We start from the raw sequence: 144,179 nt of genomic DNA on the forward strand, positions 1-144,179 counted from the left end.
TTTTCTTTCAGGCTAGAATAACTTTGTTTTTGTTACCTATTTTTCTTCTTTTAAAGTGCCCTTAAATCACATAATATATAATGATTAAAACATTCAAGCTGGGTAGAACAGCAAATATTTAGTAATGCTTGTGTAAATACATATCCCAAATATTAAATTTTAAAGTATTTACTCAAACAAAAATTGAAGGGCAGAGGACATTCTCTGTGACAGAAATAGAATGTGTTAGTTCCAGGAAAACATTTAAATCTCTCATGTTATCATTTATTTATATATGTGCATACATGTGGGTGTGAGAGGACAACTTGGAGAAGTTGATTCTTTCTGTCACCTTGTCTGTCCCAGAGATTATACACAGGTTGTCACAATTGGTGACCAACACCTCCACCTACCAAGCCACATTGTGGGCATTATAAAGACTTTTTAAGGAAAATAAATGAATGTAAGATTAAAATAACACACCAACTCACTGTCTTCCAAGAGCTTCAATGCGCAGTGTCAAGTGGCTCCCCTCCCCAACCCAGGAAGGTCATACTTCTGCGAAAGGAGAGCAACAATCCTTGAACATATGCCAATAACAAAAATTACCAAAAACTAGACCTAATTACATTTGAAAGGCAAGAGTAGGTAAACATGCCATTCACTATCTGTTTCTTTGATTTGGTAGGAAGATGCATCAACTTTTTGCTTCTTTGGTGTTTTATTTGTCTGGTAACGTTTTGTTCATTTTCAGGTATCTGACTTTTGTCTTCTGTAGAGAAGAAGTTATTTTTAGGACATATATGTTGTTAACAGCTTTCCAGTTTTTCTATTTGGGTTTTTATCCTCTGGATATTGGGCCAAAATGATTTAATTTTCATGTGTGCTGTAATTGGCATCATTCATAAAATGTTCCCTCCAGCACAGTTCAATAACAACACTCGTATTTTCCCCAAAGTTTTCTATGTTTTGTTTCCCCATTGAAGTCTTTAACATATAAAAATTATTTTTTTGTTTTTGAGGTAAGATGTGGGTTCAAATTTAACTATTTTAAATGGTCAGCAACAGGTTATTTACTATTTAGATTCACCTATCTCTAATCCACCTCAGTACACATACCCACACATCAACTCACACACCGGTGAAAATGTTTTTCTGTGCGTGTAAAGACACACACACACACACACACACACACACACACACACACACACACACATTGTGTGTGTGCTTGTACTTGCTCTTTGGTACTGACCTGTCTCTTCTGGTTTTAACTAACCAGTTTTAAGTAACCAGCTTTAATTAACCAGTTTTAATTACTAACCAGTTTTAGCTAACCAGTTTTAATTAACCAGTTTCAGTGTCTGACCTATTGAGGCAAAGCTGAGCTTCTTTACTACATTTGGGTTGTTTGTTTTGTTTTCCTTTTGTGTTTTCTTGTTTGTTCCTTTCTTTTTCAGCAAAAGCTGCCCCGTCTTTTAAACAGCCAGTGTTTAGAGCTGTGGAGAAAGCTCAGTGGGTAAGATGTTTATTTCTAAAGCATGAGGACCTGAGGTTTGATCAAAGAGACAGATGTGGCAGTGTGACAGTGTGTCTTCAGCCCTAGTGCTAGGACTTCAAGACAGGCAAATCCAGAGCTCAGCGGCCAGGCAGTCTGGCTGAGACAATGAGCTCCATGTTTAGTGACAGATGTTAAAAAACAAAAAGGCAGAAGACATCAACCTCTGATCTCCCCTCATATCCGCATGAGTGAGCACACCTGCATGAACAAATCTCTCTCTCTCTCTCAATCTCTCTCTCTCTCTCTCTCTCTCTCTCTCTCTCTCTCTCTCTCTCTCTCTCTCACACACACACACACACACACACACACACACACACAAAATCAAGTAACAAAATAAATAAAATTAGTTTGAAAATCTATGAGGAATAAATTTTCCTGAAATGGATGTCTAGTACCCATCAAGAAAATGCATGGCAATCATGTAGAGAGCCCCAAACTCCAAGGACCCTGGGAATTCAGGTGAGCAGCACTGGTGGTGAGGCCTCAGCCCCAGGAAAGCTCCCGAGAAGAACAACTTCCCAGAAAAACATGGGCAAGCCGGACGTGAGGCAGCCTGTCTCACCCTATTCTCACAGGGCCACATCCCAGTTAATTCCCGGGAAATGTGTGTGTCATCTATACACACGCACTGCTCTCTTTGTACCTTCTGGGCTATGCCCAATAACGGGGACACCCAAATGCATTCTGTTTGGAAAAATCAATGAAGAGGCTAAAACTACTCTTACTTGTGTACAAAATTAAAATTATAAACCAACGCTTCTGAGACTGGACAGCGGTCAGGATGAAATAAGCAATGTTTTCAAGTGGTTGCAGCTAATGATCTGCTCTGGCCACTCTCTTATATGGAGTCCTTCCCTGGATGGTGTAGCAAGGAATGAGTATTCTCCTTAGAAATGAGCTCAAGTATAGTGTTGTAGTTTATTCTGGAAGACTCCCTCATCACTCTCCTCTAGGAAGCCTGCACCTCACGGTGTATTAAAGAGCAGTCAGCTGAGTCGACAGCTGAAGTCTGTGGTGCTCTTCTAAGCTCCTGTTCACAGGAGTGCTGTGTTGAGGGATCCCTGTGACCCTGTGTACTAATCAATCAGCACTGAGAGCAGAGGGAATGCTGGCTGGTGTTTGCGTCCTGCAGAGCACGTAATGCACAGGATCACTGATTCGCTGTGATGGCGTATTCTACCCAGCCCATCCGAGGCACATTCCTTACACCCACCGTGTTGTAATTTTTTCTTGTTCTTCATAAAAACCCACCAATAAAGCCAGAAATGCAGGGCAGAGATACAGCTTAGTGGTGGTGCACTACCCTATCGTGGGTTCAGTCTGTAACAAAGTAAGGGGAAAAAGAAATCTCAAAACCCAAGTGAGTAGGGGATAGTCTTAGATCTTTGCTTAATTCTGTTAGGAACGTCTTGAAAAACCTCTCAGGATGTTCATTAGAGGCCAGTTTACTTTCTCAAGAGTGGAGCATGACCTAATGATTGCATTTGTCTCTAGAAGGTGGTATCCACTGATTTGGCTTTCAAGTAGAAAAGAGAGAAGAAAAGCCATCCCTTGTGGATTTTGTGCTCAAATCCAGCCCTCGGGAAGTTACAGTCTTCTTGGCAGGTTGAGCAGCTGCCTGAGGAGGTGACTTTACAGTTACTCTAAAATGCACTTTCAAAACAAAAGTTAGAAAGCTCCCTGGCCCCTTCTTGAGAAGGGTCTCTTCCTGTTCAAACCCCATCCTGACCTTTTTGTTGAAGAAGAGCAAAATAACGTGGTAACAAAAACACAAGTGGCTGCCAAAGGAAGAGAGAGGAAAAAAAAAGGAGTTCCTGTAAGGGGCTGAAACAATAAATCTCCTCTCCGCTGACCTCCCAAAGGGAGTGTGTGTGTTTCCTCTAGTTCTTTATCAGAGTCCCCAAAATAAGTAGGAATGGGCAGCGTCTGCTCACATACAGCACACCTTTTCCAGCTGCTACTACGGCCGGACAGGCTGGAAGAGTCCTTCCCTGCCTTGCCCTGGGAGAGAAGCCACCGAGACCATCCTAAGGCACCATGCGGCTGCTTCAAGTGACAGCTCTTTTCTTCCTTGTGTCCAGCTGTATCTGCCAGAGCGAGGACAGCGGAGGTACGTTTCTTATCCTTCTGATGGTGTGGATGAGAAGTCGGAGCTGGCGAGCTTCTAGACGCGGTTATCTTCAGGAGGCTTTCTCCTGCAATTCTCATGTGCCAATTGATTTGCTCACGGAGTGCGTGGAGTGAGGCTTGGAAGAGGCCAAGCAGGCAGTGCCACAGATTGAGAGTTTGTTTCTTCTGAGAGGAAATGTTTGCTGGTCTGATGGCCTGAACGTGTGTTTAATGGATTCATAAAACAACTGGGGAAACGCGTTGACTTTTCAGAGACTAAGATAGAATTTTGGCTAATTCAAAGGGGAAAAAAAAATGCTCTTTTCTGTCATCAGCCTAGACTAATAAGAGAATCCTGTATGAAGGACAGGTTGTCATTGGAAACACTGTGTTACCCAGGCCGCCGGTGTCTCTTCCAGCTGTCTCTCAGCTCTGGTCAGGTAAAGCTAGCTAGAGAAGTGAATGGTGACTCACTATTAGGAGACTATTAGCATCTTAGGTGACTGGGTAAGTGGAGATTGAAATTTATAGACTTTAGTTACAGAAGTATATGCAGTTGTAAACATGATCCCCTAATATTTTGTGTAACTTTCAGAACTTTCAAGATAGACATGTAAAACCCATCACTTACTGCACAGAGAGACCCGCTGGTGCATGTTACGCTGCCCTAGTGAGCAGTCGCAAGAATCATTGTTTTTATTTCTAAGCATTCTTAAGTAATACAAAATAAACAGTTAGGTTTAATCAATAATTCATTGGGCTCCTATCCTGTGCTGGGCAATGTAAAGAACATAAAAATGAGTAAGCTGCTTTCCTTTCCCACAGTAGTAAATGTACTATTGAGAGAAATAAGCAAGGGATTCTAGTATTAGACAGCTCTAATAAGTATGAAAGCTAAAACAAAAGCTACCAAAAGAAGACACAATCGGGACAGATTGGTTCTGACTCCGAGGGGTGTGGTAGGAGGAAGGGTATGTGTGTGTGTGTGGGGGGGGGAGTAATCCAGAAAACTCAATTCCAATTTTATTTGCTTGTGTCCTTTTCCAAAGGTTACTGCCTACAAAATTTTAATTTATAAAAACAATGTAAATTCAAAACAAAAATAAAACAAAGCCAGGCAGTGGTGGCACACACCTTTAATCCCAGCACTCAGGAGACAGAACCAGGTGGATCTCTGTGAGTTCGAGGCCAGCCTGGGCTACCAAGTGAGTTCCAGGAAAGGCGCAAAGCTACACAGAGAAACCCTGTCTCAAAAAACCAAAAATAAATAAATAAATAAATAAATAAATAAATAAATAAAAAACCAAAACCAATAGTCCAACCTGAATTACATCTTGTCAGTAATTTTTTAAAAAAATATTTTTATAAGTTTACTTTTATAAGTCTTTCCACAACACACATTTGCTTATCTTGCACCTGGCCAGAAAGTCATAAGAGCTACTGCAAAAATTTTTTTTTACTACAAAAGTATCCACGAAGTATCGGAGATCAACTGCTTGCTTCTCAGTAATTCTTCAGTATATATTAGAATAATTAATGAGAATATCTACTCTGCAACACACTGCTCAAAACTGTGTGCCTGACTAATATAAGTTCTGAAAGCTTGGGCTAGGCTCTTCATGACTTCAGGTCTGCAGGCCTTAGAGTGTGCAGCATCCTGCCAGCATATTTTAATGCTGAATGGGCTGTACATCCTGAAAATAACCAAGAAGAGGGTCAGCGGAACTGGCCTCCACATTGTGACTGATTGTAAGAAAGAGAACTAGCATGGAGGACAACCCAGAATGGCCGACAGACTTTTCTACTGTGGTCATTTAGAGAAAACACCAGACTCCTTCAGCTCACTGGTCTACCCTCCCTTTAGTGGGGCCAACTGTCTAAGGAGTTATTAGCCCACACTAGATAATTTCTCTCTGGGGCAGTGAAAATATTTAGACAGTATTTCCTTCACATCTGCCAACAAACTTACTTGATAACTTAAGACCTGTATCTGGAATGAGGAAGACAGGAGGAAATGAGAGGGAGAGGGAGAGCAGGAGGGGAAGAGAGGGGGGAGGGGAGAGGGGGAGGGAAGAGAGGGGGAGGGGAAGAGAGGGGGAGGGAGATAGGAGGGAAGGAGGGAGGGAGGGAGGGAGGGAGGGAGGGAGAAAGAGAGGCTGATCTTAGAAAAGGAAGCTGGATCTTGGCACCACAGACTGACCCTTGAGAGTGGCCTGGGTGGAACTGAAGGAGATTTTCCTGGCTGGCTACGTGGATGGCTTTGATGCACCTGGCTCTGCCAGTTTACGTTTCCTTAGCAGATTGGGCACAGGAAATGAAGCATTTCCTACGTTCATCTCGTCAGCTCTTTCCTTACTCCCTGTACCAAGAGTACATTGAGTTCTGAGCTTCATCGGCTCCTCACACTTAGGATGATAAACAAATTTATCTGCAGAGTCAATTATTGGGGTTTGGGTAGGAGCCATTTCAGTTCTAGCATTTAGATTTTCAAGTATATGCGTGCTTCTTTTGCTCTGAAATTGACTGCTAAATATGATTTTTTTTTTTTTCTGAGAAATTGAGTGCTTTCCTTCCTGGTGTTTTTGTCAGTCTCAGATTGAAATAAATATGATCTTGTGGTGGGGCTTTTGTGGAAATTCAGAGAATGATCTGAGTGGCAGCAAGTAGCTTTTGTTGGTAGGATGCTGGCCTAGGAATTTACAGTGTTTAACTTGGAAGGCTATTCTTTAGAAACATGTCCCAGAAGTGCCTGAAGGAAACAGTCCCTCTTTCCTGAAGTCTCCCACCTTGTATTTAAAACTGAACAGGCACTCCAGTGGCTTGTAAGAATAGAGGAGTGAGCTTTTGACTGCTGAGACACAGCCACGTTAAATGAAGATTCCAGGAAAATGGAAGCCTGGAATCTATATGTATTTACTCCCTGTAACACTTTATTTTTAAACCTGGCATTAATTTAGAAGAGATTAAAATGTTTTGGGTAGGCAGAAACAGATGCCAGCATATTGATATCAGAAGGATTTAGTTGCTTGGAGGAATTCATTTGTTACTGACAGAACGTTCAGTTTTATAAAACAAAACCTGATTGAATATACTATAAGAAGACACTATGCTAAATCCTGCAGCTTTATGAAAACAAATAGGACCCATTTCTTGTATTAGGTAGAATGGGAAGAGTCAAGCAGTGCAAATTTTATCAGAGGTCTTGAGGAACAGAGAAAGAATGGCATAGGAAATTCACAAGCTGTTTAGTTTGGTGTGTTGGGAAATCACACAACTTCTCATGAAATTGTGATAAGCACTGCAACTTGAAAATTGGGATATCAAGGTCAATGTAAAATGTCTTGAATAGGGACGTTGAAAGAGTGGTGTCTTCCAGTCTAGAAATACAAAGAAGCTATACGCTGAGTACGGATGCACACTCGGAAGCACTGTGCCAAGTGTGGCAACAGATGACGTTGACTAGAGGATAAGCAATACAGATTAATCTCCCTGGAGCTGGAGCTCAGGATAAAGCAGATTCTTAATTTATGTGAGGCCCTGGGTTAGATTTCCATATCTCCAAATAAATACAAAAGAAATATTCACTTTATAGTTAACAATTGGTGCTCGTAGAAGCTCTTGAGCATGGGTTTTATATCATCAGAGTTATAAATTAAGAGGAACAGTCGGTCAGCAGAATACAGATTAGTCTGCTCAGGTCAGGAGAGATAAAGGACAAAGAAACCATTGCACAAGTCACTGTAAGTCAGAAAGTCCACCACTGAGGTGTAAAGAAGGCTCTGGGAGAACCTTCAAGGATGTAGAGCCCATGTAGATTGTCCCTACATTTTACTGCTGATGAGAGACAAGCCAAGACAGGGTTGTGTGAATATTAGAATTGGGCAAATGAGTTTTAGAGCAGAGACGAGGAAACACAAAGAGATAGTTTAGGAGAAAAACGGATGCTGAGATAGTAAGTTTTTAATCCTGGTAAGATGTGTAAGCTGGGATGCGCAATGAGAATCGGAATGTCCCAGGAGCTGGGGGTCATGTTGAGAGGTAAAGTGTTCTCCACCTCTCAGTTCAAAACTTGACACTCCTCACTGTGACAACATGGATACGCAGTTTCCTTTCTTCTGGGTGCCTATGCTTTGCATGTTATATGGAGCTTAATTTCCATGATAGTTATTCACTGGAGCACCTTATTTCTTTCTCCACACCGCAGGCACCTTCAGTTTGCCAGTAGCTATGGCAAATAAATAATATAATAAACAAATAACACAAATAAACATAATAGATAATAGATATAAATGAAACCATAAACAAATAATATAAAAATAGTTATATGAAGTTGCTTAGTACTTCAGTTGAGCTTAATTTTCATCCATATTTCTTATATTGGAATAAGCAATCTGTCATAGTAAAAAGTAATTGCTATGTGGAGTAGTTACAATGTGGAGCAAATCCAGTAGGAAGAGTGTTTGGTCTTCAAGTCATTTGTTTAGTATTCTTTCCTCAGTGATTCATTTGAAAATGGTCCTTACCTAAAACTAAAAGTGATCATATGTTATCAATGTATGGAATATTTTCTGGACATTCATAAGATTGTCCTCAATAAATTCTCTTTTAATTTCATTTCATAGATCTGAACCATTCAGAAAATTGAAAAAAATTGTTCATATTTGAGGGTTTTGGAAATTAATTTGTTAGATAATGGTCATTTCCCTTTTTATCTCAAGATTCAGGTAAATTTTTAACTCATGGATCATTATATGATTCGAGTTACTCATATTCTTTTTTTATTAGTAATCAATTGCCAGCCACCTCTTCAACTCTAAGAATGACTTGAGATGGCACATTTCCAAGCATTGATTTGAAAAGTAAGAATTTTCTGTGACTTCCAATTCCTGTCATACCCCCTTTTCTGCTTCTGAACTCCTAGCGTCGTTGGGGCTTTATTGAGTCAGACAGTAATGGCTTCGTGGAGTGAGAAGGTCTCTCAGAAGAGAAACTTAGAGTTCGGCTGGCACCTTTGTGCACCCCAGCATTCAACAGAAGAATAAACACCAGAAGCATTAGTGGAGCCAGTGGCACTCACAAAGGCCAATAGGAAGCTCACTCTCTGAAGATAAACGGGTTCTGTCTCTTACACATACATACATACATCAGTAGAGATGACAACTGTTCTCCAAATTAGAAGCAGCCACCATGGGAGAATTAAACACCTGCTTTGCTGTTCCATGTAGCTTTCCTGACCACGTGTACTCCAGCCATTGCTGAAGCAGCCATCTGTACACAGGTGTATCCAGATGGAGTTCTGCTTCACTTTGGTGTATCTATTTTGCTTTCTGTCTGATGCTATTCTGGTACTAACCTATGTTTCAGAATCCTACCTGATTTTTAAAAAATCTTTGTGATTTAGCACAGTAGCATTAGCATTCTATAAGACAGTATTGATGAAGCAGGAATGAAGCCAGTGAGAATATTTTTCATTTTCCCAATTTTTTTATTTGCGTGTGTGTGTGTGTGTGTGTGTGTGTATGTGTGTGTGTGTGTGTGTGTGTGTGTGCACATGTATAGCAGGAGAATTATGTCTATGATTGTGCAGGAGAAAGGTCAATGTCAGGTATCTTCCTCAATGTCTTTCCACCTAATATTTTGGAGACAGAGTCTCACTAAGCCTAGAACTCAGTGACTCAGTCAGTGAGTTCCAGGGATGCTCTTCTCTCAGTACCCCTCATGCTGGGATTACAGGTGTGCACACCATGCCTCATTTGTTCCATGGCAGGAGTGGATCTGAACTCAGGTCCTCAAGCACTTTGTCAACTGAGCCATCTCCTCAGCCCAGTACTTTCCATTTTTTTTCTGAATTCTTCAGACACACGACTCTAGGCCTCCACTCTTTCCCTTGCAATCCCAGTTCTTTCTAAACTGAGGGTATGCTCCTTCTGATGCCACACCCTGCTTCCCAGGGAACTCACTTTTCTTAATGGAAATGTTTGGATTTGGGTGGTGGTGTCCTTCATGGTAAGGACAGCTTCTCCTTACTCAAATAACTGTAAAGTGTTGATCCATCTCTTGTTGATAAGCTAAACAATATTTTAAAAGAGCACCTGCTCTGAAGAAAGCAGTTGTGTTTGCATAGATTCAGTGATGAGTTCTATGTCTAAAAACGTCAATACCATTGATTTTACTGAAGTGTGCACTGCTTATAAATCTCTTCAATGAGTCATCTTCCGCCTGAAATCTCTATTAAGTGTGTTAAAGACCAGAAAATGGCGATCACAATCAGATCTAGTCCACTTTAGCCCCAAGGGGTATCTGCAGAGCCTCTGAGAGCATCTGCCTTTGGTGCTGCTGAAAACGTCACTCATTTCTCCTGTCACAGCATTTCAAAGCCATCACTATCATATCTGTTTTTAGCATCCAAAAAGCAGGGGCTTAGAAACAGTATGAGGTTAAAGTGGGGTCATGTGCCATGAAATCAAACAAGGGCTGATGCTCTTCAGGACTTCCTGTGTAGCTTGCTACCTGCCAGTGTGGTGACATTTCTGTAAGTTGAGTTTCCTGATTAAAAAAAAAAAAAAGTTAGAGACCTACCACCTGACCAGTTGAGAAACAACTGCTGTCTTAGAAATAACGATTTTTAGTATCCTGGTTCAAATGATTCTCACGTGATGGGTTAGAAGGAACTGCAGTGCCTTTTGCCATGCTGGCTGAAATAAAAGGGACTTACCAAATGTCAGTGAAACAGATATGTAGTTTAAAGGAGAAGAAGGAAGTTACTGAATTAGCCACTATTAATATCAAATTGTAATAGTTTCAGGCTCAGACCATCTGAATTCAGATTCCATCTCTTGGGTAAGTTACTTAACTTCTGGTATTCTGAGTTATTAAATGGGGGAAAGTGCAATTCTTACCTCATAGGGACAGTGAAGAAGCCTGTGAGGTGATGCACACAAAACAGTATAGAGTGGGCAGCAAGTACCATACAAGTTTGGAGCTTAATGTTCTACCATAGGTCATATCACACCCATTAGATAAAATGCTTTCATTCCAAGCTGATCCCAGTCAGAATTAACTAATAAGTATGTTGTTAACTCTCACTGGATGAAATACACATTTCTGAAATAATTTCACACAATGTAGTATTCTAGGAGAATAGATGCTGAGCTAGGTTTTAGTCACAATATATGCAAGTGAAATTATATGTGTGGATGTGTATCATTTCTAGAATGTCTTTCAAAGTTATATCGCTTGTTTCATTAATCAATCACCCAGATCAATAGACATTTGAGATTTATTTAATGGTGTGACTCCATTAATGATAGGTTGACCATTCTTTAGGACAGACACCACCCCCAAGACTATTTGTTCAACACAAATTAAACTTTACGGGTTTTAAAAAAAAGAAAGAGAACATGGAGTTGATTGGGTAGGAAAGTAGGGATAGACCTGGGAGGCAGAGGAGGTGGAAGGGAAGGTTATTAAAAAACATGTACAAAATAAATTCTCAAAGAATTGATATAATACTGTTTTTTAAAGTTAATAGTCAATGAAAATCCTTTTGTTTGAAAATTATCAGTATCTACTTTTTCATTTTCTTAGAGGCAGAGTCTAACTAGGTAGCGCTGGCTGGCTTGAAATTTGCTTTGTAGACCAGGCTGGCCTAAAACTTGTTATGTATACCAGGTAGGCATCCTAAACTAACAGAAATCTGCTGTCTCTGCCTCACGAATGCTAAGATTAAAACCATGTGCTACCACAGGTAGCAGCCCCACAAATAGTTTTAATCTTTCATAAAAATTAAGTATCCGTAGGTCTGAGAGTGGGACATGTTAGTGATGGCGACTCGGCCATGGTGTGACAATGGAGTTTAACCTCGCTTCTGTATGTGACAGAACTGACCACCACACTGAAGCTATGGTAGCATTAGCTCATCCATTTGACAGCAATGAAAAGGATATGATTAACTGGCCCTCATGCCACACAGCAGTGAGACGTCTATTTTTTAAATGCAATATAAACTTCGAATTCCCATTGGGTTGTTTATGATTATGATAACTAATATTGAAATCACAGAGTCAATAAATTCTTTCAGGGTTATTTCTTATTACCTCGGGCTCTGTTGTCCCAATACTTCTCCTTTATACCTTTTTGCTATTCTTTGTGGCTGTTCACATTGCAATGGTCATGTTTTAAAATAATGCTTGAGTTATAAAAATCACACACAAAACAGAGAAAACCATTTGTATAACACATTGACTTTATTTTTAACTGAGGTGGGAAAAGAAATTTGTTTTATGGTGAGAAGTGTGAAATTGCCCTCCTAGAGTGCTGAGCAAGTGTGAGGACATAGACATGGAGCTCCTAGATACTCTCCCCAGGGCAGAGAGGCTGCTGCTGCCTGCCTGGGCTCCTACTCCTCTGTCCGACTCTGGCATAGCTCCTGATTATGTTCCTCTGCAAATCGGATTTTAAAAGATGCGAGTTGCCTTTTACATCCACAGAATTAGCTAATTAGGATTTATTGATAGCAATTGCACAATTGGGACTGTATTATTTAATGATTAAATCATGTGAATCAGTGAGCTTTTTGTAATTCTTTTCTTTTTCTTTTAGTTTTGATGGCTTTGTTTATTTGATCTAATTTTATGTTATATTTTAAAACTTGGAAGGATTACAAAATAAAATAACGATAACAAAAGATAATGCTGTCGGTTTCCCATGCACCTATCAGTAGGGTCCATGCACCACTCAATCTTACATGAATCTTCTAGCATGGAGGATAATGTCTCATGATCCCTTTTCCTTTTCTCAGGCTCTATCTTTGGGGACACAGCAGATGATTAGTTACTGGCCTTACTTTAATGTGGAAAGCTATATTTCACTGCAAGTCATCAGAGTTAGAAGGACACAGGGCATCCAAGATGTGTTCTGCTATTTGGGGGCATGTCTATTTTTATCCTTGGTGTTCTAGTTTGTTTCTCTGTTGCTGTGATAAAAACACCACGACCAGAAGCAACTTGGGATGGTGGGTATTTGGCCTACAGGTTATAGCTCATCACTGGGGGAAACCAAGGCAGGAACTTGGAGGCTGAATCAGGGACCATGGAGGAGTACTGTTTACTGTTTTGCTCCCATTCTCAAGTTCAGCTACCTTCCTTACACAGGCCAGGCACACTTGGCCAGAGATGGCACTGCCCAGAGTAGGCCAGGCAATTTAGGAAATTGGGATTCCGTTTCCTAAGGTGTGCCTAGGTTTGTGTTGCATTAACAAAACCCAACGGTGACACTTGGCTCCAGAGAACCTGTGAGGTCTTTTTTTTTTTTTTGACGTACGTTCTTGGTTGGTTACATTTGCTTGCCAAGCTCTGTGAAGTTGGCCTGCCATCTTAGTTTGTATGATGGAGACTGTGCTGGCCTTTGGATCATAACATCTGCCCAAATCACACCAGGGGGACCTGCAACTGCTGACTCAGATTTTCTTACAAAACAACCCCCCCAAAAAAGTCCTATATTCTCTACACTATCTGTCAGGTCATCCTGAACTATCACAGTTCAAATAAAAGCATATTCATTACATTGTTTACATCCATCATTTCTCAAGTTAACTTCAGTCTAATCCTGAAAAAGTGGGGACATTAGATCATTCAGTCATTCTGAAGTTTTAAAATTTCCATAGGCCAGTAGTCATTCCAAATGGCATTTATGTGGTTGACATGGGTGTTAACAGTCTTTTTGTTGTGGTAAACTAAAGACCCAATCCCTCATAACACATTTATCTGAGTATTATTTTAATAAGAAATTTTATCTAAAAATGATTGAACATATTTGGTAATGTAACAGAGCTCTTATATTTTTCCCTGGTTGAGCCCTGGATGGTATCACAGCCAGGACTGAGCAATGTGGAGAATGCCCTGTCCTCTGAGCCAAGAGTCCTTATTCTCAGTTGCCAGCAGCTTCAGTTCATCTTGTGACTGAGACCAGTTTTCTTGTTCTCCAGGCAGGATCTTCCACATCTACAAAGCGAATGAAGGATGACACGGCCCCTTCCAGATCTCCAGATTTAGGTTCTGACTGTAACACACAACTTCTGTACAGTTTGCCCCAAGTTGCCATGCCTTTACTTCATCCTGACACTGCCAGGGCCGCCTGTTCCAGAGCAGGGCTCAGCTCTGGGGATTCTCACTAGGGCTGCTTGGCCGCAGGGCTTGGCATGTGAAAGGTCTGCTCTGTGCTGCCAGGGATCACATGAGCAAGACACCCTTCCATTTTTCTTTTTTAATGGCACTCTTCATATGGCACTCATTAACATCCAGGAAGAGGTGCCTGAGAGGGAAAGGGGGCAATAAAAGATCTGAGAAGTTGCTGAGGCGCAGAGAGCGAGCAGGGAACCTTGTGCAGGAGAGCCAGGATGGGGCACAGGGAGGCAATGGAAGGAGACGCCCTGAGAGTTCAGCTGATTGGAAAGTGAGCGCCCATGAGCCTCTCGCTGTTGTTGGGGCCGCCAGCATGTTTCCACTCCATTACTATCAAACTCTTCCTTGTCTGTAAGTAGCTTCATTCACTATCCCACCTCAGCGCTCATGGGAAGTTTGCTTTTCAAAGAAAATGTCGTACTCTCCTGCTTTCAGGGAAAAGTTTGTTATGAATTGTCTTTTTTTTTTTTTTTTTTTTTTTTTTGCTTGTATTAGTTTAGGATAATAGGAAAGTAGACATGGCCAAGAAAAATATTATCTGAACTACTGAAATTCCCTAGGCACTACAGCTTAAATTCCTACTTTGTCTGGCCCTCTCCTTTTAAAATGTCCCCTTCAGCATTTACTCATGAGATATTGTTCACTCTCAATTCTGCTCTTTCTTTCCACCCTGTTAACCTGGGAGCACCCTGTAGGCTACTCAGGAAAATTATGCACTTTCAATAATAAGTTAATTAAGGAAGAAAATGCTGCGTTCTCTTAAGAGTCTCAGGCGGAGTGGGCGTGTAGCTGATAATCCAAACACAAAGCTGGTTCCCATGACACTGTGAAGATACAAAAAAAAAAAAGTTTGAGGACATTCAGAGGATTAAATGACTAGAATTAACATAGAGACTGTGACTACAGAGAGAAATTGAGATGCTGTGTTATTACAAATCCAGGCTAGATGTGCACATGTGGTTGATATATTGTACACCCCAATATACTTATCTGGGGGTCAGAGAACAGAACAGCCATAATATTAAACATAGAAGTTAGGCAGTGGTAGCACACACCTTTAATCCTAGCATTCCAGAGGCAGAGATCTGTCTGGATCTCTGTGAGTTCAAAGCCACACTGGAAACAGCCAGGCATGGTGGGTGACTCATGCCTTTAATCCCAGGAAGTGATGGCAGAAAGCAGAAAGGTATATAAGGCGTGAGGACCAGGAACTAAAGTTGGTTAAGCTTTTAGGCTTTTGAGCAGCAGTTCAGCTGAGATGCATTTGGAGACTTCCAGTCTGAGGAAACAGGATCAGCTGAGGAATTGGCGAGGTGAGTTGGCCATGGCTTGTTCTGTTTCTCTGATCATTCAGCGTTCACCCCAATACCTGGCTCTGGGTTTGTTTTTATTAATAAGAACTTTTAAGATTTGTGCTACATGCACAAAAATGTCTAACATTGGAAGATGGTACAGTGACACTTCGTCAGCTGGCTCATCACCCTGGTAACACTCTGTCAATTAAGATCAGCAACGGAGAGGCCTTAGGAACTGTCTCCCGGAAGTCCTAAGCTAGACATCTTTGACATGAAATGAAAAGGTATGTTGTTGTCCACACAGTATTTTTTAATTCCAGGAGTATTTATTTAAAGAAAATTTGGTAGAACAAAATAGCCACAAAGAAATAAGAAAAGAAAAAAAATAGAAAGAGGAAAGGCATTTTCTTCATTTTCTTAACCCTGGGGCTCATGTTTATTCAACATTTATACCTGAGTTACATGTACCCTGTGGACATGCTCTTTCTTAAACGTGTGAGCATCTACCCTGCCCACTCCATGCATGACCTGGCTGCCTGTGGACTCCAGGTTTAACCCCATCACTAGTGTGTAGTGCCTGTGTTGCATCTAAGCAGCCAGCAGACAGTGTGCAAAACTGTCACCGTGGTTTTGATATTTTAGTGCATAAGGAAGGGCTATTGTTACAGTATGATTTTGGATATCTAGAGAGGCTTTCCGGTTCAATCTTTTTCTGTTTATGAAAATGAAGAATATTTGTCTTAAAACATTGCTATAAATAATTAGTAGCATCAATTCATGATATTATTTTGTAGTCTTAAGAAATTAGAGAACTTAGAGAATGATTTAAATTCTGGAGAACACACATCACAATATGAGATTAAATTTGGTTTGTTTCCCTTCATCTCCTGCTTACTAACGGTTGACAGTAAAGTTCCTGTCCTTGATGGAACTATTAGAGGCCCATCCTTTTTCCCTCAGTCTCACAGTTCAGTGGAAAACTGAATTTGAAGAATGTATGAATTTCAAGTTAGAACATAATCAAAAATAACAACTGAAATTTCAGTTTCATAAGTCATGACAGCCTGTGATAAGAGTCTACAGCACAGCATGACTTCTGCTTTTAATTTTCTTTTTACATTTACTTATTTATTTTGCGAGTGTGGAAGTATGGGTGCATCCTTACCACGGTATTCATTTGGAGGTGAGAGGACAATGTTAGTTGTTTCTTTCCTTCCCCGACTTGGGTTCAGGGGAATGAACTCAGGCCATCAAACTTAAAGGCACACGTCTTTACCCACTAAGCCACCTTGCCAGCCCCAACATAGCGTCTTTATGTTTCTGTTTCCCTGTCTCTGACCAGTTTCCTTCCTGATCATTCCATGTGGGGAGCAGAGTTAGGCAGGAGTCACAGGGCTGAATGAAATGAATTCCTTAATGTGGTCATTTGCGTAAGAAATGTCCTCCTCCATAGGGCCACTTTGTCCCCAGTCAATGGCATTCTTTGGGGAAAGTTGGGGAACTTTTAGAAGTTGGAGTCTTGATAGAGGAATTACATCCCTGGAGGCAGGATCTGATGGTTTTCAGCCTTGCCTGTCTGTGGATAAAATGTGACTGGCTAGCTTCAAGTTCCTACCACCTGCCGCCACACCTTCTCTGTCATTATAGACTTAGACTTTGGAGCTACACACCAAATAAGTCCTTTCTCCTTAAGTTGTCTTTGTTCATCATATTTTTATCACAGCAAAAAATACAAAATAAGTGAGGTGCTATTCATCCATTCACTGGATTGCATGCAGCAATAATAACAAGTGTATATTCGCCATCACTCACAAGATGAAAACTCTTATACTGATCAAGGCACAAAAATACAGATACAAGTTTCCCATTATGTGAAATTAAATGTGTCAAACCTAAACCCTATTACACTGAAATGAATATGGAGTCTGCAAGAATTATTACAGTGTTAGATAAAGGCTACTCGTGTAAAGGTAGGAGCAAGGCCACTCATATAAGCACATTTCCAAAGAGCTTCCAGGTCACTGTTAGCCCAGGTTTGAGCTGAGATTTTATCTGTTGTGTGTGCATTCACTTTTTTTTCACTTCTATTTCTTACCTTTTATGATAGAAAACAGTTTGAAGACGTTAACAAATTTCTGAAAATGTAAGCTAATGCACTCCCACCACATAGCTGGCACTTAGCAACTGCGTTGAGCGAAAAGGAGCGGGTGCTCATCTGTGAGGCTTCAGCGTCACGCTGTAGGAAAGCTGGGGACTGTGGATGGGACTAATAAACACGGCTTCATGCAGGTGGGACAACTCCAGCTCCAGGAGAATAGAATAGAGATTCTGAGCTAAGAAAATTAACAATTAAATTGCAATTTATTAAAATGAAAATAAGCAATCTTATTCAGTAGAGAAGAGTCTTCAAGGTCTTAGGAGTGATTAGCACTTATCTGAGGTTGAATACGTTTAATCAGAAAACCTTAGGAAATGTCAGAAAGAAGCCCTAGAGGGAAAATGTCTGTAGCCTTCTCAAATGTTTGTTAGGAGAATAGATTCTTTTGCTAAATAAAGCTCCATTATTGTAAGTCCTAAACAATTTGTGAATACTCTATTTCTCGACATCTCTAGAATAATATCTACTAATACAAAAGTATTTTATACTTGTGAATTTAAATTATGCCATTGATTTCCTCTCATTCCACTTTGAGTCTCTTTAATTTTAGAATCTCTCTCATTAAACCTTGTTTATTTGACTTCAGAAACCTGCCTCTGCTCAGGCTTCTCCCCTGCAGTGAGAAAACTTTCTGCATGGTGTAACTGCCTTCAATTATTTTAACAGAGGTCTTCATTGTCTTTAATTAGCTGATGAATCTGGTGATGATAGTGGCTTATGTCTGTCTTCCCACTAATCTAAAGATGGATGCTGCAGACTTAAGGCTAGCTGGACCACTCAAGATCCCTAGTCTCCCAGGAGTGCTGAGCATGAGGCAAGGCAGGATCTTAAGTCCATATTCAGGTTTGTTTGTTGTGTTTGTTGATTCTGAAGACAGGAAATCATTATCTGGAACAACATTTTTCAACTCTCTCACAGGCTTTTAATTCTTTTTAAATTTTAACTTGTCCCAGAACCCCATCTAAATCAGAGTAGAAGTACTTTAAAAAATATTTGCAAAGTGATGAAATATTTATCAAAAGCACTCTTGAGCAAAGCAGTGTGCCTTGTTTCCCAGTGGAATTCTTCAATACCAAAGCATATCTGCCTGGAATTTAATAACAATAGTATAGTACTTGAATATCCTTTGGGGATTACAAAGAAATTTTATGTATGTAATCTCTACAAACCCCTAAAAGCCAGCCAATGCAGTACATATCTTTTTAAACTTACAATAAACTTTTAATTTTTTTTTTCTTAAGATTTGTTTTGATCATAGCCATTCTGACAGGTGTAAGGTGGTATCTCAGAGTGATTTTGATTTGCATTTCTCTGATGATTAAGGATGTTGAGCATATCTTTAAATGTCTTTCAGCCATTTGTGATTCTTCTTTTGAGAATTCTCTGTTTAGATCTTTAACCTATTTTTTAATTGGATTGTTCAGTATTTTGATGTCTAGTTTCTTGAGTTCTTTTTATACTTTGGAGATCAGTCCTCTGTCAGATGTGGGGTTGGTGAGGGTCTTTTCTCATTCTGTTGGCTGTCTTTTTGTCTAGTTGACTGTGTCTTTTGCCCTACAAAAGCTTCTCAGTTTCAGGAGGTCCCATTTATTAATGGGTTGTACTCAGTGTCTATGCTGCTGGTGTTATAATTTAGGAAGTGATCCCCTATGTCACTGCATTCAAGAGTACTTCCTACTTTCTCTTCTATTAAGTTTAGTGTAACTGGATTTATGTTGAGGTCTTTGATCCACTTGGACTTGAGTTTTGTGCATAGTGACAGATATGGATCTATTTGTAATCTTTTACATATTGACATCCAGTTAAGCCAGCACCATTTGTTGAAGACTCTGAGATACCACCTTACACCTGTCAGAATGGCTACGATCAAAAAACACTAATGACAGTCTATGTTGGAGAAGATGTGGAGCAAAGGGAACACTCCTCCACTGTTGGTGGGAATGCAAACTTGTACAACCACTGTGGAAATCAGTATGGCGGTTTCTCAGAAAACTGGGAATCAATCTACCTCAAGACCCAGCCATACCACTCTTGGGCATATACCCAAGGAATGCTCAATTATACCAAAAAGATACATGCTCAACTATGTTCATAGCAACACTATTCGTAATAGCCAGAACCTGGAAACAACCTAGATCCCTGTCAACTGAAGAATGGATAAATAAAATGTGGTACATATACACAATGGAGTACTACTCAGCAGAGAAAAACAATGACAGCATGAAATTTGCAGGCAAATGGATGGAACAAAAAAATATCATCCTGACTGAGGTAACCCAAACCCAGAAAGACAGTCATGGTATGTACTCACTCAGAAGTGGATACTAGATATAAAGCAAAGAACAATCAGACTGCAACCCACAGAACCAGGGAGGCTATATAGCGGGGGGGGGGGGGGGGGGGGGGACCCTAGGATAACTGTGGCTTATAGTAAGTTTTGGTTTTACTCAATTATTGGCCAAGCTTCAATGAAACATTTCACTATTAGGATAAGAATTTATACTATATCAAGCTGATAATAGAAAAATAAATAAAAATGAAAAAAAGATTTGCTTTTATCTATGCATATATGTGTATACCTGTGAGTGTAGGTAGCAAGGAGTTCCAAGAAGCACATCAGATCTCCTGAAGCTGGGGTTATAGGTGACTGTGAGCCAATCAGTGTGGGTGCTGGGAACAGAACTCCAGTCCTCTGCAAGATCAATGTGTGCTTTTAACCATTGTGTTATCTCCCCAGTCTGTAATTTAACAAAATGTGAATGAGACTATAGGTACCTTAAAAATGAGGCTAATTTTGGTATACTAATAAAAAGAAAAATAGCACATGTAAATTTAAATTTGGAAGTTTAGCCAAGAAATTGTTGTATTTTTCTGTGACTTAAAAAAATTGAATATTGACATCTAAAAACTAAATTGACATTTAACTTATGAAAAATAATTTATGCACACAAGATGTGTACTCAAAGACATTTTTAAAAATCTCAAGCAATACACCCACAAAATGCACAAAGTGTGAGCATCATAATTATAAGATACAAACATGAATCATTTTAGTTGATAAGTAACTTTCATTTCTATCTTTAGTAAACATAACACAGTCCCAACACATAGTGGACTTGCAATAACAATGTTGGGTGAAAACAAGGTACTAAGTGTCCCTTTGTGGGCTCTAGGAACTATCTGTACAAGAATGCTGGAGAAAAGACTATAGACAGTACAACTGTGCTTTAGTGGACGAAAAACCATTCGCATTCTAGAGGGGCTTTATTAAATAAAAAGGAGATATAACACCTGTACAGCCAACAAGTAGAAATAAAAATGCCTTAATTAAGAGATAGCTGGGAATCCAGCTTATCCAGTGGAAAGCCATGGGAGTTAGAGTAAGTAGGTTCAAGTTCTAAAACAAACAAACAAACAAACAAACACAACTGCAAAGATTCCTCTAGGGTGCAGAAATTCATGCCTTAAAATCTAATCATCTCTGTCCCTGACAGTGACCTGCCATAGCCAATCTCAGCACACACTGGGTTATGTCTAGTGGTATTGAATCTGAGTAAGTCATTTCTACAATGGGTCAGAACTGGGTTGTATGAGTAGCAGAGTACAATGAAGGCACATAGTAACAAGCTGCTTTCTACCTTGCTTTCTTGGATTGCTTTATCTGGGGGAAGAATCAAGGAACTTCATGGGGATCACCAATGGAAAAAAACCCAGCCCCTACTTAACCAGCCATGTGAGTGGCCTGAATCCATTGTCTTCTAAGTGGATTCTTCAAAGTCACCCCACCTTTGGCCTTGCCAATCCCAACCAAGACCTGACAGGTGTCAGAGAGTGATACAAGCAACGCCACACAATTCTCAAATTGCCACAATATAGAGAAATACTAGATGATTGTTTTTTTTTAGAACCACATGTTTAGGAAAGAATTACATTGCAATATGAGCTACTTAATGCAACTACTGTCAAGGAAAGCTTGCACTATATTTAAATTTTTGAGACAGATTCATTTAGATGCTATGAAATATCTTTCCACATCCTCATTTTCCTCCTCCTAGAATTCAATTTATACCATTAACACTGTTAGTTTTTCTTTGATAACTTTACTCTTGCTTAAAATTCAAGGAGTAAAAATGAAATTCACACTGTTTTAAGAATCAAACCATTGTTGAAGACATAGCAATGGTTACTTCCTCATTTTTATATAATAAAACTTTGTCAAGATTTAAAAATAAAATATCACTTTATTCCCAAACTTGGGTTTCTTTTGTCTTTTGATCATTTACTGATTTTTTTTTAAAAATTCTTATACCATCCTGCCTTTTTCTAGTATTACTTTTACATTTTGGTTTTTCATTCATATTTATTTCTTCTAAACTTTATCCTATAAACAAGTAGCAGTTTCTCTAACTCTCTTATTTGCCTTTTCCCTTATTATTCAAGATATTTTAAAATGCTGTTTAGTTTACTGCCCTTTGAAAATTGGATTCCAATGACTCCTCAAATGTAAAGATGAGATTTCTTTGAAGACTGTTGACAGCTGTTGTCCTAGATGAAGCAGTTCAGTGGTTTGTATGTTAATCTGTTCTGCTGCTCATTATGGAGTATGAAATGAGAAATCAAGTCTTACTTAAGTTTATCTAGAGGCTGTAGGCCTTTTGACTCCATTTGTATAAAATATTTCCTCTGTATTGGTATTTGAGACATTAAATGATTGTCAACCATCTGCTCAGCCCTTATTTTCTATTTGCTATCAGACCTTAAAATAATACTGATCTTTGGGACCATGTGCCTTTAGATTGCCAAGGAAGTGGATATAATCCCCATGCCAGGATTTGAGAAACCAATTTTTCCCTCAAACAAAGAAGCTGTGATTTGGTGCCATACAACATCCAAGCCTGGCTGGAACATAAAAGGCTTTGTCAGGAGTACCATTTTCAGTTTAAAATGGTACAATTAATGTCACTAGATGGTCTACATGATCATAGAATTTAGAATAATATTGATCTAAATTTCCATATGCTTCTGGATTCCTAAGGCAAATCATGTGTGATTGGTGTTCTCATGTTTTTACTATATTCTAACACTCACTGATTATTCTCTTAAAGTTGAGAGAACAGGAATCAAATTGAAGCCACCATATTAAAGTTGTCTATCAAAAAATCCACCAAGCCTAATTTAGTAACATACGTCTATAATCCCAGCACTCAGGAGGCAAAGACAGGAGAAAAGTGAGTTTGAGGCTGGCCTGGTTATACAGCAAATTCAAGGCTAGGCCAAACTACATAATGAGAATCTATCTCAAAATAATACTTAATAATAATAATAATAATAATAATAATAATAATAATAATACCTGTTCTATAGTGATGGCTGGAGAAATAGTTTAGTGGTAAAACACTTGCTCCCCAGCGCGTGCGTGCGCGCGCACACACACACACACACACACACACACACACCACTCCAGTGACTCTTCACAGTATTGATTTTTATGATTACATCAAGATATGTGGTGTCATTTTATATTGTATACCATAGGATTATATATTATAAAGTCAACTTTTTTAAGATGAGCTGACATTAAGAAAAAGGAGTAAGGAAATAATAGTACATAAACAAGAAGCCCTGAAAACCCGTGTGGTAACAAGGCTCCAAGTGGAACAGAAGTAATTTGGAATTTGTAACTCAAGTTCCTAAGAATGCACTCTTGAGTAGACTGCTGCGGGCAGATTTGACATTTCTTTTTGCCAGTTCGGTTTCTCTCACTAGAGCCTGTGGCAGTAGACAGGGGCTTGATGACACACTGATGATTAGTAAACAATTGCTCTGAATGTACAAAGTGCATTTTACCTCAGCCTTTATCACAGAAGGATAAGAGTGATGTCATCTAACATTGCAGTCTCGCTAGAAACAAGAAAACTGCTGCAAACATATGAAAGTCTCCATCAGTTATTCCCAGATTTTAAAATGACTCTGTACTTAAAGAACCATAAATCCAAACTTATACTGTATGCCACACTATTCAGGTCACAGAAGAGCTGAGGTTTCCTTACACATAGTAACAAATATATGAAATAATGCTTTAAAAATAAACATTAATCCAGAGTTTCTTTTAGTATTTCACAGGTTCTTTGTAAATTCAATGCAGTTCTTTATTTTCCAGGTTTTATCAGGTGCAAATTCTACCTTAAAGGGTAGAATAATTATTGCGGCATTATACATATTCAGTCCAATTCAAACAAAGCTTAATTATATCTAGCATTTAATAAACATTAAGAACCTAATGACAAATACCTCTGTAGCTGGAAGTTTTCCTGTGTCCCACCCTGTCCTGCAGCTGCTCAAAGCCAATTAATCACACAGAGGCTTATAGTACTTACAAACTGTATGGTCTAGGGCAGGCCTTTTGCTAGCTAGCTCTTATATCTTAAATTAACCCATTTCTATAAATCTATACTTTGCCACACGGCTTGTGGCTTACCTATACCTTTACATTTTGCTTCTTCTGGTGGCAGCTCACAGCATCTGCCTTGCCTCTCCTTTCTCTTCCTGTCTATCTGCTTGAATTTCCTGCCTGCCTCTAAGCTGCCTTGCCATAGGCCAAAATGGCTTTATTTATCAACCCATTGGAGCAACACATATTCACAGCATACAGAAAGACAGCCACAGCATACCTCATTAGTAGCCAAAGATGCGCATTAAGATTGTCTGAAAAATCGATAATTCTCACATTTTTCCCATAACTCTAAATTCCTAAAATGTTTAATTATATCAAACACATTCCAGTGGGTTAAATTAATGGTATATTGCTAATAATGTGAGATTACATATATATTGATTTTCTCTTGTGTATGCCTCTGTTACTATGTCAGGAAAGTAAATTTAATTGTTATGAAGTGAACTTGTCTTCAAAATCAACTTATCAATGTGCCCTGTGATACACTTCTGGCCTTCAGATGTAGAAAACCTTCTAAAACACTTTCCTCAAGGTTGGTGTTGCCCAGATTGGATAACCCTTACCACTGCACTGAAGTGCTGATCTCACAGTCCATTTCTTTGGATTATCCTCATATATGTAAAGCAAACATTTGGCCAGCCAAGAGTGTATCAAAAAGCCACAGAGACAATTTACAATTATCCTCTGCTTCACAAACTCATAGTTATGACAGAAAACATACTTTTCTGGATTTGGTAGATGACATATAATTGAATAAGAAAAGGATTTTAGATAATGTCAGTGTCACCCATGTTTCTTCATTATTTAATACAATACCATGAGACTGAAAATGGACTCTGAGCCCTTGAGAAATGTCAGAAAGTGTGACACACGATGGGGAATGTTCTCGCGCTTACCTTTATTTCCAGTCTTCTGCATCCATCAAATCTTGTATGTCTCTTTGTTCTTTAGGGCATGTCCTTTAACTTCCCTTTAGCAGGGACCAAAATGTGTTTCTCCTTTCCTTCATGTATAGCAGATAAAAATCACTTAACTAAAATCCTGGTGTATATTTCCAGAGACTAGCAAAGACAGGGAGGTTCCCACCAGAGAGAGGCAGAGTGAAGGGCACACTTCAGATGTCTCTGCTCTTGTGCTGTGTGTATGTATGATGTAGCCATGCTCCATCTCAACCCTGGAAATTCCTTTTCTCCCACATCTTCCAGGATAGAAAGTAGCTTCTGATTTTCAGTGAAATCAGTTCTCTGATTCTTTTTTTACATCTGGTTCTGGGCATCATTTTAAATGTGTAAGCTCATCTACTAGATGGGTGAATCTGATCATGTGGTCCGCAACAAACACCATTGCATTCAAGTCTTTGTCTTGGCATGTAGAGAGAGACCTGGGAGGGCTTTGTTTTTCTAGTAAAAACTGTAAGGCAACATCATAGAGTGAGTTCCTATCTATGAGAATGAGGTGTGTTTGAGTCAATTACAAAGGAAAGGATGCAGTTCACTTCTTATCTTCCTTGCCAGTGAATGTAGGCGCAGTCCCGTATCCTTAGCAGACTATCAAGATGTACGCTTCCCAATCTGGTGTTGAGGCCTTATCCTGGAAATATGTCAATCGCCTACTACTAAGTTAAAAAAAAAAAAAAATCTGTGGCAATGAGGGCTGCATCTGTCCCACAACATGCAGAGCTATTTTTAAGTATGTGAGATGCAATTAACCCACAAGTGACTTCTTTAATGGCATCTTCAAAGAAAATTCTTCAAAACATTAACTTTTTTAAAATAAAAAAAAGCTAATCTCTAAAAGCAGAAAGCAGAAAAAACACAATGTCATCCCTGTTCCCAGTTAATTACCTGATGCTCTCCTACTGAGCATGTGGTTCAGACCAGTTTTACTGTGAAGACAAGAACACATGCAGAGAAAGAAAAAGCAAGGACTCTGTGCTGGAACTCAGAACTGGTCTATACTGCAACTAAAGAGCTGTAGCTCCCTGGCCTATGGACATTTGTTTTCTTTAACTGTATATTATGAGTCACAAGTGTTTAAAGTGGTTTTCCATTTGAAGGGAATGACTAAGAAAAGGTAAAATTTCTGGCTGAGTTTTATGATGTTATTAAAGCCTGAAGTGGTCAAACCAACATCACTACTGAAGACATACTATCTGAAAATCAATGGCGACAGCTCTCTCAGCTTTGGAAGAGAAACACTCCATCTACATACCAAAATATCTGAGACTCTAGGAACATCATAGTAATACCCACTGAATGGGGTAAGAGGAATTAAACACTACTAATTGGTTAGCAATTTTAATTATGATTGCATTAATAGAGCTCATTGATAAATGAAACAGCATATATTTGGAGTTATTATATTAACATATAGACACTATTTAGAGTGAGACCTACAGGTCTCATATTGAAACTCTGGGTCATAAGAGTCATATGCTCAGGGGACAGTGGTCATCTGTGGGAAAATCATCAGTAAAGTTCTTACAGAAATGTGACACACAGTAACTCTCTCACTCACCACCTGAGGCCAGCTTTCAAGGTTATTTTCTTCTACTCTGCATTTGTTCTCTCAAATTACTTTAATCAGAGTTTCTGGGAACAAGTGTTAGCAGTATAGCAGTAAAAAGGAACAATCAAAATAATTTATAAAATTTAGCCAAGTGGTCACCAACGAAAAGGCATGATTAGAAAAATCAGATTGTAATTTATGAAGGAAGGTAGGTTTTCTTCAGAAAAACCTTTATTCTCTTGAATCTCCTGATGGAGTTTGAAGATTTGGTTTAGCCAAATGTATTGCAGCAATATTACCAAGTAGTATAAAATCTACCTGTCCCTGCGGTAGAACTTCAGATTTCCTTCATGTCATTAATGTTTCTAATAGGAATAAACCCAGGTCTAGCAAGCTGGTTAACTTTCTCATATACCTTTTATATATTATACTCTTTTAACCCACATAAATCCTATGTTTGTCTCCATAAGACTGAAAACAGATATGGTGTAAGTCAGGTTTTCATCACTATAACGAAATAGCAGAGGCAACAAACCTTATAAAGAGAAAGGGTTTTTTACTCCTTTTGCTAGGCTAAGGGCAGTTCTCCAGTAAATTGTTTTTAATTCATTATCTTCTGTTCATAAAGGACACTGTATATATGCACAGGTAATCACATATATATATATATATGATTATATATGTGATATATATGGATAATGTGCTAAGAAATTCACTCCTAGCTCTCTTGTAACTCAAACCCTGTGTTACAACCATAGTTATATCCAGGGAATGAAGAAAGAGCAATGAAGCAGTACTGTTTAGCAATTTTTTATCTCTTGTTGTTCTCACTTTTTCTTTGAGTTCTGATAGTCTAATTATACATGTCTTCATGAAATCCCCTTAGAGATAAATTCAATTTGAAGACCCATTTGCTTCCTGTATCTGGAGGTTGGTAACTCCCCACAGAAGAAGGAATTTTCAGCCATTATTTCCATAATTTGTTTCTGGCCTTTTTTTCTCTTTTTCTCCTCCTTCTTAAATCAATACTGCATACAGACATGTCTCTTGGAGGTTTATAACTCCTGAACAATTGCTTTTTGTGCGCGTGTCTTTCTGTTCTTCCAATCTGATGAAATGAAAAGTATGTCTTCAAGCTCTCCACTCACTTCTTCAGCTTGTTTTGCCAGCTGAGCTTTCTACTGCATCTTTCAGTTTAATCAGTATGTTACTTATCTCTAGAATTTCACTTTTTTTTGTTACTGCTCCATTTCCCAATCAAAGTTCTCATTCTGTTCATGCATTAATAAATATTGCTATGGCCGTGACTTCTCTCTCCATGGGGCCTTAGGATGAGCTTTGGAGCCATATGAAACACTAACAAATTCTTGTCTATAGCAATCTCATTCCTCAGAGAAGCAATAATATCTAAGATAGTGTAGTGCTGTTGTAGAAGCAGATGCATCAATGGATGAAACAGAATATGAATCCAGAATTTCAGCAACAGCACCAAGTACACACATTGGGAAAGGAGCTATTCCCTCAATAAATGGTGCTGGGGAAGCTAAATATCCACATGCCAAAGAATTAAAGTGGACCCTTGTCTCACATCATATGCAAAAATCAATCTAAAATAGATCAGAGATTTACATGTAAGACCTGAAACAATACAATGAGAGGAAAACATGCAGAGAAAACTATGGGACACAGTGTGGGTAGGTGCGACTCCATGAAAGCATGAGCAAAATAAAAAAAAAAAATACATAAGTGAGATCACATCAAAATGAAAGGGTATGGACAATGTGGGAACCCACAGAACAAAGAGGACATCAGCTGTGTCTGGAGAGAGCATTGCACAGCACACATCAGGCAAGGGGTAATCTCCAAAATATTTGAAGAACTCAGAAAACTATAGGGGGAATAAATTTAAACCTTGATTTAAAATGGGCCAGAGAATGCCTGTAGCGTGTTGGTAGGAGTGCAGAGTGGCTAGTGTAGAAAACAGTCTAGCAGTTACTCAATACACAGCAACACCACAAAGAACTGAAGCAGTAAGGTTGGGGAGATGTCTCAGTGGGTAAGAGCACCAGAGGACCAAGTTTGATTCCCAGCATTCACATGAAAGCTTACAACCATCTGTAACTCTAGTTTCAGAGAATCTAATGCCCTCCTCTAGCTTCAGTGGGTACCAGGCATGCATGTGATGCACATACACACACATAGACAAAACACTCATACATATAAATAAAATAAATAGATCATTATTTGTTTTTACAATGAAATGGAGCTATCACGATGCAGTGATGCCACTATTGGATATAGGAACAAAGAAATTAATATGGCAAAGAGACATCTGTAACACATATCTATTCCAAAACTATTCCCAATAATTAGGTTAGGAAATCAGACTAAGTGCCCATCAACAGAGGAATGAATAAAGCAATAAATGTAACAAACACATGGGAACCCCATTTAATTTGTAAAATGGGAGATATCGCATTACCTTATGTCTGGGACTGGAGATCATTTTGCTCAGTAAAGTAATCTAGACTGACTCAGACGTGTGCTGCGTCACCCCACTTACATGTAAAATAATCCAACTAAAAGAAGCAAAGGGGGTACAGGGGATGCAGAGGCTGGGAGATGAAGAAAGTGTGGCTGTGACTGAGGAGGACAGGCTCTCAATTAGACGAGAAGAATATAATTGAGATTTTTCAGAGATTGATATTGGAAAATGTGTATTATACACCTAAACATCACTGTGAGTAAATTTTAATGATTCAGCCACAAAAAAAATAAGGTGGCTATTATGTTCATTAACCTTATTTAACTATTCCACATTGTATTTAGGAGTTACAACATCATTTTTGTACCCTGTAAATACTTTCAACTATAATTTGTCTTTGTACAATTAGGGCAAGAAAAAAAATGATCTTTAATTTTTCAGAAAATGAGGGAAAAACTGTCTTTTTCAGTTTTACCCTTTTGTCACTTGAAGTAGCCTTTTGGCTGCTAAAAAGAGCATTTTAATTCAGCTAGCACTTGGAGAAAATGGAAATAAGAGCAGGTAATTCACAAGATACCCCGACTCAGCCAAACACAATGCCCTAGCTTCAAATGTGTGCCTTTGCTGTTACATGTCACATGTTTCAAAGTCACTATTTCTGACTCTGGGGATCTGTGAGTCAGAAGTATCTGGTGGGATTTTCTGTGTTTCTGGAGAATTTGGGGGGAAAGTTGATGGACTCAGCAGCTCAATGAGAATTAAGCTGAAGGTGTGGATTGATAAAAGCAGGCATAGCACTTGACTGACCTTGGCTTCTGGTTGGCAGGTCCCAGAGAGGCACAAGGCAGTGCTCCCACAGGACAGGCAGACACCAGGACTGATCCAGAGATGACCTGAGGACCCTGCCTGTGCCAATTGACAGAGCTAATCCTAGCATCTCGTTACCAAGCGGATGTCAACAGAACTCCTCACAATCAGTTCTTCTCTCGACTCAGAATCTCTTGGGGGAAAGGATCCTAGCACAGCCCTCTGAACGTCCAAGAGGACGTGAGGGTCATTCCTTATCCCTCCCACCCAGCCATATGAATATTAAACACCACCATTGCCAGTGTGAGCCTAAGGGATAAATATTCATCAATCAAACTTGGCATATAATATAAAAAGTCCTGTAATAAATCTCCACGTCTAAACTATCCCATTATTAAACATGATCTTCAAGGAATCACATTTGCAAACAGAGAGTCTCTGGCACCGCCCCCTAGAACTGAATGGAACACTGGGTGGGTGGAGAGAATTGGCCCTGTAACAGCCTCTGATCCGCCAAGCCCCTCTACTTGTCAGCCAGAACGCCTCAGATCCTCAGGTCCATTTGCAGATAATGTTCTGTGTTTAACAAACTCACGGATGCAGCGCTGAGTCCTGTTTTCCCCAGAGGGGCCAGGTGGCTGAGACACCTGTCCATGCCTGCAGCCTGCCAGACTTGGCACTCCCCCGCTTCTGCACAGATGGCTGGAGACCCGAGGAGATGGCTCTTTCAGGTGCAGAATTTCTCCACTTATTTAAGTGTGTTCCAGAGAGGGATAAGATTTTTCTGTGATCTTCCAACTCCACTCAGTCCAAGTAAGAAATCTAAGCACTCCTAACTTCTGTCCCTTCAGGGGTATTTTTTAGCTTAATTGAGAATGTAATCCAAAGCCTGTTTTTCAAGTCTTCAATTGCTTTGAAGTTCCATTTTAAAATGGGGTTTTCCTGTCTTTATTTCCCAAAGATTTAAGGGTGCCAAGCACAATCAAGGGTCCCTTCAAGGTACCTCGATGACCTCAAGTTTACTTGTCACTTTTGATCCCCCCATTTGCATATGAAATACACATTCCCTTGTTATGTTTAATGATCCAATTCCTCTCAAAATCTCTCTTTCAAACAATTACTATTATAGGTATGTAGTATCACTACATTGCACACAGCCCTGTCTGCACTATATAATTATACAGCGTCAATTTATGTGGCAGAACTCTGGGTTTCTCATATATTTTAGCACTTATCAAAATAGGTGTTGAATTAATGTTTATCAAGTTAAATGGCTCTTTATCTAGTAAATATCTTATTAATTTCTTATGAGAAATGAAATTTAAGAACAATGTAAAGATAACATTTGACTACATCATTGTACATTAAGTTTCTTTTTAATAAAATCACTTGCATCTAATTTAGTTGGCAGTGAATCAGTGATGTCTCTTATGTCAAAAGACAAGGGATCCTATTACTAATAAAAGGGGTCGGGGTTACAATGAAACTGATGATCTGTTATTGCCCAGCTCAGAAAAGATCATCTTCCCTCAAGGGTTTAAACCTTCCCTCTGAACTTTTGCTGGTCGATAAAAATAGTGAAGTAAATACTTTCTCAGAGACAGGTGAGAGAACACGTGCACTCCATGTACTTAAATATCACAGTGGAGCTAGGAACAAAGACAGACAGCCTCTTGTTGTATGACAGACTTTTTCCAGAGAGACAACACACACACACACACACACACACACACACACACACACACACACACACACCCTATACATTCCAGAAAGGGAACCCATGACAGAACAAAGTCCAACTAATACGAATTTTTACTGGGGTTACTAGCAGAAATACTGATGACGAGTTACTTAGAGGAATAAGGATGATTAAAAAAAAAAAGAAAGGAAGGAAGAGGGAAGGAGAGAGGGAAAGCAAGAGAAAGGAAAAGGGAAAGGGAAAGGGAAATGAAAGGAAAGGAAAGAGGAAAGGAAAGGAAAGGAAAGGAAAGGAAAGGAAAGGAAAGGGAAAAAGGAAAGGAAAGGAAAGGGAAGGAAAGGAAAGGAAAAGGAAAGGAAAGGAAAGGAAAGGAAAGGAAAGGAAAGGAAAGGAAAGGAAAGGAAAGGAAAGGAAAAGGAAAGGAAAGGAAAGGAAAGGAAAGGAAAGGAAAGGAAAGGAAAGGAAAGAGGAAGGAAAGGAAAGGAAGGAGAGGAAAGGAAAGGAAAGGAAAGGAAAGGAAAGGAAAGGAAAGGAAAGGAAAGGAAAGGAAAGGAAAGGAAGGAAAGGAAAAAGGAAAGGAAAGGAAAGGAAAGGAAAGGAAATAGCAGCTGACCCACTGAGAAGATGTCTTAGGAAACCTGAAACCCTGGAGGTCTGTAAGAAAGTTGCAGGCAGCTCCAGTCAGAGAATCCCGCCGCCCCGCCCCCGCCCCCAGCAGCTAGGCTGCTCAATGGCCTCTCCCAGCAGTTCATTCCTTTGGAATCTTCCAGGACCCCACTTTCCCAGACATGGGATGTGGTGTTTACCTCTAAGCTCAGGACCACCACCACCCCTGCCCCTGATCCTGGAAGGACTGTTTCAATTCAGAGGAAATGGCTACACAAAACCTTAACATTTACAATAAAGATTGTGGAAATGCTAACAAGCTGAATTTTCTACCAGTTGACACTATGGTCTTTGGAAACAGCCTTTAATAAATTCATTTTCTAAGCAAGAAAATTCAAAGTCCTGTTACTTTAGGATACAAAAAGGATTCCATCCTGTGGTTTGACCAAGGTAGTCACTTAAGATGCTTCCTGCACATTCAGCTTTTTTTCTTTTTCTTTTGACAAATATTCTACAAAGGACTTTCTAAAAAGAATTAACATTGCTGGGTAAGCCTTTCTCAATAAACAACAAACAAGCAAATCCTTATGTTTTTTTCACCAGCAGCATTTGCAGAAACACAATCTTATAGCCCACAGTGATAGCCTGATGTTTGCTGTACACTGCTGTTATGATCCCCACCAGACTAAGAGGTATTTGAGGTTGACGTCAGAAGGGATGTAACAGAGCCTTTTACTGTATCAGATCATGATTTTTATATAAACAGTCATTCTATGTTTGTTGAGTAAGGAGGGGAGTGAGGCAAGAAATATCTCTGGAGATGGTGGTGGTGTTTGGAAATTCAGATGGTTCCCATTTACAAAGTCTACATACAGGGCTCATCCAAGCTATTCACTAGTAAATTTAGTAGTCTAAGTGGTATACCCATTTGTCTTTGAATAATTTATCCACTTCAAATTAAATTTAGAAATCCTACTAGACCAGGAAATGAAAAGCTAAACAAGAGATAGACAGCTACACCAAAATGGCCGCGGGAGGGCCTCACCCCATCCGGACATCGTCAGATCCCTGCTGAATCCCGGAGGTGAGGTGGACAGGCCAAACAAAAGGCGTGGAATCTACCTCCAGAGAAGAAAAAGCTTCTGACTTGATTTCCATAAAGCCTGTGAAAACACAGCTTTTTTCTGTATGTGCTAAACACCTCCCTGTTGCATCAAGCACTTTCCATTTACTGGGTCCATAAACAGAGTCAGCGCTAAGAGCTAACACTTCTGAGCACCTCAGGGCTGTGAAATGAACAGCAAATACATCCGCCTCCGGACATCAGAGACTGCATTTCCCTGACGTGCCAAATATTACTTTGTCTCTGACTCAAAGAAAGTTTTAAATACAAAAGCGAATTTGAGATTCCGTACTGATGCACATTTACTGCTGGGACCTATCTAGTTCAGGATATGAACCTAAGTCCTCATTGCTCTAAGTCCATCAGCTTTACATAACCTACTCTATACACTGTACAAACCAAGGCAAGACAGAGTAATGCCTTCCTCACAGGGTTGATTTCTCTACTCAGACATTTATTTACTGCATTTATGCCATGTGCCCACAGTCTCACTTCTGTGGAGAGACTGTGGCCCTGCAGTTATTCTGAATGAAGAACGATTACACTTCTGGTGGAAGAGACATATGCGCGCGCACGCGCACACACACACACACACACACACACACACACACACACACACACACACACACACACGCACGCACTCAGAGTGGGGCGGGGGAGGTCCAGAGAATAGACCTATAAAATACAGGGTCAAAACCTTATATATATGCTAGTAAATTATAATCGTGTTAGGAACAAATCTCGTCATAGGCCATTAGTTGAGCCTTATATTTTTCACTTTGGAGACATGATAAAGCAGGGTTGACTTCCCTGCTTCTGCCTGTCATAGCCTAGTTCCTTCACGTGTGTTAAAGGGTTATCACTACAAAAGAAGTGGGCTAAAATTCATTTCCTGTATTTCCATAACTTTGGTTTCCCAAGCATAAGCACAATTTAGAGAAATAAGCAATTTGAAAATATGGATTTATGGTGGCCCCAGACTTAAACTATCACAATTGTTTAATTTCTTTAAAGTTTATTGTCTTTCTTGGTAAGGTCTCAGTCTCTCTCTTGCACTTGCAAACATATATGATAAAGTGAATAATTTAAAAAATAAAACATAAAGCATAAACTATAACAAATATAACATTTATGTGTATAAGATATACAATAAATATATGTATGTGTAATAAATACATACAAACTACAAATTATATGATCTATAAATGTATTTTATATAAATGACAAATAATAGACTATATATCACATTAATTTTTACTTTACATATAGAGAACACAAAATAAAAAATATTTTATATGAGAGAAAAAGAAAAAATAATCAAGGATGTATATACAAATATTGACATTTTAGTAATGAGTGACTTTAGTGCGCTATTAAAATACATAGAAAAATATCTACTGCCAGAGAACACACATTTGGTTATTTTCTCTAGTGGAATTAGTTATAGTAAAAAATAGCGCAGAATTTCAAATATAACATTATTCATTCCTCGTTTGTCATCTCAGCCATTATGTAGCTCTAGAAATACAGACAACTGCCCATCATCTAGAAGAATTCACACCATTGTGAGAAGTAGATGGACCTGGGGGACAAGTACTAAACTAAGATCAATTGATTACAATTCGAAAATTGGTCCCAAATCTAATCTCTACTAATTGGGTTAAGATAATATATATGATACCATATATATCATATTACAATAAACATCACATATATATATGTGATGGATATGTAAATAATAGATAATTGATGATAGATAGATAGATGATGATAGATGAGAATACATTCACACTCTATATTAGTTTACTATAGTTGACTATATTAGTCTGTTGATTGAAAAGATAAATATTAATGAAATAACTTAAGTATATCTCTTTTCAGATGTTCAAAATATATCTACTCCATCACTGCCAGAAAATTCTACAACAAAATCATCTGTCACGACGACAAGCACTGTGGCAATAAAAAATCTTAGCAACCCGACAGTTGGAACACCAGCTAAAGGTAGGACCTTTCTATATAGAATGTAGTTTCTCTTAAGAGAAAAACTAGTAGGTCCTATATAATGTGCTATGGGAAAATAATTGTTATAAAGCTAAGTAATGCTTCACTATTTCCTCTCTAATTTGGAGGCCTTGCTGAGTTTCCTTAATGATGTTCTTTTGGATCACTTCTTGTTTGGGGAAGGCTCTATTGTGACTGTTATATAAACAAAGTTTATTTTTAGAGAATAAAACAATTATCATACCTAAGTTATAAAAATATCTTTTTAAATATCTCAGTTCTCCACTTACATAGCACAGTCAACAATTGGAAACTGTACAAACTGACAGACTTTGTTGGTCATATGTGCTAATAATAGATTTAGTTTGAAGATTTCTGTAACAATTTTATCACAATTGTTATTGGATGGAGCATCAACTATGCCAAGAATTTTGGTTAAGTATTAAAATATATTATTTAACTGTCTTGGTTGGAACTTCTATTGCTGTGAAGAAACATCATGACCATGGCAACTCTTAGAAGGGAAAACAGTTAATTGAGGCTGACTTACAGTTTCAGAGGTTTAGTCGATTATCATAATGGCAAGAAGTATGGCAGCATGTAGGCAGGCAGGCATAGCGCTGGAGAAGGAGCTAAGAGTTCCATATCATGATCTGCAGATAACAGGAAGTAAACTATCACACTAGTTGTAGCCAAAGCATATATGAGCCCTTAAAGCCTGCCATCACAGTGACACATTTCCTCCAACAAGATCACACTTCTTAATAGTGCCACTCTCTATAGGCAAGCATTCAAACACATTAATCAATGGTGGCTGTTCATACCTATCCACACCACCACATTAACCATCTTTAAAATTTTGCAATGTCTATGGGACTGGAAGCGTATATATTTAATCCCATCACTTGGGAGGCAGAGGTAGGTAGATCACTATGGGTTTGAGGCTAATCTACTCTGCATATCAAATTCCAGGGCAGCCAGGTCTATACAGAGAGACTCCATCTCAAAAAGAAATAAAGAGAGAGAAAAAAAAGAAAAAAAAAAGAAAGCCATTATAATCACTCAGTTTGAACTCAATCCTCAGGGAGTCTTTGCCATGGAGGAGATGGGAATGGGGGGTGGGCTGGGGAAAGGCGGGGGTGGGGGGATGGGGGTGGGAGGTGGTATAGGAGGGGGAGAACAAGGGAATCCATGGCTAATATGTAAAATTAAATTAAATTATAAAATAAAATAAAACTCAGGATTTTCAAGCCAATATTTGCTATATTGTTTATCTTATAACACCAAAATAAATAAATAAATAAATAAGATATCTCATTCAGGCTCAGTATTCAAAAGGAGAAAAAATAAACTTGCTAGTTAATTGCCAGAAATGTGAATATTTAGAATGAATGGATGGCTGAAATTTTACCACTGTATTTCTCAGCTCTGTACACCTTCCTTAATTTTCACTCTAAGGTCAGGCTCACACACATACACATCAACAATCTGGACTTGAATGTGATGGTAACTTAACAGACCAAGAATATCATGAGCAGAATCTATTTCTATCATGTTTGATTCTACAGTGAAAACAAACCAGTCCTCACAGAACTCCTTGACCAAATCAGAAGAAAGCATACTCAGCAGGGACAACATGGGGATTTTAGTCCCGGTATATCGGAGAATCTTGTTTCCACCGAAGAAAAGCTCCAAACAAAGCAGTCACAGCCTAGGAAGTCTCCAGCCATCTCCACAGTGTCATGTTTCATTTTTCAGGATTGTCTCATTTCTGAGCACTCAGGCTTCAAATAGGATTTTTACAAAGGGTGACTATCTGCTGTCTTCTCTAAGCTTCAAATGCCTCTTCAATATGAATTTGGCTCGAAGTTGGCAAGAGTGTATTGTTTGCTAACAGTGATATATGCACAAGAGTCAAGAAAGAGAATGTGGGCGCTGATGTTACATCCAGGCCCCCATCTCTACACAATTCTATGGTCAAAAGTAATATCCTAATAATAACGTAAACGCCGGAACAACATTTAGTTACATGAACCATAGAGGCAGGGGCTGGTGAAAGATTTGGGGCAGAATTGGAATTTGTGATGCCAGAAATGCACCTTATTTTGCTGACATTATTTCAAATAAGTTAGGACATTGTTTCAAACCTGCTCATATTGAGACAGAGAAAGCTGATATTTTTAAATCATTTTTGCAATGTGTGTGTCCTATAGTTGGGCATGAAACACCCCTCTCTGAAGCAAGGGTGTGTCACACTTGAATGTAACATAGCTCATATAAATGTACACCCATATGTTTCTCCAAATTTCTTTTGATAGACATTGCTGGCAATTGATCTCACCCACTTAATAAATATTACACTTTGGTATGTGTTCTCAAAAGTTCTCCTAGTGAATTTGAATTGCTTACTTTCAAATGTAAAATTGTAATAAATCATATAAATTTTGTCTTTTATTAATTTATATTACAAAAATATTCAGACATATTGTAAAGCAAGGAACATTTTAATTATTCTCCCTATATTCACCTCCCTAAAATACATTTTTACAGATTTCATCACATTTTTTCAACTTTCCTTGTAGCCAGAGGTTTTTCTGCATCCCACCCAGTCCCTCTGCTACTTATAAAATAATCATTCAGAGGCTTAATATTAATTATAATTGTTTGGCCAATGACTCGGGCTTATTATTACCTAGCTCTTACAACTTAAAGTAGCCCATTATTATTAATCTATGTATTGTCATATGGCCATGACATTACCAGTCTGCTGGCATCTTACTCTTTGGGTGGCTGGATGGCATCTGCCCTGACTCCACCCCCTTTTTTTTTTTTACCTGTATCTCTGCTTGGAATTCCCACTTGACTCTAAGCTGCCTTGCCATAGGCCAAAGCAGCCTTGTTTATTAACCAGTGGGAACAACACATATTCACAGTGCACGGAAAGACATTTCACATCATTTCTTATTTCGTGTCCTTCTTTCTTCTCACTTCAATCTCTCTATTTATTTGGTAATTACAGTATTACAGAATCCACACTAAAAATGTGTCTCAAATCTTGAGACAGTTTATTGCAAAGCTATAATGCCATTATCAAATCTACTTTCCAAGTTATTATGACTTTAGAATCACTTAGTATCAAATTAGAGTACTTTTAAGTGATATAACCGAGTAGCCATGAATATAGTAGTGAGACAGGGATAAGGAGGAATTAAGTCCATTCTGGGGCCTCTAATGAGACCAAGTGACACTGCCTGGTAGAGCAGCTTGCTACAAGGTAGGAAAAGCAGACTCACATGCCCTGTGAGAAACAGTCTGGAGTGGAGGGAGCAGAGTGAGGGAAGTGACCAGGCAGCTGGAGGAGGATGGGTTGGGGTGCTAATCAATGGAGAAAAAGCACTAGAGAAAGAAGACATGAGACTACTTTGGCCTAGCCTCTTTAACACCATTCTGTATTAAGGGGAGTTGGAGTACACACTGGCTGAGCTCATCCTCCTAAAGGTAACACAGTTGCATACAGTGATGAACAGGAGGGGAAATCTGCCTTAATTCCTCATGTTTTAAGTAGTATGTCAGGCATGTGAATAGCTTAAATGTCAGGCAGGTTTATATGCTGACCTCCCCCCTCAAAAACAAACAAACAAAAAAACCCAACCATGGCATAGACCAAAATACTTCACACGCACACACGCACACATGCACGCACGCACGCACGCACACATGCATGCGCACACACACGCACGCACGCACGCATGCACGCACACATGTACACACAGTATACGCATGTACACACCCACCCACACACAGAGCCACTTCTCATTCTTCCTTTCTTAAGGCCAACACAGTGCTCCTACCCACAGTAAAGGATTTATATACAAAAGAAAAAATATAAAAGTCTGTTTCTTCTCATTTTTGGCTTCCCAATCAGATTTTCTTTGTGTAAAACTCAAAGAGGAGTTGGTTCCACAGAGCTTATAAGTGTCTTCCTTCTGCCAATGGCATTGATTGCATCACAGGAAAAGGGAAGCAAAAAAAAAAAAAAAAAAGTCTGCAATGGAGCAGAGAATTCTCCTCATAGCAACATAGCTGTAGTGGAGAACTGATTGACAGCTTGGTCTGGAGCATGTCTTGCTTTCAGAGACTTGTGCAATTACAGGCAGGACTTAACCTCTTCCATCATGTCCATCAGGTGACCTGTGCATTTTGTGCAAAGGTCAGTGACAGTTAAAAGATAACATCTTGCAGGCAAAGCGTATCACCATCAGAAAATGAACTTCAAGCACACAAAAGTAGATCTGAAATTTGTCTTTAACAAATTTGTTAAATTTGTCTTTAACATTGATTGTTATTCAGCTTGGTAAAGAAACATTTGATAGTCAAGGCCTTTACTTTGGAGTCCTGGTATATTAATATCAACATGATATAACTGGTTAAAAAATTAAACAAAATCCCTGTTTAGGTTCTTAGTTGTATATAAAACCCAGCTACCAAAATACTCAATTAAAATATTTTTAAGATTAAAGGATGCAAATAAGCTCATTTGAATGTGAATTTTCTCATCTCACCCCTGGACAGTGTCAGATGTCTACAAAAGACAGCTTCTTTCTCTTCTTTTTTAGAAAGGGGGTGGAAAGAAAGCCCCAAGGATGTAGATGCACTCATGTTTATTTTTATTTTAGAACTGTCATTACACTATATTTATTCATTTTGTTACACACATGTCTTCCTTCCCCTGTGTGGTTTTCAGGGATTGAACTCAGGTCAACAGGCTTGGCAGTAAGTGCCTTTGCCCACCGAGCTCTCTCTCAAACCCTGCACTTCCTTTATTTAAAAACAAATAAAAAAGAGAGTAGTTGATAATGAAGTGGCGTTAATGAGATAAATCAACTAATAGAACAAAAACATTTCAGAATTAATATTAAAATCTCAAGTACAAAATATGCATTCAATCTTAACTACAGTCAGAGATGTTCCAGCCAGCTATTTCATGAGACTTTGCTATGGTGATGCTTCAGTTGGCTGTCTTCTGTGCAGGAAATGCATACTTAAAACTGCAAAAAACAGATCATTAAAACCTAGTCTCATAAATTTCCTTGTATGGTTAGATGGAAGTGCAATAGGATTGTGTGCCTCACCTTTTTCTCTTCTCTTGTTATCTTCCTGTCTATAAGTTTGAATTGAAAATGAACACTATGTGGAAAATGTTGCAAATACACATTCATAAAAAATAGTAAAGTTATGATACAATATACTTTATATATACATGCAGTATCCACTTATGTTTATATCAACTTCAGTCTGTTTCTCTTAAGAATTATTTGAAATTGTTGAATTGTTTATGAACTTTAAATTAACACAAATGACAGTTGCCATTAGTTACCAGTAGTTCCTCATAATAATGGTGTACATTATTTTCAGAATTTTAATATATTCAGCACATAAAGAGAAATTCACTCATACCATATGTACAGTGCTACACATATTTATAAGTGGTTACTGATAAATTAGTAACAATCCAAAAGTGTTACAGTTCTCACCACAAGCACATATGCGTATGCATATGTGTACACACACACACACACACACACACACACACACAAGCACACATACTCACACATTCACACAGATGTCCTGTGAGGTAATAAACTTGCCTGAACAGGGCTTCCTCCAAGACTTTGTGGGCAATATCCAACTTTAAGCATCTTTTTGCTCTAGGCAATTTCAGGAATAATTTGTAGCTTTTAATAAATATTCTTTTAATAAAGTACAAGGACATGAAGATCTACAAAGGACTATGGTGTATCTTATGCAGTCGACACAGCTCATGATTTTGACAGTTATTCTCCAGTAACATTTGCTTCTTTCTCAACATACTTTCCAATGCTCTTTAGTATTCAGGAATAAGGCCCCATGTTTACTGGGAAATGCATTACAATCTTGCGTCATACATGCATGCCATACTAGGAGTTAAAACTATCTGGATTTCTGAAGTATTCAAAGACCATCTAATGAATGAGCAGATTAATTTTAGAAGTTTTCAAGTTCCTCCATGTCTGGTTTTTATAGAATTTTTATTACCATGAATGACTAAGTTAAGGAAATGAAATATAATTCTGAAATAAAAGTTACATTTCATGATTCTATTTGACTGTATCTTTTTTCCCACAGGAAAAAAATAAAGTGATTTTTATCGCTAAAATTTAGTTTTTGTAATATTTTTTTTGCATGTTTAATGATAACCAAGTAATAACCTGCAATAAAAATGTGGTGTTTGGATCACTTATACTGTGTGTGTGTGTGTGTGTGTGTGTGTGTGTGTGTGTGTGTTTAAATCAGTCATTCAATAATTCAATACTTGCATTCCTCTTTAGACAGAATGAGCTGGAAAACAATAAAAGGGTTACTTAGTACATCTGTAGATTTATTGCAGATCATTTCTAAACTTGACTTTTAGTCATTCCTTGGCAGATGAGGTGAGATTGTGATTAATAATAGTAATAATATCATCTGTCTTATCAAACTAGGCACAGCCAATGATGAATTATCCAAAACAACTCTGGTACCAGCATTTAATTCACTGACAACAGTAAAAAGTGAAAGTGAGTATTGATGCTTTTTTTTTTTGTTGTGTGTGTGTGTGTAGTGTGTGTGTGTGTGTGTGTGTGTGTGTGTGTGTGTGTAAAATGCTTGGGATTTTCTATAGATAGCATGATGTCATCTGAATATGGAAAAGTTTAGGTCTTCATTTCCAAAGTCAACGCCTTTGATCTACTTAGATTTATTATCTGCCGTTTCCTTTTGGGAGAACTGCTGGAGTGATGCTGAACAGTGGTGAGAAATGACGTCATTGCTTTCTTCCTAACTACAAGAGAAAGTTGTCAGGATCTCACCATTTAGTGAGATATTAAACTCCAATGATTAGTTTTTAAAGATGCTTTTATCATGTAAGAATTTTAAGTTTTCAAAAATGATTTTTCTCAACATATTGAGGTTGTCATGTTATCATTCTTTATTTTATAAAGATGGTGTGTAACTTTGATTGCTGCATGCTGAACTAACCTTGCTCACTTGGCAAAAATTCCCTATGGTCATACTGTGGAATACTTTTCCTATGAGGATGGTTTCATTTATATTATTTTGCTAAGAATTTTCATAAGAGATATAAGCTTGAAGTTTTCCTACAACCTTTGTTTTCTTTTAATACCACAATAATATTAGCCTCATTAGATTGAGTTGGGATGTGGTCTGTTCTCTGCAACTGTTTTTGAAAAATTGTGTGATCTCTTCATATTACAAAGACAAGTTACCATTTCAGGAAACTCACCATTAAATTAGGCTACTCTTGTCTTTCTTCTTTTTCATCAGAAGAAAATATCCTACTTAAAACCTATGAAGAGCGCCAATGTCAACAATTCAGATAAGTAGGAGTTGAGTCACTACATGGAAAGTGGGGTAATAAATGTGGGAGGAGAAGTGGATTTGGGTACAATTTTTGAGACTTCTGTACAGGGTCTAGTACAAACAGAGGAATAATAAACATATAGAGAGGATTAAAAAGCTACTAATATTTTCTGCCCAAAATCATCAGGGAAAAAGCTATAGGGAAAGAAAGTTCAAAAATCAATATGATACTGGATTTCTAAGGGAGAATGAGGGCTTTATTACTTATTTTTATATTTCTTTATTGTATTTTATGCGTATGAGTATTTTGCCTACATATATGTCTGTGTTCTCTATGTATATGTACCAAGTGCCACAGAGGCCAGAGGACAGTGACTGTTGCTCAACCAGTAGTTACACATGGTTGTGAGCCTCAACATGGATGCTGGGACTCGAACCTGGGCCCTGTGTAAGAACAGCCAGTGTTCTTAGCTGCTGAGGCATCTCTCCAGCCTGGCAGAAGGAACTTTTAAATTCTGAATTCTGAATACCTTTGATGATATCAAACTACCTCAACATATTTGATTTCTGCACTTTTTATAATACAGAAGGCCACTTCAAGTAGCTCTGGAATGGCCTTTTATTTAAAACAAAGTGATATTTTATTCATGGCCTAATTCCTACAGGACCCTATCTTGGTAACTGGGGTTAGAAAATAAAGACGTTTGGTGATCCAGTCACACAGTTAACAATGGTCTAGGGAACAGTGTGCTCCCAGTCCTCAACCACAGCTCATCTGAGGTCCTTTTGCACTCTCAAGAATGAGGACCTTGTTGTGTGTACAACTCTAATGAACCTATTTTATCCAACAGCACATAAAATTCTTCCCCATTTTTCTCTTGTTAGAAGTTCAAGTCCAGAGTCTAGAGAGATTGCTCAGTGATTTAGAGTATGTACTTCACTTACAGAGAAAGGACCCAAGTTTAGTTCCAGTACCAGCATAGGGCAGCTCACAACTGCCACATCTCTGACCTCAGTGGGTACCTGCACTCATCTACACACACACACACACACACACACACACACACACACACACACACACACTTGTGTAGATGTAACCAACCGTCTTATTAAATAAGAAACACAGAAACAATGTAAAAGAGAAAGCCGAGAGGTCAGAGCTCAGAGCTAAAATCTCACCCTTCTGCCTGCTGTCCCAGCTTCCCAAAAAGAGAGCTATTTCCTGTGTGTAAGTCGATTTTCCAGTCATTCTGCCTTCTCATTGGTTGTAAACCCAAACACGTGACTGCCTCATCACTGTCTGAATGTACAGCCCCCTAGGTCTTAAAGGCATATGTCTCCAATGCTAGCTGTATCCCTGAACACACAGAGATCTATGGGATTAAAGGCGTGTGCCACCACCGCCACACTCTGTCTATGGCTCTAATAGCTCTGACCCCCGGACAACTTTATTTATTAACATACAATCAAAATCACATTTCAGTACAATTAGAATACCACCACATTTCCCCTTTTCTATTTTAATAAAAAGAAAAAAAGCAAAAGGTTATAACTAACAAAAGAAAAACTATATACAAAAGTACAATAACTATATACAATATATACAAGTAATAAATACCTAAACAGGTATTTGAAAAATCAGAGAAAATAATTCCATTATCTATCCTATTTTGGTAAATCCAAGATGTATCTAATGCACTTTCTATCCTAATTAATTTTCAACTATAACTAACTAATCTTCAACCATAACTAACTAATCTTCAACTCCCTCAGAGACCCAAGAAGGGAATAATATTAGCTAACAAAAATAAAAAACAGGAAGTGCATGCAAGCAACTTCCAAAAAAATTTGTGAGTTGACAGAAACAGCCAGCTGCCTGGGCAGTCACCTGAGGTTTCTCCACAGTGTTGGGGCATCATCTTCAGCCTATAGGCTTAGTGTATCTGACAGACTCATTTGTGAAGTAGGATGTACACAAGGTCAACAGTTCAACCTCACATTGGGTGAGAGCAGTCCACGTACCAGAAACACCTGAATCCACTAGTGTCCTGTCATGATTCAGGATTTTAAATTCTGGAAATTGTTGACAGTTTTTTAATTCAGCTGTTCATTCTTCTTGGCTGTGTATATATGGCTTCATCTCAGCATCCCCTTCTTCTCCACATCCCTCTATTAAATGCCAGTCTACTTTCGAGAGGCATGAGCTTTCAGCTGCTGTTCCATTGTATAACAGAAGCCATCAGCCCTCTGCCTGTTAAGCTGCCTTCGAAGAAAAGGGCACTGTACCTTTTCCGGATGTGAAGGCCACTTCAGGGATGGGGCCATATTGTCCTGGCCTCAGAAGATGCCTTTTGATAAAGCCATAACCACACTTGTTTTGGCAAGAATCAGTAGTCCCTTGTTTCATGTTCTGTCTGTCCATTTTGTCCTGTTGATTCAAGGATACTTTGTTGTCCAGTGGCTAACTTTTGCCACAATGAAAGTTGACTCCATATGCAGTTTCTTTAATGCCCATATTTTCTCTGAAGTAGATTGGTACTGCCAGGAGCCAACATGTCTCAAAAGAGAAAAATTTTCTAAGTTATTAAAACATTTTAAATGCCATATTCTGTAGATCTCTGAAGGGTTTGAAGATGACCTGTCTAAAACATCTCTGCTCAATTTTTAAAACATATCTAATATGACTACAAGTTCTATTGTAATGTCTAACTACTAACTTTCATTTCTTTATATCCTAATAGTAAACCCAAACACGTGACTGCCTCATCACTGTCTGAATGTACAGCCCCCTAGGTCTTAAAGGCATATGTCTCCAATGCTGGCTGTATCCCTGAACACACAGAGATCTATGGGGTTAAAGGCGTGTGCCACCACCGCCACACTCTGTCTATGGCTCTAATAGCTCTGACCCCCGGGCAACTTTATTTATTAACATACAATCAAAATCACATTTCAGTACAATTATAATACCACCACACACTTGGAAGAAATATTTTTTAGGTGTTGAAATACCACTCACCCCTTTGACTACTATTCTCTTCTCTTCAGCGTACTCCTGTAGCTCAATTCCAGTGTCTTGAGCTATTGTTCTTAGTAATGAATACTGGAGAGAACCAAGTCTTAATCTGAGCTATGTTCCTTCACATAGAATTTCCTTCCTTCTAGTGCAACACTGAAATTAACTGACAAAGTACACTACTTCTCTACTTCTTTTTGTTCCAAAGAAAGAGGCCACAAGAGTCTTCAATAAGCTCCTATTCTCCAGTCTCCACTGATGCTTAGAAATATCTTCCTAGTACATGGAGTGTAGACACCCAGACAACCCACAGTCTTACCATAAGTTCTTTGACATTATCCCAGAAGGCATTGAGGGAATCCAGACATTAATTAAACCTGTCCCTGACTATTATCTTGTTACAGAGACAGAATTTCTATAAATTACTGACTTCAAGTCATCCTTGAATGTGAATCTGTTATCTGTTACTTAAAAAAAAATGCTATTCTCCTAGGAGTTAGTAAGCACAATAGCACACATTAAAATAATGGTAGTCTTAACAAAGAATCTGTGAGTGTCTTAAATTTGTATAGCTCTAAATTAATTTTATTATGCAACGTTTAAGAAAATAAACACTTCACAAATCTGTTTGCCAGTGTTTCATTGAGAATATTTATGTGTGTGTTTCTTTCTTGTCCTTTTATCTCGCATTGGTATCAGGGCAATACTGGCTTTATAGAGTGAGTCAGGTAGCATTCTTTCTCTTTCTGTCTTATGGAAGAGTTTGAGGAACATAATATTAGCTCTTCTTTAACAACTGGGTAAAATTTGACAATGAATTATCCAATCCTGGGCTTTTCTTTGTTAAGACACTATCTTATTAGTGCTTTAAGCTCACTATTACATACTTGCTTGATGCTTATATCTCCTTGATTACATTTTGTTAGGTCGTATGTGTCTAGGAAGTTGTCTATTTCATATACATTTTTTAGTTTGTTGGAATATGCACTTTCTAAGTATGTCCTAAAAGTCTTGTGAATTGCATTGGTATCTGTTGTGATGTCTCCCTTTTCATCTCTAATGTAGCAATTTTAGCATTCATTTTCTTTCTTTTGGTTACTTCAGTTAAGCTTTTGTCAGCTTTTGTCTTTTCAAAGAATCAACTATCCCATTGAATCTGTGTACAGTTCTTTCCATTGCTGCTCTGTTCATTCCCTGGGATTTTTCTTATTTCTTTCTTTCTATTGACTTGGGATTTGGCTTCCTGTTTTCCTATGACCTATAGGTGTATCATTTTTATTTATGTTCTCTCTAATTTTTTTTTAAAGTAAGCATCTATAGCTGTAAGCTTCCCTCTTAAGATAAGATTACTATTGTGTCCCATGGGTTCTGATAAGTTGTGTTTCATCATGATTTCATTCTAGGGATTTTAAATGTTCCTCCTAGTTACCTTGATGACTCTTTATCATTCAGTAGTGTGTGTACAATCTTAACATTTCATTTTCTACAATTTATCCTGATGATAATTTTTAGTTTATTTCCATTGTGATCACGTAAAAGATAAATAAATTCAATTTCCTTGCTTTGTGTTTGACACTAAGATCTATTTGATAGAATCTCTGGAATATTCTCTTGTAGAATTTTTATGATTTCATAACACATCTGGACCTTTTTTTTTTTATCAATTTTGAGTTTATTTTTGTTTGTGGTAGCAGATAAAGGTCTAGTTTCATTCTTTATTTATGATAGTCTGATTTCTCAGCAACATTTATTGAAGAGATTATTCTTCCTCCACTGTGATCTTTAGGTGTCATGTCAATGATTAGTTATGCATATTTGGTTTTATTTCCTGATAATCTATTTTTTGTTTGTTTGTTGTTTCACTCTTATATATGTGATTTATACCAGCACCATGCAATTTTGATTACTGTTGCTTTGCAATGTGGCCTAAAATCAGAAAGTATGATGCTTTCAACTTTTTATTCTTTCTTAAAATTGCTTTGGTTTATTGATTTTTGTGATCTCATATGTATTTTAGAATTTGTTTGTTTGTGTCTATGAAGAATGTAAATGGGATTTTGCTTCAGATCTTCACTTTGCTCTGGGTATGATGGAGATTGTAACTAATTATTCTAAGCCATGAGCATGATGTATCTGTTTTTGTTATATACTATTACTTCTATAATTGTCTTATAATTCTTAATGTTCAGAACCATCACCTTTTAGATTAAATTTATTCATAAGTAGGTTTAGACAATTTTTAAAAATAAAACTAAGCTAAATGTCATTTCTGAGCTGTAACATTCACCAGTATATGCCTTAGTCAATGCTAATCTTGTCAGAATTCATTCTCCTGTGCCAAATTTATTTTTAAAAAAGATGACTTTACTCTAGGTATCAGATAAAACAGTGCTCTCCATCACAGACTTTCAAATGTAAAAAGCAGGTTGTCATTCTTCCTCTATAATTAAAATAAGTTTTTCCCCTTAGTCAACCAGTTGTAGCCACATAGTAAATCACTAATATAATCCATGACCCTATTCATTATTTCTTACAATAAACCTAGTTTCCAAAATGTATAAAACTAATCTCACATTGAGAATTCTAGAATAATGGGATTAATTTTGCACTTGTTATTCTGCTCAACTCTAAGCAATGATTGCCTTTAAGGGGACATGTAAAGTCATTTCCCTTAAACTGTCAATCTTGTACTGATACGACTCCTTCAAACACGTTCCATACTAAATTCACTTTATTCTAACCTCTATACAGATAAAAATGCTTAAAATGCTAAAAATTTCAAAAGACCTGGACTCCAAAATCATAGGTTCTAACAGTAATTATCTCGATGTTACAATTCTCCTATAAATTAAAATGTAAGCCAAAACCACAATGAGATGCTACTTTATGCCCCTGAGAAAGGTTGTTGTCAGAGAGCAATAACCATAATGCTAGTAAGTAATGTAATTAATATAGATATTATTGTGTGAAATAATATAAACGGTCCCCCAAATAATTAACATTTAAACAATTATATGATCCAGCAACTTCATCACTGGGTAGACATCCAGGGGAAATGAAATTACCATCTCAAAGATACATATATAGGCTCATGTTCACTGTAGTATAAATTACAGTGGTCAAGAAATAGAATCCACCCAAAGCACAGCAACTGATGATGGACTTCTAAAACTGTAATCAGGTACACAATGGAATAATATTCAACCATAAAAATAATGAAATGCTGACTAAATGGGTAGAGACGGACACTATGCTAAGTTTAATAAGTCAGCCATAGAAAGACAAATAACACCAGTCTCACTTGCATGTGGAATCTAAAATAATTGTCATAGAATCTGAGATTAGAGGGTAGTTACCAGAGGCTAGAAAGACTAGGAGACAGGGAGAATTAGACAAAAGTTTAGTGAGGTCAGAGTAAAAATTTTTGGTCTGCTAGTCTAGTGTACAATACAGTGAATATAGTTTAAAAACATACTGTCATAAAAAAACAAGAAGGATTTGAAGGCTTTTAATCAAGAAATGACATTATTTGAGGAAATATGTTTACCTTCATCTCAATGTTACACAATATAGATATGTATCAAAAGAGCATGTGATCCCATTAAAATGTATGGTAGTTATGGTTTAAATTTTTTAATGAATTTAATTAAAATATTCAATTTTGCCGGGTGGTGGTGGCGCATGCCTTTAGTCCCAGCACTTGGGAGGCAGAGCCAGGTGGATCTCTGTGAGTTCAAGGCCAGCCTGGGCTACAAAGCGAGTCCCAGGAAAGGCGCAAAGCTACACAGAGAAACCCTGTCTCGAAAAACAAAAACAAAAAAACAAACAAAAAAAAATTAGTAAAAAAAAAAAAATATTCAATTTTGCCTATTTAACTTAATGTATATATAGCATTCTCTGAAGTTACAGTGTAAGTTATAGTCAGTCTAATGGGAGTGCACAATGTATTCTTAGAAAAAATAGTCAGAAAAACAGAAAAAAGCAATATGCAAGTTTAAAGGCCTGCCTCAAGATGGATTTCCTTTTACTTTGGAGTATTGGTGCTCATTAGCTGCAGTCTGAAACATACTTTGTGTGAATCAAAGGATCCCATCAGTGTATAAATATTACAGAGCTCAAATGTTAATAATCTGCTGTGGGATGCCTTTCTGTATGCTATAAATATATGTTGCTCTGATTGGTTGTTAAATAAAGCTGCATTGGCCTATGGCAAGGTATCTTAGAGATAGGCAGTAATCCAAGTAGATAGACAGGAAGAGAAAGGAGAGGCAGAGAGATGCCAGCCTGCCGCCAAAGGAACAACATGCCAGCAGACCAGTAAACCACGGAACACATTGCAAAACATACATTAATAGGAATTGGTTAATTTAAGTTATAAGAGCTAGCTAGCAAGAAGCCTGCCATGTGCAGTGCAATTGGTAATTAATATAAGCCTCTGAGTAATTATTTTATAAGTGGCTGTAGGACCATGAGCTGGGCAGAATCGGAGAAAACTTCTGACTACATTTGGCACTCAACGTGGGGCATTGATCCGCATAGACCTAAGAAAGCTTAAAGATTCTGAATGCACAGAAATGGAGCCACACTAGGCTTCCTAGTCTCACAGTCTCATGTCAGTAGCAGTGCAAACTCATCTCCCTCCAGCTGCCTGCAAGATGGAGCTGGTTGTCAGCCACCATAAGCTAAGCAGCATGGCAGATTCCTGCCGCAGTACAAAGTGCCATCTCCAAGCCATGCAGCACACTGTGTGGCAAATTTAGCTTTTGCTAGTACAGATTTAAAAAAAAAAAGTTTCTGGGTTACACGCTTTTTGATAGAGGCATAAATCCACTGCCTCCCAGAGTCAGCAGAGTATGGCTCCCAGAGCTGTTGGTGGATTACCACAGCCATGTTGGAAAGCTGAGGTAGGCAGAGCCAGCAGCCAGGCCCCCACAGTCCTGTGGCCCACTTAAGAACAGATTCAGATGGAATAAAACTCTAAACAGTTTACAGTGTGTATAAAAATGTACATAGGCTTGTAAGAGAGAGCAAAAGGAGTATATGTAGTTACATAAAGAAATAGATCATTTTTAAAAATAAAGTCTTTAAAGAGACAGTAAAAGTAATATAAAAAATAAGCCATGTAACGTTGGAACTTACACAGAGAGTCTAGATTATATTGTCTTTGGTATTTTTATCTGTAGAAAGACATTTGATTGTAAAGGCTGCCATGTTAAACCAATATGTATATTTTAAATCTATCTTGACTTCAAAATTGATGTCTAAGAATATGTTGCTTTAGAAAACAGGTTCTGTTTTTGTCTCCATAGAAATGAGAACCTGTAGATTCCTTTCAGGCTAATATGGTTTGATCAGCCAAGACCCCCTGAAAGGTCTCCAATGACACCATGACCCAGATGATCCAACATCCAAAATCAAATTCAAGGCAACTGGCTCAGAGAATACAGCCTCACAGACTACTCCAGTCAGGACTTGACCATAATTCTTAATTTTCTCAGGATCCCCATAAGATTTCCAGCACCCCCTACCAGCAGGAAGTAGTATGAGAAGCTATAACCAAATTCCCAAAATATTGTTTATAAATGTTTACTTTTATTTAAAGGGGGTTGATTAGAAATACAATCTCTTTGAATTAAAAAAGGTAGATACAGATCTGATAGGATAAAAGGGTAGGTTATTGTATTTCCTTTTAAAATTTGTTTAAAATGTTTTACATTGCTGTGGATTTTAGTATATTGATACAAATTTAAATTTAATTTTGTTATACTGTATGTATATTTCTACTCTTGTTTAAGGTATGTTTTTGCAGCTCATTTGAAATTGTAATGTATAATTAAGAAATATATATTTATAATTAGTTATCCATAACAATCAAAGTTATAGTCATGCTATATCATCTTTGATAGTATTATGCTCCACACCTTGATTCTGCTCACCTCAGGTCTACTACATACATTTTAAAATACATTATCTTCACACCATCCAAGACCCCCCTCCATTCCACCTCTTCGTGAGGTAACTGAGCACTGTACTGAGTGTGGCCTCTCATTCCACTTTCATCTGTAAAGTTCCACATTAAACAGGCAATCCTCTAAGCCAATTGGAGTCTTCTGTTACTCCATCTTTGTTTTTAGGTTCTGATCTAGAAACATTTTATGTATTTCTGCAGTGCATCATCTCTTTCAACATAAATAATTGGTGACTGATGTTGTCTCACTTGTCAGTTTTTGCTTCTCTTCTTGTGCCTTGGGTCCTACCCAGACAATCATTGCCCGGAACAATGTTTTGAAGTGATTCACCTCCAGTTTTCTTCCAGTGAGTTTAAGAATGTTAAGTCTTACATTTAATTGTTTGATGCCTATTAAGTTGCTTTTTGCATAGAGTATAAGGTAAGGTTCATTTCAGTCTTCCACTTAAGAATATGCAGCTTTCCAGCATCATTTATTGACTGTTCTTTATCCAGTGAATATTTTTGGTACCATTGTTGAGAATCAGCTGGTTGTAGATGTAGTGAGTCTTCTCAAGGTTCTCTGTTCTGTTCTTGGTTTATGTGTTTGTTTCTATACCCACACCCAGTTCTGTAATTACTCTAGCTTCGTAGTGTATTTTGAAGTCAGGAAGTGAGATGACCCAAGGTGATTCTTGTGCTCATGATTTACTTTCACTCTTCATGGTCACTTGTACTGACATAAGCTTTTAGGAATTATTATAGTTTCATAAATAATGTCATTGGTGCTTTGATGGACAGCCATTAACTGTAACTTGCTTTGGGTAATATGTATTTTGTTGCTATAATAAATTTCCAAATCCATGAACTTAAAAGGACTTTTTAATTTATATGTGTGATGTGTGTTTTTAAATTTTTAGCAATGTTTTTCAACTTTTACTAAGAAGTCTTTTCATTCCTCAGTGAGGCATATTCCTAAGCATCTCATTGTTTTGGGTAGTTCTTGTTCTTTCATGATTCTTTCTTTATAAATTCACTATTGGTATATATAGGTATTATTGATATTTATGCTGATTTTTATTCTATTATACAACAGTATTGATTTTCTTCATAAGTTCTAATATTTATTGGATGAAACTTTGATGATTTTTTAAAAATTAGATTTATTTTATTTTATTATGTGTATATTTTACTTGTATCTATATATGTATGCCATATGCATGCCAGATGCCAACAGAGGTCAAAAGGGAGCATTGGATAACCTGGTACACAAATGGTTGTGCACCATCATATGGGTGCTAGGACCCAAACCTAGTCCTCTACAAGAACAGTGTTCCTAACCACTGAGCAATATCTCCATCCATATTGATTCAACTGAAAACAGAATAATTTAACTTCGTTCCTTCCACTTTTATATAGTTTCTAATTTCCTTTTTTCTTTTATAATTGTGGCTACAATATCAGTTCTATATTTAGTTAGAGCTAAGAGAGTAAGTGTGTCTTATTGTTGATTCTAGAAGAAATGTTGACAGTTTAATTAATTCAATGTGATGCTGGCCATTGGGTTGTTACATATAGTCTATATTATCCTTGAGTTATTATCCTTGTATCTCTAATCTGTTGTGGACCTTTATCATGAAATGTCATTGTTTGTCATCTATTGAGATAATCATATGATATTTATACTTCAGTTTGCAGACTAAGTGTATTACATTAGTTTATTTGCACATCCCATCATTCTTGTAACCCTAGGCTAAAAACAACTTGATAATTTTAAGTGATCTTATTAATAAATTTGATTTTTTAGTACTTTTATTTTTATGGATCAAATATTTGTTGATAATTTCATATATGTGTACAACACATTGTTACTACTGTCCACCCCCTCACCCTATAAGTCCTTTCCCACATTCATGCCATTTTGTTTTGTTTTTGACTCATTGATTTTTAACAAGGGTCAAGTGGCAAAAAGTTTGGAAGTGTCTATTGGATCCTGACAGGCTTGCCATTTGCCATTTTATATACAACTGAAGACAATTACTGTCGCTCCCCTAGAATCCATGAGTCACCAATAGTTCAGCAAAGGGAGGTAGCACCCCAAGAGCTCCTCTCTGATCCTTAGATGGATACAGCTACAATGGAAATGAGTGTGGAAGCATCCAAAGAATATAGAAATGGAACTACTATATAACCCAAATCTACCAGTCCTTTGGCGTACATCCAAAGGACTCTCTACCCAACTAAAGAGACACTTGCTTTTCCATGTTCATTGCTACTCTAGTCACAGAAAAGGAAGCAGTCTAATTGTCCATCAACTGATGAATGGATGATGAAAATGTGATACATGAATATAATGAAATTTTATTCAGGTATAAAGAATAACACATGTAAATGCATGGAATTAGAAAAGAAATATGCTGAGCAAGGCAGTGAGCCAGGTCCAAAAAGACAAAAGGAGCCTGTTTGCGCTCTTCCACAGGTCCTAGCTTCAAACTTCTTAATTTGTGTGTTTAACTTGGAGCACTTTTAGAAACCAAGAGACTAGGAACAGGTCTTTGATGGGGTCAATGCCCTAAGGGAAGGGAGCTATTAGAATATACATTTCCATTTCCATGACAACCTTTGCTTCTGTCTATGTGGATCTTTACTAGTCAAGTGAGTTGGTGGGCTATTACTGGGTATTTTTACACTTTTAATTCACTCTGACAATCTCTATTATTGGGACTTTTGCTTGTCATTTGACTTGTTTTCTTCTGGTTGCTTTATTCTTCATTTCCTTTGTTCATTTTGTGGTTTGAGGGTTTATTGAGCCAATAGTGTTAGATTTTTTTTCTATATTCCTTTTATGAATCTACTTTTCTAGTGGAATGTGCACTGATACATTTGCCTTGGTGAGAGTAATAGTCTTTCTTTCGCTCTGCAATAGGGGTTTCTTTGAGCATCTTCTGTGATGCTGGTTTGATTGACATGAACTCCCTTAGGTTTTGCTTGCTTTTGGATGCTGTCACTTCCTTTTGATTTCTTAACCTCATGGATTCTAGTAATGTTGGTTGGCACCTTATTTCTTTTAGGCCTTAGAATATAACTTTCTATTTCCTCCTAGCATGCAGGATTTTTGTTGAGCATTCTGCTGGTAATGTAAGGAGGAGACTATGACACTCCCCCCCCCTGTCAGATTTTAGAATGTTTTTATTGTCTTAAACTCTTAATATGTTATGACAAAAGATTTTTGGTCATTTCTAGTGGTGTCTAATTGGTCTCTTCTTATTTCTCCCAAGATTAAAAAAAAAAAAAAAACTCCTATTATTTTTCTGCAAACAGAGTTGTTATGCCCTTAACTTTTCTCATCCACTTTGGGTGGATATTAAAAAAAGCATGATTTTTTTTTTCACTTAATTCTGTCCTGAAAATATTGGGTGCTGTCTTAACTCTTTCTTCCTGTTTACACTGCCTTCCCTCCTGTTTCCAATTTTCTTCCTTTCTTTTACTTCTGACTAGAACATTTCAAAAGACCTAGCATCAACTTCATACATTCATCTGTCCAGTCAATGGTACAAGTAGATGTTCCATGGGGCAAGACAGCACCATCACTTACACTTAGACCTTAGACAGGAAGACTTAATGTTCCATTTTATATCATCTGACGAATTCTTAGTCAAAGATTTCTACAAAGGAACTCTTCTTAGGACATTTCCCAAGCAGACATTGAGTTACTATGTGGAAAACAGAGACTTTATCTGCTCGTGTCCTCTATTCTCAAGTGTTAAGTCTGTACTTGGGGTAGGGGACATCTTTTGAATTTCTGAGCTATCAAAAACATCAATGTCTGCTCTTCTGCAAAAGGACCACTACTATTTTCTCAAGTGTTTCCCCCAATTTTACACTTCATGATGCTTCTGATTTTATGCCCATTTCTGTGTTTTCTTTCTCATATATGATTAACAATGTGGTTTGCATTTGAATTTATTTCAGTTTTGTTTAATTTTAAATCCTAGAGTGTTTCGATCTGAGGATGTATTTGTCTACTATTTATAAACCCTTTCAAACTCTATTGGTTTCTCTCACACAAATGCCTCAGGAACATTAAGAATTTTCTTCATAGATTCTTGCTTTTCATCATGATTCCAAGACTTACTGCACTGGAGGGCATCAGAAATCTCCACTCCATCCCATTCTGTAATAAGAATCCTCTAAAATGCTTTCCTGCCTAGTTCCAGCTAGCTTCATATCTATGCAGTAAAAATTGGACACTAACTGACATTTATGTATTATTTTCTTTACTAGCCTAATGTCCCTATACTGAACTTTGAAAATACTGAAGAGCACTGGTCATTTCAAACATAATTACAGAAATATAGATTGCTTCAATTCAACTTTTTCCAGTATTTTTTTTAATTTTGGTTTACTTTTGCTTTTAATTTTCCTTTTAAAAATTACAACACATGATTTAAGATAGATTTTATTGTTTTCCTGGTATCTCCCACTTCTCTGGTTCTTCTACATGCATGAAGTCCTCTCCTAGGCAGCATGAAAACCATAATGTTCTCTAACTGCTACCATTTCCATATCATCTTCTTTCTAGTAGTAATTAACTTTTTTAATCGAATGTGGGTAGATTTCAGACATAACTCTCTTCACATGAAAGTTACGTGACTGGAGAAATTACTAAACTCTCCAAGTCTCAGATATACAATGATTTTCATTAATTAATATGTAATTAATAGTATCACATATGAGGAGCAGCTGTGGCAAACACACAGGAAACTTTAATGTCACTCTCCTTTCTTAAGTAATTATCTAGATCATTCTAATGCTGACCATTAGAATGCTAGATTTCTAAATCTTGGTCCAAATGTTTTCACTACTGAAGCTTGAAGATGTAAATGGATGTGGGCATGAATGTTAATGAAACTAGCTGGTAATTTATTATATTTCTGATGATGGATGTTCTTTTTGTTTTTTCACATAATAGAACCAACAACTCCTAGCCTTATAAAGAATGAAGTTCCCACGACAAACACAACAGTGCCAAATCCTCTTGTTTCAAATGCTGTTTCAACCCTACCAAGTTCCCAGCACAAAAGTAAGTATGATGATTGTACTGCGTGAATGTATTAGATAGGACTACCCTCAGAATGTTTTTAGCCCACAGTTATAAAAGATCCATGCTCCATCTGTGCTTTCTTCTACTTACCATCAAACAAGGCAACAATCTGGCAACCTTGATTAGATTTTAACTTACAATCTACTCACAGCCACAACGGTATGAGTTCCAATGGAGTTCAAGATAAAGTTGAGTCATTGTTTACTAAATCATTTGTCTTCAAGAGGATGGTCAGTCAGTAATATACCCAACTCTGACAAAATTAGAACATTCTCTCAAAAAAAATTAACCCATTGAAAGTTATTCACTAGAATATAATGTGAAAAGGTATAACATTGAAAGAAATTGTAATGTAAGTTGGAAATACTCATGTGAAGAAAACTCCAACAGAGAATGTCTTCAATACACTAAGGAAATAAATTATACCAATTTTCCCCAAATCAGGAAAGATTGAAAGATTTAATGTTTCCTTTTGAATATAGACCAGTCAAAATGCTTTTGATAAGAGACAAAATTCATGAATTACATAGATCAGTTTCTAAGTTTATTCCATACCTGTAATAATCAAGTTTGAACCTAAGGGCTATTTTGGTTAATGAATGAATCATACACAAAATATGAGAGAGTATTATCCCAAGTACTCTTGTCACCTGGATTGCTAACTAGCAGAGTCCTGATGATTCCCTATCTACCTTAATTTTATGACTGATAGTTCCTCAGGTCATGATTATAGGATACAAGTATTTGTATCTGAAGCAATCCTAAAATCTAGAGCAAAGGCAAGTTTGCTTTAGGAAAGAAGAGCTAATGAGATTTCTTCCTTAACTCCCTCTTCTGAAAAAAATAGAATTAAAATAAAACATTTCTATAATTTTTATCATTCTTTTAAAATCACATTTAGGGCTGGAGGGATAGCTCAGCCATTAAAGGTTAGGCTCCCAATCAAAAATAAAATCACATTTATTTCTCTCATACTATTCTTTCATTCCATCTGTAGAAGATAAGCTCCTAAAATTATGAAATTTTACAAACAGAAATCATCAATTTGTTCCTCTGAAATTATAGTTTAAAAAAAATGTGGGATTGTTGAACGAATTTATTTACTAACTTGTATATCACCGTTACTCTCATTGTGGGCAATAGTTGTATATTAGACAATGCCAGCATAGACTTAGCCTAGCGGCGGATGACAAAAACAGTTCAGAAGGTAAACCTTAGCCTGGTGCTAACAAATGGATGTATTCATAATAACAAAACAGAGTAAGGAAAAAGCAAGTGATGGTGATGCTACACCTGTCTCTGGAGTCAAGGATGCCCTCTGAACAGTGGTGTTTAACAAGAACGGAACAACGGGCAAGAAAACATGATGTGTGTAGAAGAGAAGCTGAAGAACACATGTGGAGTTTAGGTTGACTAACAGAGAGGAGGCCTGGTGGTTGAAATGAAAGTGGTTTGGGTAGCCTTAGAGTAGGAATCAAGCTCTTGTCTGTACAAGGCCAAATAGGTCACAGTGAATTCTAATAACTAGCACATATCTTCAAAAGACATGGCATTAACCAGAAGAAATCATGGTGCTAAAGTTCATGATATTTCCTGTAGAGATATATTGTATGCCCCAATAAAGCTTATCTGGGGATCAGAGGACAAAGTCAGCTACTTAGATTAGACATAGAGACCAGGCAGTGGTGGCACACACCTTTAATCCTATCACTCAGAGGCAGAGATCTGTAGCATGAATCTTAGAGAGTCTTTTTAATAAAAACAAATCCAGGCCAGGTATTGGGGTGAACACTGGAAGGTCAGAGAAACAGAACAAGCCACAGCTAACCTCACCTGGCCAACTTCTCTGCTGGTCTTGTTTCCTCAGACTGGAAGCTTCTGTGTTCTCATCCCAACGGCTGTCAGCTGAACTGTGCTGCTCAAAACCTAAAAGCTTAACCAGCCAAATGCTTCTAGTTTCTGGTCTTCATGCCTTATATACCTTTCTGCTTTCTACCATCACTCCCTGGGATTAAAGGCTCGCTTTCTGGGATTAAAGGAATGAGTCACCATGCTTGGTTGTATCCTTGAACACATGGATTTCTGCCTCTGGAATGCTAGGATTAAAGGCATGTGCTACCACTGCCTATCCTAAGTACCTAGTAGCTTTTCTGTTCTCTGAACCCAGATAAGTTTATTAGGGTACACAATATTTTGGGAAACACAATACCACCACAGAGATCTCTCTGGATTTCTGTGAGTTCAAGGCCACACTGGGAACAGAGCCAGGCATGGTGGCATACACCTTTAATCTCAGCACTTGAGATCTCATATCTTTGCTTGGAAAGGACACATGCCTTTAATCCCAGGAAGTGATGTCTGGGCAGAGAAAGGCATATAAGGCATGAGGAAACAGGAACTCACACTCTTCTGGCTGACTTGTTCTGTTTCTCTGATCTTTTAGTTTTTACCCCAATATCTGGCTCCAGGTTTTTATTAATAAGACCATTTAGCAATTCATGTTACAATTTGTCTGGGCAATGATTTCTTGGATATGACCATAAAATCACAGATAACAACAACAACAAAAGACAAAGGGGTGATATTTTATCAAACTAAAAATCTAACTTGAAATGGTCATTCATTAATAAGTTAAAATAATAGGTATATAAGAAACTCAGACAACTCAACAGCAAGAAAACATTAAGAAAATGAGAAAAATACTTAGACATTTCTCAATAAGAAAATAAAAATTGGCCAAAAATTTACACTCACTTAAAATCATAATGAGATATGACCTCATATATTTTAGAATTGCTTTTATTAAAATGATGACATATATAGATGATAATATTGAAGAAAAGAAACCTTGTTAGATTGTTTATGGAAATATAAATTAGTACAAACACTGAAGAAAACCACATGGATGTTTCTCAGAAAATTAAAAATAGAATTGCCATTATATATGTGTGTGTGTGTGTGTGTGTGTGTGTAGAATACATATGTGTGGAATATATGGATATATCCATATATATTTCCTTGAATATATGTGTATATACATATATATATTACATTCATATATGCACATATATCTAAGAAAATTAAATCTGTATCTGGGAGACATATACTTATTTCCACATTTATTGCTACCACATTAAAAATAGCCAAGATAGCAAACAACCATGAATGCCCTTCAACAAATGATAGATCTAAAAAGAAGAAAAAGTAGTGATATATATAATTGAAGAGTACTAAGACTTTACAAAGAAGAAAAATATACCATGTATGATGGTGTGGATGAACTTGAAGGTTGTTATGCTAAGTGAAATAGGCTTGGGATAGAAATACAAACATTTCATAACCTTGTTTACGTGTGGGATCTTAAGAAGTTTAACACTTCTGAGCTTGGCAGTACAGGCCTGAAATTCTAGCTATTTACAAGGATGAGGCAAGAAGAGCTCAAGTTCAAAGCTGTCAGCACTGAATAATGAGTTCAAGGCCATCCTGAGAAACTTACCAGACTTGGTCTCAGTCTTTTTTGTTTTGTTTTGTTTTTTGCTTTTTATTTTTATTTTTTGAGACAGGGTTTCTCCGTATAGTTTTGGTGCCTGTCCTGGATCTCACTCTGTAGAACAGGCTGGCCTTGAACTCACTGGCTCTGCCTCCCGAGTACTGGGATTAAAGGTGCGCGCCACCACTGCTTGGCCTGTCTCAGCCTTTTTTAAAGATGCACTCAAAACCAGAGGAACAATAGTTATAAGGAACTGGAGTTTGGCATAAGTATGACAACATTCTGGTTAGGCAATGAGAATCAGATCTAGTGCTCGATCTTACAGCATATCATCATTGTTTAAAATAATAGAATATATGACTGGAAACTGATAACAGACTAGATTTTACAAGTTTTCATCACAAAGCAACTGGTAAATATATGGTATAATCTTTCTGTGATGAATACATATGCCAGCATCACTGGATGCCATAATAATTAAGAGTGTGTGTTACTCTTAGGCTTTCTTAGATCTTGTATTATTTTTCCCATTACTGTGACAGGTACCTGACCAAAACAACTTAAGGGAAAGCGCTATTTTGTTCAGTGTCACAGGGGCCAACCCACAGATACTTGACTTTGTGTATTTGGAAAAAGCACGGTTGTGGAGAATGGGACTTCTCATCCTATCACAGAAAAGAATGAAATCAGAAGTTGGCATGTCCTCAGTGACCAACTTACTTCAGTGAGACTCTCACTTCTATCATTTCCCAAAAATGTGCCAGCTGGTCACCTAGTGTTTAATATATAAGCTTTCGAGGAATATTTCATGTTTAGAGTATACTGCTCCTGGGTCCCAAAGGCGATGGACATCTCAGAACGGCACAATGACTTTAGTCCATCTCCAAGAGTTTCCAAAGTCTTAACAGGTCTATCACTGTTCAGAAGTCTAAAGTCTAGAGTCTACTGCTATTCAAGGCAACCTCTTAGTTGTGAGCCATTTTAAAATCAAAATGAAAGTTCCACATACCCAAGATACAATGATATAGTATGAACATCCTCAATCCAAAAGGGAGAAATTGAGGCAAAGGAAGGATAATATGGGCAAAGCAGGCTGGAAACCCATCAGGGCAAACACTAAATCCCATAGCTTCATGTGCAGCATCACAGTGTTGTAAACTGTGATAGAGTATCAAAGGACTCTCCGAAGGTGTTATCGCTGTTCCTATGGCCTTTGCATGTAAAGACCACTGGGCTTTCTTAGGCTGACCTCACTCACTGTCTGCAGCATTCGTCAGTATGTGCCAGACATCTCTAATACTCTGGGGTCTCCACTGTAGCTTCGGATTAATCCTCATCCTTGTTTATTCATCACCCTATCACCCCTGAGCTGCTTATAAGGACTCTACTCGTCTCACATGTTGCTTTGACTCTAGAGCCTTCACTTGATATGTGGGTGAACCCCCCTCCCCCAACTCCATAACCCTTGCCCTCTGCATGTCTATATTAGCATCACTTGAATCATACCAAGGTATCAGTTGTGTGACTAGCGGAGCCATGAAGGACTTTAGCTTCCATGGTCTCAGGGTGCCTGAGCTACTAAAACCTATGGCCCTGTACATACACGGCAACTTACAGCTCTACCCTCAGGCACAGGCTTTCAAATGAGTTAGCAAATCTTTACCCTTTGGTCCTATGGCAGATGGTACCTGGAGAATTCTCGAGATAGCCACAAAACATTTTATTGTTCCATTGCAAAGTGACTTTAATTCATTTTACTGATGTTAACCTTCTTTGCAGCCACACTCCTCGTCCACATTGACCATGCTCCTTTTCTAGTCAAATCTCATAGTTTCAGGTTTTTCAACTCTTGTTTTTTTGCTTCTAGCTCTCACTGGAAATGTACCTAAAACCAGCTACATGATATATATGTCATAGCCTAAGTGCAATGCAAACCTGATATTTCCTCTACCAAATTAATCCCATTACTTTTTAACTCAACTTCATGTGAAGTGTTAGAAATTTTGGGGAAAGTAGACAAATTTTTAGCCAGAAGATAGCAACCATGCCTTTAGTTCAATATAGAGTCTACCTGAAACATGGTGAGCACAATCTTGACTCTCCAGAATTCCTGTCAGAATCATGCTCTTTGGGAATTTCACCAGGACCACCCATCAAACATCCTACACTCTCTCAGGCCCATTTCTCCAAACATTTCCAAATTCATCCTGAAAACCAGTTCCAACAACTAAAGAGCCACATGGTGTCAGATTCAATCAGAGCAATAATCCCTATTCTTTGGTGCCAAGTTTTTGAATTAGCTACATCTATGTGGTTATAACAGAAATCTCTGAGAGACTAACTTAACAGAGGAAAGACTGCTTTGGTTTATGGTTAAATATTTCAGGCCAGAGTCCTTGGCTCCATTGATTCTGGACCTATGATAAGTCATGACATTGCGTTGGCAGGAGCATCGAGTAGGAAGCTCTTTAGCTCACAGTGGGCAAGGACCAGAGAAAGAAAAGAGACCAGAAGAAGGTATTACCTACTCCCAGGAGCTGGCTCCAGTGAGCTACCTCTTCCAATTGGAACTCACCTCATAACATTTTCAGAACTTCCCAAAACATCTGGGTACCAACATTCAAAAAATGAGTCCGGGGGCATTACATTCCTACCATGACAGCCCCCCATCTCAAATATATCAAGATTTCATACTAAATGAATTTTGTATATTATAATTTATCAAGTTATAAAAATATTTTTCAAAAGTTATCCAAAAGCTAGAAACGTTAATACATTATTAATAGACATGTGCTAGTTATACTTTGTCAATCAATACAAACTAGAGTCTCTTAGAAAAATGGAATTTCAGTTGAAGAATTGTCTCTGTCAAACTGGTACGTGAGCATCTCCATGGGGCACTTTTCTGAAGGCTGATTGAGATGGAAGGGTCCAGCCTACTGTGGGCAGTACCACCCCTAGAAAGGTGGGTCTGGGCCGGATAAGGAAGGTAGGTGAGCAAGCCAAGGGAAGCAAGCGAGCACCAAGGTTCCTGCTTAGTTCTCTGGGTTCCTGCCTCAAGCTCTTGTCCTGTTTCTATCAATGATGGACTACAACTTGCAAGCCAAAAAGAACCTTTTCCCCCCAAGTTTGTCTTAGTCAATGTTTTGTGACAGCAACAGGAAAGCAAACTCTGACCAGACATCAAGATTTATCAGTCCACTGTATTGATTTTGCTCTGTTCATTTGGAGCCTGTCACCTCATGTCTCCCATTTCTCCAACATGTGATCCTAAGTGGGCCCTGTTCATGGGACAGAAGTTGATTCAAATCATTAAAAAAATTACTGCAATATGAGACAAAATATAAATAAAATAACTATTTCAATTGATGCCGAAGAAAGGGATGTCACAAATCCATCACTTTTTCTTGAAAGAAATGTTCAACAAAATGGAAATAAAGGAAAATTCCATCAGCACAATAGATTCACTTGACACTTGGTAGAGAAGATCGTTAGATTTCCACCCTGAGATCTGGAAGTAAGGAGGATGCCCAGCCTCACTACTTCTACCCCACAGAGCACTCAGAGTCCAGAACAATCAGACAGGGAAAGAAAGAAAGATGTGCAAATAGGAAAGAAGAGGATAACCAGCTCCAATTTGAGAGGATGGGGTCTATATACTAAATAATCTTAAACAGTCCACAAAAAGAACAGACCAAACAACAACTAGGATTAATAAATGAGTTTAGCAGATGTAAAGGCCACAAAATCAACAAATAAAACAGAAATTATGATTTTGTGCACAGATAAGAAATGACCCCCTACAGGAAATTAAGAAAACAAAATAATTTGTCATATGTCCAAAATAACAAAATATAAAGGAATAAATCTAATCTACATAGCTCTAACTATTCTCAACTGCTTATTGAGATATAAAGACTTTGGATCTGTTAAATATCACTGCATGTTTTTTTATTTTCAAGTTCTTTCTAATAAACTTCTTATGGAAGCAGTGTTGACATCTGATGTTCAAGCCTATAAATACTATTGAAAGAAATGAATCTGATGGATACACAAGAAACATGGCATCTCAACTACAGAAAGCAAATTATTTTCTTACAGACGAGGGCTCTTTACTATAATATATCATGGCATGGGGCAAAAAAGTCTCAACATTTATTACAAAGTTATCCAATATTGCATTTAAACCAGCACTGCAGTAAAACCTGTAACTCCAAAATTCATGGGAAGAAAACAGTGATTCAGATTTGCTCGTTAAGCAACCAATCTCAAGAAGATGAGGCAAAAAGGAATAATAAGCCCAAAGAAAGTAGAAGACATAAAATAATAAAAACAACTATGAAATTCATGAGCTAAATAACAATAAAATAGGCCAATAAAATATAAAATTGTGGTTTTAAACATGATGCAGCAACAGAAGCTAAGGAGAAAAAAAAAGAAAAAAGCTACAAAGAAAGCCTAGGAAACAAACAGTAATTTAAAAAGTTACGGGCCCCAGTGACCCAAACGCAAATAGTTGAACTCCTGGAAGGAAGAGTGAGAAAGGTGGACAGAAAAATATTTCCCAAATATGATTTAAGAACTATAGACCAGCAGATTCAGGAAGTATGATGAATCCAAAATAGAAAAAAAAAAAACCAATAAAGAAACCACAGCAAAGATAGAGAGAAAATTTTGAAATAAGTTGCTGGAAAAAAAAATGACACATTAAATAAAGGAAGATGGGAAGTGACGGCAGAGCTTCTTCAGGAACAATGCCTGCCAGAAAACAAGGAAGAACACCTTCCCTACTGGAGGGGAAACTGTCATTCTAGTGTTCTGTGGGGACGTTTACAGATGTGCAGAGCTGGGAAATTTCATGATGAGTAAAAACATTTAGCAAGAGACAAATACCACCAGACAGAAATTTAGATCTAAATAAGGAAAAGAGTGCTGGGAGTGACAAAGTCACAAGTCGGTACAAAAACTTCCATCTCATTTTAACCTTTCAACAGATTGTTGGACTAAAACCTAGCAAGTGCATCTGAGGCTTGAAATATGTTTAAAGGATATATATATATATATATATAAACAATAGCATAGGTTTTGAGATGAGAGAGGTCACTATACTGTTGCAAGATCCATAATGGAAAATTGTAATCCTAAAAGAAAGCTTAGTACAGGGCCTGGAGAGATGGCTCAGGTCTGTGTACCAGGGACCCAAGTTCCATCCCCAGCACTCACATCAGGAAGCTCATAACTCTAACTCCAGCTTCAGGCGTATCTGGTGCCCTCCTCTGGTTTCTTGTAACACCTGCACCCATGTGCACATACCCATACACAGATTCACATACGTACACATATACATACACATAATTAAAAATAATGATCTTTTAATTAAATGCTCAATCCAAAAGAAGGCAATAAAAGAGGGAAAATTAGGAAGTTAAAATGTTGGGATCTTCAGCTTTAAATCAAATACAATGATGACAAAAATTATAGTGCATGAACTAAAATGGCTTAAACATTTCTGTTATAAAAGGTAAAGGTTTTTGATTGAAACAAAACATATCCTAGCTACATTCAGAATTTTAAAATAAACTTTAAATATTAATTGACTGGTAATTTAAAAATGAAGAAAGACATCCCAACATTGCAGGGGCTGTGTTATCATCAGGTGAAAATTATTAAGTAAATAACTTATTAGGTTTAAATAGTGTCATTTCAGTCCAAACCAGAACAGCACACTGAACATTTCACCAGTACTTTATTAAAAAAACATCTAAACTTTGGCATCTTTGATGATGGATTGCTTAAACAAGAATTTTATGGAAGCTCCATGATAGATGTGAATCTAAGGCTCTTGCTAATTAGAGGGATAGTGTGTACCCATCTCTCAGTAAAGCAAAGATTTCCTAAAGAGCATATACCCTTTAATAGTCCCGCAAGCATGAATTACTTTCCATTTATAATTGTCCAGATTTTAGATGGCCATTCCTCAACCAATAAAGGATTTTTTTGTATGTGTGTTATGAAATAAAACTGGAAATTTGAAATTTTAAGCATTCTATTTGAAAACAGAAAGTGTGCATGTGTTAGGGGTAAAATAGTGAGTTTATTATTTGGAGTGTGGAAGCTTCTGAAGCAGCTTGATGAAAACTGCAAGACATTTTCAATAAATCAAAACTGAAAATTATCTAAAAAAAAAAACAATCCATCAGTATAGAAACCAGAAAATATGAATGAATGGATATACTAACTTTGAAAAACTACTATTAATTAATTTATGTTCAGAGAGATTTTAACACATGCATGGTGACACTAAATGTCCTATACTATACAAATGAAAATACTTTACTACCTAGTGGGCAACTAATGGGTGCCATGTAATAAGTACTGCACGAAGTCTAGAAGAATTGCAGTGGTCTCAGTAGGTTACCACCCCTTCCCTCTGGAGAATAAACCCATCTACCACGGCAGCACCTGTGTGTGAACCGTCTGTGGTTCCTGAGTCAGCTGAATGAAGGTGGGGAATTTTGGGTTTCCTTCAGTCATGAGGCTTAGAAGCACCTTCTAGTCTGCATATCCCACTGAAGAAAGCTTTTATTCTTAGTTCTGGTGAAACATTTTGTAATTCCTTCAAGTACCTTGGGTATGATGAACCATTAGAAACCCTGATAGTTTGCTGAAACTGTCATGGCCATGTTTATACTGTACATACAAAGTTCTTACAGAATCATAATGATCTACTTATGGGGAAAAGCCTTCCAACATTTCTTAGCATGCAAATATCAAACTACTATATCTTTAGCTTGTATTGTGTCACGATGTTTGATTTCTAAAGACCTTCTTTGAGTTGCTGACTAGTTAATTTTTAACATTGTCGAATGAATTTTGGCTTGAGATTAGGACAAAATTTAAGCAATTTCTGAATTTGCCCTGTGCATAATTCTGCCATTTTGTACTACATACTTATAACTGATAGTTATCAAACCAAGGCATCAGTCAACTGAAGACTATTGAAGATATTCTTTGTCTTACAGTACCAAGGGCTTAATTCTTTATGTAAAAATAAACAAGCACACACATCTCAATAGTATAAATATGCCTTCGTATTTAATAAATGGTGAAATTATATGTATATTAGAGGAATAGGTAAAACTACTTTATTTTGATATATTAACAATAAATGATTTGTATTTCTATTATATATAGCTATGTACATGCAAGCTGTATAAAAAATGTCTCAGTCAAAACAGGAACATAAAATGGAAAAAGCTTATGCCACAGGGATTTATCACCTCCCAAGTCTAGTATCAGAAAGTCTATAATCAAGTTTGCATCAGGGTTCCATCTAGAGGCCTGGCATGTTTTCTCACTTCTTTTCTGGTGATTGCTGGCTGTTCTTAGATAACTTGCTTGTGGTATATCACGTATGCTCTGTACCATCACACCACCTTTTGCCTTTGTTTCTAGACATCAGTTCCTCATCATGCTCTCCTATCCAATCTATGCTTTCACTCTTAAGACATTTGTTATGGGATCTAAAGCCTACCCTAATCTACAGAAATCCCACTTCAATATCTTAGCTAAATTATATTTGCATAGATCCCTTTTCCAAATCAGGTCACAGATTCTATCTCCACAAAGCTTTTGGAGGGATGTCACAATGAAACAAACCGACCTCAGACCAGGGACCTGTGTTAGCTCTCAGTTCTCCTAGCTCTATTGCCACACGTTCACCATCTCTATGTAGTCCTGGCACTGACATGCGGTTCAAAAGAAATACCAAGAACAGTGATTCTTGTGGGCCAGCACCTGAACTGCACAGGCATTCTTGTATAATAATAGAGGGACCAGCCTTAATATTATACATCCCAGGGGCTCAGGAGAGAGAACTACTGACGGCGAGGACTATTATCAGGAAATATAATCTCAGCACACCGAGTTCTATAGTCCACTTGCTTTAATTCCTCTGGCATAACATCCTTTATACACAGCTTCAGTTCTGTTCTCATGTCTAGCTCCTTTCTTGCCTGATTTCTCTATATTTATCCACTGTCCCTTCTAGGTTCTATCTTAATTCCTTCATCTAGTTCTGTCCTTTCTAGGTTCTCATCTATCTAGTTCTTTCTCCTATCAGCTCCTCTCCCGTCTCCTTCTCTCTCATCTGGTTCTTCCTCATCTTGTTCTTCCCCATCTGGCTCTTCCTCATCTTCCATCTCGTTCCTCTTGTCCTCTCTTCTAGTCCTTCAATCTAGTTCTTCCCCATCTCAGTTTGTTCCTCTCAAGTTCTTACCCATCTAGTTCTTCCATTCTCTTCTCTCTTCTCCCTGCCTCCTGGAAGTCTCGGTATATAAAGGGAGGGTCCGAGCTAAATTGTGTAAAGCTATTACTTAACGTCCACCTCTCCTAGGCGGTGTCTCCTTGTGGAATTTACCTTAAGTCAGGTGACTTGCATGTGGGCTGTTACCATTGTTAGTCCACCTGGGACTAACAATGGGCGCCCACCTGGGTGGTGTTTCCTGTAGTCCTTGAAAATGGCCAAGGGAGATAGATAATCTGATTCCAGAGAAAGCCTTTCCTGAGGCTGTTCTCCAAATACCTGGAATGTGTATGTCCAGAGAGTGATCAGTCTACACTGTTAGTCCTTCTCAGGGGAAAGTCAATTGGAAAAACTATGAAGGCACACATGATTTTCATAACAGAAGACAGCTGATATATAACAAGCCAAGTAACACCAAAAACTCCTTGGGATTTGGCTTCCTCTGGAGGAATTCCCTGATCCCTCCAGGTAGTGACTTTGCCATAACCAGCTGAGTTCTTATGATATATTCCTGCGGCCCGCAGCAGTTCCCCTTTTTTTGTTTAGTTAAAAAAAATTTTTTTTTTCTAGGACAGTGAATATGTAGATAAAGTTAAGTTTGGAGATTTCTGAAAAATGATTAAGTAATGATTAATTAACATTGATATTTAATCAATATTGTACCTATAATATATATTTATAATCAATACTCTCTATATAGATGGCAGGCTGAGGATTAGTTTAGTCATCTAATAGGTATAGCTGTATATAGTTAGAATATCTCTGTCTCCAAAAGGGAGCAGATGATTAATCATGAAAATCTATCCTTAGCTAGTATGGCATAATATGGTCAAAAGTGTCTGAATACTATGATTGTGACTTATCAAAAAGAAATGGTTAGTTTGGAACATTAACTTTATCTATTATTCTTTGGTTAGTGGTATTAATTTGGCTAACCTGTATTTTAAGGAGGCATAGTTAACAAGTTACCTGAGTCATGAGCACCTGTGGGACCAAGGCTGCAGCTGAAGCTTACCTAGTTTAAATTTGTAATCGATGCAATGTTAAACCACTAGCTATGAGAAAACAGTAATAACCTGTGTCAGGGTATACATAGAAAGACTTACATACAGAACAATGTCATAAGTACATGAGGTGAATATCTGATAGTACATACATTTCAGGATCATGGGCAGAACTTATACAATTGATAATAGAGCATTTTTTAAGGGCAGTCCAGCCCCTGGGCTGGAGAGTTCAGTTCACAAAGAGGGGTACGTGACAAAGGGGGCTGTAGAAATCTCTCATGGTTGCTTCCTGCGGATATGGGGGCGAAGCTGGGGGTCTTGAGGCCTGGGATGCAGTGGAAACCCAGGAATCGCAGGCTGTTTCAGGCTCTGTGAGACAGGCAGTGTAGCAGAATTTTCTGTCTCGTGGGCTGGAGGGCGTGACGCAGGGTTGGGCCGGACAGCACATCGGTGTGGACTGGAGGGTGGGGTGCAGACCTGCAGCTAGACAGCATGTCCATGGTCCAGAGGATGGAAACCTGTAACTCTTTAAATGGTTAGAATTTCTGCTGGAAGTAAATATATGTATTAATGGTAGAACATGCAGCTGAGGAGTTTTAAAGAGGAAACTTTTTCTCTTAGGCGTACCTATGGGATATTAAATGCATGGTTAGCAGATAAGAGAAGGGGATACCAGGCCAGGGAGAGGGAAGGCTCCTCCCCCACCCAGAGGAGAAAAAGAAATTTTGTAAGTGGGAGATAAGAACTGTAGTTAGGTTGCATGCCTCCCAGTCCTTCTTGGTTTGTGAGCGTTGGCAAATTTTGATCTCCTGAAGCTTGTGAGAACCTTCTTAATGGACAAAAGCTTAGACATGTTAGCTATATAACAGAGGTAAATTTTGTCAGACAAAAATATGAATCCTTGGAGTCTCAACAGAATCAGGATAGCCAGAAAATGAAATCTGAAATGTGTCATTTATATATCTCTCAAGTCTCATTATCTTTTGACAAAAGTTAATAAAATACATTTAGAAGAGAATTATTATTTTTAATCATATTTCTATGAGTTTTATATCACTGATGAACAGTTCATCAAAAGGATCTGGAATTGTATCAATTTATTTATATTTAACACTCAATATTTAAGAATCTAGAGGTAAATAACAGTCTGTATTCAGTCTGGCAGCTTTAGAGCGCCTTTGTCCTGCAGTGGCCTAGTATATGGCATGACCAGGCGATCCAGGATTCATAAAGGCAGGTCAATGTCCTGTGAAGACATGTAGGCATATCCTCCTCCTGACAGTATGGAAACATCAGGACTTTTTCAAATACCAGTGAGAAAATCACAGAGGCTTAGGTATGACTTTGTGGCTTGGCCTGGGAGTAATAAGGAATGCCTGTAGTGGGAGATATGAAAAATCTAAGCACCAATTCTTAAGAGTTCTTGAAGTATAAGTAAGGCTGTTGTCTATATGAGTTCTAGGCATTCCTAAAATTGAAAAGCAGTAAAAATAAATGGTGTATTACTTCTTATTTCATAACCATAAATCATAAGTAAGTCTCATGGTGAGCTTCCATAGGGAAAGAATTTGTAATTGTTGGACAGACATAAGAAAAGGTGCCAGTATATCCTGTAGAGTTATTGGCCATTCTATAGACTCGTAAGTTTCATAGTTTGGCATCATCTGTGCAATAAAATTATTGTAAAATACACACACACACACACACACACACACACACACACACAATTATTAGGTTGGGGGACCGTGAGGAAGCTATAACTGACAGTTAGTTCTGAAAGTTAATCTGTATGGATAACATGAGGAACTCTGTTCAAAGAATGAGTCCTGGATGAACAGAACTCACATTTCCTGCTCTGTATGTCGGCTTTGGCCTCCATCATGGCAGGGTGAGTAGGCAAGCTAAAAGTATTTGAAATGCTGATAATCTTTAGGGTGAAGAGGCATGGTAAAGAAGCAATCTTGTACATCTATGGCAATTATTTTTTGGTTTCTGGGGATGGCCGTGGGAGATGGGAATCCAGGCTGTGAGGTTCCCCTTGGCTTTAATAAATTATATTTAATTTCTTAAAGTCTTGTAACAGTCTATAATCCTGATATTCCTAAATAAAAAGATATTGGGGTGATTTAAAGGCTGGTGGGGGGCTTTATATGCCCAATATTTAAGTTTTTCCTCCACCAGACAGGTAGCAATTACAATTCTCTCAGCATTTAAAGGTCACTGCTTAACCCAGATAGGAGCATCAGATTTACAAGTAACAGAGTCAACAGTGGACAGTGGCCCCTAGGATAAATTTTGATACCTTAGGCTTTGTCTGTCATGTATGATTTCTGGAATAAAGGGCCCAATTATGCCTTGAGCTTGTTTACTCACGTTCCTTTAAGTTTAAAACCCATATAAGAGACAAAGGAGTAATAGTCATCTTAAGTACTTGGCAAATCTTTTCCTGAAATATAAGAAACAACCATGCTTATGTCTAGCAAGCCGATTATTTTTCCCCCTGTATTTTAAGTATTTAGTTGGTTTGGAATCCTGAATCCAGAAGGCCATATCATTGGAATTCACACCAGTAGCTCCCTTAGGTTCTGCCCTGCATGAATCTGAATTGTTTTTGTAGAGGGTTGTACAATAATCTTAATTTCTTTAGTAAAGTCAGGATCAACCTTTACTGGGACAATTTTTATACCTTGTACAGCAGAGGAGTTACAGCCTATATTTAGCCCCAGTGTCCCTTCTGGAGAGGTCCAGACTCTTGTATTAAGACATAAAAGTCCATTCCTAAAGCTTATATATCTCAAACCTCAATAAAAACTTTATCCACAGATCTAACTTAGGCATACACCCTCAGTATCTCTAGGTTATTACTGAGATTCATGTATCATTAATAACATATCTAGATGTTTATGTGTTACAATGATCTATCCTAATAACTGGCAATTCATATATCATGTTATTTTTTAACTTTCCTAAACATTCTCTATATCTAAACCTTAAAAACTTTATATCCAAAAGCATCTATGTATTAAACTTGTCAGGAGAAATAAGTGATTGATTATTAAAAATAGCCAATGTAAAGTGAATTTCTTTTAATAAAGGAATGGTAAAGGGTCATTTTGAAATCTGTTAGGTGAACTATCTTTTACTTGAAATTGGATAGTAAGGCAAATTGTCTTTAAACCTGGTAAATGGAAATATAATCTAAATTATCTTAAAGCATAGTTTGGACAAAACCCTGGCAATAAGGGGTATGGCAGTTTTGTCCAAAGTGTAAACTTTTTAAATGTTAGGGGGCTAAGTAATGAATTGATTATATGAAATTTAGCATACATAGCATGTATATAAGTATAATTTTGTATATATTAGAGAAATTGAGCATTTATGATGATCAAGTTTTAATTTGTATCCTGAAAATTATCTCTAATAGGTATAGCTTAAGTACAACTTATCCTTAACAGTTTACAGTTTAGGTCGGCCAATCAATCAATAAGTTTTATTTCTTAATTATCTTTAATTAAAGTAAACTTATTCTTAACAATTTATAAGTTAGTTGCCCTTATAAGCTTAGAACTTTGGTTTTATACCTGTCATTTTATCCTTAAAAATATTAAGTTTGTCCTGAAATTTTTTTAATATAGAAACAGGAACTCTTATTCAAAAATATAGTATATGAGGAGAGCAACAATTTAATAAATCCTTTAAGGTGTATCATGAAATGAGATAAGCACAGTAAATTTACAGGCCCAAACTAAAACAAAGGAGGAGGAATTTTTTTTTTTTTTTTTTTTTTTTTTTTTTTTTTTTTTGTAGCAGTTGCAGCCTGTTTGTCCAGTCAGATAGCCACGCCACCGGGAATGGCAAGGTGAGGAGGAGAAGGGTGGAGCCCAAGTGAGCTGAGATGCAGATAGTTAGGTTCAGAGAGAAGAAGGCAGATGTTTAGGATTCTGACCCCCAAACGTCTTCAGGGGTCTGATGAATCCATACAGGTCGTAGTAGGGCGTCCCCTAACCAGGACCTGTTTTTTTGAAATGGGTTAACTGAAGTTCTTGTACTTGGCCAAGATTTTTGTAAATTACCAAGAACTTAATAGTCAACCCAGAAAAAGGAAAGAGAGAGAAAGAGACACTTTTTTAGGAGAGCTGGGAGTTGCCATTAGTCTTTAAATCGGCACTGGCTGTGAGGCTTGCATTGATTTAAATGAAGGCTGCTGGAACAGAGCTCCTAGTTAGCTGCAGGGCAAGTTTAGGGCTCAAGTTTTAGCCCTTAGATTCCAGTAGTTTTAGCAAAAAAGGCTGTTTGTAGCAGGACGCTGCTGCAACTATGGAGAACATAGTGAACTTCATTAGCTCTGGTTTATGCTCTCAGGAGGTCTGGTAGTGTGAGAATATTGTGTTACCTCCTTGTAAGACCCTGAATGAAGTAACGGCAGGTTTCTCCCTAAAAGGGAGGGGTTAGAATCTCTGCCGCTTATCATATTCTGATGGTAAATCAATTTCATAAGGTTGGTGGCTTTTAGGGGTCTCCTAAATCTTTCCTTACATTTTTTAGGGGGGGGGCTTTATGGGATTAAGATAGTCTTTGCTTCCTTATCTAAGCCTGTAAACAGACTAGAGCTGACTGAAATGCCTTTCGTCGTAAGCCTGTGTCCTGTAATTTCTATCAAAAACTGATTCTCTTTTGACTCGTTCTGACTCATGGACTCATGGTGCAAGAAGGATTTTTTTTTTCTTTTTTTTTTTGAGACAGGGTTTCTTTGTGTAGCTTTGCGCCTTTCCTGGATCGCACTCTGTAGACCAGGCTAGCCTCGAACTCACAGAGATCCTCACAGATCCTGTGGCTCTGCCTCCTGAGTGCTGAGATTAAAGGCGTGCGCCACCACCGCCTGTCCGCAAGAAGGATTCTTAATAGGGAAGGGAGATATTTAACTACTCACCACAAAGAGGCCTGGGGTTCCTCCCGGTCTGCAGCACCTTTGGTGAGGTCCGTCGGTAGCCGGCACTTCAGGGGTCACCTTTACGACTCCCCGGAGAGACTGCCTCTTCTCTGGACAGCCTCCGCCAAGCACACCACTGCTTTTTGAGTGTGCTTGGTAGATTACTCTTCCTGAGACTGGGTACCCAAGGGCGCCAGGTCTTGTATAATAATAGAGGGACCAGCCTTAATATTATACATCCCAGGGGCTCAGGAGAGAGAACTACTGACGGCGAGGACTATTATCAGGAAATATAATCTCAGCACACCGAGTTCTATAGTCCACTTGCTTTAATTCCTCTGGCATAACATCCTTTATACACAGCTTCAGTTCTGTTCTCATGTCTAGCTCCTTTCTTGCCTGACTTCTCTCTATATTTATCTACTGTCCCCTCTAGGTTCTATCTTAATTCCTTCATCTAGTTCTGTCCCTTCTAGGTTCTCATCTATCTAGTTCTTTCCCCTATCAGCTCCTCTCCCGTCTCCTTCTCTCTCATCTGGCTCTTCCTCATCTTGTTCTTCCCCATCTGGCTCTTCCTCATCTTCCATCTCGTTCCTCTTGTCCTCTCTTCTTGTCCTTCAATCTAGTTCTTCCCCGTCTCAGTTTGTTCCTCTCAAGTTCTTACCCATCTAGTTCTTCCATTCTCTTCTCTCTTCTCCCTGCCTCCTGGAAGTCTCGGAATATAAAGGGAGGGTCCGAGCTAAATTGTGTAAAGCTATTACTTAACGTCCACCTCTCCTAGGCGGTGTCCCTTGTGGAATTTACCTTAAGTCAGGTGACTTGCATGTGGGCTGTTACCATTGTTAGTCCACCTGGGACTAACAATAGGCGCCCACCTGGGTGGTGTTTCCTGTAGTCCTTGAAAGTGGCCAAGGGAGATAGATAATCTGATTCCAGAGAAAGCCTTTCCTGAGGCTGTTCTCCAAATACCTGGAATGTGTATGTCCAGAGAGTGATCAGTCTACACTGTTAGTCCTTCTTAGGGGAAAGTCAATTGGAAAAACTATGAAGGCACACATGATTTTCAAAACAGAAGACAGCTGATATATAACAAGCCAAGTAACACCAAAAACTCCTTGGGATTTGGCTTCCTCTGGAGGAATTCCCTGATCCCTCCAGGTAGTGACTTTGCCATAACCAGCTGAGTTCTTATGATATTCCTGCGGCCCGCAGCAGTTCCCCTTTTTTCATTTAGTTAAAAAAAATTTTTTTTGTAGGAAAGTGAATATGTAGATAAACTTAATTTTGGAGATTTCTGAAAAATGATAAGTAATGATTAATTAACATTGATATTTAATCAATATTGTACCTATAATATATATTTATAATCAATACTCTCTATATAGATGGCAGGCTGAGGATTAGTTTAACCATCTAATAGGTATAGCTGTATATAGTTAGAATATCTCTGTCTCCAAAAGGGAACAGATGATTAATCGTAAAAATCTATCCTTAGCTAGTATGGCATAATATGGTCAAAAGTGTCTGAATACTGTGATTGTAACTTATCAAATAGAAATGGTTAGTTTGGAACATTAACTCTATCTATTATTCTTTGGTTAGTGGTATTAATTTGGCTAACCTGTATTTTAAGGAGGCATAGTTAACAAGTTACCTGAGTCATGGGCACCTGTGGGACTAAGGCTGCAGCTGAAGCTTACCTAGTTTAAATTTGTAATCAATGCAATGTTAAACCACTAGTTATGAGAAAACAGTAATAACCTGTGTCAGGGTATACATGGCAAGACTTACATACAGAACAATTGTCATAAGTACATGAGGAGAATATCTGATAGTACATACATTTCAGGATCATGGGCAGAACTTATACAATCAACAATAGAGCATTTTTAAGGGCAGTCCAGCCCCTGGGCTGGAAAGTTCAGTTCACAAAGAGGGGTACGTGACAAAGGGGGGCAGTAGAAATCTCTCATGGTTACTTCCTGCGGATATGGGGGCGAAGCTGGGGGTCTTGAGGCCTGGGATGCAGTGGAAACCCAGGAAGCGCAGGCTGTTTCAGGCTCTGTGAGACAGGCAGTGTAGCAGAATTTTCTGTCTCGAGGGCTGGAGGGCGTGATGCAGGGTTGGGCCGGACAGCACATCGGTGTGGGCTGGAGGGTGGGATGCAGACCTGCAGCTAGACAGCATGTCCATGGTCCAGAGGATGACAACCTGTAACTCTTTAAATGGTTAGAATTTCTGCTGGAAACAAATATGTGTATTAATGGTAGAACATGCAGCTGAAGAGTTTTAAAGAGGAAACTTTTTCTCTTAGGCGTACCTATGGAATATTAAATGCATGGTTAGCAGATAAGAGAAGGGGATACCAGGCCAGGGAGAGGGAAGGCTCCTCCCCCACCCAGAGGAGAAAAAGAAATTTTGTAAGTGGGAGATAAGAACTGTAGTAGGTTGCATTCCTCCCAGTCCTTCTTGGTTTGTGAGCGTTGGCAAATTTTGATCTCCTGAAGCTTGTGAGAACCTTCTTAATGGACAAAAGCTTAGACATGTTAGCTATATAACAGAGGTAAATTTTGTCAGACAAAAATATGAATCCTTGGAGTCTCAACAGAATCAGGATAGCCAGAGAATGAAATCTGAAATGTGTCATTTATATATCTCTCAAGTCTCATTATCTTTTGACAAAAGTTAATAAAATACATTTAGAAGAGAATTATTATTTCTAATCATATTTCTATGAGTTTTATATCATTGATGAACAGTTCATCAAAAGGATCTGGAATTGTATCAATTTATTTATATTTAACACTCAATATTTAAGAATCTAGAGGTAAATAACAGTCTGTATTCAGTCTGGCAGCTTTAGAGTGCCTTTGTCCTGCAGTGGCCTAGTATATGGCGTGACCAGGCGATCCAGGATTCATAAAGGCAGGTCAATGTCCTGTGAAGACATGTAGGCATATCCTCCTTCTGACAGTATGAAAACATCAGGACTTTTTCAAATACCAGTGAGAAGATCACAGAGGCTTAGGTATGACTTTGTGGCTTGGCCTGGGAGTAATAAGGAATGCCTGTAGTGGGAGATGTGAAAAATCTAAGCGCCAATTCTTAAGAGTTCTTGAAGTATAAGTAAGGCTGTTGTCTATATGAGTTCTAGGCATTCCTAAAATTGAAAAGCAGTAAAAATAAAATGGTGTATTACTTCTTATTTCATAACCATAAATCATAAGTAAGCCTCATGGTGAGCTTCCATAGGGAAAGAATTTGTAATTGTTGGACAGACATAAGAAAAGGTGCCAGTATATCCTGTAGAGTTATTTGCCATTCTATAGACTCATAAGTTTCATAGTTTGGCATCATCTGTGCAATAAAATTATTGTAAGACACACACACACACACACACACACATAATTATTAGATTGGGGGACCGTGAGGAAGCTATAACTGACAGTTCTGAAAGTTAATCTGTATGGATAAAATGAGGAACTCTGTTCAAAGAATGAGTCCTGGATAAACAGAACTCGCATTTCCTGCTCTGTATGTCGGCTTTGGCCTCCATCATGGCAGGGTGAGTAGGCAAGCTAAAAGTATTTGAAATGCTGAAATCTTTAGGGTGAGGAGGCATGGTAAAGAAGCAATCTTGTACATCTATGGCAATTATTTTTTGGTTTTTGGGGATGGCCGTGGGAGATGGGAAGCCAGGCTGTGAGGTTCCCCTTGGCTTTAATAAATTATATTTAATTTCTTAAGGTCTTGTAACAGTCTATAATCCTGATATTCCTAAATAAAAAGATATTGGGGTGATTTAAAGACTGGTGGGGGGCTTTATATGCCCAATATTTAAGTTTTTCCTCCACCAGACAGGTAGCAATTACAATTCTCTCAGCATTTAAAGGTCATTACTTAACCCAGATAGGAGCATCAGATTTACAAGTAACGGAGTCAACAGTGGACAGTGGCCCCTAGGATAAATTTTGATACCTTAGGCTATGTCTGTCATGTATGATTTCTGGAATAAAGGGCCCAATTATGCCTTGAGCTTGTTTACTCAAGTTCCTTTAAGTTTAAAACCCATATAAGAGACAAAGGAGTAATAGTCATCTTAAGTACTTGGCAAATCTTTTCCTGAAATATAAGAAACAACCGTGCTTATGTCTAGCAAGCCGATTATTTTTCCCCCTGTATTTTAAGTGTTTAGTTGGTTTGGAATCCTGAATCCAGAAGGCCATATCATTGGAATTCACACCAGTAGCTCCCTTAGGCTCTGCCCTGCATGAATCTGAATTGTTTTTGTAGAGGGTTGTACAATAATCTTAATTTCTTTAGTAAAGTCAGGATCAACCTTTACTGGGACAATTTTTATACCTTGTACAGCAGAGGAGTTACAGCCTATATTTAGCCCCAGTGTCCTTTCTGGGGAGGTCCACAGACTCTTGTATTAAGACATAAAAGTCCATTCATAAAGCTTATATACCTCAGACCTCAATAAAAACTTTATCCACAGATCTAACTTAGGCATACATCCTCAGTATCTCTAGGTTATTACTGAGATTCATGTATCATTAATAACATATCTAGATGTTTATGTGTTACAATGATCTATCCTAATAACTGGCAATTCATATATCATGTTATTTTTTAACTTTCCTAAATATTCTCTCTATCTAAACCTTTATATCCCTATAAAAACTTTATATCCAAAAGCATCTATGTATTAAACTTGTCAGGAGAAATAAGTGATTGATTATTAAAAATAGCCAATGTAAAGTGAATTTCTTTTAATAAAGGAAAGGTAAAGGGTCATTTTGAAATCTGTTAGGTGAACTATCTTTTACTTGAAATTGGATAGTAAGGCAAATTGTCTTTAAACCTGGTAAATGGAAATATAATCTAAATTATCTCAAAGCATAGTTTGGACAAAACCCTGGCAATGAGGGGTATGGCAGTTTTGTCCAAAGTGTAAACTTTTTAAATGTTAGGGGATAAGTAATGAATTGATTATATGAAATTTAGCATACATAGCATGTATATAAATATGATTTTGTATACATTAGAGAATTTGATCATTTATGATGATCAAGTTTTAATTTGTATCCTGAAAATTATCTCTAATAGGTTATAGGTTAAGTACAACTTATCCTTAACAGTTTACAGTTTAGGTCGGCCAATCAATCAATAAGTTTTATTTCTTAATTATCTTTAATTAAAGTAAACTTATTCTTAACAATTTATAAGTTAGTTGACCTTGTAAGCTTGGAACTTTGGTTTTATACCCGTCAGTTTATCCTTAAAAATATTAAGTTTGTACTGAAATTTTTTTAATATAGAAACAGGAACTCTTATTCAAAAATATAGTATATGAGGAGAGTAACAATTTAATAAATCCTTTAAGGTGTATCATGAAATGAGATAAGCACAGTAAATTTACAGGCCCAGACTAAAACAAAGGAGCAGGAATTTTTTTTTTTTTTTTTTTTTTTTTTTAGCAGCTACAGCCTGTTTATCCAGTCTGTATCAAGCCAGATAGCCACCGGGAATGGCAAGGTGAGGAGAAGGGTGGAGACGACTCAAAAGCCCAAGTGAGCTGAGATGCAGATAGCAGATAGTTAGGTTCAGAGAGAAGAAGGCAGATGTTTAGGATTCCGACCCCCAAACGTCTTCAGGGGTCTGATGAATCCATACAGGTCGTAGTAGGGCGTCCCCTAACCAGGACCTGTTTTTTTGAAATGAGTTAACTGAAGTTCTTGTACTTGGCCAAGATTTTTGTAAATTACCAAGAACTTAATAGTCAACCCAGAAAAAGGAAAGAGAGAGAAAGAGACACTTTTTTAGGAGAGCTGGGAGTTGCCATTAGTTTTTAAATCGGCACTGGCTGTGAGGCTTGCATTGATTTAAATGAAGGCTGCTGGAGCGGAGCTCCTAGTTAGCTGCAGGCAAGTTTAGGGCTCAAGTTAGCCCTTAGATTCCAGTAGTTTTAGCAAAAAAGGCTGTTTGTAGCAGGACGCTGCTGCTACTATGGAGAACATAGTGAACTTCATTAGCTCTGGTTTATGCTCTCAGGAGGTCTGGTAGTGTGAGAATATTGTGTTACCTCCTTGTAAGACCCTGAATGAAGTAACGGCAGGTTTCTCCCTAAAAGGGAGGGGTTAGAATCTCTGCCGCTTATCATATTCTGATGGTAAATCAATTTCATAAGGTTGGTGGCTTTTAGGGGTCTCCTAAATCTTTCCTTACATTTTTTAGGGGGCTTTATGGAATTAAGATAGTCTTTGCTTCCTTATCTAAGCCTGTAAACAGACTAGAGCTGACTGAAATGCCTTTCGTCGTAAGCCTGTGTCCTGTAATTTCTATCAAAAACTGATTCTCTTTTGACTCGTTCTGACTCTGACTCATGGTGCAAGAAGGATTTTTTTTTTTTTTTTTTTTTGAGACAGGGTTTCTTTGTGTAGCTTTGCGCCTTTCCTGGATCGCACTCTGTAGACCAGGCTAGCCTCGAACTCACAGAGATCCTCACAGATCCTGTGGCTCTGCCTCCTGAGTGCTGGATTAAAGGCGTGCGCCACCACCGCCGTCCGCAAGAAGGATTCTTAATAGGGAAGGGAGATATTCAACTACTCACCACAAAGAGGCCTGGGGTTCCTCCCGGTCTGCAGCACCTTTGGTGAGGTCCGTCGGTAGCCGGCACTTCAGGGGTCACCTTTACGACTCCCCGGAGAGACTGCCTCGTCTCTGGACAGCCTCCGCCAAGCACACCACTGCTTTTTGAGTGTGCTTGGTAGATTACTCTTCCTGAGACTGGGTACCAAGGGCGCCAGGTCTTGTATAATATAGAGGACCAGCCTTAATATTATACATCCCAGGGCTCAGGAGAGAGAACTACTGACGGCGAGGACTATTATCAGGAAATATAATCTCAGCACACCGAGTTCTATAGTCCACTTGCTTTAATTCCTCTGGCATAACATCCTTTATACACAGCTTCAGTTCTGTTCTCATGTCTAGCTCCTTTCTTGCCTGATTTCTCTCTATATTTATCTACTGTCCCCTCTAGGTTCTATCTTAATTCCTTCATCTAGTTCTGTCCCTTCTAGGTTCTCATCTATCTAGTTCTTTCCCCTATCAGCTCCTCTCCCGTCTCCTTCTCTCTCATCTGGCTCTTCCTCATCTTGTTCTTCCCCATCTGGCTCTTCCTCATCTTCCATCTCGTTCCTCTGTCCTCTCTTTTAGTCCTTCAATCTAGTTCTTCCCCATCTCAGTTTGTTCCTCTCAAGTTCTTACCCATCTAGTTCTTCCATTCTCTTCTCTCTTCTCCCTGCTCCTGGAAGTCTCGGTATATAAAGGGAGGGTCCGAGCTAAATTGTGTAAAGCTATTACTTAACGTCCACCTCTCCTAGGCGGTGTCCCCTTGTGGAATTTACCTTAAGTCAGGTGACTTGCATGTGGGCTGTTACCATTGTTAGTCCACCTGGGACTAACAATGGGCGCCCACCTGGGTGGTGTTTCCTGTAGTCCTTGAAAGTGGCCAAGGGAGATAGATAATCTGATTCCAGAGAAAGCCTTTCCTGAGGCTGTTCTCCAAATACCTGGAATGTGTATGTCCAGAGAGTGATCAGTCTACACTGTTAGTCCTTCTCAGGGGAAAGTCAATTGGAAAAACTATGAAGGCACACATGATTTTCATAACAGAAGACAGCTGATATATAACAAGCCAAGTAACACCAAAAACTCCTTGGGATTTGGCTTCCTCTGGAGGAATTCCCTGATCCCTCCAGGTAGTGACTTTGCCATAACCAGCTGAGTTCTTATGATATATTCCTGCGGCCCGCAGCAAGGCATTACATGTAGATTCATTAATTTTCTCACCCTGAGTCTCCAGTTTGGGACTAAGGTGTTGAAAATATGACATTCTCTTTGATTCTCTTTTCATTTCCTGTACTATTGTGGTTTGGGCCCCACATGTGTCCCTTGAGAGCGTGGTCCTCTCGTGGCAGTATGCAGAGGTTGGACTTTTGGGTGGTGATTGGCTCATGCAGGCTCTGGCCTCAGGATGGTGTGTTACATTTATGGATGGCTTTGCTGAAATGGCCTCTGCCAGCTTGGTCCATTATGTTCCATGGCACACTGCCTCACCAAAGCCCAAAGCAACACAGCCCAGTAACTGTGGACTGGTGCCTCCAGAACCGTGAGGCAAACATGCCTGCCTGCCTTCATGTTTGTCTCCCTTGGGTGGTTTGTCACAGCAGGGGTAAGCTTCCATGTGGGTACATTTTGTTAGTTTCTGCAAACAGATAGGAAAGAGCGATGGAAGACGGGAAGGTAGGCAGCACTGGGCAAGACCAACACATGGCCCGTGGGTCACGCGTAGCTGAGAATACAGCTGAACACACAGTTGGAAACTTACTGAAAACATTAGGGGACATTTTTGAGATTGTTTTTTAAATTGTAACTCAATTGAGCAAAGGTTCAAGTGTAGATCATAATTTCATATTACAATATCAAGAGATGTTTTGGTAGGAGAAGCGAATTTGGTGTTTTTAACCAGATTAGAAAGAGATATTCTATACATGCCCAGAAATCATCAAGAAAGGAACATCATTATTCTTTCTCCCTTGAATGAAGTCTGAAATGGCTGGGGAAAGAATATGGAATAAGTTTATGGATTGATGGTTCACTGCAAATAATTATGCAATAAGGAAATTTAATTGCTAATCTATTTATTGTATATAAATGTTATCATTAATAATTTATACTATAATTGTTATACATTTCTATTTTATAATGGTAGTGTTTATATAAAATAAAGATATTAGCAAATAAACTTCCTTATCACAGAATTATTCCTGGTTTAATGTGGAGTTTACTGCTATACAAGAATGGTTGATTTCACAATAACTGAGTAGACATTTTGTAGGTGCTACTATCTGACCATGTGAATGAGCTACACCCAGGCCTTTGTTCTCTAAGGCACCACACCTGCCTTAAGACAAAGGTATCTCTGATCATGCCCAGAGAATGTTGGGTTAGTGATTATGAGTAATGATTCTTAATTCAAAGGGCTTAGTTAATGAAAAGAAAATTAAATGCAAACATTCATTTTGTTGTGGCTTTTGGCCAGCTATGGAACTCCTCTGAGCCTTAGGTTGTTCATCAGAGCAGTGGTTCTCAATCTGAGTCATGACCCCTTTGGAAAAGCTCTATCTCCAAAAATATTTACATTACAATTCATAACAGTAGCAAAATTATAGTTATGAATTAGCAACAAAAATAATTTTATGGTTGGAGGTCACCACAACATGAGGAACTGTATTAAAGAACCAGTTGTAGCATTAAGAAGGTTGAGAAGCACTGATCTAGAGAATTGTTATAAGATAAAATCTGGCATGTGGCTATTGCTCAGTAAGTAAATAGTCTGCTGTGTAAGCATGAATACCTATGGTCAGATCCCCAGCACCACCCTAAAAAGTCAGGCCTGGTTGTATATACCTCTAACCCAGGGCTGGGAGGCAAAGACAGGTGACTCCATGTGCCTGCTGCCTGACCAATGTAGTCAGTGGTGAAGTCCAGGTCAACCAGTGAGAAGCCCTGACTGTGGCAATATTTTGTTTGTACTCTAACAAATAAAACTTGCCTGGAAATCAGAGTGCGAAGCTAGCCACTAGAGGCCAGGGACTGGTGGCACACACCTTTAATCCCAGCACTTGGGATCTCATGCCTTTGATCCCGGTATTTGGGAAGTACAGGCCTTTAATTCCAGCATTTGGGAGGAGGAAACAGGAAGCCATATGGCTGGGTGAAGAAAGGAAGTGATAAGGAGGGTGGAGACAGGAGCTCAGCCCTTTTCAGTCTGGGATTCCTAAAGGTAAGTAGTCTTTCCAGTGGCTGGGGGCTCTGCTTCTCTGATCTTTCAGCTTTCACCCTGATATCTGACTCTGGGTTTTTATTATTAAGACCAATTAGAATCACACTACACCTGACTCAAAACCTAAAGTGGAGAGCAATTGACAAAGACACTCAACATCAACCTCTGAACTCCACAGACTCATATGTGGACACACACACACACACACACACACACACACACACACACACACACCGATATATACACATTGAAACCTCATGGACATCAAACTGAAAGGAAATAACATCCTCATTGGATGTTCCCTTCAAACCATCATAGAGAATCTATCACATTCAATGCTGTCATCTGTCATCCTACAATTTAGAAATCATTAATTTGTCTGATTGCCAACTCTGTCAATGCTACTTTATGAACTGAGCCATTTACCTGTGACATCCAGCCGAGGATTTAACTATAACTTTCCCCTTTTGCAAGGAGGGGAATCTACAGAATAAGTCTTAGTCACATGCCCTAGTTTAGACAAACCAAAAATAATCTCACGTCCATGTCCACTGCCTTAGTGTCAGATGACAGAGTAATACAATGGAAATTGTTCATAGCTCATTTTTCAGTAGAAGTAGATAATCATATATTTTTTAAAAAAAGCTCTATATATCCTTGCTCCTGCATTTAGCATCACATTTTATGTACCACTATAGTGTGTTATCTGTAAACACAGTCTCTGCTGTGAAATAAGCAAAGTTATTTATTATATTGCTGTTAAAGCTTTCTGATTTAAATGATAACGTTTAAGTTTAGCTTTGGATATATATTTGCAGTTTTTAAGACCACAGTTTCATATTGCAGGATCAAACTCAACAACAGACTTCAACACTTCTGTCTTTTACTGATCATCCAACTGAGACTATTAGCAAAAGCCTCCCATATGCATTTGCAGTTTGACTTCCTTCTTTTCCTCTGCAATCTGACCGTGGCCTTCTGACAGCACATATGTGTCCTTACAGTTATAAATAAAGACCAGAGATACTCACACTTAGCCATATGCCATGGCATTCATTTTTACTGAGATTTTTGTATCCTCTAAACTGCGTTTAGGTTAAATGTTGGATTCATTTAAAAAGAGTTTGTTGTCTTCAAACTATTTCCTCTATTTCAAGAAGGAAGCACACATTTCTTTTTGCTTTTTGTTTTTCCTGAAAGTACTGGAGGTCAGATCCAGGTGTTGGGCATACTAGGCAAGCACTCTTCCACTGAGCTATACCCCAATTCCTGATTTATTGAGAGACAGTCTCACTACAGAGCTCAGTCTAATCACAAACTTGTGATCCTCTTGCCTCAGCTTTCAAAGTGATGGAGTTGCAGGCTTCTGCCATTAGGCCCAATCATATTCTATTCTTGATTAAGTACTGAAAATTGCAGAATTTTGTCCTCAGTACTTTATTCCTCCATGTACAGATATATGTATGGACTTTGACCTCGGACTATTCAGAATTGGTGTGTTTCTTTACACTCCAGCAAAGTTTCAGGACACAGTTACAAAGAGTTCTTATCTATTTTACATTCAAATAAAATTATTATGCATTTTGGAGGCTAAAAGAAATGCAAATAAAAGAGAGCCAGAAGGTTTTGTCTGATTCAAGCTTAAAACTGTTCATTCCCATACAAGTCTATCATCAGGAAAGGTTGTGACCTGATATTAATAAAAGGAAGAAAGGGTTTTGATTTTCTTTGTATTCTAATCCTAGCTGCTAATAAATATTTTAACTGTATCTCCCAAATGCAGCATTATGCCACTTTCAAAAGTTTTTTAATTAGTTATCAAAGCAGGAATTAATTATATAAGCTTTATACTTAGAATATTTAGGGAGAGAAAAACTGTCTCTTTTAGTAGATGGGTTTGGAATCGAAGTCCTGAATTGTCATTGTGGTTCCACCTTTAAGACAATAATTTGATTTCTCTCAGCTAATATTTGCAGTTCTACAAAATGGGAATAATATCTTTTATAAACATCAAATTTAAAACTCACCATTCTTTTCCATATACCAGAGACATACTATGGCATATCCTAAGGATAGGTACTAGAATCACAGATCTATGCAAGACAGAAAATCTATCCTCAGGGAAACACAATCCAGCCAACAATAACCCATTTTTCAAGCAGAAAGTAAATGTTACTGTAGTAATAAAATTGCAATGGTGCAAATCAAGTCAAGGAACAGACTGGTGTGAAAGGGGGTCCAGAGACAGTTCAGTAAGGTAGCTTAAAAGAACACTGAGGCACGGGGAAAAACAAAAGAAGTCCAGGTCTGGAAGAATTCTGTATCTTTGAACCTTTGGTCTGTCAACACCAGGTACAAGGTAGAGCATAAAGAGGGAGCTAATGGGTCAGAGGACTGAAGAGTGAGGTAAGGTTCCTGATAGTCTATGAAGACTGGCTAGCCACACTAAGAAACAGGCAAGGGCTGGTGAGTCAAGGTTAACTTTTAAGAGATTTTCCTAAGCACTCTTGGGAGCTACATGAATAAACTTTTACTCTAGAGCTTCGGAATGTATCAAGGCACACAGAAAGGGGATTTCAGAAGGGCTACTGTTTTCTGGCCTTAAACAACTGGGAGACAATGGTCCCTTGCACTGATCCAAGAAGGTTGGGGAAGAGGTAGGTTGGAGAACACCATTCAAGGGATATGTTGAAATTGAGATGCTAATGTTGGCAGTTGAATTGAATATACATGGAACACAAATAGTTTGTAAATGTTTTTAGGCTTCTATTTGTTTTAGAAACATTTTCTATAGTTTTTCACAAGGCAAATCCCCTTCATGGTCCATGTCTTCAAAGTTACTGAAAAGGATTTTTTGAAGATTCTGTAAAATGACTTTCCTTGTTGACATCTCTTCTGGACTATAGCCATCATCCAGAAATCTCTTAAGTTCCTAGCATAGCTCTCTGATTCTTGCATCTTCCCCAGATGATAAGATGCATTAGGTCCTAACAGGATGATAGATCAGGGTAGCCCCTTCCGCATAGTAATTGAAATACCTGTGGTTCACTGTGTTGTGTTTAGGTATTTCATTTGTAAGAGTATGTAAAAATTAACCTGGATCAAGCCAGAGAAGCAAAATATGCCCCCTACCTATTTTTCTAAATAAAGTTTTATAAAAATAGAATTATATGCTTTCTTAAGGAATTGCATATGGCTGAGTTCCTTATGTGTTCTTTAGGTATTGTATATGGCTGAGTTCATTATGTGCTTTCTTTAGGTATTGTGTATGTATGACAAAGTTCACACTAAAAACCAGAGCTGAGAAGTTGCAGCAGACACTTCATAGCACATTAAGCCTCGAAGAGGAAGTTACAAGCCAGGTAGAAGTTACAAGGCTGGTGGATCTCTGTGAGTTCAAGGCCAGTCTGGTCAACAGAGCTAGTTCTAGGACAGCCAAGGCTACACAGAGAAACACTGTCTTGAAAACAAAAAGAGGAATTTACAATTATAACGATTTATACCTATGATGATACCATAAGGAAACTGTTGTTTAAAAATTAAGAAAAGGGAAAAGACCAAAAAGTTAATTGATTCTTGTTCTGAGGTTTCCTGGAATCATAAAGCTCCATGATTCTATAACTTGAGGGACAAATGTATCTAAAATAAGCTGATGTCTATAAAACTTACCTTTGAAACAACTGTTAAACCAGATATTATATTCAACATTTAATTTTAGTGTTTTTATTTTTCCCTTGAAAGCTGAGAATCAGAGTTCAATCAAAACACCAGAAGTACCAGGTAAGTTCATTTTCTCTTCTCTGAGTATTCATCAAATACCCAAAGAATGTGATCATCTAGGTGTCTCTATATGCACACACATATGTGAGCTTGAAAGCAGGGAGAAATAGAAAATAATACAGGACAATTAAATGATGGGAGGCATCAAGTGTAATAGGTGAAAATAGGAATATCAAGGATAAGCCTGAGGACTCTGGTGGGGGTAAGCAGAGCCAGTCCTGGGGAAAGAACCATGCCTACAAATGTCTTTCCCAGTTCTGGTTGTATTGGTCAATGTGTCCTCTCAAAGAAGTACAGTCTCTTCACCTACACAAAATATGGTCCTGACATCCAAAAGGATGCTGTAAATAACAGTTAAAACCTCATTTCTGGCCACCTGACTTTTACTCTGAATTAATGTCCAATAGTGTTCCTAACAAGATGAAAGTTGAGGATCTCCACTGAAGATTGTCTTCTGACCTCCATATACGCCATTAACTCATACTCATATTTACAAATATACATGTGCACACATACACATGCACACTTCATATATAAACAAATACAAAATTTAAAATGAGCGTATTTTAGAAGATACAAAAAAACTGGTGTTTCTAAAGCAGGAAAAGTCAATGTTCCTACTCAAGGCCATGAGGCAGAGGGATTTTCCTCTTTATTCTACTCAGGTCTTCAAATGATTACACACTGGGGAAGGCAAACTTCTTCATTTTGTTTACCAACTCAAGTATTAACCTCAACCAAAAACATCCCATAATAAGACTTGGACCAATGTCTGGGCACCCTGGAGGTACATATGGATAACCATCACAGTTGTATCTCAGTTCCCCTGTAATGGCCAGCACAATTTCTAAAGATCTCGTGGTACCCCTCTTCTTCAAACTTGTGTTTTAGAACAATGATTACAATGTGGACATTAAGCTTGGTAGAAAAGTAGAAGCAAGAACAGACAATATATGACCAACACACCAAATCTTTAGAAAGGAGGAAGGGCCGTGTTCACTGTGCCCTCCACCTCCAGGAAGCTGTGGAAACTGAGGCATGCAACACTCTGTGCAGAATATTATCCATTGAGTTCTCTATCATTCAGTGACAGAATGTTGACATTCCTACTCAGTGAGGACCCACTCATGCTAGGATATACCTATCATAAGCTGTCTAGAGTCTGTAGTTCAGGGTTTTATAATATCAAAACAGTTAACTGGCTCTAGAGCTTTCATTGAAATATTTGCTCTACAGCCTACTTACAGTGTGATCTTGAGAGGATGTTTAATCTCTCTGAGCTTCAGTTTTTGCTTTGAAAAAATGAGAACAATAACTCAATAATAATTGAAGCAGTTACTCTTTGTAAACTAGAATAATATCTGATATATAGTGTCCTATACAAATTTGAAGTAAAATCCTTCTTAATATTTTTATAGATATATTGATAATGGCAGAGAGAGAAAATTTTAAACCTTTTGGAATTCAAAGAACAAATTTTATTAACCTTATGGATAATTATATATAAGCAAATGGGATAGTCTTACTTAAAAATCTGTTTAAAAAATCTTAAAAATCCTATGGAAGCCAGGTGGTGGTGCCAAGAGTGGTGGTGGCGGTGGTAGCGGCGGTGGTAGCGCATGCCTTTAATTCCAGCACTTGGGAGGCAGAGGCAGGTGGATCTCTGTGAGTTCGAGGCCAGCCTGGGCTACCAAGTGAGTTCCAGGAAAGGCACAAAGCTACACAGAGAAACCCTGTCTCGAAAAACCAAAACGAAAAACAAAAACAAAAACAAAAAGCCTATGGAAGAATAGAAAGGGAAATAGAGATAGTTTTCAAGTGTGTTTAACTTACATTTTCTCTCATTCATTCTCAGACATGTTTGCCTCATCTGCCTGAGCCACACTATTTCTCATCCTTAAAGCACAAGATTAAATATACTTTCTCAGGGATAAAATAATCTGGAACTTAAGGAAGTACTAGTATCCTCCTTTGTTTTTTCTTGGATCTCATGCATAAGTTCCTGAAATTTAATAACTATTTAAACTGGATAAGAAAGGGGAAATCTCCTCCCTCAACATCAACTTCTATAGAGTTATCTAAGCTAAATATATCTCAGTTCACAATTATTTCCAGGTATATAAGAGTATGTTATGTCTCAGGTTAATTACCTTGATGGCTCAAAGCAAAAGGATAGATAGTTGAGATAAAACTTTGACATTGCTGTAGAAGTTCTCCCAGTTCGGTAATGTAAGCTCTGAGGAGATGCAAACTCAATCTCAACCACTCAACGGCATAAAAACTCTCCTCTGGTGTTCTACCTATTAACTGGAAAGAAAGTTCCATCATGGGTATATGCACATAAAAGCTATGAAAAAGAAGAAATCATGTGACAAGAATCTAAGTTCTTAAAGCTGGAAGAACATTCAATGATCCTATCATCATATTTCCCTCTGCATGCATAGCATTCACTATCTGAATGATGTATGTTCTAGTTGATTTTTATAAAAAGTTGTTTTCTTTTTGATAATGCAAGTCCCACATAGACTCTCTCCTTGTCAGGATGTTTGACCAATGTGAATATCTGTACTTGTGTAAGTTTGCCTTGGCTCTTATTTCCTGATTCTGATTTATTCTATAATAAATTATAGAATTTCTTCTATACCCACACAGTATACATCATTACCAAAGCTTCCCAAATCTTTCCTTTGCTGTGAAGAGTAGCTTATTCATAAGATTTCGTAAGAGGTGGCACAGGCCCACTCATCATGACTCTTGGAATACTATTATGTTTGTTCTTCAACCCTGGTTTCATCTGGATCAGTTTGGAATCCCTCAGCTGTATCTTACACTGTGCTGTCTGTCCTTCAATATTTACTGTTAGGTACAGAGTGGGCCTCTATTTGTGATTATTATTGAATGACTATAAAAAGAAACAAAGTAACATGTCAGCATGGATAAGGAGGGTCTCACACAGCTCCATCCTTAGATAAAGAGCTACAGGAAATTAACAGATGCTCGGAGGGGGGAATCAGTTTTTCCCAGCTACAAGATTCCTAATTTGTTATCTAATACCAAGCGTTCAACATTAAAAATATATAAGCAACACTAAATGGACTCAGCAGGTTTTATTTATATATTTATAAACATGTATAAATATAATAATTACTAAAGGGGGAAAAACAATGGAGATAATACCTGAAAGTAAGTCAGAGAAGCCATCAGATAGCAAGAGAAATCTGATGTGGAGAGAGGGCAGGAGAGGACAGCCGAGTGGAAGCCTTCTAGCTTGACATTCACGTTTAGGAAGTTTGAGAAAGGTAATCAAGGAATCCTCTAGCCCAAAAGCATCTTGGGAGGCATTCACAACTCTCAAGAAACAGTGGGCATGATTGTCCCTGCCAGGCTGACACTTGGCTTTGATGAGCCTTGGGGCAGTACAGCCTCAGGCCAGCACAAGGTGGAATTCAGAAAAGTGGGGAACCTCAGCCACCTACACTTCCATAACTTCAGTCCTTTGAAGACCATTCTCTAGTCAAGCTCTGATTCCTTAGAACAACAGTCAAGTCCCCTGTTAGTAAAGTTCCCAGTGACATAGCAAGTTTACATGTATGTAGTGACACATGCCTTTGATCTCAGCACTCTGGAGGCAGAGGCAAGCAGATCTCAGAGAGTTTGAAGACAGCCTCCTCTACCTAATGAGTGCAAGACAGCCAAGACTACATAGTGAACCCTTGTCTAAAACCACAAAAGTACCACTGTCAGGAACTATTAGCAAAATGTGAATCATTTCAGTAGAATAGGCTTGGTTCCAAGAGAACTTGCTTCACATAACTTGCTCTGAGTTTTGACATAAGTTTGTAAATTGCATTTAAATTGTAACACAATGCCTCTAGAATTCAATAACCATCACAATCCCCAAAATCAGGACCCGCATACAAACTGTGTGATCTAAGAGTGACATGTTTTCCAGCTTCTTCCACTCCTGACTGGAGAAAAGAAATACCGAAAAACATGGAAATGTCTGAAAACTCAATTTAACACAGCTAAATTCTGAATTTTTAAGGAAATTAGATGAACTCTCTTTAGTTGGAAAGTTCAACTTTCTAAGAGACATAATCATACATTATAGCAATATCATACAGCATATATTACATGATATTATATAATTTAAAATAACCATACTGGGGCTAGTTATTCTCTTAGACAATTTAAATTTATTCTTTCTTAATCTTTACAGCAACAATATGATGTAAAACTATTTTAACCCCTTTTACATATAAGAAAATCAGACAAAAAGAGGTTAAGTAACATGACAAGCCTCTTCAGGAAGGAAGTTTTATAGTCAGAGTTTAGCTTTCAGAATCATGTTCTTAACTACTGCATTATTCCTCATCTGACCCTTCTCTGACATTGCTACTTAGGTAGAAATTTGTGGTAGCAGGTTTTCAACACAATAAATGAAGATCATCAGACTACACTATGAATCTCTCTGTTATAGTCACAGAGAGAATAAATGTTAGGCTCACAAGCTTTATCTAAGTACCATTCAGTCATATGATCATGCTAAAGATAGGGTTTCTCAAATTGTGGGGCACTAATAAACACCATAACAAGTACTTTTAATTAAGTAGAAAAATATAAGAAATGCAAACACCAAATACTATTACCCACAATACAGGTAAACACACAGGTGTGTGTGTGTGTGTGTGTGTGTGTGTGTGTGTGTGAATTCAGAAAAGATTTCTTAAGTAAAAATTACAGTTAAAAGGAAAACAAAAGTAGAAATTTGGAAGTTTCTGTTTTAGCAGCGTTGATCATTTGTGTAAGAAAGGTTAACATGGCAATCTTCCGGGTCGTGGTTAACTCGTGGTTAAGGGTTAACATAGCAGTAATTACTGGCCCTAGGCAATCAACACATTTTAACTCAGAAAGCTTTGGCATGGTGTCATTTGAATCAGAAATAATCACTCCTAAAGCAACTCTTGGCCTGAACATGAGGAAGAAATAAGGTGGGATATGGAGTCTTGGAAACTAGCTGTTGGTAAATCCCAAGACCATTGGTTATTCAGCCAACCATCTTATCCTCTTCCAAAACACCCAAAAGACTATTTATCCCCAAATAGTCCTTGACACTGAAAATCACAACTAACAGTACGGAGCTTTCAGCTAGCTCCCACTCTTTCACTTAATATTCCTTTTTTTGCCTGCTTTGTACACTAGCCTGACATTTCTCTTTGTTCTTATGGGCATGTATCTAGCTCCCTCCCACAGATCTCTTGCCTGGCAAGCACAGTGTAGACTCTCCACATGATTCTTCCCCCACAGAGCATACAGTGTGTGCTGTGCTGTGGGTGGCAAAGGAGGAGAGAGCAGCCATGGCAGCCCTAGAAATATCAGTCTCACGGGTGTAATTATGCAGGGCCTCAGAACTCCTCACAAGTCTTAAGCAGAATGAATGTCTCCATGTAGGGACATGGTCAGCCTTGCTCTAGTGCACACAGGCTGAAGCAGGAGCTACGTGGGAGGTATGGTGAGCATTACACCTTTTGCACTCTGGGAGTTTTGTGGAAATATGAGCCAGCAGCTATGATAGAAAAGAGAACTTTCCACCAGGAGGGACAATTCATTTCCCAAAATTCTAAATTACATTTCATTTCACGATAAGTGTGACAAAATTATAAAGCATTCAGTGTTTGTATTTTCTTTCTTTTATTGATATGCCATGTATTATGTTACATATATTAAGCTATGTTGTCTTACATTTTAAATTATTCATAATTTTTATTTATCATAATAATCTTGTTAGTCCTCTGATTGAATATGGCAGACATTTCCCTCGAAGGAAAAAAGGTTATGGTCAATGGAGGAGAAAGAATCAAACAGCCATTATTCCATGGAAGCTGGTCATATGGCTACAGAGCTTCACAGAAGGAAATGAAGGAATCTCCATTGGTTCTCCCCCACTTATCATCAAAGCCTTCATAGGGATCATTTTTCTTCAGCCACTGTGAAATACCATAAAACCTGAAGTTTTCTGCATTTACATCTATTTTAAGCATATGTAATGGACAAAACACAGTTTCCCAAAGGTAAAAATATCTGAAAAATAATTAGTGTTTATCATAGATGTACATCTTGCAAGAACCTCCTGATTTGAGTTCTGTGCACTATGGACTAGAATATGAGACTTGCTCAGATTTTCTTGGCGAGTTCTGCTCTGGACAGCGTGATACTGATATCCAGTTTATGTGATGCCAAAGTCAATCATTTTTCCAGAAGAAATACATGGAAGTCAAGTTCAGCAATACTATTTTATACATTCTATTATATAAAACAAAGTGCTTTCCCAGATCTTTCAAAATGTAGACTGTTTAATCTACAAAGAAATCCAATATGAAGACTTAATGCTCTAAACTGAGTCTGGGTTTGTGGTTTTTCCTATAGTTGACACTCAACTGCCAGATGCCTCGCCTAAAACCATCGTGCCACCCTCAGCATCACTAACAACTGCAAAAACCATCCCACAGCTGCAAGGTATGATTTTTCATGTACCTGAAGAGAAACTAATTCTATTTTACTGTTCTTTATGAAATGAACACTATCCATCTTGATTTTCAAAACATAGCTCTTGCATGGTGAGGGGAAAATCTTGCATTTGTAACATCATAACTATAAATCATGGATATTTCCTTAAATGGGAGTAGAGGGAAGGTTATATGGATTAACATATTTATCAAAGGTGACTTGTTTGTTTTCTCTCTCGAAATAACAGACACTGAAGATGGGAAGATCACAGCCACTCCATCAACCACCCCCTCTTACTCTAGTGAGTAACATATAAATCTCCATTCATGGAAAGAGACTTGCAGAATATGCAAATAAGAACAATGAAAGGGCAGGGTTATGGACAGCCTTTCCTCAACTTCACTCAGCCTGTAGTTCCAATAGTTCAAACCACAGCCTGCTTTAAAAATCCCCCCATACAACTGATTGGAATTACTACACCATGGCCATTTTCTTCCTCTCTTTTCTTCTTGTTTTTCTTTTTCACTCTTGTCCTAGTGGTAAGCAATTACCAAAAAGGACAAATAATGACTTGGTGTAACTGTATTCAATTACAAATCACCATACTAATACATTTTATCCAAATCATCATGCCATACCAACATATCCATCTTCATTTGTCAATTGAACATTCTTAAAGCAATTAAATTATAAAAAACAATAATTCTTTTTACCTTGATGAAATTTTGTCATATAGATGGCAGTTAATTTTACTTTAACTTGAACCTATACAAGCAATATAAGACCTTAGAGGTGTGTTAAGTCTGAAAAAATAAATAATAGTTCAGCTGTTCCCTTAGCAATTAACAGTAAGATGAATGTTTGTGAAGCTGGAATTACAAATTATTATCTTTGGTTTCAGTACAACCATTTCATTAAAAAGGTATCACAGAAGGAATGACATATTGATTCACAGTATTTCCGTTTTGAGGAGGAAATAACATCACTCAAGATCTATTTTAAAGTGTGCTTTAACATTGCTTCCTGAAAGTGGAATGTAAGCTGCCCTACTGATGAAGTAAAATATTATTGCCCCTTGATAAATAGGCAAGAAGCATAGAGGTGAGGAAATGGAATACCTGACTAACTCTGCCTCTCACTGCTCCTTTGCTTTAATCACTAAACTTTTACCCCTGAAATGACTCACTGAAAACTCAAAAACCCTCTTCTTAACCAAAACAGGGAAGCTTTCTTCTGACTCACAACAGCAACACACCCTTTGCGAACACATACCCAAGTGTGCATACCTACCTATTGGAGCTATGTTGTTAGACATTCTAAATTGCTATCCAATCAATCTACTTAAGTTCTTTTCCATATTTTCTAGTTTTAAGGTAACATGTTGCAAAGATACAAGTTTCAGCCTTAAGATTAGAACCACTCAAGTCAGCTGCATATTTTTAAGTAATTTAATAATAAAATACAAAAAAAATATAATGATTGAGTACAGTTCTAACTCTAATCTAGAGAACTGTTGCCTCTAGTCTCTCTCCTTATGCCCCCAGCCTCTGGGAAGATGGGCAGCCATCTCCTTGAGGTTTGGAAGTTTAAGAAAGGCTACAAGAGTGACATCAAGTGGATATGTCAGAAATGACAAGCAGAGCAAATCTGTGAATCAATTGAATTATGGCCCGGAATATAATAGTGTTTTGATAGAATGTTGTTTAAAGAAGGAAGTGTGCATGTTTTGTCCAGTGTGGTCTATTTGTATGGGATTAGCATCACTCCAGCTGACAGTGTCTCCAATAATTTCAGGTATTATTTTGCCCGTGGTTATTGCGCTGATTGTTCATAACACTCTTGGTATTTACTCTGGTGGGTTTATATCGAATGTGCTGGAAGAGAGACCCAGGTAAGTAACAACCTTTTGTTTTGTTTCATTTTGTTTTCCCAGAAGTAGAATGGGGGTTTGCTTAGTGCAACCTTGAACTTAAAAACTGTCAAAGGGAATAAGAATGTTGGTGACAATGCCATGTCACCCGATCACAAAGAGCAGGGGGAAGAGGCGGAGAAATTCTCTGCGTGCTATTCAAAGTAAGGAGTGATGATTCAGATCTATTTAGAGTGAATATAGATCAATTCTTGCTAATGAAATAGCCTCAACTGTGAGGACAGTCACAGATCTATGCTCCAAAGACAATCATTGTGCCATAGGATGTGTGGCCCGGGGCAGAGAATAAGCAGAGGAGTGTGGAGATTTACTTTCGAAGTCCATAATCTTAAAAATCACACTCTGGGACCTACGCCCTGCTTGGGGCCTCGACTTCTTTCCAACACAGACATCTTCTTGGTGGTGTCATGCAGTTTATCTTTTCTTTAAATAGACCTTCTATTGGAGGGTAGACTGCTATTTTAGAGTAGATGAGTTATAAGGATGATACTTTCCCTCATATTCCTCATCTAGAACCCACCACCGTCATCATAAATTCTCTGTCATCATTATCATCTTAGTGTAGAACAGTACGGTTGTCTCAACTAATGAGCTGGTGTTAATGAATTATTCTAAACAAAACTCTCTACGTGATTTGTGTTCCTTCCTTCTATGTTTAGTTGTCCTCCTAGTCCACGGGTGGTGCTGTCTGTTGAGTTGATGCTCTGCCTGTACCTCCCTTGGCTCACTTAGCTCAGCTATTCCCTCTACCACATGAACTCCAATTCATTAGGAGTTCCAGTCCTCTGCTCTGGATGTGCTGTGATGTTCAGGCTTTCGTACATTTACCCATAATTACCATTTTCCTGGAACATCAAGCCTACCCACCACTTGGCTTCTAGAACACACTTGCAACTTACCCTAAAGGATTCCACCAACAATAATCTATTCTACATTTTGGTAACATACCACTTCATTAAGCAGAACAGATTATACCATTAATTTTTACTCTACAAGCTGGATTAACAGCTTCATGGTATTATAAATTTTTACTTTTTTCTGTGCCTGCATCGCCTGTGAGCCCAGCTCACCTTGAATTATGCCTGATATATAGCAGTAGACTTTTATTCTCTGCTTGTTGAGTTAAAATTTTTAAATGGCCAGTGAAATAGATCTTCCCTTTATTTTCATTCTAACTATTTCACTAACAAAATTCTATCTAAGCCTCTTAAGCTGTTAAGAAGGTAAAAGGTGCTTATTTTTATATGGCTTATAAGCTGCACAGTTACTTTCTTACCCCAGGACATTAATGACTGTGAGTTCAGGCCAGCCACTGACTGTGCATCTCACAGACAGTTGGAGCAGATCATGACAGCAAAAGGAGAATTTAGCAGACCAAAACAGTGGCATTCATTTGAGCTCTGGGTGGAAAATAGGGAGAAAAAAAAAACAAAAGAAAAAGAAAACAATGTGCTTTGCTGTAGGAGTGAGTGAATAAATCTCATAATGTCTGAAAGTTACTTTCTTATCCCATTCCCAAAGAGGAAATAGTACTTGCATAAACCAGCCCCTCCTCCTGTCACCCGTTTTTAAGCCACAAATCTTATTTCTATGGGAATATAGCCATTACAGTATCACAGTTGAAGCCTGTGGGTGTTGAGTCTATGAGATGGATAAAAACTAATATGTTAAATCTACTTATAAAAATACTGTGTACTGAAAAAGAATTGTTTAACTGGAAAACTTTGAAAATGCATGAGGTTAAGAGTGACATTTTCTATTAAAGCTGACTTTAAATGAATAAATCCTTACCACTCTGAAGAGTTATTGTGAAGATGTATGGTGCTCTAAAACCAAGTGTGGAAATTATGTAATCAGGCAGGTCTATTTGGTTACTGTTAGCTTTGTTTCCACACAGAGTTTCCAGCATTGTTATCTTTAAATTAGCGCCATTAAACACCTGCAGTTAATCACTCTTTAAGTACATGGGGGAGACTTCATTACATTCAGAAAATTAATAAGCCCGTTCTATTCTCTGGTAGACAACATGAATCAGAAGTTGGAAATTAAGCTTATCTGAATAATGTTTGCCATAGATTGAGCTTTTAACATAAGCATGGTATATATGCAGAAAGTTTCTCCATAAGCATCTATTTGCTAATTAACCCACTGTTACCATACTCTAAGTAAAATGCTAAAACAGGCAATCAAATATTATCAGTTCACTCTAAATGGGGACTATGAACATCACAGGTAATATTGCATTTGGCACTTATGGTAATAAAAACATACTGCTAGACCCTGCTAATGGGGAAAAACATGGTTAGACATCATTAGTGAGCTGCATCAGGGTATGATGGGTTAATCTTAGGTAGTTAGAGTTCTAGTTGGATGTCTTGGGTTGGGCAAAAGAAACAGAAGCAATTGTCCAAGTTTTTATGAAAATAATAACACTCAAAGGCAGAAGAGATATGCTCAAGAGGCTTGTCCCAATGATCGGTTAGGTTAGATATGAAGAGAAACTGCACAGGAGCCAAGTGGAAAGGGATATAATCAGGGGCAAAACAATGGAGTGAAACAGCTTAACATTTGCTTCAGGAAAGCCATGACCCTACAGTAGGAACCATCCTCACAGGGGTTTCTAAACATGGAAAGCTAGCTGCCTCAGTGGCACTTTGAAGGCCATTCTTGGGAGGCTGGATCAATGGACTGTGATTTGTCTCCCAAAAAAAGAGCAATGCATAAAGGAGAAGAGAAAAGTCTGTTCTCCAGTTGAAAACGGCAACAGATACTTTGAGAAGAAGTTTCTCACAGATATCAAATATATGGAAGTTTCTAGTGTCCATGTGATAGACAATCCAAGATGGTACATTCGCAAAGTAATGTGATGCTATATGATAAAAATTAAACCAGAACCAAGTTCTTGGTAGTTTATTTAACAAGGATTGCTCCTTGTCAGGGGGAATGTTAACTGTGCCTGAGGGAATGTCTGTGGGTAGCCAGTAAGATTAAAACTGGTTCTAGAAGGAGTTTTAACAGAAAGCAGTCCTGATCTCATATTTAATAACTGTCTTCTCTTCTAGGCACTCCAGAAAATGGGAATGATCAGTAAGTTGGGCTGCATCACTGTTTATCTTTTCCCCAGAACTTTCAATCCTGTCATTTAAATAGAGAAAAATTTTGAACTATTCTTACACTTTATATATTGTTTTCTTTATATATATAAAATGTAGCTACTGTACATGGGATTTGGCTATTTTTTCAGAGCTATTTAAAGACAACTAAAAGAGAAGGTTGCTGGTAGGTATGGACAAGGTACAAGACAGAAAACAAATCAAAATAAAAAAGATGAGAGAAAGATTCAGTGAAGGGCTGAAGGATGAATATAACAAAGCAAAATATGTAAACCACATCTGGCATTTCAAGATAATGTTCCTGATGAAATGTTCAGCATGTTCACCACAGCTAAGGAAAACAGTGCCTGTTCTTCAAGCTGCCTCTAGGTCGCTTTGCCTGGGCGCAAAGTTGCTCAGCTTTGACTGTCAGAGGAATATGAACAGCTGGTAGCAGCACAGGCAGTGATCGTAAGCAAGGGGCTGGTGAGCCAGGAGACGTTGTGTTTGTTCATGCTGGAAACAAGAAAGCCACTGCATCTTCTTTGTTAACCTGAATGTACACCCTTTGTTTATAGTAGTGGTGGTGTTCTTTCTTTTTCCACTAAACTGTAACTGTTACAGAAATAATGACTCTTGATTGCCTACCCATCTTACTTACAAATGGAGGCTCTCAGGATATCTAAGGAAAGAAGCTAGGTTTTGGAACTGGAATCTGGAAAACAGTATAGGAAACTCTCTTGAAAACAGTTGGTTCAGACACGACAATCTTGAGATCTAATAAAATGAGTGTCCCTGGACCTCACTTTTTGATCAGAAAGTTCACAAATGTGTCTGTGTCTTCTACCTCATAACTCACAACTGGAGACACAGGCAATGTAGACCTGGTGACATTCATCTACCTGATCCAGGTGATGTTTAACTAAACAGATGATCACCACTGTAACAGTGATGGGACCTGCCATCTTTCTTCAAAAATTACTGGAAAAGGCTACACAGCGTGTCTGTGCTTATAGTGAAGGGACATAGAGTTTGCCATATAATCTTACAAAAAAAAAAAAAAAAAGCTTTGCCTGTGCCTTTTCTTCACTCTGGGCCAGATCTGTTTCCTTGTGAAGACACACTGTCCATTACTATGGTGATAACTTAAGTGTTTCTGTGTCAAACAGGCCTCAGTCCGATAAAGAGAGCGTGAAGCTGCTCACTGTGAAAACAATCTCTCATGAGTCTGGTAAGTTCCCATTTGGTTAGAAGACACGTGACTAGATGACAATCCTGTGGCAGCACTGGCGTTTAGTCATGTGAAATACAAGCCAAAGCAGAACTTCTTGAAAAATAGTGCAGTTGTAGTTCTTAATAAATGCAAAGTCCTGCTCTGAAGAGGAGATGATCCTTACAATTTCATAAATTGGATTTTGGGTCTTGCATTATTGGGGCTGCTTTTGGTAGATGTACAGATGTGTTCTAATGAATGAGTGGTGACTAGACATTTTTACTGTTCTGTAGAAGTAGCCAAAAGACCAGAAAGTTTAACAGGGTTTCAAAAGTTCTGTTTCATTTTGGGTAAGGTGTGTGTGTGTGTGTGTGTGTGTGTGTGTGTGTAGTCACTTGGAGTCATGATTTGTCAATTAAAATGTAAACAATGGACTACATTATTTCACACAATCTCAACTAAACTTCTCAAGAAACATCAAATAAATTTTCTTATCAATATAATCTACACTTGTGCTTTTGATTCCCTATCCATATTTTACTCAATTTGAAATGTAAAATTCTTGAAAAATGCAGATGTGATTTGTCTTAGATGTGTTTGTGTCAAGAGCAATAACAAATAAGATGTAGGCTTGTTTTGAAAAATTAATGGTTATTTTCCTTGATTCAAATAGACTGTTATCTAAAGCACTGATGTCACCAAACAGAGAAATTAAAAACAACTTCTAATTTTCACAAAATAATCCATATAGTTCTAATTTAAATAACAAGTCACATGGTTCCAGGGTGCATGTGTACAGTAAAGAGCTATGTAATAAACATTTTTAGTAGTTAAAAACAATTTTGTAAAACAACAAGCTCTAAGTATTGTTCCAAACCAAAAGCAAGATATCAAAAATTTAATGTTTCAGTGTCAGGCAGGTATTCCACACAGAGTAAAGCATCGTAGAAAAAGCACTGGACTGGAAGAGCCGGGGCCTCCAACAAAGCACAGACATGCCTTCATCCTCTCTCTTCTCTTCATCTGCCTTTCCCTCCTTACTGGAGATGGAACCCAGAGCCATGCTAAGCGATTGCTCTCCCTTTGATAATAGTCTCAGTCCACCATTTTTCTTTTAAGAGAAATCTGGTTTTTATTCTTGCTTCTTTAATATTGTTTGGTGCATATGTTACTTCTGTGTCCACTCTATTTTCTCTCTCGAGAGTAACCCCATCTAATGGGGCAAAAGAACACAGATCATCCATAGAGCCATGTGAATCTGTGCCTAGGATTTTCCTGGCTATTCACCATCAATGACTATGTAGCCAAGCTTGTTCCACTGGATCAAAGAAAGGAGTTGGAAATTGAGTAAACCACCTAAATATGTGTTAGTTAGCACGTGAGAAAGCCTGAGCACGATAACAGTGCTAATCATGAGAAATTCTCCAGAGTCCGCCTGCGTCTGGCCAAGAAACATCACAATGATTCTGTGTGCTGTCCTGCCCTTCCTTAGGAGTTTAAACAAGTGCACTACAGTCTCCTTGACTCTGGAGTTGTGCGATGAGGTATTGTGCAGGAACTCTAAGGGACACCTGCAACGAGCTGACTATAATAAAGATCTCTACCACCCACTTCTAGGAAAATGATACCTCGCACTAGGATCATAGGTTTCTCAAGAGAACTCCCCATCCCCCCAAAACTGAAACCTTCTTAAGTTCTGTTTTGAAAACTGAACTTCACATTTGGCTCTCTTGGGGTGGTACTTGCAACAATAAGTGAAGCTGACCCATATAGCTAGATGATCTTCAACCTTACATGTTTCCCTTTCCTTCCTACAGGAGTTATTAGGACCCAGGTTTGAAGCAGAAATATTATCTTGGGAATATTAAGAAGTAGTTTCTGGTACTTACATTCCTTCCAGTAAGATTTGGGAACCACACTGCTTTCAAAATTACCCCAAAGGCCAATCCAGCTTATTACCATTGGAAAATGCCTGAATTAGATAGAAATTGATGATTTAGAATTGATTTTAATAGCCTAGAATTAAGAAGCTAAGTATAATGATCTTCAAATGGTCCTTATACTACATAATTTTGATTAAATTCTATTGTTAATGGAACTTGGTGGCTTCAATGTTCCAGTCAAAAGTCTTCTCATTGCCCTTCAAACTTATTCAAATACATCTTCTTTAGAAAATCTTTCTTGCCACACTGGTAAGAAGTTTAATTTTTAAAATTATTTTACATTTGTCTCAGGACCAATGCTAAAATCTTTCCTAAAATATAACTAGAATAGAGCCTGAAATGATAGAGTTTAATATAATTTTACAAGTTTAGCTCAGTTTTTCTACCATCACCCATATAATCATCTCAAAATTCTTAAATGAAAAAAAAAATCATCTGATAAAAGAGACAACAGGCCACTCACAGACTATAATTGAAGACTGCTATAACTTACATTATTTATCTCAAGGTCTAAGTCATACAGTGTTAATTAATATACATAAGTGGGAGTATAATGAAATTGGGGTTTCAGTAGCCATACATGGTTTTGGGTACAGTCATTGCCTCACTATAGAATCTCAGGACCTTTATCTCAAAATGAATGATGTCATGATAGAAAACAATAAACAAATGTTTCCAAGAAAGGAAAAGAAAAGAAAAAAAAAACCTTTAAAGCCTCATACTTTGAGGGAAAATTCCAGTGCATTCTAAATTATTTTTTGTTGTTTTGCTTTTCGGTATTTTTGTTGTTGTTGTTGTTGTTTACAGATGCTTCAGGGGTTCTTATTAAATTTCTTATGATTTTCCCAGTGTTAACAGTTTCCCAAAGTCCTCTTCCTCTGGTTGGGTGACCATGCTCATCTACCATACTCACCAGTTCCTTTACATATGTTCTTTCTCAAGCAGTCTGCTATTGAAAGCATAGTTCATATATGTTTAAATGTGGAGTTCACCTTCATATAAAAGAAACAGTGTGCTACTACTGTGTAAGAAACTTGTGCTTTCAGAAGAATGACATTTTTGTAGGAAGTGTAGCCAAATTAAACACCCCTGTGTCTAAGTGCAGGCTATATGGCCAACATGATGGGTTAAGTGGGGTTCTCAGACAACAACTCAGAGATTATACATTTCACCTCACTTTAGCATAGAATGCTAGAAGAAATTTGAAGAAAATATTTGACCACATATATATAATATAAAATAGAAAAAAAAACAAATTTAAAATCACATATTAAGTACAAACTTGGCCCAACCACTATTGGCATTTGCCATCTTCTTGTCTTCCAAGTGCTCCTTGTCCCTATGTATGTGGATGTGTTCTTTGTTTTTGTCACAGTGTGTTAGTTGTTTTCTGTTTCTGTGATAAAATATGATGACCAAAATCAATGTAAAGAAGAAAGAGTTTATCTTATGGTTCCAGAGAGAGAGAAAGAGAGTGCAAGTGAGCCAGCCCCATGGTGGGAAAGGCAGCAGGAGCAGGGGCTAGAAGCTGACCACGTTTTCATGCACAGATAGAAAACAAAGACAGAGAACAGGAAGTATAGCAAGGCTATACCCTCAAAGCTCACCCCCAGGGCCATACTCCCCCAGCAAGGTTCCCACCTTGACCTCCCTAAACTCCTGAAGCAGTGCCACCAAGTGGAGACCAAGTTTTCAAATACATGAGCCTGTGGGGGACATTTCCCAATTCAAATCATTACACGCAGGTATCATTATTATAATAACTGTTACCCAAATCATGACATGGCTGAGTTTTTCTTACATTGTCTATTTATGACTGGACAGAACTTAAGGTCAAATATTAAGAATTGTAATGAATTCTCATACAACGTCCTTTATGTGATTTCTGCATTTTGTTTATTTCTTATTCTTCTACTTCAAAGTCAGGGGCTCCAGGTAAGTGATGTGCCTTTGGCAAACTAAGCAGGTGCAAGCAGAAGGTAGGTCATAGTGTGGTAGGGGCTGCAAGGGAAGTCACACTGTGCTCAGCAACTCCTCCAGCACAGCCCTAAGAATCACAATTAGAAAGGGTTCTGAGTCTGTCAGCTATTTGATACTATTTATTACCACCATACCTGTGAAAGTGACTGGTGACATACACATTGTCACCAGAAGACAGATGTGTTAACCACTGACAGACAAAAGCTAGATAAAATGAGGACATGTATCTGAACAGACGGAGAATCTTATCCATATTGCTGATATAGATAGTGATAGGTGCTGATACTTGATACTCCCTGAAAGATGCTGGTGCTATGAAGCACCCTTGCCATGAATTCAGTACCATGGAAAAACTGCTTGGGGACTCTCCTCTTCCCATCATCCAGGTTCATCCTTTTACCTTTAAACTCAATAGCAGAATGTTACTGAAATTTTGAGCCATGCTACCTATATGCTTCCCTGAATGTCACTAACACATTCCTGTGGGCTTATAAATTATTTCCCCAAAGTTCCCACTGAATTATTTAAACAAAAGAACCCCAGAATGCCTTCTTGATAAAACGTCACTTTAAATATATAGTGTGGGTTTGCCTAGGAAAAGCCACCTCACATAACAGGAGAGTCTATAATGAACCCCCTGGCATCTCCCCTGTGATGTCTCCTAATCCACACTCTGACCTCCAGGGAGTTAGTTAGCAAGGATCCTTTAGGGTGAAAATACATGATGGCCAAAGAAAGCTCATAAATCTTAGTAAATAATTTCCAGGCAATACCAAGAGGCGAACTGTGGCTTTAATGGCAATCTCGCAGAAAAATTGAACTTTTCTTGAAAAAAAAGAAAATCCAGGAAACTTTATTTTCATCTTTCATCTCTCTGAGCATATAGATCAAACCTACCCTCTGTTCTCAGGCGAGCACTCTGCACAGGGGAAAACCAAGAACTGACAGCATGATGGATCCTCCCTACACCTGGGCAATAAATATGTAAGTTTCCTAATTCCATTCACAGATATACTCATTAATATCTGCTTCCTTAGCCTGCTATCCCTCAGATTATTTCATAGACCTTTAAATTCTGAACATTTAATGGTTGGTGTCAATGAAAACATCATTGGCTATTTGTCTAAAAGCAAACTATAAGAAAAGGGACCAGAAAAATGACGGCTGTCTTGATTACAGAACATTCTTCCGGTGGCCCTCCCCCATTGCCTAAGGAATGACACCATTCACTCTTCCTGCCTATGGGTGCTGCTTCCTTGTGAGTACAGCCCTCCTGCACCTGGGTTAGGCAAGGTTCCATAGTGTAATGACAACCCTAAGGACACAGGAACAATGCTGACAGACCTGTAGCTTATTGCAGGGAGGGATACCACACAGAAGCTGTGCAGGGTTAAAGATGTGGCTTTCTGCCATAGGCTGGCTCAGAACTGGTGGCCCAGCTCCATAGAAGACGCAGTCATCTTCCCACCATAGGGACCACATCCCGAGGCACTTTCTCTCTAGATCTAGGAACCATGGATATGTACACAAAACTGTTCAAGCAGAGTGACCCAAAACGCAGTCTCAGTTAAGATTTCTTAATTCCCTACTAAATATGATGACTTGTTTTTGCTATATGACCAGCTGAGGAACATGGCTTTTATGTGGTCAAGGAGACCAGACAGAAGTGATAAATCTCACATGGCAATAATTGTTAATCCAAAAACAATAGAGGTTCTCAAAAGCATGAACTACCTTTTGATCAGCATGTTCCTGGTCTGGACCAGAAGCTGGTACAATGCAGGGACCTTTTTTATTTTCTGTCAAGGCTGCTCTGGAATTACTCCACATGAGGTTGCCTTTGGTTTTCCTAGAAGAAGGTTAGGAGACTTTCTGGTGTTGATTTGGTTCTTATAAGAAGCATCAATTAAATGCTGTTGTAATTAATGTTTGGTATTTTATAGAATATATCGAAATTTATCCTTCAGAATAAACACTAAAAAGCAAATGAACCAATAAACACTTACATATTCGGTACTGGCCTGGCCAAGCTGGTCATCACTCTGAGTAATGTGTCTGAGGTGAGGAGTATCACTGTTCAGTGCACAGCTGTGCCCACTGTCCAGCTATTAATATGTCAGTCTAACAGACACTCACTTGTTTGGTGAGTACATGGTGATGTCCAAGGTTTCTTCACCAGGAACAGAGGACAGCATCAGAGATGTCCATCCAGATGCAGACACCAGCATCACAAACTCATCTGCCTCTAACCTGCTGTTAGGGATATGCTGGTGTAAGAGGAATTTAGGGCTTTATCCTTCTTTTTGGAATGGTCACTTCCAGAGCCCAGTAAGAGAAGCTGGGTGTGGTGGCATGTGAATTAGCCTTAATTAATGAAAAGAAAGTTTCCTTGCAAGACAGCTGTAGTTTCCCTTCAACTCAGTACTTAGTAAAGAGATATTTTCATATTTACAAAGGACTCAAAATGCAGAAGCCAATTTTCCAACTTGGATGAAGACAAGAAAGAGAAGAATAAATTGTCTGGTCCAAGTAAGTTTAATAAAAGAAAGTACTGTCCATGCTGGGGCTGCATTGCACTCAGTAAAGTGCTTGCTCACCAGGCACAAGGTCCCAGACCCCATCTCCATCACCATAGAAAATAAGACAGGGTATCACAGCACTGGGGAGTACAGACAGGAAGATCTGAAGTTCAAAGTCATGCTCAGACACATGACACATAGGAAGTTTGAGGCCAGACTCTTCTGCATGAGGCATTGCCTCAAATCCAGAGAGAGAGAGAGAAGTTAGATGTTAGATAGATGGATGAATGGATGGATGGATGGATGGATGGAATGGGTGGATGGATGGATGGATGGATGGATGGATGGATGGATGGATGGATGGATGATGGGGGGGGGTGGGGGGTGGATGGATGGATGTTGGATGGATGGATGAATGGGGGTGGGTGATGGGTGGGTGGGTGGTGGGTGGGTGGATGGATGATGGATGGATGGACAGACAAACATACAGAAAGACAGACGGACAGGCAGACAGGCAGACAGGAAGTTAGACAGACAGGCAGACAGACAGACAGATAGAGATCTGTTAGCATTGTCCCTGTGTCCTTAGGGTTGTTGTTACACTATGCAACCTTGCCTAACCCGGGTGCAGGAGGGCTGTACTCACAAGGAAGCATCACTCATAGGCAGGAAGAGTGAATGGTGTCATTTCTTACGCAGGTGAGGAAGGCAGAGAGAGACATGGGGGGGGGCGTTATCCAACTCCCCTTTAGCAGTAGGCCTCAATCCTACACAATGAACTATAGGCAACTAAGGAATGCTGAGAGCCAGAGAAAATCTTCTCCAGGGAAGAGCACATCAACTAGTTATCCAATACCAAACAGTCAGCCCTGAGGGCATGCATGTAAATAACATTATATAGACTGAGTCAATTGATATTCAGTGATACATATATACTCATGCATATATGCATTTAACAACAATTAATGAAAAAAAGAAGCCATGGATTTGAAATAGAGAAAGGAGGGGTGTATATGGAAGGTTTGGGAGGGAGGAAAAGGAAGGGGGCAGTGATATAATTATATGATAATATTAAGAAATGAAAGAAATGTTTTAAAAGTCTAGTCTGGGGAGGTGGCTCCATGTGGAAAGCGTTTCCTGCACGTGTGTCCGGGCTTCACTGTGGATTCCCAGGACCCAAGAAATGTGGGATGAATGTGGCAACCCCCTTGTAATCTTAGTGCTCAGAAGTGGAAATGGGCAGCCCCAAAAGCAAACAAACTAACTAGCCCTAGTAGCCAAATGGGTAAGTTGAGTTCAAGTGAGAAACCCTCCCTCAATACACTAGGGTGATCAAAGCAGACACCATCAACCTTGGCCTCCACATGTACCTGTGTACACATGTGCCAACATGCCGAAATAGATACAGCCACATCACACATAACATGTACATATCATGCACATGCAAAATATATGTTCCTGGGCTATGATTTCTTGTTCTTTGATTTGCAAAGCTACACAACTCTTGTTGCTCTTCTGAATAATTTGAGGATTGCATAACCGTATTCTGAAGAATAAAGATCAGAAAGGCGTAGGAAGAAACAAGTTTGACATCTGTCAATTGTACCATCTATTTGTGTTACTTTTTCTTCGACATACATATTTCTGTCACTGTACTAAGAACTTAATAACCAGTGAGTAATTTCTAGGCTGTCAACTGAAAGTCAGATATCAATGCAGAGATTCAGAATGAATTGGAGTGAGTTCATCGGAACTGAGGAAGGAAGGGAAGCTTCTGGATCTGTATGCAACAACAAACAAGGCGCAGGCAATCACTCACAATCAAATTTTTCACCTCAAATGAGCATTCTAGATGTATTTAAGGCTTTCTGTTTCATCTAGTGATCATCTCTTGTTTTGCAGGTAACTATATTTAATGTGAATTAGCAGGGCAGACAGGAATTCCAAAGACTTTTGAGCTGCAGTCTTTGTCTTCTGCAAAACATTATCTACTGGGAGAATAAAATCTTATATAAGAAATTTAAAAAAAAAAAAGCAATTACAGAAAGACACTGGCTCATGCATTCAAATCTGTCCTAACACCTGCTATGTTAATAATAATAGGAAGGTTGATAGGGCTCCAGATGATACTACCCTCACACTGCAGAGTTGGTGTCATATTAGAAGATGGACTAGTCGGGTGCTCTAGAGGCACAGCATCTATAAAACAAATATATACTAAAAGGGAATTTGTTCAATTAGCATACACATTGTGGGCTAGCTAGTTCAACAATGGCTGCCTTCATTTGGGAGAGACTGAGAACCCAGTAGGGGCTCAGTCCATGAGAATGAAGGCCTCTGCAGTCCTACTCTGACACCAAAGACCTGGAGGGTTCCTGGGGAGCTACTGATCTTCAGTCAACATTTGATACCTGAAGAAGCAGGGCTCTGATATCAGTGAAGGGAAGCATCAGGGGCAGTGGCGGTATGAGTCTGGCAAGCAGGCAAAAAGCATGTCTGTCTTTCTTAGCCTTCCTTTCACTCATTCCTTCCTGCCACCAGAAGGAGGGACCCTGATTTGGAGTGACTCTTTCCATTTCAAATAAGAGAAAATCCTCACAGGTATCCCTACTGGCTTATCTCTTAGTTACTTGGTTCCAGTTGAACCAGGACAACCACCATAAGGGCCTTAATACTTACTTTATCTTCAACTTTTCCTCTATAGTTCACTGTAATACAAGCTGTGAGAACAAAGATGGTTTTATCCTCAAAATAGTTGGCCTCATACTAAAAATAGCTATTTGATTTTTTGTAAGCCATTTAAAAATTGTGTGCTTAGCCAGGTGGTGGTGCCATACACCTTTAATCCTAGCACTCAGGAGGCAGAGTCATGTGGATCTCTGTGAGTTCAAAGCCAACTTGGTCTACAGAGTGAGTTCCAGGAAAGCCAAGGCTACATAGAAAGACCCTGTCTTGAAAAACCGAAAACAAAACAAAACTGGTGTTTACTTTTGAATGCCACTATAATCAAAGAACCGGAACTGTGTGATATGCCAACATACACATTTTCTTTACAGTTATTACTCCTTGGCAGGTACTAAATGTATTCTGTTATTGTTCATTGAGATTATTCTCATATCAAGAGTAGGAAAGGTGGCATGACTACAGGATATAATTGTTGTCACACAGAACTCCTGCTAAGGCCAGAATCTTTATTGGTATATGAATTTCATAGACATTTTTATTCAAGTAGGTCCTGTACTTTGACCTTATTCATCCCCTATGCCCATCCCTTTCTCCTCTTTCTTTTCTCTTCCTTCCTTCCCCAAGACAGCCTCAGTTTTGCTTTTTATGTTATCTCCATAAAATCTAAGGTACACACACAAAAAAAATAATAGTAACAGGTGCACAGTTTGTCTTTCTGATTCTGACTTATTTCACTTAATATGTTGATTCCTCATTTGCATCCACTTTCTTGTTCCTTCACCAGTAGATCTCATCATCCTTCCACTCTCACGTGTGCTCAACCATCTGGAGTGCTCTGGAGAGACATCAAGGATGTCCCCATCTACACTTCCTTCTACACCTTAAGACTCAGCATGGACTCTGAATACCACTCCCAGGACACAGTAGCCATGGGCCTGGGGATTTTGCTGTGGAGTACTTGTCTAGCTTGTGCAAGACTCAGGGTTCAGTACCTCACACTGTTTAAAAGAAATTCAAGATGTGCCAATTGATTGGATGTGGGCAGGGAAAAAGTAGAAACAGTACTGTTGATACCACCCACACTTCCAGACTGTGTGCTTGCATGAATCAGGGAAATAACAGCAATGATGGGGATTATGGAATGAGGGCCAGCGTGGGGAAGGTAATCATTGTCTACTCAGAATGTTCATATTGAAGTGTGTGTGACATTCGTGTGACCACTGTGTATGACAAAAGTTTAAGGTAGTCACTAATACTTCTTGCCAAGTCTTCCTCACTACCTCTGAGTTCTTTACTTCCTTCAAGCTGAGTTTTTGTTGTTTTTGTTGCTCACAGGTTTAATCTTCAGCTTCTAAGATCCAAGGATGGAAAGGAGACAGTCCCGAAGAACCAATTCCATCTCACGGTCTCCTCACAAATCTACATCAGTTGCCTTTCCCTGCAAAAGATTGACATACCATAACCCAATAGAAACATAAAGAGTTCTAGATAGCTCCTGTCTGAGATGTAGAAAATCAAATGACTCTAGTTTTCAGGGACATTTCAAGGAGGAACTTTTGTGAGCAGTGACCCCTCAGCCTAGGCAGGTGGGCTCCCGGGAGACAAGCCATAGATGAGTTTAGAGTTTCCAGGGCTGAGTTTACAGCCTTGATCCATGGAGACCTGCCTATCTTCTTTGTGTTCATATATTAGCTAGTGTTAGTATTTATTGTTTCCCACTATGTTAATGCAGGGAGATTTTGCAAGTGTGTTATTATGTTAAGTAGAAATCATACCATGTTCCTCTGTACAGACAGGTATGCTATTCATGTTTTCATGTGTTACTTTTTAATAAATAATGGCTGTACTCAGCACACTAAACATTACATCATGACTATGGTGTGGCACTGGCATTGAATTACTATAATTTTGACTAGTTGGATTGATTTTTAGAATATGAATTATAATTAGACTATGAGAAAAACATCTATAAAAAGCACAAAAGGACAAGAGGACTGAGGTATCAGCCAGTAGTAGAGGGAAAGAAATTGTCATTTCTTTGGTTTTTCTCATTTGTAATTCACACCATGTGACAAGAATGCTTGATATCTTTGTGATACCAAGAAGGTAGCAGGGTTAGGTTTCTTTGATTGATCTATTTGGCTGATACTATCTCTGTGGTATTTTTATTTATTTATTTTTAGAAATATCACACATGGGTTAAGGAATCATTACTACAACTCCAATGTCTAGAAAAATCAACATCCCATCAATGTTAAATTGGGATGTTATTTTTCAACGTGTCACCTTCCTAAAAATTCAGTAGGAATAGAGTACCACTCCCATCAAGAGCAGATTCTATTGTTGAAATCTAATAGATCAACCTTGACCACTTCTTGACACAAGAGATCCAAATATCAAGTTAGCTGAAGTTCTGAGAAAAGTTCCAGAATTAACAAGCTGCAACTGGTAGCTCTTTTTAACATCTATGGTTTCTTTAGCAGAACTCAATGAAAATTTGTCTTACTGGTCTGAGGGAGGGTTTGATGAAGATGGGAAGACATTTTATAGCGCCATGATGATTTTCTTTCACTGAAAAGTATATGAAACCTTTCAGCTTTAGGGTCAGAGATTCATTTTGATTCTTACCTTCTTGATATTTGTGCTGTATCTAATCAAAGATCTCAAGCAAGCATATATACAGTTCTGATGGGTATCTCTTTATTTTTCTGTGAGAAGGATAGAGAAATGGGGGCCAGGAAAGAAAAGCTAACGGGAGAGGTTAAGTATCTGCACTACATATGCTTTCACCTTGGGACTGCTTTTTTTTTTTTTTTTTTAAGATTTATTTATTTATTAGGTGTACAGTGTTCTGTCTGCATGTATGTCTGAAGGCCAGAAGAGGGTGCCAGATCTCATTACAGATGGTTGTGAGCCACCATGTGGTTGCTGGGAATTGAACTCAGGACCTCTGGAAGAGCAGCCAGTGCTCTTAACCACTAGGTTAAAAGATTCTAAAGGTGTGAGGCAGTGATTGCAGCCACCCAGCAGGGAGCATTTGCCTTGTTACAGATTGTTCCAATGAACTCCTCAGCCATTGTTAAACAAATGCATTGTGAAGAAAAAAAAAAAAACTCTTTTAATTTGGCTTTAATGCCTTTTCTCTAACTTTCATAAACATTGTTAGTACTAACCTGATCATTCTAGATTAAGAACTGATCATAAGGGAATTGCTCTAAACTAATAAGCAAAGTGTCAAATCTTTATTAAAGGTCAAATTGATAACAGAGAAATTCTGGATATACTCAGGCAATTCTGTAGCAACAGTCTCTAAAGTAAACTCAACTCTGTATTTTTATAAACCAACTTCAAATGTTGGAAAGGATAAAGTATTTGGTTTCAAGTCAATAATATCATCGTTGAAAGTTTTTTTTAGAAATAGATGACAGATTGATTTATTTTAATGCCTAACATCATTATGAGGTTTTAATAATGACATACAGTTCAGATGTCATTTAGATCAAAAGCAAGGCCTTCCATGTTTTTGTGTTACATGATAATATGAATTTAAGTCTATCAACAATCCAAACATCAACAAAAGTTAAATAAATGGTGTTGTCCCCTGAGAACATGTAGGTGCTACTGGCTGGCACACTAGCTGCTATTGCTGACAAGGCAAGATTTCTAGATCCTTCCTGTGGAGCTAAAACATTACATTGTATATGTGACATATCTCTCACCTTCCTCTCATCTACAGTTAAGTCTGTGAGAATTGGCTATGACATCATCTAACCTTCAATGATGGACATGTTAATTTTTTCTGACTTTCCTCTCATAAGCTCTACTTGTCACAAGATTTTATAGGTGATGAGCACTGAGTACAGCTCAATGGTAGGGCACTTGCCTGGCATGCATGAAGCCCTGACCTTGCTGCCCAGAATTAATAAATACAGACAGATGAAAAGACAGAAGATAGATAGATAGATAGATAGATAGATAGATAGATAGATAGATAGATAAATAGATAGATAGATAGAGATAGATAGATATTATGATACTATAAAATGAAAACAAAGTATGTTTTAAAAGTTGTAGTTTGAATGCAAAGCATGATTGTCTATATCAGAAATGCCAGGGCTTATGAGGCTGCTGTCCTAGGCTCTGACAAAATGCTGAAGGCATATATACACATATACACATACAAAGTTGTATTTTGAGTAGTCATACAGTTTTCTGTATCACCAATTCCTATTCTCTACCAATCTTAAATTGAAAAGAATAGGAAAAGACTTGTATCTACACTGAACATGTGCAGACTATTTTATATTGTCTTTGTTCCCTAAATACATCTGCTTATACATTTATATTACATTAAGTATTGTAGTATTATCTGAGAATAATTTAAAGTACATGGGAAATATGTGTTGTTTATATGCAAATATGTCATCATTTTATACAAGAAACCTGAGTATCCACAGATTTTTTTCTCCTGTGATACCCTCAGGGATTATAAAACCAATTATCTGTGAATGTTAGATCAAGGGTCTGCTATGGTCTCAATCAGATGAGTGAACTAAAAGTTGACAGTGGAGGAGGGTCCAGTCCATGACCACTTGGTGCCATTTGCCTGTGGCAAAGCAACACATCACAACAGAAAAGCATGACAGAGTGATGCCACAGCTCTCACAGTCCGGAGATGAAAGAGAAAAAGATAGAACCCAGAGCCACCTTCAAGGGCATGGCCCCAGTGGCCCCAGTACCTCCCCCATTAGGTCCTACCTACTAAAGATTCCACCACCTCCCAAAGCAGCAAATTGGGGACCCACACCTGTAACACACTAGCAATTGTGGAATACTAACAATACAAACTGTGTCAAGGCTAATATAGAAGATAGTCACCACATGATGAATTAAGCCTCTGAACTGAGAATCTGGGATGGATTATCCACAGAATTATTCCTTAAAACTTCCCCAGGAGAAGGATGTGGTGGCTCTTGTCTGTGACCATAGAACTTGGACACTGAGGCAGGAAGATCCTTGAAGATTCAGCTAGCGTGGGCTACATAGTGAGTCCTGGCAAAGAAGAAGACGAAGAAAGGGGGAAGGGGGGTACAAATGAGAAGGGGAAATAAAAACTTTCTCTAGAAACATTTCCCATCCCATTTAAAGGGCACATTTTAGAGCCCCATGGGCATCAACATAGTTATTTTCTGTTCCGGAATACATTTTTAAAGGAAAAAGTAATTTTGATAGATCATAGAAAAATATTCAATAGTACATTCCTGGACTTAAAATAAAAAAAAATTCTACCAAAGCAAAGGTCACAAATAATAACTTGAAAGTTGCCAAGGACTGTTTAATATTTAGAAATGAGTAAATATTTTAAATCATGCTTTGTTTGGTTTTTAAGAAATGAAGTTCTACCAAAGTAATAATGAGAAATATTATTACTTATTAGTTATCATCATGCCTAGTACTATGAGCCACGCTTGCACTGTGCTAAAAATGCCACAGTTGATACCACATTAGAAACATCTTCATCAAAAGATGTACAAGTCAGCACAGAAAGTTAAGGAATTGCCCTGAAGATTGTGCAACCAATAAACAGGAAACACTTATACTCTAGCCTGTGGCCAACGCGTTGTTCTTCATTACTCTCCTCTATGGTCATAGGCCTTGGTTTTCTTAATCACACAAAACAGTGAAAGCATGATACTCCTGACAACAGTTTTTAAAAATGGGAAGCAGACATACCATTCCACTCCTAACACTTAAAAACCCAAACAATCATCTCAGAAAACGCACTATGGGTAACACTGAGCTAGCATACACAGGCACAGGAGAAACCTAGAAGGTGAACCTTGAGAGCCTGATGTTGGCTCAGTCCAAACCAGCAAGACACAGGAGAATCTTTAACCAAAGTGTGCTCATCATTCTGAGTTGAGGAGAAATACACCAGAGGACAGGAGCTAAAGTGGCTAGAATTGGTAGAATGCAGAATCAGATAAGAACTCACACAGAGAAAAGCCTTCAAAAATCTACATGCAGGAAACTGTATCTGTTAATAATAGGATAACAACCTCTCAACACAAAGAAAACTCAGTGAGTCCAGGAGAAGAAGTACTAAGGAAAAATGGGGACTGAATAGTGTGTGTTCATAGATGTCATGTACAGTTCAGAAACGATCTGGGTCTGACAAATGATGCCTGAGAATCTTTGTGCACCACCCATGACCCTGTATATTCACACCCAATAGAGGCGCTAGAATACTTCAGAATGAGGATGTCTCTAGATAACAGCTTACAGGCAAGGCTTGCAAGAATTAAACCAATCCACTGAACATTTAGCAGACTTCCTGAATTCTGACAATCTTTATTAAGGCAACAAAATATAACACATACACAAAAAAGCAACAATGTAAATTTCAGATATCATCATACCTAATTTCAGATTATCATCAGCTTGTGGGAAAATGCTCAATAGTACACTCCTAGACATGAAATAAAAAATTCTACCAAAACAAAGATCACCAATAATAATTTGAAAGCTGCCGAGGACTGTTTAACAATTCGAAATGAGTTAAGTAGACTTTTTAATTTTTTTAATAAAATGAAATTCTATCCAAGTAATAAGAAATATTGACAGTTATCACTATGTCCAGTGCTATGAGCCAAGCTTTCACTGTGCTAAAAATGCCCTTTATATGTGTGTGCCCAAGGAAATAAATAAATTGTAATTATTATTAAAATTAGTTAATAAAACAGATTCATAATCAAATAAAAGGATGAACATTTCACAACTAATTAGATGAGATTTGTGTTAATTTAATAACAACCAGCCAGACAAAGGTGTTTGAAAAGAGAAAAAGAAAAAAAGGAATCAATAAATAATTCTCATGAACATAAATACCAATGCTATAAACTAAATATTAGTAAATCTAATATAGCATATTTTATAAACCTCTGGTGATGAGATTAATTCCAGAGATCCTAGTGTCTACTCTTTGAAAATCAATCATTATACTTCAGCCTATTAAAAAGTAAAGGAGAAAACACTGTGCTTTATCTCAGTAGACAGAAAGGGACATCTGAAAAAATTCAATATTCATTCATGATAAAATATTTAATCAAATCAGATTATTAAGAATTATCATAAAAGAAAAAGTTCATTTATGAGAAACCTAACTCTTACACAAATGTTAAAAGTCTAAATTATTTCCCGTCAAATTAGAAAAATAAAAAAGATGCACTTTTTATCACTTGTTTCAAACGTTGTTGAGAGGGGGAGGTGTCAACAAGACTTAAAATATATTATGAAGAAGTTACTTAATATGTGTGACCTACTAAAATTAAATTAAGAATATATAAGCAACTTAAACAGATCCATAAAAAGAAATGAGACTAAAGCAGCAATAAAAACTCGCTCCCTGGAGAAAACCCCAGGACCAGACATATTTAGTGATGGATTCTACCATTATTTAAAACCACTTTATTGTAAATAACTTGCAAATTGAAAAAGCATCATGCAGTCAGGATAATATAACCACTACAACAAGCTCAGTCTGAGACCCAAAGTCTTTACAGGTAAATGCACTTCTATACATTGAGAACATCCATCCTGAAGCCAAGCAGCTTCACTTTGGATTTTTCACCTAGACCATCAATTGTAGTGGGTAGCCATTCCAGCTTTGATCTGGAAGTTACAACCCCCATTGAGGCTTCGGTAACTGTCATGCCTACAAGGTGGGTTGGAGAGAGGACCCTGAAGACCCGAGATCCGGATGTGCTGGCTCTCTTGGTTCCTGGACCGTGGACGCTGGAGGTAGACCAAGCACAGTTCTCCAGAGAACACCGTGACTGTGCTACATCTTTCCCAGACCCTGTAACCTATCCCTTCAAGTGTTAAGTTACCCCACAAAATAAACCTCCCTTTTAACTACGTGGAGTTGCTTTAATATTTTAACCAATAAACAATTATATTATTAATTATTTATCAGCCACAAAATGAAAAATTCATGACAGAGTTTAAACCAGAAAAAACAATTAGCTTTATATGTTCTCTCATGAGTCCAGTGTCCTTTACCTGTGTTCCACCCTTCCTCATGACCTAATAGTAACCTTTCTTGTTCTCCTTACTACTAATGTACCTGCACTTCCATACTACACCCATTTACATGTATGCATGTGTACATTATAGGCTGGGATCTGAATGTGAGGGAGAACATGCTATTTATTTTTCTTTCTCAGATTGGATGATTTCAATATTATACACTCTCCGGAAAATTGTGTGATTTCATTTTTTTTAGAACTCAATAACACTCCATTTATATACATAACATATATGTTCCAGATTTTCACTATTTAATCATCTGTTGAGGGACAATTAGACAGATTGCATTTCCTTATTATACAGTAAATAGAGCAGCAGTAAACATAGAGGGTAAAATTTCTCTGTGTCTACTAAACTTTTAAGGAAGAAATGACATCAATACTTTTCAAACTGTTCCACAAATGGAAAGGGAAGAACATTATCAAGTTCATTCTGTAAAACAAGTGTTACTCTAATACCAAAAGCAAAGAAACAACCACCCCACACACTCATACACACACACACACACACACACACACACACACACACACACACACACACACTAAAAGAAAACTACAGATTATTTTCATTGAATAAAAGATACCAAAAAACTTTCAAATCAAGTTGAAGAATGCATTAATAAGATCATACACTTTGACCAAGTAATTTTAACCCAATGATACAAGGTTTGTTCAATATATGCAAATCAGTAAATAATATAAGTCAAGACTAAAAGACAGAAATTGCATAATCATCCCCTTGAGAAAGTTCAATATGAATTCATATAAAACCCTTGCAGAAACTAGGAATAGAAGAAACATACCTTAAGAGCAAACTAATAATCAACATTACAATAAATAAAGAGTAACTAATAAAAGAAACTTCTCTAAGATAAGGATTGAGGCAAGGGTGTTAACTGTGACCTGTTTCCAATATAATGTTTGAAGTCCTAGCTGGAACAATAAGACAAGATAAAATAATTACACAGGATACAAGTAGGGAATATATGATTTTATATTAAAAAAAACACTAAATGCTTATGAAAATTCTCTTAGATCTTACAAATACTCTCAGCAAAATAACACTATATAAAATCAGCTATGAAAATCAATAGCTTTTCTATATATGCCAATAACAATCTTGCTGAGAATGAAGTCATGAAAAAAATATTTATTCATAATAGCTTTGAGTATATAAGACACCTAGGACACCACAACCAAAGCACTGAAAGATTTCCACAATTAAAACAAAGTGTGAAGACACTGGAGAAACAAAGTGAACAATAAGAAATAGAAAGAACTCCCATATCCATGGATTGGCAGAATTGATACTGTGAATAGCTTTTATTTCTGAAGGTGATCTACAAAATCAAGACAATTCCCATCAAAATTTCAATGGCGGCCGGGCGTTGGTGGCACACGCCTTTAATCCCAGCACTCGGGAAGCAGAGCCAGGCGGATCGCTGTGAGTTCGAGGCCAGCCTGGGCTACCAAGTGAGCTCCAGGAAAGGCGCAAAGCTACACAGAGAAACCCTGTCTCGAAAAACCAAAAAAAAAAAAAAAAAAAAAAAAAAAAATTTCAATGGCATTCCTCATAAACTGAGAAAAAGTAACCCTAAAATTAATATGATAGCACCAATAAGTCCAAATAGCTCAAACAATTCTAAGCCAAAAGAGCAATGTTAGAGGTATCATAATAGCTAATCTCAAACTACGCTACAAAGCCATAAGAGCAAAAGCGGCATGGTATTGGAACAAAAATAGACATGTAAGACAATCAAAAGAATAGGAAACCCAAAAATAAACTCACACATGAGCAAATACCTAGTTTTTGATAAAAGTATCAAAAATATATATCAGGGGAAAAAAACAAGCTCTTCTACAAATTATGACAAGAAACATTTACACCTACATTTACAAGAATAAAACTAGATCCATATCTCTCACCCTGTACAAAACCATTTTGAAATTGAATAAATATTTAATGTAAGACTTGAAACTTTGAAACTACTGCATAAAAATATATGTGCAGACTCTCCAAGATCTAGCAAGGACTTTCTTAAAAGATCTCCAGTAGCCCATATCATAATTCTAAGGATTGGCAAGCAATATAGTGTAAAATTAAAAAAAAAAAAAGTCTGCATCAAGGAAAACTACTACCAGAGTGGAAAGGGAACCTACAAAATGAGAGAAAATTCTTGCCAAGATAACATCAGACAAGGGATTAAAATCTAGAATATATAAAGAACTCCCAAAACCCCAAACTAAATCATCCAAACAGTAAGTGAATTAATTAGTTGAATAAATAGTTCTCAAAAATGCAAATGGCCAATAAATATTTGAAAGTGTATTCAACACCCATAGCTATCAGGGAAATATAAATTCAAACTGACTTGAGATTCTGTCTCACCTCAGAAAACTGGATATCATCAAGAAAAGAAATAGCAACAAATGATGGGGATGTGGTGAAAGAAAAACCTGTACACACTGCTTCTGGGGACATGTGCTGTCATTATGGAAGTCACTGTAGAGGTTTCTCAAAAAGTACAAACAGTATCATATGAACCAGCTTGTGACTCCTGGGTAAGCTAACATACCACAGAGACACTTACTCTTGCTGGGCTGGTATGGTTGTTGTTGTTGTTGTTGTTGTTGTTGCTGCTGCTGCTGCTGCTGCTGCTGCTGCTGTACTATTGTTGTTGATGTTGTACTATTCACAAAGCTCAAGAAATGGAATCAGCCTAGGTATCTATCAAGAGATGAATAAGTAAAGAAAATGTGGTACATATGCCCAATATAGTTTTGTTAATCATAAAGGAAAAATCATGGTATTTTGGAGAAAATTAATGTGTTTGGGCATTATTATATTAAGTCAAATAAGCCAGACTCAGAAAGATAATCACTGCATCTTTTCTTTCGAATACAGAATATAGCATTTAATTTATGTATTTATGTATATGTGTATAGGCCATGAAAATAGAATGGAGATTATGAGAGATAAAGAATAAATCTTAAGAGAGAAAAGAACATTTTATAAAGATAAGGTATAAAATATATGTGACATGAATGAAGAAGAGAGGATTATAGGGGGATCAAGGGAAGCCAGAAAGGTGTGGGAGTAAAGCCTAGTGGATGAACAAGAACAAAGTTTAGTGATGTATACGTTTAAAAATTTCATAACAAAACCTACCACTGTGTACTCAAATTAAAATTAATTTGAAATATTCAAAATCAACTAACATCTCTTCTAATAATTAAAAATGGAAATTAAAGATAGCTTTTTAAATACTGCTGGTAATACTGTCAGCAAATAAAAAATACCCAGGCATAAATATTTTAAATATGTGTACTCTGTGCTCTGAAAGGCACCAAGCTTCTGAAATATACCAAGTGACAGTAGGTCAGAAATGAGAAGACCAGGTAATGTCACCTGTTGGGATATTGGTCTGTGGTTTCCTCGCAGGGCCAATCCAATCCAGTATTCCTTTTATGTGGGAACTTAAAAGATCGTGCCAAAATTCATTTGAAAATGCAGTGGAAGCAGAATAGCAAAAACAATTTTTAAAGCTTAAAGTAGGAAGACTCACAAAATCAGATTTATGGACTTACCATTGCCACTGTAACACAACAGTGTGGCACTGACTTAACACTGTAATTTAATCAATGAAACAAAATAGAGACTCCAGGGAAATATGTACTTACCCCCTATGTATATCTCTAGATGGTCGATCAATTTTTGCCATAGGAACCAATGGAGATAAGATAGCCTTTACAATAAATTGCTGTGGTATGATAAGACAGCCATATGCAGAGGTAGATGTCAGTAGTTACTCCAAATACACTAAAAACTGTGGTAAACCCTTGAACAGTTTGCAAAAGAAGACATATATTTCAAGAGGTACATTCAGTATTATTTGTTTATCAGGAAAATGTAAGTTTAAAGCAGAATGAGATAGTAAACATACAAAAATGGCTAAAGCCATAAAGATAAGTTGTATCAAGAGTTGATGAGAATATTAGAAACTAAAACCCTCAAGTGGGGATGTAAACTTAAAACTATTGGAAAATAACTTGGCAGGGCTATTTTTATTATTATATATTTATATTATAGTATAATTATATCACTCCCTTTTCTCTTTCCAAACCATTTAATAAACTTTTCCTTTCCCATCTTTCAAATTCATGACCTCTTTTTCATCAATTATCGCTATATGCATATATGTATGTATATACATATATATTCCTAAATATAACCCATTCAGTCCTGTAATATTGCTTGTAGATATGTTTTAGGGCTGTCTATTTGGTATCAAATAACCAGTTGGTGAGGTCTTCCCTAGGGAAGACTATTTCTCCCACTCTTGTCATTCCTTAGTTTCCTGAGTTCTATGTGGAGAGTTCAAACCTCCTGAGCTTTCCTCCATCCAGGTGTCTATTGTTGACATTGTTTAGCTCATGTTTGGGCAGTCATACTGGTGAGACTTTATGGATGGCACCTCTGACATTACTAGGAGACACAGTCTCAGAGCAAACTCCCTGACCCTCTGGCTCTTACAATCTTTCAACCCTCTCTTCTGCAGTCATCTCTGAGTTTCAGGTGCAAGAGTTGTGTTGTAGATATATCAATTGGGACTAGGGTTTACACCCTACATTTTGATTGGCCATGGTTTTCTGTAATGGTCTCCATCTGTTGCAAAGATAAGTTTCCTTGATGAGGGGTGAGAACTACATTTATTTATGGATATAAGGAAAAACATTTAGACTGATGTTAGGGATTATGCCGATTTAGTATCATGATGATTGTAGGTTCTCCTCTAAAATTCATGGCTTCACTAGCCCTGGGTAGTTAGCATGGGTTGTTGACTGGATCTTAAGTCCAGTTAAAAAGTTGTTGGTGACTGCCAAAGTATGTGTGCCACTGCTCCACCAGTTTGCCATGCTGGTCATTGTTATGGTTCATAGGCATAATAGCTGGGTAGGACTGTTGGTTGTTGTCCTCCTTTGTAAGCTTGCATGGTACCTTCTGATATCATGAATGCTAATCCTCAAGGAGAAAACATTCAGATCACTTCCCACTCAGGGGCCTCTGGGTCTTGCTTCTGAAGTGCATGTCTTCAGCAACAGGCATTTACCTTCCACCTCTATTGGGGATACTTAAGGCTATGCCAATAGCTTGAAATGTTTTGGAAGTCTTTTGGTTAACTTGGACTTGCTTTGTTTAATCTTTTGTTTGTTTAACTAAGCATAGGCATTTCATATGATCCAACATTTTTGTATATATACTTACCTAAGATGACTGAAAATATGCCCTAGCTATAAAAAGACCTATAACAAATGTTATTAGTATCGCTACCCATCATGGCCAAAAGCTATAAACAACAAAGAATAAGGTACAGTCCCACAATAGAATACCATCAGGGAATAAATTGCAACAGATCATTGATATGATATCCCAAACTGTGTATCAAGATAGTCTGAATCCACTGGCAAAAAGAAGTCAGACACAATAGAGTGAAGTCTCCATGACTCCATTATGTGAAATCCAAGAAAGAAATAAGTTGAGTGACAGCCTAGAGCTAGGGTTGGAGGGTAATTATCAGTAATGGGGAAAGGCATAGGGGAACTTTTTGGATAACACTCTTTAGTTTGGTGATGGAGTTGGCTATATGAATATACATGTTTATATATACCTTTGAAAAAATGTCAACCTATACACTTAAAATTATGCATTTTCAGTTTTGAAAATTAACTTTAAAATGTTTTAAGTGCTGGAAAAGGAGGTTAGGTCAGCATCTTTCTGTTTTGGACTGAGCTATGTCCCTCGAAATTCAGAAACAAAAGTCCTAACTCTCAGTACCTGAGAATATGCTCATGTTTGGAGACAAATTTTTGAAAGGATAGTTAGCAATAATAAAGTCTCTAGAATGAGATTTATCCAATAGTACTGGTGTTTTTTTTATTTTTTTATTTTTTGGTTTTTTGAGACAGGGTTTCTCTGTGTAGCTTTGCACCTTTCCTGGGACTCACTTGGTAGCCCAGGCTGACCTCGAACTCACAGAGATCCACCTGGCTCTGCCTCCCGAGTGCTGGGATTAAAGGCATATGCCACCACCGCCCAGCCAGTACTGGTGTTTTTATAAGGACAAGAAATTAGAAGGCAGGTATATACACATGTATACATGTGCAAGTATACAAACACACACACACACACACACACACACACACACACACACACACACAATCATATGAAGTCATTGTATCATCTGAGAGCCAACAAGAGAAGCCTCAGAAATAAACCATCCCTATTGGGGCATGATCTTGGATTTTGAAAAATGGGTTTCTATTATTTAACCTACTTAATTCCTTATTCTTTACTAATGTCAACCCTGGAAAGCTAATATACTTTTCTAGTATTATTAAAGCAATTAAATGAAATTATAAATATTAGAGGCAAATGAAATTCCAACATTTTCCTTTCCTGGTTTTGCTAGTGACTAGTAAGGTCTATTCAAGAAATTTTCCAAGCCTGAGATTCCTCTCTAATAAGGCAAATATACTAAACCCCTCTATTCTACAACTAAAACAGATCCATCTACATTTGGAAACAACTTATTCCTGGTACCATTAAGTAATATAAATAAACTTTCTCCAATGTTGACATCTTTAAAATAAGCTGATAAAATGCTCTAGTAGAGAACAATGAAGAAATATATCAACAGATATCAATAAATAAGCATACTCCCTCCCAGTAATGGTTAGTTTTGACTATCAACTTGACACAATCTAGAAGAAATTCTTCATTGAATTGTCTCAGTCTACAGAAAGACTCAGCCCTCTGTTGGTGCTGCCATTCCCTAGACTGGACCATGAACCATGTAAGAGTGGAGAAACAAACAGCAAGCAAGTAAGCAAGACTACATTCATACTTTCTTTGCTCTTGACTTTGGGTGTGATGTGACTACCTGCTTTGAGTTCCTGTCTTGAAATGATGGGCTGTAACTTGGTATTGTAAGGTAAATAAACACTTTCCTCTTCCAAGTTGCTTTTTGTCAGAGTATTCTATCACAGTAATAGAAATAAAACTAGGGCTGCAGCAGCCGCCATGACCAGAGACGCTGCAGTCGCCGCCATGACCAGAGACGCTGCAGCCGCCGCCATGACCAGAGAGGCTGCAGCCACCGCAATGACCAGAGACGCTGCAGCCGCCGCCATGACCAGAGAGGCTGCACTCGCCACAATGACCAGAGATGCTGCAGCCGCCGCCATACCAGAGACACTGCAGCCGCAGCCATGACCAGCAGCATGTGAAGACGCAGATAAGCCACCATCCACGTGGCGAGGTATAGATTTGTAGAAATGGATTACTTTAAGATATAGATTTATGAAAATGGACTAATTTAAGATATAAGAATAGTTAACAAGAAGCCTGCCACGGCCATACAGTTTGTAAGCAATATAAAGTCTCTGGGTTTACTTGGTTGGGTTTGAGCGGCTGTGGGACTGGCGGGTGACAGAGATTTGTCCTGACTGTGGGCAAGGCAGAAAAACTCTAGCTACAAATGGCGCCCGAACGTGGGGCTAAAGAAAAAAAGGGCTAAAGAAAAAAAGGGAAGAAAAAAAAAAGAGGGACTAAAGAAAAAGGACAAATGAACAGGGATAAAGGCCGGTGTTATGAAAAAAAAAAAAAAAAATATATATATATATATATATATATATATATATATATATACTAAAGACAAAGTCCCTTAACCAAGAGGCGCTCCAATAAAGTGTGATCTGAGAAGAATCCTCGCGTGGTGGTAAAGAGGATTCAGAACTCAACACACGGAGCGGTGACGTCGGTAAGTTCTCCAGGAATGGTGACGTCGGTAAACGCCCCACAGTTCCTAATTCTCTCTCTCAAATGAGCGGCAGCTGCCGGTTTGAGTTACTGGCGGGTTCCTGGCATGTGTGCTTGACCTGCAGTATGGCGGGAATGAAGCCTCTGCAAGTGGCACATTAAGCTGCGTGGTGGATTTAAGGCTTAGAAGGCTACAGTTTAAAGCAATAAGTTTGCAATAAGATAGATTCAGACGGAACAAGACTTTAAATGCTTTACAATGTGTGTAAAAATGTACATAGGCTTGGAAGAGAGAGGAAAAGGAACATAGACAGTTATATAAAGAAATAGAAAGTTTGAAAAAATGAAGTCTTTAAAGAGAAAGTAAAAGTAATAAATAAAAAAAAAATAGGCCATGTCAGGATGGATATCACACAGAGAGTCTGGATTATATTGTCTTTGGGATTTTTAACTGCAGAAAGACATGTGATTGTAAAGACTGCTCAGTTAAATCAATGTGTATATTTTAAAGGTATTTCAATTTTGAAATTTATGTCTAAGGATGTGTTACTTTGGAAAGGAGACTCTGCTTTTGTCTCTACAGAAAGCCAGAGGCTATGGATTTGTTCCAGATTAAGATACATCAGGTTTGACCAGCCAAGACCACCTGAAGGTCTCTGATGACATCATGGCCCAGATGATTCAACATCCAGAATTGTTTCAAGGCAACTGGCTCAGATGATACAGCCTCACGGACTACTCCATGATCCTTAAATATTCTTTGCGTCCCCATAAGATACAGCGCCCCCCTCCAGCAGGAAGTAGTTAAGAGAAGCTACACCCAAATTCCCAAATATACCAAGCTGGCTTTGGAGATGTGTAAAAGTTAAAACCTTCCTTTTTAAAAAAAAGAAAAGGGGAAGTGCTGTGGGATGATTTGTATGTGGGAGCCCTTCTTGGGTTCCTTGTGGCTTTACCCAGCAGGTCCGTATAGAGGATGATTAGGACCATGGGCCTGAGTGCAGGTGTTTGAGATGGTCTGCACTTGGCTGTGCTGGGGGATGGTCTGTATGTCAAGTTGTTCTGATTGGTCAATAAATAAAACCTGATCGGCCATGGCTAGGCAGGAAAGATAGGCGGGACTAACAGAGAGGAGAAATAAAAGGACAGAAAGGCAGAAGGAGACGCTGCAGCCACCGCCATGACCAGAGAGGCTGCAGCCGCCGCAATGACCAGAGATGCTGCAGTCGCCGCCATGACCAGAGACACTGCAGCCGCAGCCATGACCAGCAGCATGTGAAGACGCAGATAAGCCACCATCCACGTGGCGAGGTATAGATTTGTAGAAATGGATTACTTTAAGATATAGATTTATGAAAATGGACTAATTTAAGATATAAGAATAGTTAACAAGAAGCCTGCCACAGCCATACAGTTTATAAGCAATAAAAAAAAAAAAAGAAAAAAGAAAAAAAAGAAATAAAACTAGAATATTCCTCAAATGTTCTTCTGGTGACTCATCTTGGACTCCAAGACTTCAGCATAAAGCAAATAAAGAAGCTATGATTAGCAAAGATGTCCTGATAAGTCGAAGCCTATAACACAGCTGTGACCAGATAGTCTCAACACTACTGATATTTAGAGATATGCTTCAGCCACAAGGAAGGCATAAAGATAGCAGTTTGAGAAAATATTGATTAATTTTCAAAAAATGTTCATTTATAAAAGCTAAGCCTAAATCATCTCAGCTTAAGTATCTTTATTGCAAGACAATATTTACAAGGTTTTCAAGGCTAAAAACTTTAGCTGTACTCCCATATTTAAGGGTAGGTCTGATTTGTCTTCTCTAATGTCATGTGTTTGTGGCTGTAAATTTATTCCCTTGTTTACAAAATATCAACTAATATGTATGGGTATGTGCATGCTTGTAGAGAGGAAAGGGGTGTACATGGGGGGCTTGGGTATGTGTAGGTATATGCATATGTTTGTGTGCACACACATGTGTATGCATGCACATGTTGGAGGAGGAGGATGTTTGTGTGTTTCTTCATATGCTATATGCACATGTGTATGCACATGTGTGTGTCACAGTAAATAATGGTGCTATGCTGTTGTGCTAGCAATATATTATTAGACTTCTGCTAATCAATGCTGCAGTACAGTGCGGTAATGGCTTGTGCATTTATAATATGAATATAAGCATGGTAATAGCATTTGACTTTGAACCAAAGTTAAAAAAAATCAGAGGTTTAAAATAAAACTATTAGTTTCTGCCATGCTGTGGTAGTTTGAATATAATTGTCCCTCATAAGCTCTTAGGGAATGGCACTATTGGGAGGGGTCACTTTGTTAGAGTAGGTATGGCCTTGCTGGGGGAAGTATGTCACTGTAGAGGCAGACGTTGAGGTCTCATGCTCAAGCCATGCCCAGACTACTTTCTGTTGCCTGCAGGCCAAGATGGAAGAACTCTTAGCTCCTTCCTCAGCACCATGTCTGTCTGCATGCTACCTTGCTTCCCACCATGATGATAATGAACTAAACCTCTGAACTGTAAGTGAGCCACTACAATTAAATGTTTTTACTTTATAAGAGTTGCCAGGGTCTTGGTGTCTTCACAGCAATAAAAGCCTTAACTAAGACAGAAGTTGTTACCAGGGACTTGGGTATTGCTGTGATAGGTCTGGCCACGTTTTTGTTTGGAGGAATTTGGACTTTGGTACTTTAGGTTAGGAAAGCAGTGGAATGCTTTAAGTATTGCTTAATCAGCCATACTATGGAAGACAATGGTGCTGATAATGACTTGAACTGTGGGGAACTGGTTCAAGAGGTTTCAGAGAAGAAGAATTTTTAGTATGTTGCCTAGATATCATTCTTGTGATATTTTGGTGAAGAATGTGGCTGCTTTTTGCCCATCTCTGAAAAAAATCTACCTGAGGCTAAAGTGAAGAGTTTTGGATTTATTCTGTTGGCAGAGGAAATCTCAAAACAGCCTAGTATAGACTCTGTCATATGGTTACTAATGTCCATGCTTATGAAGGTTTATAATGAAAAGAAGCAAGCTGGACAAGGAAAATACAAAATGTACATTTGAGGAGAAAGGGAGCACCAAGAAGTAGAATGAAGTTAAATCCTGTGTTCAAGGAGATAAGCAGATTAAGAAATGGATTAAAGAGAGTGGTGACCTCAGGACAATATTCTATGTAGCTAAATTTCCAACTTGTGAAAAAGAATTAAAGAAAAGCTTAGAGCTGGTTGTGTGGCTCACACCTTTAATCTCAGCACTGGGAAGGAAGAGGCTGGTGGATCTCTGCGTTTGAAGCCAGCCTGGTCTACAGAGAAAGTCCAAGGACATCCATGCTTAGGCAGTGAAGATAACATTGAAAAAGAAAGCTGGTGAAGATATAATTAAAGAAAGGGGCCATGTTCCAGCCCCAGAAAGCAACAGAACTGGGTAACTTCAGCCACATGGTTCTGGCCTTAGAGTGGAGGATAGAAGAAAGAGTTTGTGGAGTTTGCCTCCACAAATAAGGAAAGCTGTTGAGGTCAGGCAAGTGTCAGGGGTGTCCCTAAATGGAAGCCTAGAGGGGCCATTTCATGAAGCTGTGAAGGTGTAGCCTGGATTGCTTTCAAGACTCCATGTTGTTGAAGATGCCAGAGCTGTGGGATACCTACTGAGGAGAGATGCTGACAGGGAGTAGAACCAGCCCAAGAAAAGGAAGTATGTTGCAATCAACAAAGTTGAATGAATTTGGAGATCTGAAGAATGTTTTGACATCAGACATGGAGATGCAAATTTCAGAGTTTGCCAAACTGGTTTTTTGTCTTGCTTTGGTTCCATATTTCCTTACTATGCTCCTTTCCTTATGTTTTGGAATGGTAATGTATATCTTTACTATTATATGTTGAAAGTATGTGGTCTTCTTTTTTATTTTGATTTTATAAGGAATTACAGATAAGAGATTGCATGAATCTCAGAAGAGACTTTGAACTTTGGACTTACAACATTGTTGAGACTGTAATAGACTAGGGGGACTTTTGAAGTTGGGTTAAATGTATTTTACATTATGATATTATACAAGCTTATGGAGGACAAGGAGTCAAATGTAGTAGTTTGAATGTAACTGGTCCCCATAAATCTTAGGGAATGGCACTATTGGGAGGTCTGGCTTTGTTGGAGTAGGTATGACCTTGTTGGAAGAAGTGTATCACTGTGGAGGTGGACTTTGAGATTTCATATATGTTCAAGTCATGCCCAGTGTCTCAGACCACTTCCTGTATCCTGTGGGCCAAGATATAAGAACTCTCAGCTTCTTCCCCAGCACCATGTCTACCTACATACTACCTTGCTTCCCACTATGACGATAATGAACTAAACCTCTGAACTGTAAGTGAGCCACCCCAAATAGATTTTTTCCTTTATAAGAGTTGCCATGCTTTTGGTGTCTCCTCACAGCAATAGAAACCCTAACTAATACAAATGCTATTCCTACTACAGTATCTTTAATTATTTCTTAAGGCTGAGATGACATGATGAATGTGGAAGAGGCATCAATGAGGCTTTGCATTAAAATTCCATGTATCTATTGTGCTCACTACTACTGCCTATAGTCTGTGTGTATTATTATTACATTTAATAAACATTATTATTACCTGAGAATTACAGCTCAGAAATGTATTGAAGCTCACATTGGCATGCTAAAACTTGTGCTTCACCTCAGCTCTATCTTGTTATTAAGATATGACCCATTCCTGAGTATCACCAGGACTTTTTACTACAAGATAACAGTGACTGAAATTCTGATAGCCAAGCTTCCAACTCTAGAGATTCAAAGGATGGAACATAGAACTGTGTAGCTGTAAGACTTCCTGTGTCCCTGCCAGTGGTTGAGACAAATCTCTTCCACTCGTGTCCCCTAAGTAAACACACAGAGGCTTATATTAATTATAACTGCATGGCCATTGCTCAAGCTTTTAGCTAGCTAGCTCTATATCTTAAATTAGTCCATAACTATTAATGTATGTATTGCCACAAGTTCCGTGGCTTTACCTGTATCCCATTACATGTTGTTCCTTGGGAGGCTTGTTGGCTGAAAGCTCACATTTTCAATTACAAACTGGAAACAGAGACCAGGAACTGAAGTGAGGCAAGGCTACAAACTCTCAAAGCCCACCTTTATTGGCATACTTCCCCCAGCAAGACTGTACCATCTCCCCACCAACTGAAGATCAAATTGTCAAATACCCAGCTCCATGAAGGGCATTCTCATTCAAGCCACCACAACTCCAAAGTCAAAGTATGTGTCAGAAAACTAACACAGACAAGTAACTGGGTACATAACAGTGGAAAACAAATAGAAGTCATATCCTAGAAAAGTGTGGATACTTTCTAGATATGTTTAAGGGAGTCTAACTGTATTTTATGTTAGTATTATCTCAGGGGAACAAAACACAGAAGAAAGATAGAAAGAAAAGCTGCCTGTGACCCAAATGACTTCATCACTCTCTTAGTCTGCTAACTCTACCTTCAGGCTTTTTTCTTATAAAATTGCACATACCATAGTAAGCAGAAACACTTATGGCAGAAAAAAATAGTCCAAAACTGCTTAAAGTTTCCAATATACAACATAAATTTAAACTTTTGTTATATAATTAAATACATATATCAACTAGAGCAAAGGAAGAACTATCATTCTTTGCTGAGTTAATAGCAGTTTTACTATCATAACAAGAAGGTGAATTAGAGGCAGCTGAACAATTAGCTGAACGTTATCCACAAAAATATAATCAGCACACATAACTCCCAAAGCTCTGAACAGACTTCATTAAATGTGGAATCATTTTCTTTCTTAATACAGTTTAATTGGAAAACATGAAGTGATTTTTTCAAATGGATGCATTTATCCAGTGTTTTGACACATTCATATATATATATATATATATATATATATATATATATATGAATACATATGAATGGTATTGAATATATGAATATGTATATGTTGATAGTTTCATTATACTATTCTATAGAAGTATTTGTATATAAATACCTTTAGTATTATAAAATAATTGTGAATCTATGTTGACCTTTTTTAAAATAAAAATTGTCTCTACCACATTGGTTGCTATAGAATTCTCTGGTTACTCTCCATTACCTGTTGACAAGCTGCAACACAATCTATGGAGATGTAAAGTACCCTCACTCTGGGTGCAATGCTGGTCAGAATCTTGCTTATCTTTTCCTTCACTCAGTTGCTCGGTCTTGATTCAATCATTTGTGTTTTGGTTGCATTTTGCACTCTGTATTCAATTGCCTGCATTTCCAGGGAATCTGGGAGTCTTGTCAGAAAAGCGCACATCAAAATGAATGTAAGTGAACGGCCCGTGCACAAGTTGGCTGAAAAGCCATTTCAAATTATATCTTTTATATCTGTTTCTTCAGCTGAATTTCTTAACACATGGGGGATTTCCTGGTCACAGCAGCATGTTCTGAATATTTTGAAATCTCCTTTTCTGTATCATTTGCATTAGTCGGCTATTCAATGAGTTTTCTTCAACCTCCTCCAGGGGTTCTCTGAGGAATTCCTCCTCAAGCCTGAACTGAAGACTTTTCCCCTCCTTCTCCTCCTCGTCCTCTTCCTCCTTCTCTTCTTCCTCCTCCTTCTCTTCATTTCCTCTTAGTTATTTATTACAAAATCACAAAGAAATCAGCCAGGGTAGCAGGGTCAGAACCCTGCCCACAAGAAGCTCAATATGGGTAAATAAAGCAAACAACAAAATCATTATCTTTTTTTAAAAAAAGGAGAGAATTATGAGTTGATTCTGTAACTTTTCTATGTAGTTACACATGCATTTGGTAAACATTTAGAACTTACAAATAAGTGTTCTGGAAGCAAGAATGAGATAAATAACCATGCTATTGGGGATCTGTCACCTACATTATACTTCCATTTAAACTTCATGAGAACCTTGAATAAGACTGTTACCATAAAAACTAATGATGGGAGAAATTGATAGAATTCTATAATCCATTCTATTTAACATGGACAAAGAGAATGCATCTTAGATGGTTTCCAGATGGCCCACTTATAGGTTTGAACCATGTTAAGAAACAGGAGAACTAAATTTCATGAGTTCACACTAGTTTGATTAGGTTGTCTTTGTAAGTTTCCCCATCATGATCTTGATGCACTTGCTCATAGAATCCCTCTTCTCTCTCTTTGACTGGACTCCTGAAGCTCTGCTGGGTGTTTGGCTGTGGATCTCTGCATCTGCTTCCATCAGTTACCGGAGAAAGGCTCTATGATGACAGTTAGGGTATTCACTGATATGATTACTGACGTAAGCCAATTCAGGCACCCTCTCCACTATTGTTAGTAGTCTAAGCTGGGGTCATCCTTGTGGATTCCTGGGAACTTCACTAGCACCCAGTTTCTCCCTATCCCCATGATGTCTCCCTTTATCGTGGTATCTCTTTCATTGTTCTCCCACTCCATCCGGTTCCAGCTCGACCATCCCGTTCCCTTATGTTCTCATCCTCGATCCCCTACCCTCTAATTTTCACCCTTTAACCCCAGCTTATGACTGGACTAGGCCATCTGCATAAGCGAGACAGTTGTGTAGCTTAATCTGCTTAAGGGGCCCCCTGGCGGTAGGATTAGGAGCTGGCTTTTGGGAGCCCACTACCTATGTTGGGACACCTCCTAGAGCCTTGAGGCAGAAGGAGGGACTTGGACCTTCCTCTACTGAATGTACCAGGCTCCCCATGGGAGGCCTTACCTTCTTGTAGGAGGGAATAGGGGTTGAGGGGTAGGGGAGGCTGGAGGGATGGGAGGAGGGAAGAAGAGGATCTGTGATTGGTATATAAAATGAATTTTAAAAACCTTAATTAAAAAAGAAAATAAATAAATAAAAATAAAAAATAAATGGGTTGAGCCAGTCAAAATAAAATAAAATAAAATGAAATAAACAGGAGAACTGAGAATCTGCCTGATGTTAGACTATGAAGCAGAGCTTGTGATGCCTCTTTGTCACAAGCATATGTATCTGTGTACCTAGTAGAGATGAAGTGGGAGTTAGAACTCTGGATCTCAGGAGAGATATTCCAACCAGAAGTACAGATTTAGATCACTGGAGATGAAGACAGAGCAACAGGAATTACACCTAGAGTGTCTTCCTTGAATGATGCTCTCGGGAGCTCATTTTATTCCCCTTCAGAGTGTCTTCCTCTGATGATGCTTTCATGGTATTTCCTCAACTTTACAAGTAATAGAATCTTAAAACTCGTTTCAAACAGCATAGGTGTGTTCTCAGAAAAATCCTAATTGACATCCTAGCTGGATGTTAGCTCAAATCCCTTACACAAAGATTTACACAACAGCTGCCTCTTTCAATTTGTGCCACTTAAGTTTGTCTTGAAGAGAAGTCTGTACAATTTCCATTACTGGGAGGATGAAGCCAACATGCTTCCCAAGTCTCCAATTGCCAGAACACTCAGGATCAATGTATTAATCCATTCACTTAATGTGCTTAGTAACAAAAAAAGTAACATGGTATTTCCCTCATTGGTATTTTCACTTGTTTTCATACTGGGTTTAATTTTGAAGCAAATAAAGGATTTTTTTCTTTTAGAAACAACACTTCCATCCATCCCTTGCATAAAAGAAAACCTTGCAGGGGTGGCCTCCTGTACTTATTATAATGTTGTAGGAATCTTCTCCAACAGTCTAGAGATGGCAATTCATTATTGTACCACAACAGCTCTATACTCCTAATCATGTCCTTGGTCATTTTCACTGTATCCAGAGGCCAGTGTCTACCACCTGAAATAATGATGTCTCGCATCTTCTTGAGACTCGTTTATCGCTTTAGACCGAGAGCTGAACTGGATAACTAGGAAACACAGTAACATCAGGATTTGGTACAAAGGGCATCTGAATAACTACACAAATAAGGAAAGTGTGTTTGGAATTGTAATGGCCAGCCTTCATTGCTAACTCCACTGGACTTCAAATTCACCTAAGAAGCTCATCTTTAAGTGTGCCTACACAGATATTTCCAAAGAGATTTAATAACTAAGGAGGAAGATGCTTCCTGGATATAGAAAACACTATACCATGAACTGAGACCCAAATATGATATTGTGTTTCCCCAATATATTGTACACCCTAATAAACTTATCTGGGGTCAGAGAACAGAACAGCCACTAGATATAGAGGCCAGAAAATGGTGGCACACACACCTTTAATCCTAGCATTCTGGAGGCAGAGATCCATCCAGATCTCTGTGAGTTTAAAGCCACACTGGAAACAGGCAGGCATGGAGACACACGCCTTTATCCCAGGAAGTGATGGTGGGAAGCAGAAAGGTATATAAGGCATGAGGACCAGGAACTAGAGCCTGGTTAAGCCCTTTAGGCTTTTAGCAGCAGTTCATCTGAGATCCATTTGGATGAGGACTCAAGGGCTTCCAGTCTGAGGAAACAGGATCAGCTGAGGAATTGACGAGGTGAGGAAGCTGTGGCCTGTTGTGTCTCTCTGGTCTTTGAGCATTCACCCTAATACCTGGCTCCAGGCTTGTTTTTATTAATAAGACCTTTTAAGATTCGTGCTACACAAATATAAAAAGAAAAACGAGGACGGCAGCTGCATGCCAGAGTTTACCACTCCTGGTTACTGACAACTGATACAATACAATATGACCATCACTTCCTGTTCCCACCACCACGTCTTTCTCATCATGATGGACTGTGCTTCTTCCAACCATGAGCAAAAACAAACAAACAAAAACTTCTTACCTTAGATTGCATATTTTGTTAGGGCAATGAAAAGATTAACTAAGAGAGAAAGTTGGTAGGAAGGAGTAGGGCTGTTGCCGCAATAAACATACTGAGGAGGCCCTTCGGCCTTAGGAACAGGTTTGCAGGAAGGAGGAGAGTGTGTGGAAGGAAGCTCTAGAATGTGGAGAGAAGAGATCAGAGGGCCATTTTTGTGACAGATTGGAAAAAACAAACTATCAAGAGACTTGGAAACAGTGGAGGCCTCTCTCAAGAGACTTCACAGGGAAGCAAGGACAGTATTGGGAACCAGATTATGTTAAATCATGTTAAATTTTGGCAAAGAATCTGGCATGCTGCTTTTATTTTTGTTTTTACATTTTCTTCTATTTTAAAGAACATGGTCAGTGGTCCTCAGCTCTACCTTGCCTTTCTCCCTCGAAACCCATGGTTTAAGTAGGTTCCCTACTTCATAGTCACTGCTAAGACTGCCCACTCCTTTAAGTCACTGTGCTGACCATCGGCCAAAGACCTTGAAAATCCATAACAAAGTTTCCTAGCAGACTGACTCTTTATGTTGTTGAATTCTTAATAATACCTACTCTATACTTTAATCTTTTTAATTAATTGTTTAAGTTTTGCACTTTTCTTCTCTTGGATTTGAACCAGTATCTGAAGCTATGGCTCCAGTGGACACCAAACAAACACTGACCGACTAAGGCAGAAACACAGCTCCAACTCTAGCTTCACCAGCTTAAGTGCATTATCCCCTATATAATGCGTTCCCACATACAGCTGTCACCACTCCATGCTCATAGAGCTTCCCTGGTCACTACTCCTCTGCCTAATGACCAGCTGCCCTTTTGAACTTAGCACAATCCACATATCCTATGACATGGTTATTCTCAGCAATCTATAGGCAACTACATATCCAAATCCCTGCTAGCTATTTTTATTTATCCTCTTTTGCAATTGCCTGTGTGTGTGTGTGTGTGTGTGTGTGTGTGTGTGTGTGTGTGTGTGGAGGTATATGTGTGCCCATATGCATGCAGGTGCACACTTGTGTGCACATGTGTGTGGAGACCAGAGATTAATATCAGGTGTCTTCTTCAAGTGTTCTTCCAACTTATTTCTAAATAAAAGACAAGGTCTTTCTCTGAGCCTGGATCTTACTGATTCAGCTAGTCTGGCTGGCCAGTAAACCCAGGAATCTTTCTGTTTTTGTCTCCCCAGCAATGAGACTGCAGTGCCTCTGTAGCCAGCTTTTTCTTTGAATCCTATGGATCCAAACTGAGGCTCCCACACTTGTAGGGTAAGCACATTCCCAGTTGAACCATCTCTCCAGCCCCATCTCAGGTGGAGAGAACTAACTGCATGCAATTGCTTACCTGTCCCGGACTCTGACTGTAGGCGTATTTCCCAGAATACCTTTTTCCAACTCTCTTCTCTATGACTCTTCAACTTGATGGTTTTCTTTAAAGATTCATAACATATTTTCCATGTCACCTTTTTTGTATCTCATTCTATACTTCTACATAAGTGGCAAATACCTCACAGTGCCCTGTAAGTATTTTCTAATGTCAAATCATTGCCACACCTCTCTATTCAGGGGACAGGAAAGAATCCTATCATGACACACATCTACAATAGCCACTTAATGATTATGAGATGAATAAATGAACTTGTGACAATTTTACTTAGAGCACAGTTTCTAAATTAAGTAATTTAGGCTTTGTCATGTCATAGAAATATTACCAAGTGAACTAATCATAATAAGAATGTTTAATTTTTTTTTCAGGAAGTTGTCCCAATTCAGTTTTTCTAATGCCCGACTAATACAATAATTGTAGTAACTATACATCTGCTAAGTAAATTCTTTACTGAGCACCTAGAATATTCTAGACACTGTGGGTATTTCAGATATAAAATAGAAAACAGTCAAAGTTGTTGGTAAACAGAAGTCAGAAAAAAGCATAAATGTATAAAATTGCCTGAAACTAGACTAAAAATAAGGAAATGGCAGTGGGAAATCTCTGCTTCAGAGGAGAAAACAAGTCTGTTTCCAATGCAAGGGCCTGGGAAGCAAAGCACCTTTTTCTCTTCTCCCTGCTTGCCCCATTCAGGAGGAGGATGTGAACCAACCCAGTCATCACTGTGGTTGCATGGACTTTATGTGAGGCCAGAAATACGCTTTTCCCACAGCCTTCCTCAGGCACCAAACCTCTTCCTATAGTCACAGAGAGCCCATAATCCTCAGATAACTATCAGTCAGAATATGGAAACAGGACCTCAGTATATGCCTTTTTAAAGGCCCCTGGACTAGAATAGCCTAGAGGCCACTTTTTTCTTCTACTTCGTTGATTTCTGTTGTTAGGGAAGTTGGGGGATTGATGTGGGTGTCTGAGATGGAATCTCAGTGGGGTAGACTTAGAGTAAACCATTGAAACTCCAGATGACAACATCGCGTGCTTTAACTTGCTCTCTCAACACGTATAGGGGAATATTGAACAAACAAATCTCTCAAGTAGATGGACCGTGGGGCCAAAGGCAATCCATACACCTTGCTTACGGACGAAGGCATAGATCCATCTCCCTGAAGGAGTAAAAAACATACAGAGATCGTAGAGTCTAGGAAGCAAAGGGGCAGTGCAGCTGATATATTGAACATGATAATAAGGACTCGGGAAAAGAACACAGATGTAAATCTGATTGTGGTGATATTTTATTTGTGATGAAATGTGATATTTTATTTGTATGTTAATAAATTAAGTTGCCTGGAGATCAGAGGTCAAATAGCCATTAAGCAGAAGTCCAGCAGTGGTAGTACATGCCCTTAATCTAATCACATGGCAGACAGAGTCTCTGTGTGGTCAAGGACACAGCCAAGTGTGGTGACATGAGCCTTTAATCCCAGTACCAACCATGGAGACCTGGAGGTCTGTATAGACAGGCAGTGACGAGGAAGTCATGGGGCTGGGCTTAGACCCAATGAGAAGGCAGAACAGGAAGGCAATAAAAAGACAAGTCACACAGGAAGAAGTTCTCTCTGGGGAAGCTACTGCTGGTGATAAGCTAAATGTAGTCGTGGCTATTACTCTGATCTCTTTAGCTATTTCTTCTGTATTTGGCTCTGTGTTTCTTATTTACTAAGACTGTTTAGAATTTCGTCTACATCTAATTTATCACAAAACTCATGGTATTTGTCTACAAAAGCCTATGGCCCTGGTGACACAGTTATAACCTTAAGAAAGCACGGGACAACAGTGAGTGTGGCAACAGTGAGTGAGAGACAGAATTCAGATTCCCGAGGGAATCAAATACAGCAGAGGAACTGAATTCTCTTCTGGGAAAGCATAAAACAAGGGGAAGAAGACAGACAAAACCAGACGTGGGGAAAAAAACACTGTGACATGGACATATTTCTCATTTTTAATTAGGAAAAAGAATGTTCACAATTGTGGACTAGTAAATACAATTATGCTTATAAAAAACATGACTTTGGGGAAGCATTTGGAGCCGCATTTACTAAAGAAGAAATAAAAAATCAAAAACTGTGCTAAGATTGGTGCTTTTTTTTTTCCAGTGTGCTGTCTTCCTACAGAAGCAGCTGAAGACTAAGGCAGGTGTGAGGCCAGGGCTGGGAGGGGGTTCATCCTCCTCAATCCTACAAGCCAGGGACCTCCAGAGGGATGGATCCAACACACTGAGAGCAAAAACTTGCAATCTCTGTTTGGCACACATCCTCCTTAAACACCTTTGAGAAAGGGTGCTTTGGTTTGGGGAGGAGTTCCTTTCTCCAGGACTTCTTGAACAGTATTATCTAGTGACCAATCTAGCTATAAATTCCTTAAAATATTTAAGTCCCCTCTTATTTACTTGAAAATCTCCAAGTCTGCTCATTCTGATGCAATACAAGATAGCTTCAACCCTTCACAAAATACAGACCAACAGCTTGACCAAATGAAGGTTAATTCCTTATAAGTTGGCAGGCTGACCTTCTAAGACCTGAGGCCTCATCCCTTAACTTGTAGATGAACACCTATCTCTTCACACTGTCTTTCCTCCATGTATGTGTATCCCTGTATTTCTCACTATAACTGTCTCGATGTCTTTCTGCCTCTCCCCTGTTCTCTAGATAGATAGATAGATAGATAGATAGATAGATAGATAGATAGATAGATAGATAGACAGATAGATAGAGATAGAGATCACACACACACCTGCAACACAGATTAAACACAATTACCTCACACATTCTTGCAATGCAAGAACTCCATCACTGAGCTCTATTCCTAGCCTTCATTTTACTTATTTTTATTCATGTTTATATTAACTATTTGAGTTGTTTTATTATTTAGTAATTACATATAGTGTATTTTTATCATATCCTTCCCCTAACTCTTTCTAGATCCTCCTCTACTTCCCTACCCAACCAACTTCTTGCTCCCTTGTTTTCTTGTTCTCTCTCTCTCTCTCTCTCTCAACCAGTTTGTGTTGGCTAACTACTCATGGACATAAGGCCTTCCCTGGAGTGTGCTTAACATACTAGGTACCTCACTATTAAAAAATAAGAAGACTGACTTTCCTCTTCCAGCAGCAATCAACTGTCAACTGTTTCTCAGCTAGGAGTAGGCTTTGTGCACAGCTCCAGGCTAGGATTTTTTCCCTGCTTGATCTTTCACTGGTACTTAAGGAATGGGAATAAAGTATACTAGATATTCTCAGAGACAATATGGAATGACCTTTAAAAAAAGAAGGAAAGAAGGGAGGGAAGGAGGGAGGGAGAGAAGGGAGGAGAAAAGGAAAGAAGGAAGGCACTAAAGCCATGGTATCACTGGTGCTCTTGATTATACACTTGATATTTTATGACAGAAAAAATCCCAAAGGTATGTGTTAAAAAATAATCCAGGAATCTGCCGGGTGGTGGCAGCGGCGGCGCACGCCTTTAATCACAGCACTCGGGAGGCAGAGGCAGAGGCAGGCGGATCTCTGTGAGTTTGAAGACAGCCTGGGCTACAGAGTGAGATCCAGGACAGGCACCAAAACTACACAGAGAAACCCTGTCTCAAAACAAACAAACAAACAAACAAAAATAATAATCCAGGAATCAAACTGAACATGAAGAAGTCTTAAGAATAAAGGATCCCTGCATATGTGCGCAAAAGTGACATACATTCAAAAATGTCCATATCTAAACAAGACTGAGACTTTCCTAATGATATAGACTATTGAGTGGTTGAATGCAACATGATGTCATAATTTCATCAGCAGTCTTCTTTCCGCTAGCAGGTACATGAAAGAATAGTTTGTCTTCCAATGCATTAATACATGTGTTATTTAACATGTTATAACACACATTAGGCATATCTAAGTACTTGGACTATGAAGGAAACATGCCCTCCATCTCATAGATTTCCACAACCTCTGTACATATAGTTAATAAAAAAAATGTAGTAAGCAAACAGAACTACACAAGATGGGTACTCCACAGTGGGGAAATAAGTCATACTCAAAGCAAATCTCAGAAAAATCTAGTACCTTCTGGGGCATCCTGGAGCATAGGAAGTGATGCTTAGCTGCACAAGACAAAAGGAAGAGAAGTTAACCAAGGAGTTAGAGAACAACCCTGTCCACAGAAGAGCAGCCTGTGCAAGCAGCTGAAAGCAGGGAGACCTATGACTAACTGGAAAAACATAGAAAAGTCTAGAACAAGCCAGGCACAATAGTGCATGCCTTCATTCCTGCACCCAGAACTCAAGTAGAAGGATTATGATTTGATGCTACCCTGAGCTACAATGTAAGACCCTATGTCAAAAACTAAACACAATGAAGCCTAATAGAAGCAAATGAAGACCGTGAGACTTGCCTTCTCACATCACCATGGGCTGGTGTGTTCACAGTGGCAGTTTGAGTGCAATTGTGCTCATAACATGCAAAGTTGCCTGTAGCTGCAGGAATTTCCTCTGGGTGTTTTTTTGTTTTGTTTGTTTTGTTTTTTTTTTTTTTTTTTTTTTTTAACAAGTCATGCAGATGTTTCCAACCCCTCTGTAGACAAATTCCTAAATGATCTTATGAAATAAAAAACATGGAGCCAAATGTAGGGGTGAAAGCCTTAGAGATCAGGGAAATAGGAATAGCCACCAGCCAACCTTACCTCACCAGCTCTGCAGCTTCCAAATTTGAGCTACTTCCTGTCTTACTGTGCCTCTATTGCCTTGATGTTCTGCCCTCTTATTGGCTAGCTTAGCCCAGCTACCTCACTTCCTTGTCACTGTCTGTCTGTACAGACCGCCAGGTCTCTATGGTTGATACTGGGATTAAAGGTGTGTGTCACCACACTTGGCTGTGTTCTCTAGTGTGGCCTTGAACACACACACACACACACACACACACACACACACACACACACACACAGACCTTGCCTGCTAAGTGATTGGATTAAGGGCGTGTGCTGCCTGACTTTGTTTACTTTAAATGGCTTGCTATTTCCTCTGATCTCCAGGCAAATTTTATTAAAGCCCAAATAAAATATCATCACATTTCAGCATAAATAAAATATCACCACATTTCCCCTTCTTTGTCTAATAAAAATAAAAAAATTTAAAAAGTTATAATATAAGAAAAACTATATACACTAAGTACAATAACTATATACAATATATACAAGCAATAAGTATATCAACAATGTCTAGTCCATTTGCATTGACAAATTCAGAGAAAATATTCCATTATCTATCCTATTTTGGTAAGTCAAAAATGTATCTAATTCACTTTCTATCCTATCTTGTATTACCAACAGAAAACTATCTTATGATGTCTTTCAAACTTATACACTTAACAACTCTTATTGAGTTTCTTTTCTGAATTTCTTAACAAGGAAAATTGTTACTACAACTATCTAATTTTCAACTCCCTCAGAGACCCAAGAGGGAAATAAAACAGGAAGTGCAAGCAAGCGACTTCCAAAAAATTGTGAGTCGACAGAAACAGCCAGATGCCTGGACAGTTACCTGAGGTTCCTCTGCATGTTGGGGATTCATCTTTGGCCTACACCCCCCTTATATGCAAAGGTGCTCTTTACTGCAAGAACCCTGATGTAATTTGGCAGCTTTAGAAGCCTGGTGTCCAATACTTAAGAAAAATCTTAATGTTTTCTATCTTGGTCAATGTTGGGTCTAGTGTTTTCTCAGCCTATTTTTAATCATCCTCAGTTTGTACAAAATAGACTTTTATGACAAGAAATGTCAGTTAAATTCAGTTGAAATTATTATTTGACCAATGGTAGCAATATTTAAATTTTGAAAATGTTTCCTAAAAATTCTGAAACCTTACATACATTATTCATACTATATATTTATATACATGTATGTTTCAATGTTCATCAATCTACTTGATTATATTTCTACTCCACATAAAAAGATAATACAATAGCAGTAAAATTATAACCATGAGGCTTAGAGAGAGATGGCTCAGTGGTTAAGAGCATGTGGCACTCTTGCAGAGGACCTGAGTTCAGTTCCTAGCACCTACCAAAATTGAGTTACAACTGCTTGTAACCCCAAGAATCTGATGCCTTCTTCTGGCCTCCACAGTAATTACACTCCTATGCACATAACCCCTGTAAAAACACACACATACATATAATTAGAAACAACAATTAAAGACATAACAACAAACAGAAATTGAGACCATAATAAATTTCAGGTACTAGAGTAAGATCCTGGCCTTCACTCTGATTGGTTCAGGGGGACAAGTTCTGTTACCATCTATACTTTGCAGATAAATAGAAAATGGTGCTTATTTTATTTGTGGTTTTTTTTGTTTTGGTTTTTGTTTTTTCAAACACTAATAAAGGCCCAGAAGGTTCATCTTTGTGAATTATTGGCTTTATGAGCCTTGGTAGAGCCATTTAGTTACAATGGGTTCTGCATCTAAGTTTACCACAGGATACTAAAGCCAAAATATGATGGTATACATCTCGTGATTATTTTAGTAGTCAGTGAGAACATTCTCATTCTACTCCTTCATATCTATATCACTATGCTAATTTATGCTAATTTCCTACTATGTTATCACAAATTGTAACTCACACAGCTACAGGATTCCTGAAAACCATTGCACACTGCTCCCAATTTGAAGGCACTCTCTGTACACAAAGCTTTACCACTTCCTGGCTCTGCCTCAGTCCTCAAGAAGAATAGAGATCAAGGAGAAAGACATCAGGATGAAAAGGGGGGTGGGGCATTGGATTGAACATCCACTCCAAGGCACAGGTCCCTTGCAAAAGGCATGACCTTTGAAGACACTGCCACATCCTGCTCTGTTGTCCAAGAATTAAATTTGTTTCATGTTGTGTTTAGAACAAATGCCAAGCACAGTCCAAATACACACAATGCCCTGTCCTGAGTTGTGCCTTGGAAGAGAACGCAGTCTAATGTAATATCTAGGCAAGGAGTGAGGAAAGCAAGTAGAACATGGATTACAAAGTAAACATGTTCCTGGACAATGAAACAAACTAGGGACACAGAGACCTTTCAATCTCACTCTGGGTTGCAGAGAGTTGAGCAATGTTATTGATTCACCTCCTGCTTGGGTTTGTTTTGCGCCAGAGGGCCTTTATGGAGATGTTTTGTCCTCTACCCCTATACCTTTGGGAAACTTTGGGGTATTTTTCTGCCTATAGTCAAAAATCTCAGTTGGCTGCATGCATCATTTTTTTCCTCATCAGTTCCCACTTCAAAATGCTTTAATCCCCCCAAATTGTGTGTTGCTATGGTGATTCTTTCTGTAGTTGCTAGAAGCTTTTATAAGATGCAGCCATCCTCTTGTTATACTTCAGTTTTTAGAGTTACAG

General features: G+C 38.2%; 1 protein-coding gene across 3 annotated transcripts; it reads left to right on the forward strand.

Annotated features, from left to right (window-relative positions):
- The first annotated feature begins 3,396 nt into the window (after nucleotides 1-3,396).
- On the forward strand, nucleotides 3,397-111,541 carry Emcn (endomucin). Of its 3 annotated transcripts, none has more exons than XM_037207134.1 (11): nucleotides 3,402-3,647; nucleotides 34,844-34,966; nucleotides 41,488-41,562; nucleotides 56,300-56,410; nucleotides 87,761-87,799; nucleotides 94,226-94,315; nucleotides 94,554-94,607; nucleotides 99,299-99,323; nucleotides 100,498-100,559; nucleotides 105,375-105,448; nucleotides 111,004-111,541. In XM_037207134.1, the coding sequence occupies exons 1-10, from the start codon at nucleotides 3,575-3,577 to the stop codon at nucleotides 105,407-105,409; spliced, it is 687 nt and encodes a 228-aa protein (XP_037063029.1). In that variant the 5' UTR covers nucleotides 3,402-3,574; the 3' UTR covers nucleotides 105,410-105,448; nucleotides 111,004-111,541. The 3 variants fall into 3 exon arrangements, 2 of the variants coding, with proteins under 2 accessions (XP_037063030.1, XP_037063029.1); XR_005091857.1 differs by lacking the exon at nucleotides 111,004-111,541 and adding an exon at nucleotides 96,101-96,197 and having other exon boundaries at nucleotides 3,404-3,647; nucleotides 105,375-105,404; XM_037207135.1 differs by lacking the exon at nucleotides 41,488-41,562 and having other exon boundaries at nucleotides 3,397-3,647.
- The last annotated feature ends 32,638 nt before the right edge of the window (nucleotides 111,542-144,179 follow it).

Source organism: Peromyscus leucopus, chromosome 6 (genome assembly GCF_004664715.2).
Source record: "Peromyscus leucopus breed LL Stock chromosome 6, UCI_PerLeu_2.1, whole genome shotgun sequence".
In the NCBI taxonomy this organism is placed as follows: domain Eukaryota; kingdom Metazoa; phylum Chordata; class Mammalia; order Rodentia; family Cricetidae; genus Peromyscus; species Peromyscus leucopus.

Excerpts from the sequence above, each read along its gene's own strand:
- Emcn (XM_037207134.1), top strand. The coding sequence starts at position 3,575 with ATGCGGCTGCTTCAAGTGACAGCTCTTTTCTTCCTTGTGTCCAGCTGT. Across the intron at positions 56,411-87,760 it reads ACCAAGTTCCCAGCACAAAA|CTGAGAATCAGAGTTCAATC; the intron begins GTAAGTATGATG and ends TTCCCTTGAAAG. Across the intron at positions 99,324-100,497 it reads CCAGAAAATGGGAATGATCA|GCCTCAGTCCGATAAAGAGA; the intron begins GTAAGTTGGGCT and ends TGTGTCAAACAG.